Below are 142,050 nucleotides of genomic sequence, written 5' to 3'. Positions count from 1 at the left end.
CTACCGTTGGTGAGGCTTGCCAGAAATATGGGAGCATATTCAGGCGTCCTCAGGGTCTTTACATTAGTTTGAAAGAGAAGTATAATTCTTTATTTTCCTGTATATCAGTATGCAACTTTCAGCCACATCTGGTACAGAGTTATAAAGATGTTGGCCATTTGCAGGGGTAAAATCCTTGAGGTTTTAAAAAATTGGCCTGAGAGGAGTATTCAAGTTATTGTTGTAACCGACGGTGAGCGGATTTTGGGACTTGGGGATCTTGGATGTCAGGTATTTCTCCAAGGGAATTGAATTCGTTAATTTTCAATGAAAATACAGACATGGTGAAAGTAGATGAACTAGCTTTCACATAATTAATTATGTTGGTTGCACTTCAGGGGATGGGAATTCCTGTTGGTAAATTGGCTTTGTACACAGCACTAGGAGGAGTTCGTCCTTCAGCAGTAAGCATTTTCCATCTATTGTTTCTCCCCATTTTATTGTTGCCTATGATGCATAGATATGACGCATAACTATTGTTTACAAATAGGAATAATATCAATCTCATTTCTTTCTTAAAATACACAAGAAAATTTTTCCTTTTTGGTTCTTCAAGGAACAATGCTTCTATGTTTCTATATTATACATGCTTCTATATCTCACATGTAGATGTATTAGATTTCATAACTTTTTTAAAGGCTTAGATACTTCATAGATACGTATCAATAAAGTATCAGTGCTTCGTATGCATGTCTTATGATGTTTTAAATTTCATTGATTTGTTTTTCTTACATCATTTTTCATTTTTTGTGGTTAGTGTTTGCCTATTACTATCGATGTGGGGACAAACAATGAGAAATTATTGAATGATGAATTCTACATTGGGCTTAGACAAAGGAGGGCAACTGGGCAGGTTTGTAATTGCATAACATATAGGTCTTGCTCAAAATTATTTTATTATCTTATCATATTATTGTACCATTAATAACTTGTATTGATCTGTGGCAACTTGAATGTTTTCTTCTTAGGAATATTATGACCTTATGCATGAGTTTATGACTGCTGTGAAGCAAAACTACGGGGAAAAAGTCCTTGTACAGGTTGTTACACATTCCATGCATGGTTGATGTGGCTTCTGAACCTATGTTCTTCAATTATTATGTCTGATTTTTCAATTTCAAATGATTTTTGCAGTTTGAAGACTTTGCAAATCACAATGCTTTTGAGTTACTTGCTAAATATGGGACAACTCATCTCGTTTTCAATGACGATATACAGGTACTTTGTCTTACAAAAGCTCTCCTCTATTTCTTGAATATTGTTAGTATGTGTTCTAATTGTTAATGTGTTATTTTAGGGGACTGCATCTGTTGTTCTAGCTGGAGTTGTAGCAGCCCTAAAACTCATTGGTGGTACATTGCCTGAGCACACATTCCTCTTCCTTGGTGCTGGAGAAGTAAGACCATTATTTATTTTGCCCCTTTTTTCTGACTTGTTATCTATGCTGCTTTCCATGCTGCTGAAGGGAAGGGAAGCAACCAAAAGTAATAAATGAGTATATTGCATTTGATATTTTATACTTGAGTATATTGCATTGGATTTTTTATACCTGATTATATTGCATTGGATTTTTTATGTATGCCAACACACTGCCTATTGTTCTGTTAACGAATTAGTTAGTCTAACTCATTTTTGTCATGCTTACAGGCAGGAACTGGTATAGCCGAGCTAATAGCTCTTGAGATGTCAAAGCAGGTGAATCAGCTATTGTTTATATATCGGTAACATTGGTTTCTTGAGTTCATTTCAAATTACAGTTGGTGAAGTTCTATTTGTATTTCTATTGTTTCTGAGGCAGACTAAGGCACCCATAGAAGAGAGTCGCAAGAAGATATGGCTTGTAGACTCAAAGGTAGTAGAAACATGATATGTTCCAAAGGGAATCTCTTCTCTTCACATTCATTATTTGTTTGCATCAAATTGATTCAGTTTTATAATGCAGGGTTTAATTGTTAGTTCACGAAAGAATTCACTTCAACACTTCAAGAAGCCTTGGGCTCATGAACATGAGCCTGTTAACAGTCTCCTAGAGGCAGTCAAGGTGTTTAATATGTCTGTTTATGGCCTGCAATAGGTTGCCTTAGATATGGCCTTATTATCCTTAATTACTGCACACTTTCAGGTGATCAAGCCAACAGTTTTGATTGGATCATCAGGAGTGGGAAGAACATTTACAAAGGAAGTAGTTGAGGCTATGACTTCAAACAATGATGTAAAACCTTGTGTCACTCTTCTTGTGGATGAGTATTTGTGTGAGTATTTAGATGTATGATTTTAAATATGAACTACACTGTCATGCCTGACTTGCAGAAACCTCTCATTCTGGCTCTCTCCAATCCTACCTCACAGTCTGAGTGTACAGCCGAAGAGGCTTACCAGTGGAGTGAGGTAAAAAAACTGATGATCTCATCTTTCTCTAGACCTGGTTAAGCATTCTCTGATGCAATTATTCTTAACACTCCTACATTTTTGCAATAATATTAATTTGTTTGCTTGTTTCCCGAGAAAAGGGTCGTGCAATTTTTGCTAGTGGGAGTCCATTTGATCCTGTTGAATACAAGGGCAAAGTTTATGCTTCTGGCCAGGTTTTAAAATTTTCTTCAAATTCATTATTGTTTCTCTCTTTTCATTTGTTAAACAGCATAACATCATATCCGATTCTTTCCTTGTTAATTCAGGCCAACAATGCTTACATTTTCCCTGGCTTTGGTTTGGGTTTAGTAATCTCAGGAGCAATTCGAGTACATGACGATATGCTTCTAGCAGCTTGTAAGTGAATATGACAAATTTAGCATGATACATCCAATGAACATGATGCTGAGTACTTGATTTCTTTTGAATGGTACAGAAGGGAATACTTAAACAGAAACTCACTTTATTTCAATATTCTTGATTCCTTTGAATTCTCTTGGCTTACATTTGCCTCTTTGTAGATGATAAGACTATTTATAAATACACATAGCCCCAAAATATTAAATATACTCTTTGACTAAATACTTTGAACCTATTAATATGTGATAGGCAATGCTTAATCACAAACAATGCTTTTAGATAATGTAAAATTGAGAAAGAAATGATAGACTCATTGACTTTCTTCTTGTGAATTGTACAGCGGAATCCTTGGCTAAACAAGTGAGTGAGGAGAACTACAAAAATGGCTTGATTTACCCACCATTCTCTAATATCAGAAGAATTTCGGCTAATATAGCTGCAAATGTTGCTGCCAAGGCATACGAACTGGGTGTGTGCTCATTCTCTTTAACTCTTTATAGTTCAAAATCACAATCTCAGGCATTCGTTTACATTTAAAACTAACCAAATGTTTCAAATAATGTCTTTGTAGGCTTGGCTACCCGTCTTCCTCGTCCTCAGAATCTTGTGAAGTGTGCTGAGAGTTGCATGTATACTCCCGTATACCGCAACTATAGGTGAATGAGGCGGCTTCTGGCTCTAACAAGGATGTGTTTCGTGTATGGTGTCTTATTGTGCTTTTATGCACATTCACGAATAAACAATTTTATGCTTCAACCAGTGTTTTTCTATTATGAAATCCTTATTTCATCTAATGTTACTTATGTCGATGACAATGGTTATTAAAATCCATAATAGCTCAAGTCGTTTCATTTGCCCTGGCTGACTTTGGTTTGTTTTAACCAATTGCACCATGTACTTGTAATAAGTTAGTAATATATATCTCAAATCTATCTATCCGAATAGTTCATAATTGTTGTTGTATAATTAAATTTGATAACTGTATCTGTTTGGAGATGTGTTGTCCGTGAGGATGGTTTGCATAATTGGAGAGTTAAAAAAATTTGATTTGTATAGAAAGTGTTGCTGTAGGTTGGAAAGAGTTGTTATATAACTAGTTTTCCATTCATGTTATGCACCCTATAATTTTAATTCTATCGCTAATTATAAAAAGATTATTATTTTAAACGAAACAGAAAATGTATAAATTATATTATATTATATTCTCATGGATCATTTCCAGAGCCGCTAAACCCACATCTAGAAATTATATTTTTGTTTTCGAACAAATCATAGATGCCTACTCATTTAGGGTCGTCCGTTTCACGAGTAATTTTTTAGTCCCGAGAATATAAGAAGAAAATAATTTATCCTATATTTGTTTCAAAGTAATCAAATAATTAATTTTGCAGATATTTTGTACTTAAGTAAGCAATAATTTTACTTTCCACCAATATTTAATCATGACGAAGTGTATGAAATATTTATTCTCATGGAATATAAATTTTCTTGCTGAATAAAAATACATATATATCCTTGTTACTAGTTACTATCTCCCTACCTTCTTAATGCTCCCTTCTTGTATGTGTGTTAATTTTTTTCATTCCCACACATTTTGTTCATCAATTTCATTTACCGTCAATTTCATGTATATTATTTACAATAATTTTGTACTTTCCCTCGGATGCTTCTTTCTAATAGACAATTTTTGCTCTTCTCTTAACAGGAATTTCTCTTTTATTCACAATAATTTTTTAACACTATTTTTTGGGATTTTCCATTGAGTTGTTATAGTTGTAGCTATTTTGAACATATCTATATATTTTTTAACAAACTTTAATTATAAGGATATTTCATTAATTATAATATATATTTCTAGGAAAACAATATCAAACAAATACATGTTTTAATTATTTCTATGCATATAAAAAATATTTCCAACTATTTTTAGAAGTTAACCAAATACATTTTTTATAATATATTCAAAAATAATATTTTTATAGTTTATATCCAAGAATAATAACCCTGAGACTAAAAAAATTATCCATGAAACAAATTCTATCAGTATCATTAAATTAAAGATAGAAAGAAACAAAATTCTAACAAAAATTGTTCATAGCACCAATTTTATAAAATTGGAGATATATTAAAACACTTCCCATATACATAATAAAAAAGAATCAGAATTTGTAAAATTCTATATTAGAAACATTGAACCTTGGGAGAGAACGTGTGTATAAATAAAGAAGTGTGGGGGAAATCATATCATATACTCCCTACCTTTTCTAAGCTATTGTTATTTTGTATTATTTCTCTTAATTAGTAATCATTTGTGTGAAGCAGTTGCAGGAATTATGGGTCGTCGTAAGATTGAGATTACGGAGGTGAAGGACTCCAACACCAAGCAAGTTACATTTTCCAAGCGTCGGACAGGTTTGTTCAAAAAAGCGAATGAATTATCCATTTTGTGTGGAGCAGAAGTTGCTATTGTTGTATTCTCTCCTGGGAACAACCCTTACTCTTTTGGGCACCCAAGTGTTGATGTCGTTGTAGACAAGTTCCTTAAACAAGAGCCGAAATCAAATGTTGTCCAAGGAACATCTAATGAAGCTGGTGACATTGATAGGCTGAATCAACAACTATCTAATGTTGAAGATCAAATACGCGAGGAACAAAAGAAGGCTGCAGAACTCAACGAGAGAATGAAACAAAAAGGAGTGACACAACCTTTTCAAAACAAAGAATGGCAAGGTTCATATTTAGAGATCCAAAAGATGAAGGACTATTTTGATGCAATCGAGGTGTCAAATTATATGTTGCTCCTTGCAAAAGAACCAGTAGTTGGAATAACCAAACAAGTTGCTACTAAGAAAAGAAGAAGGAATTGATGCTCAGTAGCAACACATATGTGAAAGTTATATATCTTCAAATTTAAGTTTCCTATTGCTTCCAACTCTCTTAGAGGTTGAGAAAATAAAATTTCTTCTTCTTGTTGTTTGAATTTCATATTTATTTAAATCCTATGAAAGATTCAGTATTTGGAGAATTCTATCCTTTTGAATAAATTCACATGATTTAGATTTATTGGGATCTATATGTTTTTTTTCCTAATAGATCTTATTATCAATTGGTAATATATATTGAATGAGTAATGAAAGAATTAGTATTGGTTTGGATCAGGAGAAATCTTAAGAATCTTAAAAAAAAATCATCAAAACTTGTTAAAGAATTATTGAGCAGTGTAACAACAATGTAAAAAAAAAAAGTATTTTTGTCTTAAAAAAAAACAACGTCAAATTTTGGTGTAGTTTTTTTTTTTTAATTTTCTTTCTTCTCATAAGGGGACGCGACGATGAACTTTCTGCTTGAAGCCTAAATGTTCTCACTAGCCCCAGTTCTATAATTCATAATGTAAAAACACACACGCATGATTTTAATTAAATAGTACTATTAAAAAATGTCATAAAATTACTTTTTAAATTTAATTTAATATTTTTCAAAAGAAAAATAAAATTTTAATAACATTGCTATTGAATTTTGTATTTATTATATTTTTTAATAATACATGCAAGATTTGCAAATTAAAATTATCAATTCCATTATTTTATTCATTCTATATTCTATATAAAATAATGTGACTTAAAATATATCAAACTGATGCTTTATAACTAATTTTTCAAACAATAACTAAAACTGAATTATATATAAATAAATATTAAATTCTTTAAAAATTAATTTTTAGTTAATATATATATATATATATATATATATATATATATATATATATATATATATATAATATTCTTACAAAAAATCGTATATATATATATATATAACTTATTAAATGTAATAAATATTATATTTAATAACATTATTAAAGCTAGTTATATATTAAATATTAAGGGAAAATATCTTTAACTAATTTCTTAATGTATATATAAGCATTAAATTTTGTAATAGATATTTTTATTTAATAATACGTATTTAATATATATATATATATATATATATATATATAGAGAGAGAGAGAGAGAGAGAGAGAGAAAGAGAGAGAGGTAGAGATACATTCATCTTATTAAATCTCATAAATTTAATAAACCTATATTGCATTTATTAATTTTAATATATATATATATATATTATGTATTACATTTAATAAATATTTTTTTCTATATATATATATATATATATATATATATATATATGCATATATCTATATGAATACCATATTAATTTTATAAAATTACTTAAGTTTGTATTTAGTCCTTTAAAAATGGATTATTTTAGGTTAAATTACTTATTTGATCTCTATAGTTTCATGATTTTTACTTTTTTAGTCTCTATAGTTTGAAAGTTCTTTTTTTAGTCTCTATAGTTTATATTTTAATTCTCTTTTAATCCCTGTAGTTTTGAAAGTTATCTTTTTAGTTCATATAGTTTCATGATTCTTACTTTTTTAGTCCTTGTAGTTTTCAAAAATTACAGTGATTAAAAGAGAATTAAAAAGTAAACTATAGAGACTAAAAATAACACTTTTAAACTACAATGACTAAAAGATAATTAAAATATAAATTATAGGAACTAAAAAAATCACTTTCAAATTATATGGACTAAAAAGGTAAGAATGAAACTATATGAACTAAAAAGAGAACTTTCAAACTATAGAGACTAAAAAAGTAAAAATCATGAAACTATATGAACCTTATAGATAAAAACATCATTACAGAGAAGAGAGATTTCATGAGTAAATACTCGCATTAATATTATATTGACAAAAAATTATTTTGGTTCTCATAAAATATTTTTCTTTGATTTTTATCCCTTTAAAATTTGAAATTACTATTAATTTTTGGTTCCTAATATTGATTTTAAGGTAGATAAATAACATGTATTTTTTGGATTTGAAATTTTTTTAAAGGTATCACATATTGACATGGTACCACAAAAATTAATTATTTTTACACTTAACGAGTTATCTTACTAGCTACATTTGAGGAGTCATTTTAGGTAGCATTTAACTTATTTTTTATTAACTAAAAGTTTACTTAAGTATTCAATAAATAATTTTTTATAGTAATTTTTAATATTTTTTGAAACGATACTTATTTTTTAAAATATTAACTTTTAACTTTTTATATTTTATTTTCTTTTTATCCTTAAAATATATATTTATCATCCTTTTCAAATAAATAGTTTTGAATAATTTTATATTAGACAATTTATTTTAAGTTATGCTAATTAACATAATAAAACTGTAACGTACTTAAGGATGTTTTTCTACTCTATTTTAAATTTGATTAAAAGTATTTTAAGAAATAGTATAAGCTTAATATAAAAAACTATAAGAATTAAAACTAAAATACAATAAAAGTAATATATGCAGAAATATAAGTTACAAGAGTTTAAAGTTAATTAAAAAACTTAAATTATAACACATCAACATATTTTTATTCCTAAAATAAAATTAAAATTTATAAAAAAATATCATATAAATATGCTTATGTCCATCATTTTAGATTCTTTAATCACTTCAACGGTTGAGCTAATTCTATTTAATATTTATTATTTTATAAGTTAATTTAACAGCTTTCAATTACAAACTATTTTTTTTTATCTGTAACTAACTTTTCCGTTAGTTTGGCTAAACATAATCTTAACCTTTGTTAAGCACATCACCTGTTAACAAATGTCGCATAATAATAACTTCAAACCATGATATCAGCCTTTTGAGGGATTAAATTCAATTTTTTTATAACAACTAAAAATTAAAATTTAGTCGTTTTTTATAACCATTTACTTTAATATTTTTGCACAAGTCAATATTACTTCTATGCTCGATATCAGTTGTCATTGCATGGAATTATTTGAATATGAAAAACATAATTTAAATATATATAAAAATATATTGACAACTAAAACTTATATTAGCTTATAGTTTATCATTCATTGTAAAGAATGTTTTTAAAATATGCAGATTTTTTTGTTAAAATTAACAACATTAATTACCAACATTTTTTAAATACGATTGAAAAAATGTATATATGAAATATTGTATTTCATTGGATTAATTTGCTAAACTCTTTTTCATAGGGAAAGGATATGAACATTAGCTATATTATTGATTACTAGATTTTACAATAAAAATTAATAACCATATATGTGTCTAACTATTTTGAAAGCTATAAATCAAGCATTAAGTACCTGCTAACATTCTATCAAAATTAACAACATTTGTCGATAAGGAAAAAAAAAAAAAAACTACTCTCTAAGTCTTATTTTCTCATCATTCTTGAAAAGCTTCTTATCTTTTTTTGCATAAGGAAATAAATATAGAACTTCTAAGTAGAGAAGTAATGCAGTTTCATGTGTGATCAAACCCAGAAGGCCAGAACAATACATACCAGACTGATTTAAATAGGCAGATTTCTCACTTTTTAACATGTAAGGCAAGTTTATCATTCAAATAAGAAGAACACAACATATATCAGTGATAAGAAAATTGAAAGAAAAGTCGACAAGGAAATAAAAAAAAAGTTTAAATAATAAAAGATCCCAAATCATTTCCCTTAAATTCTAAAGTTCTTAAGATCGATAAAAGAACCTCAGCAGATAAATCACGATATGAGGATGAGATGCTGAAGTTTCATGTTGGACAATGCTGGAAGTTTTTAACTTGCAAAAGCCTTGCTATTAAAGCGAGTTAGATAGTCCAAAAAAAGTTTTGATATGCTTTTGTTGAACTTAAGATGATGATATGCTGACTTAGACTAAGCTTTACTTGTATAAAATCTCAATGCAATCTTATAACAAAATTATATATCCTGATCGATCGAGTGACAGTTGTATTATATCTTAAGGAAGAGAATGAAAACACAGAATGATTCTTTTTTTACAGCATCAACTCCAAGAAAGATAGTAATATTTTGATGTTCTTGAGGATGACCTCTTCCATCATAGAGATGAGTGAACTATATATCAAAGAATATTAACACCAGAAAATATAAACCTTAGATCAAATAGGTAATAACGAAGATAAAGATAAAACCTATTATGGCATAACATGAATGTGACAACGTGTTCCTTCAAAAAAATGAATGACAATGAGTAAAATAAATATAAGGGTGTGTATCATATTAATGTTAAGGTTGTATATAATTCCTAAGAAATCCAAGGAGGATTCTATGGTAGAATATTATTAATTATATATGGTCAACGAACCACCGGCCGTGCCGTGAACTACCAATGATCATCGTTAGATATATTATTATAAAAAAATTAGCGTAGCAGATTTAACATGTTATAAAATTTGTAATTAATTTTTATTGGTTAATTAAATATAATTAATCCCTCCAATAATCTGTCATCAAATCTCTTCTGCCCTTCACTCCTCCGTCATCATCAGCATTCAACACGCACCACCAGCCAGAGCTTTTGTGAATTGTGTTCCGTCCACTTCATCATCCCCACCATGCACCGTCGGCCGGCCAGAGCTCTTGTGGTTTATTAGTGTGCACCTCGATCAACACCACTTTCATGATTTCCATTGCTGCAACCTCTGGTTTTATTTATTTGCTGGAGCTTCCCAACGACAACATCGTCCTCCTCCACGGTGATGAGCCTAGCCTTGTTCCTCGGCCACCAACATGCCCTTTGCAGATCCTGCATGGGTTCTATTTTGTTTCTTGGTGGGTTGCGAAAATGGTGTTGACGCAACATGCAGTGGGGGCAGTGACGGGAAAGTGAGAGATGTCTGGAGACAAGAGTGTGATTATACTTGCATAGTTGCATGTGTATATAACTAATAACAGTATAATATGTACTCTTTTTCTCATTTTTTTGGTACATTCTCATATTTTATACATATAAAATTAAGCTGCATATGTATATAATTTTAGTAAATATGTCGTCTTTTAACTATTATTTTGTGGCTGTACCAAAAAAAAACTATTATTTTATTGTACGCTTGAAAACCAATTAAGACTATAGTATCTTAATTATCTAAAAATACATCATATATATATTCAAAACATATAAAAGCATTCATCAAATTAACTCACACATATGGGAAAAATATTAGAGATACAAACTATTAGCATTTGTTAGTTACAAATTAATTATTTTTGTAACCAATTCTGTTATATAAGATACAATATATTTATGAGTGAGTTTTGTTCATTTGAACATTATTCCAATATTAATCAGTTTTATTTTTTTTTTAATTTTCTCTCTTCCACTTTTTTCTTTTCTCCAACTTTCTTTATTCCATTTGCATTCATTCATGTCAAACATAACAGAAAAGTACACTTAAAAACTAATTAAGACTATAGTATATGTTATCTAAAAATACATCAATCTTATAAATAAAAATTAGAATAAATTACAATAACTACTTCTTAGATTTTGCAAAACTAAATAAACACCCCTTATCTTTTCTACTCCTACACTAACCCTTCTTAATTTTTTTAAAATATATACTAACACCCTTTTATACATTTCACTTATCCCTTTAATTATTTATACAGAATTTGATCCCTTAAGGAGAGATTATTGTAAATGTTAAAAAGTACAGAGTATTTGTTTAATTTCCTAAAATCTCAACCGTAATTAATATGATTTACTCTAAAAACTATCACAAAGGGGAAAATAGCTTAAATGAGAAATCACATAATAAGATGAAACATGCTCTCATTGATTTTTATTTTTTTATTATCAACAAAGAGAAAGAGGTATATATTATTTATGGTGGGTACAAGCGATACCTAAACCCATATACAAAAAAGAGTTAAGCACGGCCTAAAGAATAATGTGTTAGAAACATGCTCTTATTGATAGAATGAGCATATTAAATCTTGGGTTATAATGAGTTATTTGATTGGGTAAAAAAATATTTTATTACAAAAATTTATTCAATAATATATTTTATTATAGAGTTTAATTTTCATATGATGTCATTCTAAAGAATCTACACTATTAATGATTCTATACTTTTAAAATAACTATAAAAATTGTCAATAATTTTACTATACACTATAATTTATAATTATATAATAATATAAAAAGTCCCATATACTATCAATCTATCACGGGACTATGTAAAAGAAATCTGTACGTTATTGAAATGGCTATGCTAATATAACACTTTATTTTAGTTTTTCTTCCTTGGTATTACTAGCTAGGAGATACTAGCTCTTTTCTTCTACTATTTGAATTTCATATATCATCGATCAAGCACCTTGAACTAGAATAGTTGACGTCCTTGATAAAATCTGATCAAATGTCATTTTTCACAATTCGAGGATTTTCAGAGGAGGTTGGACTCAACTGATGAACATATGGATTTCTTAGCATCTATATATAGTTAATTCCTTGAATGATACGACAAGGAACAACAAGTCACGTGCCTCATATCAAGTCATGAAGGACGTGACAAAATTGACGAAATTTTATAAAGAAAAGGTTGACGAAATTGAGTTAAAGCTTGATATTTGTTCATTTCCTTATCTTAAAGTTGGGATGAACTTGCCTGGGTTTCATTGCTTAGAGACATACTTTCATGTTATAAGCTATAGGGGATGTTTCACTAAGCTAACAAATTATGTGATATGTTGGTTTATAAGCTCTGAATCCCACATTTTTATGGCATATCTTCACATACTGGTGAAGTATGTAATGGTGATCTTGAAATTGAAATGCAAACATATAGGATGAGTTTGGTTTCTCCTTTAATATTTCGATGTAAATTTTGGAAATAATTTTACATGGAAGTTCGTATCAAGAAATTTTGAACATCAATTTTAAGGGAAATCACAGTAACACAAATATCATGTCACCACAAAAAAAATCGCTCATTAGTGACTGAGAATATCGGTCTCTAAATGTAGAAAGTCGGTCTCTAACTAGCCACCGAGTCAGCGACCGCTTACGAAAATGTATCTGCTGCTAAAACATAAGTCGCTATACAGTTAGAGACCGATTTAGTATTCAGTCGCCAGGTAGTCTAGCACCCAATATTCGGTCGCTAACAGAAACGGTCCATCACATAGGCTTTAGTCGCTTGTATATTTGGGAACCAAAATAGTGCCTGGTTGCAGATTCAGTCTCTAAATTAAAAAGCATCTTTACACATTAATAATATTTTATTTATGTTGTACATTATTTACCAAACATTATACAAGATAAAAATTGTCATCTAATTTAAACGTTTGTGTTGTTCTATTTTCCTTGTACTTACCTGAATGTGTATCAAATTTACAACATATGTAAGCCTTTCTTTTAAGCAACCCATTGGGGATTACAGTGACTCCATAGTGAGACATGCATTCTTTAGAAATGTTACGACACCTGCATATATCTAGAAGCTAACGATGTTGAAGACTAATCATTCAACATTTTTTTTTCATTTTTCTATGTCGAGTAATTTTATTCTTTTTTAATAAAGTATCGTTTTTATTCAAAAAATAAAGTTGGCAACTGACACAATGACCAAATAAATGGTGGCTAAGGTAAATCATTTTATTTAAATAGAAAAAATTGGCAACTGAATTAGTGGTCGAATGTGTTGCTACAAGTTCGGTTGTTGTGTCTCTCACCATCTCATTTAGTGACGAATTAGTGAGTGCATTTAAATTGTATTATAAAAATACAAATAAATTTAGTGTTATCCATAACAGTCATTAACATGGTCTTCTAACAGTATGTTTAGCTCAGTTTTTTTTTTTTATAACTTTTCTTCTCTTTAAAAGGAGAAACAAGACCAAACAACTTTTTTAAATAAGTTCTTAAAAATATAAGCTACTTTCTTTTTGTTGTCGTATAAGCTATTTATTTAGCAAGAACAAAATTAACAATTAACGCTGTAAAAAATGTATTGTTACCGGTAATTATTGTATTCATATAATTTGGATTATTATTAAGGTATAGTTACCGGTAATTATTGTATTAATATAATTTGGTATTAATAAATTCTATAAAAATAAATAATTTTTTTTCCAAAAATAGTATTGAAATCTAAATTTCTTCGATTAATATTATTTATAATAAATTATTTTCAAATTAACATTAAAATGTTCTTGTAGTAAGTAATATTTTATACTTTTAAAAATTCAATTTTTTAAATACACATATATATATATATATACACACACACACACACACACACATATATATATATATATATATATATATATATATATATATATATATATATATATATATATATATATATATATTAATATATTTATTATCATTAAATAATTTTATATAAATTAATTAATTTTCCATATTTTTTATTTTATAAATATACTTTTTCATTAGATGAGATAACTATTTTAAAAAGAAATATTAATTTTTTGTTTTTTATCAAACAACTTCTAACTTTGAAGAAGCTTTTAAGTAAAAAAATAAAAATTAACAAACAACTTCTTCCTTTTTTTTTTAAAGCTCTAATGTTTTAGCTTTAACTTAAAAGTAACTTTTAAGTTAATTAAAAATAAGTTAATTGGACCAAACGTACCCAATAAGAGATAAACAAAATACATTTCTTGTTGTTTAGTGTATGACTATATATATAATTTTAATTTTTTTTAGCACTAAAACCTTAGCTATTAGATTTATTACGACCACCATGTAGTACTAGTTGATAGTTTGGTGACTAAACTACGTAGTGACCAAATCTACACCTTTAGTCAATAAATAATTATTATTTCTTTTATTGAAATAGAGTGGTGCAAGCAGCAATGAGAGAAGAATTATAAAACTGTTAACGGAGTAGCATTAAACTTTATATTTGGTGCATGAGTATGCATTAACTTTGAGGATTTAATATAATTTTTCACAAAATATTTTAGTGAAAAAATTAAATTATAAAGAATTAATTAAAATTGTAATAAATTATTAAGAACTAACCAATCAATTTAACCAAAATAAAATATAAATTTGATTATGACTGCTGTACTATATATACAAATATGTTGATTGAAATTGGTTTAGTTTCTATTAATTAATGTAGGCCTAATTAACTGTTGTACACCAAAAAAAAAAGAATGTATGCCTAACTCCTTACAATGACAACCTAACGCAGCGGAAAGCTCCTTGCGAGTATTCATAACTCCAGTCCCAGTTAGGTTTACATCCGTATCACAAATCTAAATTTCTAGCTATTAATTATGCTATTCAAGTTTTATTCACCGAAGGTACCATTAAAGCTTCTATTGCATTAAATTAAATATAATACGTGACAGTACAGTCTAATATATAATCGCACACCATAAAATTAAGAACAGTGACATAATGGAAAATCAAGTTGAAATGGTCATGGAATAGAAAATCAAAGTCACTAGTACGTCATCATATATTCTTCCTGGGGCCGGGTATCTTATATTTGCTCAATGCATTTAATTAACGGTGAAAGATATAATTTAATAGTTAATAAATTTAGCATACATAAGTATTTTACACTGTTTTATTCTGTCAATTTGTAACCTATATATGAAATATATCTCAAAGTTATGAAATCTTTTGTTTACCACTAACGGTTAGTCCTTAGGCGCCAACTAATATAAAATCTTTTAGGATATTGATTGTAAAAGTTTAGGATCAAATCTCATAGTAGTATTATTCATTTCTGTCCTCACTGCATGCGAGTAAAATATATTAACCGTTATATATAAGTTACAAATCAAATTATGTAAGATGAGAAAAAGAGCAGATGACCTAGCCAGCAACTAGCTAGCTAATACAATTGGAAAATGATTTTTGACACTCAGATAAAGATAAGAAGAAAAATGATAAATGTGATGAATAATATGATGTACCAAAAATAAAAATAAAGATGTTAATTATTAAAAAAAGAAGATTGAAAATGTGAAATGGATAATAACAATGTTTGGGTGAGTATCAATCAAACTTAATAAATTCATGATGGCGCAGCAATTCTAACCCCGCAGTAGTCAATAAATAACGATGATATCACGACCGACAATTTGTATAGGCTCACTCGTAATTCTTCGCTATATAAGCTTAACAATAGTAGAGTGTTTGTGCAATGGATAACGACAACGTTAACCTTACAATTTCAGAGAGCAACAACAATATTGCGGTGATGACACTGTCCAACAATTTCATAGAATCACGGCGTCTATCCGCAGCGTGGAAGACTTTCGTGTCGAACTTGCCGACGTGACGACGGATGATGTTTGCATGGATGGGGAAAACAAACAAGTCCCGTGCGGCCACGTGTACCACTCAAACTGCATCACCCTCTGGTTCGAGCACTGTAACTCTTGCCCCCTTTTCTAACTCCATTCTGCCTTTTAGTTTTATTAATCAGTAAACCTTTTTTTTCCTGTAAATTATAATGTAATATATATTCTCGTTCTTGCTTCAAACTTTTCTTTTCAGTTTCAACTTTGATTTGAATATAGTTTTCTATTACGAAATTTGCCTTTTGAAATTATTGTTTATTGTGTGCCGTATACCGTATAATTTTATTAAAGTTAACTGTATAGATTCGTTTATTATAATGTAACAAAAAAAATCCTTTATTATAAAGTTTACTAAATTAATTTTAAATTATAAAATCTAAGTAAAATGATATAGCTTAAAATACTTCTAGTTCATCTAAAAAATAGTAACAAATTATATATATAACACAAATTTTGCAATTTAATTAATTATCATCATTTCACTAATTCTAGCACCCATATTTTTATGCACATTTGACTCATTCATTCAATGTGTAACAAAGCTTTAACGTGTTCTTGAAAAGAGACATTATTTTGTTTTCAATTTTATAAAATGATTTTTTTTTTTACAAATAAGATAGTAAAATATACAAAAATCACAAAAATATAATGGGAAGATGTGCGGACAAGAAAAGAAAAACTTAGATGATAAAATTTAACAAATAATAATAGATGAATGATATGTAATTTAGTCTTTTTTATATTCCATGTTAAATTTATTATACATGAATAATTAATCTAATCATAATTGTATGCACTGCGACGTACATGCATCAAAATAATTTGGAAAGGTTAATGGGGTATCTATTAATGTCATTATTTCTTGATCAATTTGAATCCACTGATAAATGCCTTTAGATATTTCTAAAATAATTTCAAGAAACATTTTCCTTTCCCTTCTCAAAGTTGATGAGAACTATCTAATTAAGACAAGCTTTTACCAGATATCTGAAAAACATATATGACTCGTTTATGTTTTGTCAAACATATATTTTCAAGTAGAATTGCATTGGTCTCGCCCATATAGAATCATTCAACTATAGGTTACAGTTTTCAAATACACTTATCATGTGATATTGATCAATATATATATATATATATATATATATATATATATATATATATATATATATATATATATATATATATATATATATATATATATAAATCATAAGATAGTATATTACGAAACGTGAAAAATACTATAACTGAGATTTTTTAAAGATAAATGCAAGGTTACTAAAAAAGAAAATAGATAAATGCAAGGTCAACATGTATAAATAAAATTTCTAATAACATCAACTTAATTCAAAATATTTACATTAATAAAAGATAGTGATGATATCAAAAGTCTGGGGTTTAATTCCTACTCAATGTTTGGATTGAAGTTAAAGATATTGTGCGCCTGTTCCAATGCAAATCTAATCAATAAAAGTAAAATGAAAGCAAAATTAAGGATTTTAGGAGTGAGAATAGGCAAGTCTGTATATAGTGACTTATGATCTGACCTACATAAAGTTTGACCTAAACTGACATATTTAATTAAAAGATTAGGTTCAAGTTTTTTTAAAAGCCTATTAAATTAAATAGACAAGACTTAGGCTTATTAAAAAGCTTTATAAGCCTGATAGGCCGGCCTATATATATATATATATATTATTTTTTGGATACAATTAATTTTTTTTTGAAACTATTGGACTTTGATTACACATTACTTTAATTACAATTGTAGTGTGAGTAATGTGTCCTTTTATATTCCTCATTATTTTGATTGACTTTTTTTTTTAACTTTCCCATAAAATATTAAATATTTATTGTAAAGAAGACTTTTAAAAAGGTCAGACCGAGCCAAAATAAAAACCTTTGATAGACAATAGACCAGACTCATGCCTTAAAGATTCATCGTAGACTATACTCAGGTCTTTCAAAGCCTGGCCTGATCTGGCCTATTCCCACTCCTAATCATGATTCTTTGGTAAAATTATTTTTATATCAAAAGTAAATTTAATGAATAAAAGTAAAAAGAAAAAAAAATAAGGATCGTGATGCTTTGATAAAATTACTTTTATCTCAAAAATGTCTTTTTACCTAAAAACCAAATATGCACTGAGAAGTCTCAAATACCTCCTAGTTAGAAATAAAAGATAACGATGATATTGTAAAAATAAATCTTATCCTCTTGTTTAGCACCTCAAGATTTTTCCACACTAAAATTTTATGTCCTTCATACACTAAGTATTGATTACTTTTTTTAAAAAATATATGATATTCTCTAAATTAAAAATAAAACTATATTTTCCATTGATCATTTGATACACATTATATCAATCGATGAAAAGGTGACTCGGTACCAAAAATCATATTAGTCCTTATTAATTTAAATTAAGTGTAGTATTTATTTAAAGGGATAAAACTCTTCAAATACCTTTTTTTGTGTGTAGAATTCAAATCCAATACTCAGGAAATACATTTCTTGCACAAATAACACGAGAACAAAAAAGAATTTATTTTTATTTTGTCATAATTCTTTATATCGAATTCAACAAAACCACTTATTCACCACTATTGCTACTTTCAGTCTCATCTCACTCTACGTAAGAGAGATGGAAACAACGAGGGTTATAGGGCCAAGGAAACTTAAATCAAAATAAAAATTACATATAAAAAAGCATCAATTCTTTTTTCTCCTCTTTGTAGCAGTCATTTGTTTTGTTATTCCAACCACCGGTTCTTGTGCAAGGAGTATCATACACTCCGACACCTCGATGGCGTTGACATAGTCCTTCACTCTATGTTGGAGCTCTAAATATGAAGCTTGCAGTTCCTTATACTGAGAGAGTTGTGTGACCTGGTGTTGTTTTAGTCTCTCATCATGTTCCGCGCCCTTCTTTTCTTCCTCGAGTATTTGGGTTTGAACATCAGACAATTGTTGATTCAGCCTATTCATGTCACCAAGTTCATTAGATGGGTTGTTTCCTTGGGCATCAATTTGTTTGGCATCGCTTGAATTAGCCGCTTCTTGAAGAAACTTGGCCGCAATAACATCAACACCTGGGTGCCCAAAAGAGTAAGGCTTGTTTCCAATGGAGAACACAACAATAGCAATTTCTGCGCCGCACAAGATGGATAATTCATTTGCCTTTTTGAATAAGCCCGTTCGACGCTTGGAAAATGTGACTTGCCTCGTATTAGGGTCTTTCAATGTCGCAATTTCAATCTTACGACGACCCATGGTTCCTTCACTTGCTTCACACTGATAATTGCTAAAAAAATGGTAAAAGAATAAGAGATTAGAAAGAAGGAGATTGTGTTAAAGGTTGAGGTGGATATGATATGATATCCTTACAACCCTTTATTTATACACACATTCTCTAAAGTTGTTCAACGTTTCTAATATTGAATTTACAATTATCAATTCTTTTTGGTTATGTACGGGAAGTGTTTTAGTATGTTTCCAAATTTATATAATTGATCGTGTGAACAATTTTAATTTGACGTTCATGTTATTTCTTTTTTATTTTAATGATACTGATACTAAATATGTACGCGTCTTTGATTTGCTGGAAAAGAAGAAATCTAATTTCTATATTTGCTAAAAGAATTTTTTATTGTTTGGCTACAGCTAACACCAACTATATTCTTTTATTTATCAATCAACACCACCCCAAATATATGTTTGAGTTCTTGAATTTGGATGTAGTACAAGAGCATACACTTGCCTGCTAAAATATGTACTTTGTACAAAATGAATTGTCTTTATTTTGTTTGTATGTGTGTGTGAAAATAACACATCTACTAAGCAAACGTTGTCCCTTAAATCTTATGATGATTCATAGCTTTTGTTACATGAGATCAATTCCATACAAATAAGTTGATCTAACGTCATCTTTTTAATTTTAGTTTTCATAGATTTTTTTTTTTAAAATTGATGAACCTGGTTTATATTCATCATAATAAAATTATATTTTTTTAATGGAAAACGGGTATTTATTTGACAATTTAGTCAATTTTCAGAATAAATTGATATAAAACATCATTTTAGTAAGTATTTAAAGAAAAGTGTCATTCTAATCAAAATTAAGTTAATTTAAATTATATAATATAATATTTTGTTTTGAGTCAACTCAATATGAACTTGACTAATTTTTCATTGAATAAATGTCTATTTTAGTTTTCTTAAACTACAAATATTATTCAAATTTTTTTATATAGAGACAAAATTAATGACCATTGAATTATCATTTAAGTCTAATTTATCATTATGTATATATAGTAGAATTTAATTAAATGCATTGATATCATAAAATTAATTGATGATTCAATGTGGTCCCCCCACTTTATTCTTTGAGGTGTTTGGTGACTATTGTTCATAGGAGAAGCACATTTCTTTATGCATAATAGGATCATCCAATCGTCTGAGGTATTAGAATATAGAGTTTTCTTGTCTCATTATCTCATTTGATCTCATATTGTAATCTTATTTTACCTTTGACATGTCAGGGTGTAATGATTCTTGTCAGTATCGAAGGTTGTCTCATGCATGGCGTATAATCAGTCATCCTTATGTAATGTTATTTAATGTGTTGGTCTCTTACCCACCCATTAAGTTTGGCATGGCCAACCTTCCTTCTTGAGAGAACGATTCATAGTCTTCCAACTGTCAAGCCTATTAAAATATAGGTACTTAAAGGTATGTTTCTTATCTCATCCATATTTAAATATATTTTTTTTTAAAATCAGCGAAAGAAATATATTACTAAGTAAAGAGGACACAAATGGGTGTCCAAAACCATTACAAAGACAAAAGAAAAGATTGTTAAATTATAATAATCTACGATTTTGAGTGTTACTTTAGTTTTTTTTAAGATGATTTAACTTTAAAAATTTAAGAATCAATTTGTTATTAAGTAATTTATATAAGACATATTAATCATACATTTTACACATCAATAAACTAAATTATTTTTTTTATTATCCAAAGATTAAATTATTACCAACTTAAATGTTGAATGACCCAAATAGTCATTTACCAATAAAAGTAATATTCAAGCATCATTATCGATTCAAAAAGGCATGCCAACACTTGACACAGTTCCAACGTCTGTGTCCTTCCACGATTTGATCATGCAGCACTATTTCAAAAAGAGAATGGTGAGGGGGCATATCCGTCGTTGTGGAGAGGAAGGGAGGGAAAGGAATCTCTACCTTCGAGGTCCTTGTCTTCGGGGGGGTTTCCTAGCCCAAGACTCGTGGAAAGCACCAATTAATCATTGACTGCACTTGAAGAAGGGTGTGGAGATGTAAGTGAACGAACGATGGTGCCTTCCTTTCCACATACGCCCACGTGTTAACCCATACTATATTCACTCACACGTATCATAGAATCTATCCTAAAGCAGATACCTCCTACCTGGTTTCAAGTTTGCACCGTTGACCTCACAATTTTAAAGGTCTTTCATGATTAAGACGTTCTTTTTATTTATTTTCTATTGTTAAATCCATATTACTTTTTGTACGGATTATTGCCAGCTGTTTCTTCTATAATTGCATTTCAAGTACTCTAATCCAAGGTGATAGTGATTCATGATAACTAGAGTCCTTGTGCGCACCGTGCATTGCTCCTTACGCCATGTGTTACTTAAGAAAGTTAAACTTGACAAATCAATTTATTTAACCTGATAAAATAAGCTGAGTTGAATTACGTGATTCAATCTTTTAACTAGCATATTCAATCCGTCATGGGTTAGAATTTTATTTGCTATATATTGGATTGAATGATTTGATTTGTTAGATATAATATTATGCGGAGAATTATAAATTTTATATTATTTTATTTATTTGTACTTCATTTATTTTATTCATCACAATAGCTTTTAAAGAATACTTGTGCTACGAAGACAATTTGGTTGGATAATAATCTTATGATGGTAACATCCTGTTTATTTTTTAAAGTTTGTATTTTTTATATATATTTGGTGACCGAACTTATGAATAATAACTCTTTTTTAAAATATTGATGCACCAAACTCGCAACATAATAGAGTTTGGTTAAGTTATCTCAAAATAATTTAAACTGATTGTGCAACTTATTGAAGATGAATTGGATTGAGGCGAATTGATCCATTTTGGCGTCCTTATCCTACCTTGAAAAGGCATTCTAGATGATTGACATTTGTCTAATCTTTTTCTCCCGTGTCCAAGAATCATCACGCGTTGGTCGTGTTTTGGTTAAATCTCACAAGAGTGAACATCTGTAGGTAGTAGCAGTGGTCTAGCTGTTGTAGCTTGGAGCGACCAATTCTTTTGTCGCAGTCAAATCATATCAAAATTACTAACTCCTTGTAAAAATACAGTCATTCATTTATGCCTTGTAAGAAAGAAAATTAAAAAAAAAGAGGTATTTATTAATTTAAAGATAAATAGTTATTTATATCGCTTAATGTGTAATTCAATAATAAATGTGTCCCTGAATGATGAAAATATAAAATTTAGTCTCTGAAAGTGTAAAAATATATCAGTCATTAACTTCCGTTCGTCACCGTTAATAAAATAACATATGTGACACAAAGAGACAAATTTATCACTAAAATGATTGTCAACGTGGATTGTCCGCATAGGTGCATATTTATCATAATATAATTTTAACTTTTCGTCTCAGGTAGACAAATGCGTCCCTGAAAGATGAAAATGTAAAATTTAGTTCCCGAAAGTATAAAAAGTGCAACAAATATATCCGAACATTAATAATGAATTGTATAGGAAAGAAGCTAGGAAAAAAGGATTAAAAAAACAGTAAGATTTGAACTCTTATCATTTGATTATCTATCTATTTATCCATCTATCAAATTATTAATTAGTTATTTTGATTAATCAATATAACTATTTATTTTCTAAAATAAAATAATTTTCTTTAGTTTTATGATATAAAAAATTGAGTTACTATTTAAAAAAAGGAAAGTCTTTTATTTCTTGAAATTTTTTGTTTCTTCAATTAATTATTAATCTTTATTACATATTTTGGCACAATATGCCAAATGGAATGCAAGGTCGCTGTAACCCTTAAATCAGCGAGAGATACAACAAAGGCAAAGAATAAAACTTTGTATTGATTTTTTTTTTGTTTTGAAGTTAACATATGTATTAGTTTGAACATTATTGTATTTTTTATTTAAATTTATTTGGATTCTTTATTTGTTAATAATTATTTTAATTTAATTGATATTATGTATAATAAATGTTGTCTCGAGTGAAAGCATCTGAAGTTTATCCAAAGAATTCTTTCATATTTGAAGTATATATATACATTTTATTGATTAAGAAAAAGACTTATAATTTTACTTTAACTTTATCTAGTTTAAATTTTGTGAGACTTTTTCTTTTAAAAAATAATTAATTAAATTATTTTTTTAAAATAAATAAATTTAGTCTCACGACCGATTATATTTTTTCACTCAAAACTTTAGATATATTATTTTCAATTTAAATATAAGAGTATTTAAGTTAAAATTAAAATATAAAATAATTTTAAAGACCAAAAGTAAAAAATTTAATAAAAATTTGATAAAATTATAAAATATAATATAAAGTTTTTTTTAACTGTAAAAATTAAAGTTTCACTCGAAAATTTCCTCTTAATTTAATTCACACGTCAAATTTTACCAAACGAGTGGGCCCCTAAAGTAACAGAACGTGGCACCTGGCGTTTCTCTAATGAAAGCCAGAGTACCGTTGCTTACGTACACAGGTTCCTCACAGGTCACACCTGAAGGGCAAGAATCTAGTGCAGGCAAACCCATAGCGGTACCGTGAGGACAGTCCAATCAAAGGGTTGCGCGAAGCAGAGGATGAAAAAGGAGGCGTGATGAATGGAGGGGACAGGTGGAGACGCAGCATAAGGCAGGTGAGTAGGAGTACAATTTACAAACAGCTCGTGTCTCTCTCTTTTTCCCTTCTTTCCCTACTCACAAATTCACAATAGATGCGTGTGCCATCAACAAAACTTACATTTTCCTCACACGTGTCGTTTTCTCCTCTCTCCTTTTATCGTCTCCTCTCCTCGCTTCTTTTTCTTCCCCCCTCAACTCTCAACTACGACACCAGTACCGTTGTTGTTGTTGTTGTTCTTGCGTTATGGACGAGGACGAGCAACTCGAACGATTCGACTCGGAGTTCGCGTCCACGAGTTCCATTTCCTCCACGCTCAGCACCGACGATTTCCGGAACCTCACCAGCTCCGGTGACATTTCCTCCATCAGCAGCGGCTCCGGCGAGATTCCTCCCGTCTCGGTCCTCGCGCCACCTTTTCTCCACTGCGAGGGGTCCAATGACGGCGAGACGGCGGCGGCAAGGGAGAAGTGCGTGGGAAGGAGTAACAAGGGAGTGAGCTGGGGACACACTTCGGTGATAGGGAGAAGGAAAGAGATGGAGGACGCCGTCGCCGTTATTCCGGGATTCATGTCTCGCACGTGTGATCACATCGGCGGTTGTACGGCTCCCGGTTCTAGATCCTCCGGTGAGATCGCTCCGGTTCATTTCTTCGGCGTTTACGACGGCCACGGTGGCTCTCAGGTAAGTTGCACCTTCCTCTTCTTCTTTTTCCGTTTTTTTAATAATAATTATGTAACTTTCGTTAAATTTTGGTTTTCATTTTTATATATATTGAAGTTTGAAAGAGGTGTTGCTTGTTATGGTGACTGGACACAGAAAGGAAGGGAGTGTGGGGTTCTGATTAATATTTGCTTATTCCTTCTTCAATTGTTATTTTATCTGGTTGAATGGTATCGATGTTTATTAGTAATTATATTTCTGTATATTGAATTATAAATAAAAAAATGATATCGGAATTGTTAAACTGGGAATGTGGTTGGTGGGTGCCTTACTTTGAAAGGCCACGTGTTATAGGGTTATAAGGAGAGTGGTCCTGAGAGAGAGAGAAATTGACGATGCTTTTCATTTTGCTGTGACACGTGTAATAGGAGGAGTGGGTATTTTCTCTTCCAGGACAAATATTTGTACTAATTAGGAATTAGGAATGGGGATTGGTTAGCGTGACTGAGATCTGACGTGCTTTCTATCACAGACAAATCATCACGTTGTGGCATGCCAAAGGATGTTATTATTGAGACCAGTTTTTTTATTCTAAGATAATATTAGAGATTTATAATAATTATATATTTTTATTTAATCATCTAAGTTTGGTCGACTGTATAGACAAGTCTAGCTTCAAAGACAAACGTTCAATTTTAAAAAAATATTTTAGGTCATTTTTTATTTAATTGTACTTGGATGTATTTTAGATGAAAATTTAAAAAATTAATGTGTATTTCACACCTTTTACTCCCAATTTTAATTTAAATTTTTTTAATTCTTTTTATCTTAATTTACTTTCACATTTATTTCATTCCCATAAACTAAACATATCTTTACTTTTTATACATCAACCATTTCAAAATCATCGTTATTGTTTATATTTATAATTATAAAATTGACAACATTTAATTACCGATGCTTATGTTGTTTGTTTATTTGCCGTGAAAAAGAAATATATAATGGATTTGATAGTGTCACTAGTGTGTGTGGGTGGCCCGATTGGGGAGATTAGAAAGAGTGTGGATCGTAGGGGAAGGTTGGGCCACGTGGATGGAAGGATGAGCTTTTTGTCAAAAGGAAAGGTGTATTGTTCATGTGTGAGTATGTGGGACCTGTGCTCATTATGCGCCTTTGCACTACTTTCGGCATATTATATTGGGGCTGACTGATGATGGTCTGCTTCATTTTGGAAAAGTTTTCCTGTATTCTTTTGAATACCAATTTCCAATAAATTATTATTCATAGTTTTTATGTCACTAAGATTAAACATCAATTGTTAAAAACGTTATTCTTCCAATATACAAAACGATTTTCTCTGTATTGGGTACAGATCAACAACTAAAGTTTATGTGGAACTTTCTTTTCGTAGAAACATTTATGCTCTCCACGCTTCACTAGAAATACGATTCACGCTTTAATTAACAATTTTGCATTTATAATTTTAGGATTCTTTTTCAGTAGAAAATTGTTACTCTATAACTACTTTTCCTAATGTTTAGTGTGTCTTTTGTTTTTAGGGAATCACAACCGAAAGTGATTGTAGTTAATTTTTTAGGTGAAAGTTATGACATAATGTGTTTGATAGGGGTCAAAGGTAGGTGAATGTTTTTTTCTTTTTTTTAAAAACGTGGATCCCATGCCTTAAAACTTACATCTCAAAATGAGATGAAAGAGAGGGAAAGTCACAAGCAGTGATGAATGCACACTACAACAAATACTCTCATGCCAAAATTCACCTTAAATACATAATCAATTATCTTATTAGTATAATCAGTCATGTAGTCGTTACAACTTTTAAATTTAGTTGAATTGATCTCTTGACAGGCTAATTAATTATACATCTTACATCGTGCATTAAATTTGTAATATCCTTTTCAGCTAAAAAAAAAGTTTACTTTTGATTATTATGTGGTATAATGAACATTTTAATGAATCATTATTTTTTTAATTTTTATTATTATTTACCTACCACTTTAATTAAAATCTTTTATCTTTTTTACACTCTCTTTTATCTCTTTCCACTCTATCATCTCTTTTCATTATTTTTCATTCCTTACACTTTTATTCCCCTCTACTAAACATATTCTTAGTTACATGAAGCCAATAATCGTATGTGAGGGTTTAGGACTGGGCTTTAAATAAGAAAGTGGTGTGAAATTTTGTGTAAGCAAAAGGTATGAAACATTATTCCCCTTCCAGATAACCCTCAGAAGTTTGTTTTCATTCTCATTTGATTATGATTATAAATGCTATTTATGATTTATCCATCGGACAACTATTTTTGCAAATTTGTATATATAATTCAGAGGTCGAAAATGTATGGGTCCCAAGCCTTTAAGGGCACCTAATAAATTTCCTAATAAATTTCTATAATTTATTAGCGTTAAGTAAACCTCTAGCATGGAACTGTCAAACAAATGGTCATTTAACTATACCCGTTTTTATGTCTTTCCAACTCTGAACCGCGGAAACCATAATCTCTAGTATCATTGTTTGTTATTCTGTATTTCTGTGGTAGCTGTATCGTTTATTTGTATTTGTAATGTATGTGCAACAGAATTTCAAGGTGAGTTGTGCGGAGAAAAAATGGGGAGCCCATTATATAGGCTATATAGCGTTGGTGCAGAAAATGATATAAACTTTTATTGATAAGTCTCGCCATTCTTGTTCTGTACATTTAAGCAAAAATGAGGAGGTAGATCTCATATGAAGAAGACGCCTTATTAGTTTGTGAGTAGTTGTTGTAGGATGCTATAAATCAGTTTTTATTTATTATTATTAGAGGAATGTTTATCAGAAGTCTCTTTCATGGGGTTGAAATTTATCAAAAATCATCATGAATTCTGATGCTTCTAATGATTTTTAATAAATTTCAACTAATTATAAGAGGGAAAAAAAAAGTCTTACATTCTTCTTCATCTTATTCACAAGAGAGGAGTAATACCTGTCCAAAATGCAAAGTGGTCCAAAATTTTAGTGGATAATATTTTGGTGTTGAAACGCGTCCAAAATGTTCCCTAAATCGCTATTTTTTTTCCCTCTAAACTATACAGAGCTTTGATTCTAGTCAAATGCATTGGTCCAACATGGTCTTCCTAACACAAAAAACTACCTTTAAAAAAAACACAAAAAGCTAGCCAGAAAGTATTTGTCCGTCCATATGAATTTAAAACTTTAATACAAATTTCTTTAGAGTATCTATAATGGAAGTTGCTTAATATATTGTTTAATAAAAAAATATTATTTTAGATTTTGTTTGGGATGTTTTGTACGTTTGAATTTCAAAAATTTTAAAAATAATAATCAGTTTTTAGTTTTAATTTTAAAAAATTTGAAAACCAGATTTTAAAATATGATTAATTTCAAAATTTATTTTGAAAGTTTTATATTATATTAAAAGAGAAAAAATGTTATATAAGTATATAAAGTTTTACACAAGCATCTAATCACAACTCACCATGTATATTAAGTTTGTTGACTTTTAAAATAAATATCTTAAAGTAATTTAATAAGTGATTTGTAATTTGATGAAAGTGTAGAACTATTTTACATTATCAATGCATAGGTATTAAATTCATTAAAATTAGCTTAAGAATGCTAATTTTATGTGAGGGTTACGACTGGGGACAATGACAATGATAATAGTGTTAGCAATGACACCAGTAGAGATATCAATGGTGGCTACGATGACAACAATGGTGGTGATAGCGATGTCAATGGTGATAGTGGTAGCCGTATAGGTGGTGGTGACGACAATGATGGTGATAGTAATAGTAGTAGTAGTTATATTAGTGTCAATGATAATTATGGTGGTAGTAGTGATGTTGGTGTCAACCGCCACTGGTGGTGGTTGTGTGGGCGGTGACAAAGGTGGTATTGGTATTAGTGGTGGTGACAATGACTATGCTAGTGGTAGTGTGGTTGTAGTGACGATGGTGGTGGCGACGATAATAACATTAGTTGTAGCGATAGTGGTAGTGGTGGTGGTAGCAATACAACAAAAAATGTGATTATCAAATGTGAAAAAATATGTGCTTCTTTAAAACTAAACCAAATTAACAAAACATTTCTTTTTGTTTTGAAAATGAGTGGAAAAATATTTTGGAAATAATTTAAAAATCATTTTAACTCTATTTTTGTCAAATTTATTTTATTTTGAAAATTGTATTTAAAAATCAAAAATTTAAAACTTGCCACCACCCTAAAGGAACCTTTAGATTATCACATGTGATTTTGAGTTGCTCAAAATTGAAGAAAGTTATTTATATAAATAACTATTGCTCATGAGTTACTTAATTTTGTATTAAATATAAGAGACAAAAATATTGTTTATAGAAATATTCATCACAGAAAATTAATTGGATTAGTGATAAAAATTAAATTGTTTATATTAACAACATTGAAATTGCTCTTGGTGCGCTGAAGTATTCATTTTTTATTTTTACTTTTGCCCTTCATGATGATGACTATCAGACAAAATTTCTCATTTCTCTACGATTAATGTGACAGTAAAATTTAACTTTAAAATGAGAATAAATTTGGAACGTTGTGATGAAATTTTCGAAAACCAATACATAATCTATTTTTACTTTTGTTGATTCATGTGATTCCGTTAAACAAATACTGTACCTTATCAATTGTATGGACTGTATCATGAGTAATCTTACCATTCTCCTAACTAACTTTTGTGGTAATTTAATCCTAGGTGGCTAAGTTTTGTGCGAAGCGGATGCACGATGTTATAGCAGAGGAGTGGGACCGAGAAATGGAAGGTGGCGCTCGATGGCACAGAAGATGGGAAACTGTATTTGCTAACAGTTTTGAGAGGACTGACAATGAAATCCTATCAGACGCAGTTGCGCCTGAAATGGTAGGATCTACTGCCTCTGTGGTGATTCTATCTGGTTGCCAAATTATTACATCCAACTGCGGCGACTCAAGGGTAGTTCTTTACCGCAGGACACAAACTATCCCCTTGACAGTGGATCAGAAGGTAAGGTCTACTTATCTTATGTTGATATTATTGCCACCATGTGATCATGTGTTTCGTTTTAGGTTTCTTGAAAATGGAAAATTCTATGCACGGTCAGTTTAATAAATAAGGCTGGCTATCTTTGTCTGACATGTATTACTGTATTTTGTTTTCAAGTGTATGTATAGAAGATAAGATTATTGTTAACAATCAAAAGATAAACGCAGCTCAACTTAATTGCTTTTGAAATTCAAGATAATTGTAACTCATGAGAAGGGATCATTAAAAATCTGAAAGAAAAAACTCGTCTATGCAGCCATGAACCATGTATTCAAAACATTCAGGGACGGATCTAAGGAGGATAACTCTAAAAATAAAAATGAAAATTGTATACATTGATTTCAGATTTTTATATAAAAATATATGTAAGATTATAATTGATTAATTTAAGTATGTTATTAAAGGTATTTTTTCTCCCTCGCTTATTTGTATTTCATTAATGGAATTGAGATACCATTGTCCTTGTTTGTACAGCCGGATAGACAAGATGAACTTTTGAGAATTGAAGGAGGAGGAGGAAGAGTCATAAACTGGAATGGAGCTAGGGTGTTTGGTGTTCTTGCCATGTCCAGGGCCATAGGTACCTTGATTTATCTTCATACGAATAATACCCAATCTTAGGTTAAGAGTTTGCGAAATGGTTTCTTCTTGAACTATTGATTAAAGCATCAAGTTCCTTTCAACATTAATGTGGCCAATGATCTCTCTGCTATGAGGTAATAAAGGATGCAACCAGCTATAATCGACTAGTGATTTGAGATTGTTCCAAAATGATTTGGATCATGTAAACCCTGTGGTTATGATAATTATCTAAATATACTCCAGTACAATTTTCATTTCCTTTCTGGTGTCACCATAAAGGAAAACTCATTGCAAAATGTGCAATTAAAAGAAACTCATTGCATTAGCTGCCTGATAATGGGACCATGGGAGAATGGAAGTTAAGGGAAGGAGATCTGAGCTTGAGTTGAAAACCATCTAATTTGTCTTGTTACTGCTTAAATAAGGTGTAGACACATATCTAAAATACATCTTACCTTCGTCAATACAAAGCCTATTTCCATTTTCAAAAATCAAAGTCACATTACCAATGTCAACAACTTGATTGTGATGTGGTTGCCCATCTTTATCATACCAAAGTCTTTTACCTTCATGAGATTGAGGGGTAATGTGGAAGAACACTTCTGAGTAAAAAAATCCGAATGCAATCAACAGACACGACATTTACATAACTTTCCCCTCCAATAAAAAAAAATATTCTTATCATTTAAAGACACTCTCCTATAATACTTTTATCTTCTTTCTGCTTCTCTAATTTAATTTACTCTGGGTGGACTATTCCACCCTCTAACTTCTTGTGGCTGAGATTGCCACAATAATACAACTTAGACTTTTAGTGAGACTTGGATCTTCATCATGATTTCCCATGGCTTCCTTTACCATGATACTCACCTCTTCCTCTATTTTAAACTTGACTGACCATGGAATGAATGCTTAAGTCTCTTTCCTTTGGTCTTCTTGACTCTTCATTTAGTAGATTTTTTGTAACAACATTCATAGTAAGCCTTGGTCTAGTGTAGAGTTACTGAGATTGACAACTGGAGTGTCCCAGTTCATGCAAAGAATTGAGGAGACTTTGTAGTTCACTATATTTCTTCATTTCTACTTTTAGTTAGAAGATTAGCAATCCCCTAAATGTATTCAAACATTCGATCATGTTTTGACTGTTTATATACTTCAACTTTACCAATCGTCCAACAAGATAAGCTTTGTTCCTAAAAGGCTTGTTTTGAATCAGAGGTTGAAGTTTCGTCCACAACTCATATATATTGGTACAAGTCAATACATGTTTGAACAAACTTTCTATCAATATTTTTTTTAATCATAGCAACAATTTATGTTTGAGAAGCTCACAATCTTTGTCAGTGTTTCCCTTCAACTTGTTGTAATGGGTAATTAGTTCATACACATCCTTGCACTACAAATGCTCTTTCGTCCCCAACTTCAAATAGGAGTGATTTTCAACAATTAACTTGAACATGTCGTCATAACGAGTGATAACACCATCCATCTTGAATTACTCAACAGGATACACAATTGAAAATTAATAGATCAAATTCTCTCATGCGAACTCAAAATAGTGATAAATATAAACGAAATAAAGTACGAGTTGGAAGATGTTGAGAGCAGATATGATGATTAGAGAGATAGAATTTTAATAAGAGAATGATATGTAGTGACATAATTCTATTCTTGTTAGTTGTTAAATACATGTGAGGTGGGTGAGTTGGAGGTATGGCTTGGCATATGGGCCAAGTTGGCCCGTATAAGCATACTCTAAAGTTGTTGGCTCGTGTTCGACTCTCTTTGGCGTGCTAGTTAACTAACTGATCTGTTTAATTAATAAAGTATATATGAAATATTTTAAAACTAGAAAAACTTGTTCTATCTGCAAATAAGCAACATCAAGATCTAAAACTGTTTGAGTACATACTAGGATTCAGGTGGTTTATTGTAAAAAGGTATTTTGGTATGCATATACTGGATTTTAGGCTACATGCATGTAGCATCTAGTCAAAACCTTGCGTTTATTCTTTTCTTTGCGCTTTTCAGTTGCAGAAACTATGGACAGTCTTCTAAGTTGAATTAGGATTTGGACATCTAGGAACCAAGTCTATGATTTGTCCTGTATTTACCTGCTTAATGATGATATTTCAGGTGATCGGTACTTGAGACCCTGGATTATTCCGGTGCCAGAGATAACTTTCACAGCAAGAACCGATGAGGATGAGTGCTTAGTTTTGGCTAGTGATGGACTCTGGGATGTAATGACCAATGAAGAGGTTGGAGAAGTAGCACGCCACATTCTTAGAAGGCGCCGCAGATCATTGTCAATGGAGGAAGCATCTCCTGCACAAGTTGTTGCCGACAGCTTGACTGAAATTGCATTAGGTAGAAATAGTAAAGATAACATTTCAATCATAGTTGTTGATCTGAAATCAAAGAGAAAACGTCAGCAAAGGCCTCCTTTAATTTCCTAAGAAACTGATTCTCGTTAATCCTTTTCAATCTTGAGAAGGGCAAAGAGACGGTAATGAAGCTGTAGAGTTGATCTATGAAGCAAACCCCCCCCTTTCTGATGACCCCATTGGTACTTGGTATCACTTCAGCTTGTGTTTCTCCTAACCTTCTGTACAGAGTTGTTTGGCAAAAAGAATCTGCTTCATGATAGGGATTGCATGTTATTAATTGTTATAATGAAGTTTAGATCAGTACTCTTTTTTCCCCCATTTGGTCCTGATTCCTGAACGGTTATGTGTGGATTAAAGGAAGAGATGGGGAACAGAATGAAGTCCTATCAATTATTATTGTTTGATTTTTTTTATTGAAGGAAATGGAATAAAACATGATGAACTTTATTCCATCTCATTGCTTTCAATACTCTCATTTTTCTTCTCTTTGATTTGAGGGTATGGGATGAAATTACTCTAATAAGTTATAACTCTTATTGTTTTGACTAGCTTTCAAGCAGTGAAATGAAAATTTTATTATTTTATTATATAATAATGTCCAAATGATGATATAATCATTTATTTTATTCTATCTTTCTACTTTTTACTTATCGTTGAATATTAAAATATAGGTGATGAGTTGCTTAGAGTAGGGAACTTTTCTTTTTATTTGACCATATGTTAACTCGTTGGTAAGTATATTAATTTGTGACAAGTAGTAAAGTAAAATGAAAGTTCGAGTGTCGAATTCACATGAATTTTGTTTGTATTTGTATTAATGCAAATCCAAACGATGTAAGCAATTAGAAGGAGTAAAAGAGATAAAGAATTGTAAGTGAAAATGAGAGGGCATAAGTAAAAAATAAGAAAATAAAAAAAATAAACAATAATTTGAATACAAAAGATGAATTCAAAATGCAAGTTATCATAGTTTTTACCCGCATCTATTATGATACTCTATGATTTTCCATATAAAGAGCTAATTTATCTATTTTCTCTCTCATATTCCTTTGCAAAGATAAAACAGTAAATTGTATTAAGATTAAAGATGCATAAAATAGACTAAACAAATATTACTCTATTTCTAGCAATGATTTCATTTATATATCGTTTATGTGTTCTTAGAAAATAATCATTTTCTAATACATTACCTCTTAAATAATACATGAGCATGAGTCATCAGACCATAATTAATAGCATAGAAAATAGCAATAAAACTAGAATTGCATTAAATAGATAATAGGAAAGAATCACATTACAAGAGTTTGTCTATTCAGACTCCCAACAATGAGAAATTTAGCCTCTTATTGAGAGGTTTTACACTTTAGGGATTGATATAGATAAAAGAAGATGGATGAATAAAGAAGAAAAGGGAAGAATGACTATAGAAGGAGAGTTTTCCTTATTAGAGATGCTTAGACTTTGGATGTATTCATTAGAGAGCTCCAAGTCTCTTGTATTTTTTCTCATTTACTTCCTACTCTTTTTGTAGGTCTAAGGTAACTTAAAATTCACACGACTTCGCACTAAATGAGCCTTTTGGACTTAAGGAGTATGACGAAAATTACACACTTAGTGGAAATTTGCGCTAAAGTGCGCTTTGGACTTTTTGTAGGTTTAAGGTAACTTAAAATTCACACGACTTCGCACTAAATGGGCCTTTTGGACTTAAGGAGTATGACAAAAATTATGCGCTTAGTGTAAATTTGCGCTAAAGTGCGCTTTGGACTTCTTCATGGGCTTACTGATCAAGAATTAAAATAATATTAAAATTCTCATTATTCTGTTAAAACCAATGGTAATTTAAAGAAAATTAATTCATTCTAATCTTTTTAACTATCAAATAAACTTAAATTTTACAGTTATCATCATACCAGAATGTATTGGCGTTAATATTTAACACATAAAGACTTAAAAATCTTTAAATAAAAATGAAGTGATGCACAATGCCTTATATATCTAATGCAATGCATTATATAAAATGAACTTGTTTTGATTTCATCTATTTTATTGTTTATTAAGAAAAAGAGACACAGCTATAACATGATCTTATCATATTTAAATTATACATAAGATTTCTTGATATGATTTTATGGTTTGTAATAGGAATAAAGAAAGTTTTACTTTAATTACATAATTATTGTTTAAAAGTTATGCGTGGCACAAAAGAAAAATATCACCCTTTACATAATAATGATTTGATGCCATTTTTATTCTGATCGTACGCAGGTTTCTCGTTCTGCAAATATAGTTCAAACCAATAATAAGGCTTGATGTCATTTAGACTTTGCATTGTTTGGCAAATTCAGTGTCCACAAGTTGAATAATAGGCCCAAGCCAGTGATACATGAAGAGAAAAAAAATGACATGTAACTATAATCCCTCGGGTATTAAACAAGGGATCAATGTATGAAAACTATCAAGTCTATTAATATATATTATGTTCCGCAAAAAACTAGTTAGAATTCAAAATAAAAGTTAAAAAGTTAGTTGAAAACTAAAAAAATTAGATGATAGTTAAAAATTAAAAAATTAACTTATTAAATTATCAAAATTTAATAAAACTATCGGTTGAAATAATAATAAAATATAAAATAACAGAAAAATAATAAATTTATAATTTATTTAAAAATAAATAAATAAGAAATTAGATAAATATATTGATGATAAAATTAAAAAATTAAAAACTAACATTTTAAAAACCACTACTTCAAATAACTAGAAACTAATTAAAAAAAATTGTCTATCAAAAAGTCAAACAAATTTTTCAACTAATAAAACAAATTAAAAATTAATTAAAATATCTTACCAAATATAATTATAATTTATCACGCTGAAGGAAAAGCATCCTTACAACATTTATATGGGTTTTTTTAGCACAAAATTTATTAGTGGGACGTGTGAGCTAATATTATATCTATCCCAATATCCAGGTTTATTCAACATAACTATTTTATGCCATGAAAGTCATTGCATAGAAAAGGATATAAACCTTCCAAATACTTTAATTGTTCTATATTAATTATTCATCCATAAAATTGAATGTCTAACACGTGCATCACATGGGTCTATACTCTATAACCTAGTCATAGACATCTCAGTATTTGTGTATTCAGACCAGAACATGAAAAGAATCATAGGTTCGAGAGATGTCAAATTTCGCATAAACTTAGGCATACAACAATTCTCTGAAAACTGACTTTGGAATAGTTTCACATCTGCGCAATGCAAAATCCAAGATTCCAAGGTATTAAGCTCGGAAAGTTTTAGGAATGGCCAAAAATATTCATTCAATCATCTGCCCTCGCAATTCCAATTACTCATCTCTTCCCGTGTCCAGAGGATGATTGAATTTTCCACCAATTAGAAAGTTAAAAACTTGCCTCAAATTTCCTCTGGATGGTCGAGCATCTGTTGCAAACTTGCAGACAAATACAAGCCTACGTCTCATATCCCATTTAGTGACTTGTGCTGCACTGAAGGATTTCCCACCATCAAACATACCTTAAAAAAGATGCGTAAACAGCAGGGACGGGTGATTAGTGATTCCATGAAATTCAAAAAGCATCAAATCAAGGCTTTCAATATTCAAGAACAAACACACACAGAAAAACCTATTTTGAGCAATTGACTTCATCTGGATTTGTAAACAAATATATTCCTCAGATATCACATGTACTTTCTTATCTATTGCTTGGAACATCATGCCAACTTATACCAGAACCAATTTAAGATTAATATGACTTTGCAAGGGCATGCAATAGAAACACAACTAAGCAAAAATGCATATTTATATTTGTGGAAGCAAAGCTTTTTTAAATTTATTTTAATGATACCAAAGACTCAAGTCAAGAATCAAGAGTCAAACAAGTTTTAAGAATCAAAGAGTCGTTCAATCAAGAACTTCAAAAAAAGCATCAAGATAAATAAAAAAAGATTTTTTCAAAAGAAAAGATTGAATAACACAATTTGTCCAAAAGAATTTTTCAAAGAAAAATCTTTTACCAAGAGTTTTTTACTCTTTGATAATCGGTTACTGTCAAACAATTTTATAACTGTTTTATAAAGTAGTAATCGATTATCATGGGCATGTAATTGATTACCAATGTTTTTAAACGTTGGATTTCAAAATTCAAAAGTCACAACATTTGTAATCGATTACCAGTATTTTTAAACGTTAATTTTTAAATTTAAACATGAAGAGTCACATCTGTTGATGTGTAATCGATTACACTATGATGGTAATCGATTACTAGTGACTGATCTTGAAAAATAAAATTATCAAAAGTCACAATTCTTAAAGTGACTAGTTTCTAAAGATTATTTTAAGAGTCACAATTTTAAAAGTGACTAGTTTTCAAAAGAGTCACAACTTTTAAAGTGACTAGTTTTTCAAAAAAAGTCACAACTTTTAAAGTGATTAGTTCTAAAAAAATTGTCAAGAGTCATAAACTTTTAACTTGAGCCATCAAATGACTATAAATATGTGACCATGACACGAATTTCAAATAGAAAATTTTCTGAGATTCATTTCTCAACATCTTTCTAAGAGTTCTTTGTTCAATACTTTCTTTGTCAAGAAAAATTCATTGGTCAAAAACTTATGTTATTCTTTTGATTCATTCCTTCTTTCCCCTGCCAAAAGAATTCAAAGAACTAACTGTATGAGAATTCTTTTGATTCTTTCCTTCTCCCTCTTGCCAAAATAATTCAAAGAACTAACGGTATGAGAATTCTTTTGATTCTTTCATTCTCCCTCTTGCCAAAAAAATTCAAAGAACTAACCGTCTAAGAATTCTGTGTAAGAAGCAAGTAACTTTTTGGTTGTAATAGTGAACACAAGGGAGGATACATCCTCTGTGGTTCACTTCAAGTAGAGGGTACATCTACTTGATTGTTCAAAGAGAACAAGAGAGGATGCATCCTTTGTGACTCTTTACTTGTAAAGGATTTTACAAGGTTATTGGAAATCTCAAGAACCGTGGGTTGTTTGGAGACTGAATGTAGACACGAGTTTGTGGCCGAACCAATATAAATCTTGTGTTTGCTTTCTTCTTCCCTGCATTCTTTATTTTTCCGTTGTGCACTTTTTATTTCCACTTTACTTTTGTCTAAATTATTGTTTCTTTTCTTTACTTTCTCATAACTTAGTAGTAAAGCCTAATTGAATCTAATAATATTAAGAAGGATAAATTTTAATTAGTCGAGACACATTAATAATTAATTCAACCCCTCCCCTTCTTAATTATTCTGAGACCACTTGTTCCAACAATATTTGTTCAAAGTAGTAAGCTTATCGTGTTTCAAATTGCATGAATATTTTAATCTGGATAAAATATCAAAGAAATGGAATGGCTACTTTAGGTGTAGAATTATGGTGTAATATACTTCAACATCCTATGAGGTTATTTATCGTTGATTTTAACTTTCCTATGTTTCCCACATGATTCCCTCCCTTACTCTAGACATTCATTTTTTCAGTATTCAATAAAAAATATGAAAACGTTTTCCTCTCTCTCTCACATCAAAGTAGTTGTGTTTAAAAATATCAGTTTTACATTGAGCCTATATTAAGTATCCTTGAAAATGGATATGATGAATATGCAGCATGTTGGATGCGTTGGTTCTACATACAGTATGACAAAGATGACCTTCTTAATCTTTTGTAATAATGCGATATTAGTTTTGCAGTTGAAAGTTGATACATACCTTTTTCATCAAATAATGACATCAAGATTGCTAAACAAACGCATACACTAATATCTTCCCCTGAAATGCAAAGAAAAATAATATATTAGTTGTTTGGTACAACACACTTAATAATTTACTTTTACACAGGTCTACCAGAATGATTTAGAAGGATTAAGAAAAGGCACCTCAGAGATTCAAAATGATAATAGTTAGAAAGAAAAAGTAAGGATACAACAATAGAAGTTGAAAGGGTAGAGAATGTAACTCTGAACGTACGGTCGTACACCAAAAATATAACAAGTGCATATAAAGGTGCTAGATTCATAGGAAAACATGGAATATTTGAAATGCTTCAAAACTGCTAGGGATGCTGGGAGCTGGGACTGTTTAGGAGTCAAAAGGGGTGTTGGCTACTAGGATAAAAATTTGGGGCTAATCAGAGTAAGTAATAGGCAGATGGGAGGTCACTTGTCCTTTCTAAGTTCCACAAGTGGCTTCTATGGAGACAATGTTATAAATGACAATTGAACTGTTTTCAAATCATGAACACAAACACAATACAAAGAATGCATACATGTCATTTGCTTTCACACAAGTCCTAGTTTTACTTAATAAATAAACAAAGTAGACAGAGGGTACTTGACAGCAAATTACCGTTATTACAACAGACTAGAAGTCTTTTTCCCAGGCTGAGATTGAACTTTGCAAAGCTAACCGCTTTAGGAAGATTGTTTAATAATGAAAACCGATCAAACTTTGAAGTCTGTCCATCAAAGATTAAAATGAGCAGAAATTTTCCACCAAAAAACAGTAAAAATAAAAGCAAGTTTTCTTTTCACTTCATACTAACCACCATTGGAAGATGCAAATATGATTCAGCACTGGGAAGACAGACAGAGATTGACTCCTGATCACAATTCAATATGCAATCAACATCAGCAGCATCTGCAGCTGCGCCAAACATGAACACCAAACATTCAGCCAGATAAACTTTGTAGAAAAACTAATGCTCAATGGTATTGTGGATCAGAAGTAGATTGGACAACAAGGCAACAAAAGTATACCTGTACTTTAAATTTAACAACTTATTTCCATTTTACGGAACTTCTGCTTAAAATAAACGCAATCACAAACTCTAGGACCAAGCATCCTCAAAAGAAATGCACCAAGAAAAGGATTATAAATGGGCATCAATTAACTAAAGCATACCAGCTTGAGCCGTGCCAACTGCCAAATTAGTTGAGCCCAACCAAGATATTCCAAAATCTTCCGAAGACTCGGAGTCAATTTTAATGTTTGAAAAATCACAAGCTACTGATGGTTCTTCATGCAATGAAAGGGAGGCTGACTTGAGCGGTTTAACTGTGATCTGTGGTGCACTTTCTCCTCTATAAGCACGGGATACTCTACTCTTTTCAACTATATCTGCAACCTTCTGGTTACAGACTTCAGGAGCTGAGTTAATAAGATCATAAACATGTTTCCAGAAGAAAGCAGGAGTTAAACCCCTAGCCCAGCTTTCTTCGTCGTCTCCAGCACCGGGAATGTAATTCCAGCTGAACTCAGAGGTAGTCCTGTGTTGGCTCGCGCCAACGACCGATGAAGAAGACGACGCGGAGAGAAGAATGATGGGTGTGAAATCCCAAGATTCATGGTGAGGCACTTCATTCAACCAGATGACAGTTTTCTGCGAAATCCAGAGAGGGCGCAGGGGTTTCCTCAAGCAAGCAGCAAGGGAGGCAATATCAGCCCCACTTGCTTTCAGTAACAGAGTCCACTCATCTAACCGCCTCTCAATGGAAGCTCTTTCAGTTTGGGAAACCCACAGGGGAAGGTGCAAGGAACAATCCCATTCAAGAGGACAGCCATTAGAATCCTATTTTATTTATGACGAGAAAGCAATGAATGAATGACATAATATATGAATTTGAATGAAAAAGTAGAATGAAGTGTGTTACACGAAAGTCTTTAATGGCACGATTGAGAACAGAGGTCCAGATGGGTATAGTTTTAGACATGCTATCAGGGAAGCGCTTTCCTCTTCGAGTGGAATCGACGATGATGCAGCCTCCTTTCTGTCCTACCAACCCAGATGAAAATCGATGAGAAAGGTTGCGTCTTTGAGGAGAGAGAGAGAGAGAGAGTACCGGCGAGTAGGGCGACGTGGAGGTTGAGGCGGGCGGTGGTGAAGGAGCAGTTGTTGGTGTGGCCGTCGGTGGACTTGAAGTAGCAGGTGGAGTGGAAGGCGGCGGGGCGGGAGTACCAGAGGCCGCAGCGGAGGTTGGCGAGGAGAGGGAGCTGAGGCCATAGAAGAGAGATCTCGGAGACGAAGATGGAGTCTTGGTAGATGGATCTCAGTGCGTTGTACAAACTGTTCTCTCTTCGCTTTATGCTTCTCGCCGCCTTGTAAATGCTTAGCTTCGCACCTTCTTCACCTTCTGCCTCTGCCTCTGCCTCCATCTCTTCCTCTTTCTCTGTGCTTTGATGTAATTTTTATTTTTTTTGTTTTCATCCGCTAGGCTAACACAGTCGCATGTTGTCTCTCATTCGTTCACAAAAATGTTGGTTTTATTTGTGTGGAAAACTTCGTTAGCCACGTCTTATCGTTTAATAACTTTTTTTTTCATCATAACACTCAAAAATCTTGCTTAAGAAAAGATCCAACTTAATATCACTCAGTCTGCAGCTAATGACTTATTGGATTTGAATAATTGAATAACTTATGTAATAAATAAATTATAATTTATTAATTTAGTATTATTATAATTATTGTTAACATTTTTAATCAATTATTTAATTTAAATATATTTTTTATTTTTCAATTTATTTACATAATAGCTAAAAAAACCTTCAAATATTGTTAAGTATTAAAATATGTATAAGTCGGCATTAAAAAATTAATATTAATTAAAAAAATTATTTCCAAAAACAACACAGTATCAATTGTTTCCAATTTAAAATATATTAGGTAATGTAATAGTTCTATTTTTCTTTTGAACTGGGTAATAGTTCTATTGTTTGATAGGTTAAAGTTTGAAAAATAATATTACGGTTTGCATTTCCAAGATATTGGAGTATAGAGTTGATGTCAGGATTAAAATTATATAATTTAAAAAATATAAGGATCAAAATACAACAATTACAAATTGAGTTTCAAGTTCACACTCCTTTCAGTATTCTAGTTTCACTTCAACATTTTCATTAAATGTTTGATAAATCAAAATTGTACTGACAAAAATAATCCAATCACTAAAATATAAAGATAAAAAATGTGATAAAACTTATTTAAATTTAGTTGTTATAAGTTATATGCATGAATAAAATATTGGATTCGTGTCCAGCCGCTGTCTGCTTCTCATCATTGTCCTACTGCTGCTACATGGAAAAAACCACATACAGGTATGATTAAGTGCAATATTGATGCTGCTGTTTTTGGCCCTCAAAGACGTTTTGGTGTTAGTTTGTGTTTGCGGGATGATAATGGAGTTTTTATGTCGGCAAAATCTGCTTCTGTTGAGGCTAAAGACTAGGGTTTTAAGCAGTTTGCTTTTGAGAAAGATTGCAAATCAGTTGCAGATGGAGTAAATAGTAAGTGTACAGCAGTCTCAGTTAGGTGCTATACTTCAAATTTGCAAATACAAACTCAATATTTTTAAATACTTTGAACTAGGAGAAATCTTAATCTCAAAATCTGATCTTACTAAAATTTATTAGATGTTCATGTGAAGATTCAGTACTTATAGAAGAACCGTCAAGATCTACATTCATCTAAAACAAAATAATTTTTTACTCTTTCTCTCCACAATTAATTTATATCTAATGTAAAAAAAATGGTTTAAAATCTCAAAATGAGATGTGCTATTGGAATAAAAATGAAAGAAATTTTGAGAGTGATGTGTCAACGTGAAATCCACTAAAAAGGTGATTAAGATTTCAAAATAAAATCTTTTATTGAAGATGTTCTTTGGAGACAAACTAATTTCGTAACTCACACTTTAGCTGTCTTTGATTACATATCTACTTGTATTGAGGATACCGTTATCAATGAAATGCAGTGATCTTTTTCTGTCTAAAAAAAAAAATTGGACGCAAGAGAATATGTAAACGAAATGCGCAGTTTCCTTTCCTTAGAATAGGTACTAATTCTGGCACCACATTGTGTTGTGTCCACACCACACCTTATAGAAACAAGTACAAAGCAACTTGATTGGATTTTAATGTTTAAAACTTGGAATCTTGGCAGCATTTTTTAGTACTCCATTGGTTGCTGAAGAAGCTGGAGTGAAGGCCTTTCGTATCTTAAAGACATTCCAAGCAGTGTTAGCAGCATGTCCCGCAGTTGCAAATACATGCTCAGTACCTTCCCCTGCGCTTTCCCCAAACCTGTTGCCCAAGGATCATGTATGACATTAAATTTAAAACAATGGCATATTCAAATTACTTTCTCCCTTCCAAAACTACATAAACTAAATAAAATTTAATAAATATAAAATATTAATTCTCGTATTATTTAATATAAAATATAAATATAGTTTTTATTTGTTGAAGTGTTTTTTAAATAGGTTATAAGGGCAGATTCTGCATAAAAATCAAATTTAGATATTTTAAATAGATATGTAAATGAGAAAAATAATTAATGAACTTTAAAATTTTAAAACATTAATAGTTTTGAGTTTTTAAAAAAACTAAAATATCAATTGTTTTGAAATTGGAGGAAGTAATATCTATTTTATTTTTTTTGTCAAAAGGAGGGAGTAATATATACAATGCATCAAGTGGCAACGAAATCCAACTATAAATTTATGTTATACTGTTCATTCAAATGTCATTTACCTGTTAGAGACCGCTCTGGATGCAGCCTTGGAGGTGGCAGAAAGAGTTTGTTTTTCAGCAGCTTCAGCTGCATCTAAAACCTTGTCTGCAGTATTAGAAGAGATAGATATTAAAGAAGTCAGGGTGGTGCTGCTTATTTGATAGAAAAGTAATGTTATGAAGTGTTTGACTTGGTTTTACTTACTGACTGCATCAAGGGAAGCCAAAAGAACCTCCCCAGGAAGCATCCTTAGGAATGCCTTTCCTGGTTGGGATTTAACCACAGGAGCCATCACTGATCCACTAACTATACCAACACCATTAAGCAAAGATTTGCTTAACTTTTCTGTCATCTTAGACAGCTTCCTCACACTATAATGCAAATACAATAGACAGTTAATGGTAACTCATTCACATGTGCACTAAGTATTGTAATTCATGTGTCCAATGTCATTCTTGGAATACCGTTTGAGGTTTTTATTAATCTTGTTCTTCTTTGAGGCACTGGCAGTCTTGTTGCTCATACTTTCCCTGGCCACAACACCAGTTTTCTCACCTGCAGAACTATTTAGGATCGTTTCTCCTCCTTTCTGGACCTGGTGATTTTCCACCAAACAAGTTTTAGATAAATTTTAGTGATGTACTTTACAAATAGTAGTAACCTTTTAGTTGTCTTTCCTTTTTTTTTATTCTCTTCAACATTATCATTAAGAAATACCGGTAAACACTCTTTTGAATACACTTCATTAATGGTTAAAATTTATTAGAAATCACAAAATTGTATGAACTCTATATTTAACGAGTCTCACTCATGATTTAATAATTTTTAATAAATTTTAATGAATAACAAATAGCATATTAAAAAGAATATGTTACTCGTACTTCTCTTATTTCTGTCACAATCATACACTTTTCTAGCCTCAAGAAATAAGGTTCAAGCATCATAAAATAAAAAGTGAAAAGCAAAGGAAAAGCACTGAATTACTCCAGTTATTCAACAAGAGAACCAAACCTTATTGGTGTAAGCATTGCTGCATATGAAGATTCCCTTCACAATCTGACCAGTCCCTCCTGCAATTGCCTTGGCCAGAAAATGATTGTAATCATCAACCTTCGGAGCAAACTCCCTCCAATCTAGATTGTTCTTCTTGCTCAAATTCAAGCCAGAAAAGCAAGACTGGTCCTTCAGAAACATGTCCAGCAAACTCAAGCTTCCCAAACTAGCTTCTGAAAAGGTCACACCATAGCTGAGAGGCTCACCATCTTTCACAAGCAAGGAAAACAGGTAATGGAGAGAATCTAACTTCACTACTGGCTCATCTTTTGTCAAAGGCCATTGAAGATCATCTCCTACTTTTATGATTGTGGCCAGAGACACATTCTCTTCAAAGGTTTTGATGATCATGAAGTGCCCTTGAGCCAGTTCAAGAGCTTCTCCTCCATCCATCAGATGAACTTTACATGCTGGTATTTGTATGAGAACTTCTTGTTTGAGTCCTGAGTATTCTCCAACACTTACAGCAGGCATGGAGGTTTCCATGGGTGGTGGTGGTATAGCTGTGGAGCCACGGAAGCAGCACCCCATCACTGCTTTCTATTTCTTGGGAGCTATGTTAATCGAGATAAAGTCTTCATTGCTGTGGATTCCTTTGTTTGTTGCTTTATTCTGTTCCTGATGGCATTTTTTGTTATTCCCTTTTAAATTATCAAACTTATTTTTTGAAAAATTATCCATACAAGTATATATAAGTCTATATCTTACACAAATAATTTGTAGCATTCATGAAAAAGTTACTGTTATAAATTACAACAAGTTACTTACATAAAAAAAAACTAAAAAAAAGTAGGATAAGTCGTACTCATAGACTTTCCCATGCATTCAGAAACTACACAAGTTTTGATAAGGGGGCACCGTATTCGTAAAAAAAAGCCGTTCCTGATATTTGGTGTTAAGGTGATATGACTTTCGGTGGAATGTATTCTATAATCTATAGAAAATAGAGACCTTATTGAAAAATGTGCAATAGCATTACAGCTTGCCCCCAGTGTGAATTCAAAGACTTTTTTTATAACCAGTGCATTACTTTCTTTGTTGAGTATTATGTTGAAATTTTCATCATGCAATTTTGACCTTTCTTCTTTCCTTCTTTTAAGGAAAACTAATTTAGTACCCGCCCCTACGCAATCTTTGAATTGTATACATTTTAAGAGAAAAAGAAAAAGATGAAAGATAAACGATTGTTAAAATTTAAGCAATCTTTTTGTAAGGTGCTACTAATTCATGATGTACCTGTAGAGATCATAAAACTATAAAACAAGAGCAGGACGCGACCTTTCGTGTGAATAGTTAGGAAAATTAGGCAGTTCCAAGTTTTAGCTGTTTCTTTTCTTTCAACATTGCAATATGTAGTAAGTTTCTTTTAATTTAATTTTACTGTGCTTTTGTTGTTAACTTATTTAACAATTTTGAAACACTTCATGTAATTATTAACAAAGTAAAAAAAAATCATTAAATGTTGTGTCAAGATAAAATTGATAATCTGTAAAAAGAATCATATTAACAAAGTATTAAAATTGAACTGATTTTCCTTTAAAACTAGAAGTTTTTCTTATACATTGTTCTGATTTCGATGTGCTTCGTTATGGAGTATGAGTGTAGTTATTGTGAAAAGAGGAGATGGAAATAATGTGAATCGCTACCTGTATAATTCTGCGATTCTTGATCACTGAATTACATAAATTAAATCACTGAACTGTTACAATTACAAAATTAACCCTAAGGGAAAAGGCTTGGGCTAAAAAATCATATGGATTGATGAATGGGCAATGAAAAAATGGAACTAGAATTCCTACCACACTCTAAAACAATCAATCATGAATGGCACCAAACAACAATTAAAAGATCAATTTGATCTACCAACACCCATGCTTCCCGAGTGAGGCAAAGAGATAGAGAGAAGAGACAGAATTTGATGGAGCTTGTTCCTAGTTATCAAATTTCTTGGGTTGATGCCATTGTGCCAAACTTCTGGACAAAGAACTGAGGAATGACCCTCTTGTAGGCAACCCTTTCTTTCCGTACAAATGTTTTCCTCCCAAATCTGTGAAAACTGGACCCATATCCTTGCTTCTTGGAGTTCTTTCAATCTGTAAATCATACCAAAAAAAAAAGGGAATATATTCTGGTTAAGAAAACGGCTGTAAAAGTTCATCTTGGCTTATAAAAACAAGATACCCCTGCACCTATTCTAATAAGGAAGTCAGATTACATAAAAAAAGCCTCAACCAATTTACCTTACTAATTTTCCCATCTTTCAAATAGTACCGAATACCAGACCAATTGATAGATTGAGAAAAATGAGAGCGGAATGCAGACACAGGATAAAGAAAGTTATCCACCAGCATTGCGATGAACACCTGTTCAAAAGAAGTCAGTTTCTAACTTTACCAACTTAATAGCAAGCTTGTTTGATATTTCACATCCTTAGTTTCCTAATATTACATTCATAATCATATCCCCAAATATAAACTTTTCCAACATATACACACAAGTCCTTGCATTACTATCTCTATTTTATACTCGATAGTTCAACCTGTTTATGTTACTTCTTTTTATGGCAGACCCACATCAATTCTTTGTGCTTGCAAAGTTTGATTCAACTTAAAATTATGATTGTTATTTATCAATTTTTAGAGTATATGGAGTCATAAAATACTACATCGTTCCCCTTGAATTATCATCATTACCCACACAAAATTGGCATTTGAGGCTGATAGATAAAGATTTACTCAGAAGAACTCAACTCTAAAGTAAAAATGTATAAGAAATCCAGGATAAACAACACCTCTTAAATTAAATCCGTCCACAAAAAAAAAAAAAAACAAGCAGGACAAAAATACTTACAAGACACCAATTATAAGAAGCGAGAAAGAGTTGTGGTGCCTCGGGAGATAACATGTTGCACAGTTGGACTTCTATCCGTGTCAAGTTCCACATTGAAAGAAGCTCAACAAGAGTGCATATGGCTAGGAAGGCCACCAATGATAACCCTGGGAAAAAAGGCACTTATCAAAATGCAAGAACTGAAAATGTAAAGCTTAATTGAAAAGTTCGTCTCAGTTAACAATGCAGTACACCCATTTTTGTTTTCCTTTCAAGGAGCCTTGTCTACATGGTAAATACAAAAATGACACCAGTGGAAATGTAACATATAACAATGGGGAATAGAATGTTATGGCTGGATTTAAATTTCATATGTCATCCCATTGCATTATTGAAAAAGATGATCCATACCATAAGATAGCAGTTGACAAACCGACCTGGTTTGTCCATTTATAGAATAATCCCACAGAGGTTAGAAGGTAATGAAATCACAACATAAATAAAATTCTTATGAAGTGCTTATACAATAAGTATTTATAAATTCCATATTACATGGAAAAACTCCACATAAAAGCCAATGAATAGAGAACTTCTAACACGGAAAATAAGTTAACCAATAACCCTGATTCAGCATCAGAATCCAGCCAAATTTTATCCATGAAACAACACACTAACAACCTACCTAGAAAGGAAAAGTATTGTTCTCACCACCAGAAGTATAGGCCATTTCTTCAGGTGAGAATCCTTTATAGTAAAATCTTACTGCTGCAGCAACATGGATCATCGCCATAAAATATGGTGCCACAAATCCCCATGACAAATAGCAGTGGGTAGTAAACAATGCACGGTTCATCACCCAGTTAACATTTGTTAAATATGACTCCAAAACAAATGTTTGTTTCCTCAAGTAATTCCAATATCTACACGTTAAAAAATAAATTAAATCATCAAATACGCAAAGAAGCTAAATGTAAGACGAGTGATAATCACAAACCTTCCAAAATTAAGATCACTGGCAAGGGGGTGAGGAAAGACAGCAACAGGAGGAGAAGTAATGAGCCTTTTGTGAGCACCTGTATGATACATTGTAATAATTGTTAGAATATTAGGACTTCATTCTTTTAGGAAACTTCTTGTTAAGCTAATAAAATTCACTGCAGTACTATTAAGCTGAGCTAGTAATAAAATTCACTGCGGTACTATTTGGCCTCTATTATTAGTATAAATAGGAGTGTTAGTGGTTAGTACAAAAAAGGTTAGTCTATCCTATTCCTAATTGAATTACTGGAAGCCCATTGCATGTGTGTGTGTGGAGAAGTCTCTAGCACAATGAATTTAATGAAGAGAATATTACCCAAAAGAAAACTACTTTCATAACTCATACAACCTAAGTTTTTTGCATACTGTGCATAAAAAAGTACTTAGGATTGTCAAATTTCAATATAACGAATTAACTCCTTCATGGATCAATCTTCAAGTAATCATTATTTTCAATGACCAATGATGAAGTTGTTGTATACAATGACAAAATGTACATAAAAAAATTTGATAAGAGAGCCAAAAATGTACCAGATATGGCTGCAAGAGTCATATCATCCGAATATCCACCATCTTTAAGTCCGGAGACTACACCATAACGATCTTGCCTAAAGTCATCAGCATGCATCTGAAGAAAAACTAAATTGTTAGAACATAAGTTTTCTTCAAAACATCAACTGAGGAAAAAAAAGGTAAAAGCTACTTGCCATCATGCACCCTCCCCACAGAAAGAATGTTTTTCCACCAGTAGCAAAGCCCATTGAACAAGGCTGTGAAATTAAAAAAAAAAAAAAAGATTAGGAGCAGAAGAGTTAAATTATTATAACTAAATCTTGTCATACATTATGATTTACGAAAAACCTAAATGAAAAGTTATCTAACAACTTCTGAAATTTAAGTAAAATTCAATTAGATAAGTTTCATTTGTAGGTTTTATATATTTTATAACAAATGGAAAATAACAGAAAAGTGTACCATATGGTATTCATAGATGCAGTAACTTCCCAGGCTTCCAGATGGCAGATCAAGAGGGTATCCAGTTTGAATAAATATCTGCTAAGCATCAAAGCAGTTAAGACCATAATAAAATAATTCAGGGAAGTGAAACCATAATAATTCTAACTAATCACTTAAAAAAAGAACAACAATAAACAAATTTTAAGTTAGACCTCAGGGTTCTTTTCCATCTCACGAGTGAGCGCTCCGATTGATCCAGGATGTAACCTAACATCATCATCCAAAAATAATACATATTTGCTATCTTTATGCATTGTCTCCACTCCAACCTGCCAAGGTGTTAATACAAGTGTAATTGGTAAAATTCATCTAGCAAGGACAATCTAGGAAATCAACAAGAATAAAAATGGACCAAAATTTCATAAGTTAGCACGAGTTTATCACTTATTCCTAGCAAGTGTTATGCATAGAGAAGATGCTTTCTAACAACTAATATCATCACTATTTTCAACATAGATTTAGATTGACTTCAAAAAATATAAAGGAAGATATGGTTAAGCTCTGAATATAGCATGGCCCAAGGCTACATTTTGTAGTTAAAAAAACTATCAAAATATATGTCAACAAAATCCCATACCAATTGATTGTGAATTTTTTGACTACAAGTTGTTGACAAACCAGATACAACAACCTTAGCTTCAACATGATCCTGCATACATCAAACAGGCATCAAATTTAGTGTGAATGAGGCACAGATGATACTATTGGATAAAGCCCAAAAGAGAAAACAACTAGCTCCGACAGGGCAAAGCAACTAATTGAAAGGACTAAGGAGTTTACGTTGGCAAAACTTAATAGCAAATAATTATAGACATGAATGTGGAAAAGAAAAGAAAAACATGAGAGAGAATAACTTCTAAACTTATTTATACCTCAAATTCTGCTATTAATCGTGATACAGCATGGAAAGCAGGATCCTCTGTACTTTCTACCACAAAAAGAAATTCTATAGGGCCACCATATAGAGATGTTATCTGTGTTTAAAAGGAACAGACATATATTTAAAAAAAATAAAAAGTGGACAACAATAGTTAACAAACAACTTTCAAGTATTACTGAAAAGACATTCAAAATTACAACCAATTATTATTTACTATGCAACAAAAATGAATAACCAATAGTACACCAACAATGCCAAGAAATCATACAATTTAAATTACAAATCTAGGAAAATGCAAGAGAAAGTGTGTGAAAATGAAATACATAAACTAGTACAAGAGTTCAATTAAATTTTAATTTTCCAAGTCATAGTGTATTATTTATGAAAGAATCAAAAAGGCACTGCACAGAAACCAAAAAAAAAAAAAAACCTCAAATATATTCCAGGGGCATGTGTCTATAAGCTCTCACCTGACTCCTCCAGTTATGGAGATTATGTTCTCCAAACCCTTTTAGGGGCATAATCACTGTTACTCTTGGAAGATTGACCTGATAGGAGTGCTCAAGTTCGCTAATGTCATGACAAAGGAAAGAAAAGCTATTATCATTCTTCATACAATCCTTCATTTGTTTGATCTCTCTGTTCCTGTGAGGGGAGGGGGGGACTGTAAATTTCTCATTGACGTGACAATGAAAGTGTTTCCTAGCTGTTTAACATCAATGACTACCTGACATAAGCAGCACAAGCCCACCCAAGAGCAAGCGTTAAGCAAATTAAACACCCCTGCAGAGCAAACATAGAATTCAGGATTTTATGAAATGGCAACATGATTTTTCACTTGAAATCAAGGAAGAATACAAACAAGATTTCATTTCAAGGAAACTTGTATAAATAATTATCATGCAATATTGAAATGCAAGAGGTATATTATCCTACTTGACACTGCCACCAATACACACGCCCTGTATTCTGACACTTAAGGTTCCATGATGTCCTTCATTATTTCCATTTCATTCAACAAACATGCAATTTCACAACATGAGCTTGATATGCAGCTCAAGGGAAAAGCCCTTTCAACAATGCAGAACTTTCTATCTCAATTCTCAATAATGTTGCTTCTGTTTCTGCATGTGGATTTAAAGCCTAAACCAGATGTCCCAACTAAAATGGAAGTCAAATCGGTGAAAATGACAGATGGGAAGCAACCCACAAGGTGATACCTCAAGGTCCTCAACTATCATAATTTGGGTCAAGAAAAATCTATGAAAAAGATTCCACCGAGAAAGTAGAGATTGTACAGATAAACCTCAGGCTTAGAAGTATAGTCGAATTCCATTCACATCCTACACCAAGCTAAACTAGGTCACTTTCTTAAGCAAAAACCAAACCATTCAATCCTCTCCCTGGAAGAAGCAATTGGTATCAACAGCAACCCAGAGCAGAAAGAAACTTAAATTGAATTCAATTAGCTAGCTGCCAATAGCCCCAATTCACAAAATCAAAAGCATTATTATCCACACAAGAGCCTTATCCCGTGTTTCACCAAGCACCTTCAGGAACTACTTGTTTCAGACATCACCACTTTCCCCTCCCAAAACCCTTTGAAACCGCAGAAAAATAATACATAAAAAGGCATAATTCTCTACCGTAACCAAAAAAATCAATCATACCCAAACCAAGTAGAAAAACCTTGGCACAGAGATACTGAAGAGCAACAAGGTCACATTGTTGTACCACACAAAAACCTACAAGCCAAGGAATGCTTGGAGGGAAATAACATCCAACCATGAACAAGAGAGTAATGCTGACTGATAAAGTTGAACAATTGGGACGAAATTAATTACCCTACAAAATCAAGAGTTAATTATTCACAGAGATGGATCAAACAGGGAGAAGTGAAAAACCTGGATCTGAAAGAAAACGGCGATGGAACTACAAAAGGCCCTGCTCAGAGAAAACAGTAACAAATCCAAAGAAGACATTGTTGCGTTCATTTTCTCTCTCTAAACACTTTCTATTGTGTCTGTCTCTGAACGTAAACGTATCTGAGTGTCTCTCTCTACCTCAAATGGACATGAACAAGAGTTTGAGAGAGAGAAAAGCTGCAAAGAGAGAAAACAACAGAGGTAAGGAAACTCTTGTGAACGAAGGATAGCTCCAATTTAATTTAAAACTTTTAACTATTCTCTTAAATTCAAAATAGCATCATCATGTCCAAATATTAAATTTTAATTTAATGATATATTTTCTTGTTTATCTTACTAAAAATTTATTATATACTAATTAATTAATAGAACAAAATATTAAATGAAAATTAAATAGTTAATATCATTCTTTTGAAATATTACAAATTATGAAAAATTGTATTCTACTTTTTCATTTTTTAAAATCCCTTTTATGTAATTATGCTCCTTTAAATACCACTTTCCCACTTTTTCATTGCGTTCAAAAAAATGCTCAATTGATTCTTCTAAAGTTTACAAAATTGTAAAGGTAAGGATTCAATTAAAAAGAATGCACGATGTCCATAGAATTAAAAACAAAAATAGAAAATAATATTTAACAGATAAAATAAAGGGAAGATTCATAAAAAAAAGTATATAAAAATTAAAAAGAACAAATAATAATTTTCAAAATAAAATTTCAAATAAAAAAAAAGTTGTAATATTAGAGTTGCACATGTGTCAGTTCAGTTTGATTTTGGAGAGGAAAAAACATCAAACCAATAAAAATTAATTACTTTGATTTAATTTTTTCAGTAAACTCAAATCAAACTAAATAAATATATATAAAAAATTAATTTATTGGATTCAATTATCAGGTTGGAAATATACTTTTAAATTTTTGTTCTCAAAATATAAAAATCATAATTTTTCCAGAAAAATATGTAATTCTATCATCAAATCTTAATGGCAGTCCTTGAATTTAAAATATTCATTATAATAATTTTGTTTAAAAGAAGAAAAATCCAAATCCTAGAAAATATATATAATATAGGGATGATGAACTCAAAAATCAAACCAATAGAAATTAAATTTCGCCAATGTTCTTGTAAATAGAGCCGATTGTATGGAATGTCTGTTGGAATTCATCGTATAAACCCAACTAGGCAAACTACTAATCAGCATCAAAAATAAATTCAAACCCATAGTTATTTTCACCAAACTTTGTTTGATATGAAATGTAATCGAAGAATTTAATAGGAATGTTCTCTGATAATAAAACACTATTTTATTTTATATATGTCTGCTATTCTGTATTAAGAAAAGGATTTTTTTTTTAATTTCAAATTTTGTTGTTTTGGAAAGTTAAATAGTGAGGAAAGAGGGACAGACCGTTGGATGGGTGGTTATTGATAGGTTGAGAGAAGAATGGCAGCTTGCAAGGTGTCATGTGTTGACAGAAGGAAGGTGCCTTTCTTAGGATGCATGCAACTTTATAGGCAATAATAAAGAATTAACGTGTAAACTTTATTACTATTCCATGCTACTGTAACCCGACAGCAGCATTAGCATGTACTATGTTCAGATGTTGATGTTCTCTATTACATGTTCGTCAAGTTTTAAAAAAAAACTGATTGCAGTTTCCTCTTAATTCCTTCAATTTTATTAGATAATTCGATAATGCCAATGGTGGATATTAACATCAAATTAACAAGAAAACAATAGAAGAAATATCCTGATTTGGTTCTAACTTTTCTAACAAGTGCCCATGTGAGAATCCGTGAAGCATGCTTCTATTCAAGACTCAATAGAGAATTAAAATCGAAGGTTGTAATAATTAATTCAAACAATGCAACATGGATCACTAGAATAAAATAGTAGCTGTAGTTTAACGTACGTTACGTGGTAAACAAAGTGTTGGAAGTGATGCTTGTTCTATTTTAGTTGGACCTTGAACTCAGAGTGGCATAACTGAAGCCACGACATTGTAATTGTTTGTATAAACTTGAAGGGAAAAGAAGCATATGTGCCATGATAAAGAGATGGGGTTTGCTATCCATGTGTAACTGCCCCACCTTATTCACATGGTATTGCCAGCTATTGCTTTCGATGTTCTAATGCAATACTACTCATCATGTGACCCATTGCAATTTGTTGACAACATTATCAATGGCGTGATTTGCAATATATGATCAGGAAAAAAAATTCCAACCTTCCGTTCTTGACTCCATGAATAATTAGATATAAACCTCACCTTTCAAGTTTTTTTCTTCTAAGGAAAGAAAATTATTATACAATTCCGCTTCAAAAAAGAAAATATCATTATCTATTTCATTGATAAATAATATGGATTTAGAGCGGTAAGCACAATTTTTTTTTTAACACAGCATTTTCTCACCAAAGAATTAAGAATTAATCCTTTAAAATACCAAGATTATTTAAAATAAATAAATCTCTCAACAGTGCAATACATCTTTAATTAAATGGTGTGTTTGAAATTTTAATGTAGAGGTGAAATACAATTGATTTTCATCCAAAAATAGTGATTCAAAATGTAGGGAAAAAAAAGGGAATTAAGTATTTGATAAATTGTCATTGATGTTCATTAGTGATTCAATCCTTCACAACTAGTGAATTAAAATTCAATTTTTTGTTGAGGGAAATGCTCACATTTAGGGTCAAATTATGTTTTAAACAGGATTGTTTTTTAAGACAAAAATTAAATGAAAAAACAAGTCAAAAAGAAAAATACTAGACAAAAGATAGAATTAAAACATAACGAAAAGGACATGAGCAAAACACTTTTGCATCTGGATGTATTTATGTTAATTGAATTGCTAAAATGTCAATATTCCTAACATATTTGGAAACACATCAAAAATCGAGAAATCACATATGAAAGATAAAATCGACAACTATTAATTTCTTATAATCACATACAAAACATAAAAAATCACATCTAAAACGTGAAATCAAACATCGTGTACAACTCAAATTTAAGCTTATGCTAACTCAACAATCATGTAACCTCAATGGGTTTAGAGTCAATCGTGCTTTTTTGCTAAAATGTCAGTATTCCTAACATGTTAGTTTTTGTTATAAGAATTCATACAATAACTTCTCATTCCTTCTCTTTTTCCTTCACCACTAAACTTATATCTATGTAACCTCAATGGTTTTAGAGTCAATCATGCTTTTTTGCTACTTTCTGGTGGGATTGTGAGAGGTTAAGAGGCATTTATTTTCAACTTTTTAAAAGTAATATTAGTCAAAGAATTACGAGCAACATGATTCACTTTCATGTACTTGTAACTACAAATTTAGGGTGATAAAAACTACGGACATACAAGGATGGAAAGAAACAAAGCATTCCCTAGTTTGGGGCATCTAGGACTAGGAGTGTTTTTTCCCGCTGGGTTGCTTTGCTGCTATATGTGCGTATATTATTGAATAGTGAAGCAATTGCACAGGGAACATTGTCACCTTGTCCCTACTCTATCCTCTTATTTTCCCCAAAGATATTTATGGCCGTCTTATTTGTGTGTACGTGTGTGTCTTCCCTCAATGGATCAGACAGGGTTGAGGAGCATTATCTACACTTTTGTAACAGGAGACAATAATGAGAAATGGTATTGCTAAACGGCCATAACTGCTGCCATATAAGTACATCCAGGAGCAACATAAATCAGGAACCTCGTTCTTGACAGCAGAAGCTTTTTCTTATTTTTTGAAAGGCAGGGCAGAAGCTTATTGTTTACTAAGGGTAAACTTAGCAAGGGTGGTTTATTGTTTGGGACTTATATAGGGCTGGCTTAGTGGTGGGAGAGGAGAGAAGGGAGAAGTCTTGGACTCAAATCTCTCCCACTAACAAACTAACGATTAACATTCGTCGGTAAAAAAAAACATGTAGATGTTTGTATGTTTTTTTTAAGGGTCATCAGTAAAAATTGGTGATGCTTCAGTCCTATTATGATATCATTCCTTTACTAACAATCCGTTATCTATAAATGATAAATTTCTCAAATTTAACACTGAACAGAAGACTCCATGGTAGACCGAGAGTGTTTTTGGTCTTACAGTTCTTGCAAGGCAGTATGAAATGAATTGTAGAAATACAAAAAATCTATCTAAAATGAAGTTATGCTCAATCTTCAGATCATACAGAATATTAAGAATCACTGATTAATTTTTCAAACTTGCTGGGGAAATGAATCAACAATGAAATATGGCTTGAACAAATACAAAAATAAAAAGTAAAAGTATCTTCTTTAGAGAATTCAGGATAAACCATAGACCTAAGCATGGAAATTTATCAGGTAATTTATGCAAAGCATAGTGTGTATCACTGTATCCTAAAGTTCAATCTGCTGGAACTGGAACTGCATGGCAACAGTTATCAACCACCATATTCAGATACCTCACCATTCACCAATGAGACTGTTAGGAACCTGGAACAGAAATGGAGAAAAGGAAAGAGATATTGTATTTCTTGTTTGATTGAGACAAAAGAGAACAGAACAAAGGAGAGAGAACTCTCATTCAACGATATCCACAAGGTTTTAACTTCGCAAAGGATTTCTCCTTTCACAAAAGAGCAAATACTTAATTTACAAAGGACAACAGATCGTAACGAATTTCCTTCCCTCCAGTCCTCCTATTTATTAGTCACTAATTCACTTTAACTAACAATTCACAAATATTCTAACTATCCTAATTAACTACCCTTTCCCACAATCCTAACAGACACCAAACAAGATCATGAAGCTACATGGCTCTGATACCAGATGATTGAGTTCAGTAACCACAAGAAACAGTGAGGAACTGTAGGTGGTGTAAGATATTTTTTTTATTTTTAATTCTGATAAAAAAATTCATTTTGGGTCTCAGCAAGATCAAACTTATGGTATTATAAATATAAAAAAATAAAATATTATAAAAACCAAAATTAAAAAAATCACATACTTATAAATTTTTAAAGAAACTAAAAATATACAAAATATTTTATAAGAATAAGATTAAAAGGCATAAATTTACGGGAATTAAAATTAAAAAAAATAAACTTAAAAAATGAAAACGTTTGATGATATTTTAAGGCTAGGTATTAGAATTTTTCATCTGATAAGATCACGTTAATATATAGAGAGAGAAAAGATTTGTTTAATTATTTATTTGGTACTTATATTTATAAACTTTTACTTTTTAGTCTTTATACTAAAAAAATTATTTGTTTTAGTCACATACATTTTTTAACACATTTCAGTTCTTAGAAATATACCTCTTATTTAGTCTCTGGTCTTTTTATACATATTGACTAGTTTTATGTATATTTTATTAGTCTCTAGTCTCTTGTAATTTTACGCTAAAACTATAGTGGATTAGTGATGGTAAATAATTTTTTTCTAATTCCGATGGCTGTACAGATGAGATGAGATGATTTCTTTTACAATCCTTTTTTTCTCCACCGTTTATCATTCCTCACAAGTCACAGCACCCTTCATTCTCATCATGAAATTTAAATCTTTAGACGTGTGTATGTCAAACTCTAACCAAGTTCTCCCTTATTACTCATAGTATATATATGTGGCAATAGACATGCCTCTACCCTCTCTCAGTCTCCGCTCACTACACCGCCTTTTCCACACTTCCATCGTCCGGCACTTCATGGCCGCGGCGGAGCCCACTATAAGCCCATCTAACACGCGCGTGGGCTGGATCGGCACGGGCGTCATGGGCCAGTCCATGTGCGCCCACCTCATCCGTGCCGGCTACACCCTCACCGTCTTCAACCGCACCCCCTCCAAGGCCCAGCCCCTCCTCGACCTCGGGGCCTACTTCGCCCCCTCCCCCCACGCCGTCGCAGCCCGCTCCGACGTCGTCTTCTCCATCGTCGGCTACCCCTCGGACGTCCGCTCAGTCCTCCTCCACCCCTCCTCCGGCGCCCTCTCCGCCCTCCGCCCCGGCGGCGTCCTCGTCGACATGACCACCTCCGAACCCTCCCTCGCCGTCGAAATCGCGGACGCCGCTACCGCCAAAGGCTGCCACTCAATCGACGCCCCCGTGTCCGGCGGCGACCGCGGCGCGAAGAACGGAACCCTAGCAATCTTCGCCGGCGGGGAAGAATCGACGGTGAAGCGTATGGAAGCCTTGTTCTCCCATTTGGGGAAAGTGAACTACATGGGAGGGAGTGGGAAGGGACAGTTCGCGAAACTGGCGAATCAGGTGACGATAGCTTCGACGATGGTGGGGTTGGTGGAGGGGATGGTGTACGCGCACAAGGCGGGGCTGGATGTGGGGTTGTACCTGGACGCCATTTCCACCGGCGCGGCCGGTTCCAAGTCGCTTGATTTGTACGGAAAGAGAATCTTGAATAGGGATTTGGAACCGGGGTTCTTCGTGAACCACTTCGTTAAGGATTTGGGGATTTGCTTGAAGGAGTGTCAGAATATGGGGATTGCTTTGCCTGGCTTGGCTCTCGCTCAACAGCTTTATGTGTCGCTTAGGGCTCACGGTGAAGGTAATTTGGGCACTCAGGCTCTTATTTTGGTCCTTGAGCGACTCAACAATGTTACTCTTCCTCCCTCCTCCAATACCTGAAATTTTTAAACATGCATTGTATTGTATCTATAGTCTACTTTGCAGAATGAATGCTATCGCATAATAACTATTTGGCTGTTTATGGAATGGAACTTGTTCAGTGAACCAACGCCCAATTTGTAACTGGGATACATGGACACTCCCTAATTTTAAATACCCCATCAATACCTCTTCTTATTCTTCAAACATTTTCCATGGAAAAATTGTTTAAAAGCTTTCGGGTTTTATCATTTATGTTATGTCTGAGGCTATTTACAAAATGAGTATGGTTTGACCATGGCATTGTTGTATCTGTATCAGTCCTTCCTTGAGGTATCCAGCCAGCAGTTTACACTTTACACTGATCATGCGGTATGGAGGATAGTAAGAGTGAATATGAGAGTGAACTACCAATTCGGTTCTTGAAATTACAGGCTTCATTTTAACTTGGTAGTGACATTAACCCAATAGTAAAATAATTTCTTTTTTTTTTTGGACAAAAAAAAAAGTTTAGGTGAATCTTGAAAGATAACTAGAGTCAAAACATGCCTTAAGGTTTCATTGATCGCTTATACTAACAAATTGTTTACCAAGAAGGTTGTCACTGACATCGGTCATGAAATTTTTTTGCTAACATTGGCCAAAGATTATTTTTTTGTTGTTGTCATCTAGGTTTTTTCAATTGATGTTGACCAATGATTTTTTTGGTTGATGTTGGTTAGATTTTTTCTACTGACATTGGTCATGACTAAATTTTGAGTAGACACCTGTTAGGATTTTTCAGCTCACATCAATTAGGTTTTTCCAGCCAACATCAATCAAAGCTATTTTTTAGTCAATATCGGTTAGGGTTATTTTTTAGCTGATGTTAACTAGGGTGTTTTGGTTGATGTCAACTAGATTTTCTTAGTTAACGTCGATTAGGATTTTTGTACTGACATCAACTAGGATTTTCTAGCTAACATCAGTCATAGTTATTTCTTAACCACATTAACTAGGTTTTTTTTGTTGATGTTGGCTAGGATTATTTTTTTGCTAACACCAGCTAGGTATTTTTGACCGACATCGTGCATGACTATTTTTAGTCAATATTGACTAGGCTCTTACAGTCAACATCCACTAGAATTTTTTCGGTCGACATCGATGAGAACTATTTTTTAGTCAAAATCAGTCAAGGCTATCTTATAGCCGATGTTGGGTAAGGTTTTTTGTCCGACATTGGTCAATGCTATTTTTTATTTAACTTCGACTAGAAATTTTTTGATCCAACGTTAACAAATGATGTTTTTCAGCCGACATCGCGTATGTTTTATTGGTCGGCATCGACCAAGTTATTTTTTAGCTGATATTTGGTAGATTTTTTTGTCAACGTTTGCTATGAATTTTTAGGCTAATGTTATCTAAAAATAGTCTTGGTCAATGTCATTCAAAAAAACTCTATCTAGTGTTGGTCAAACAAACCCTAGCCTCGTTGGTAAAAAAAATCTAACTAACATCGACTGAAAAATAAAGTCAACCAACATTAGCTAAAAAATAACCCCAACTGACGTCAGCTGACAAATATTTTCGACATACTTTGACAAAAAAAATTTATTTGATGTCAACTGAAAAATAGTTTTGATTAATGTCAGTTTAAAAACATCACTTGTGATTAGGCAAAACAATCATAGTTAAAATTATTAATATTTTGTATTTATAAATTATTAAAAATTAAAAATATTTTTTAATTAATATTTTAAAATTAGATTGTGTTTATTTTCTATAAAGTTTAATATTAAAATTTCATCTATTTAAAATATAAAATTGAAATTTTGCATACGGAGGAAATTGAATTGTCTTATCCAAACAAAAAAATTAAAATAAAAGAAATTTAAATTGATTTATCCAAACAAAACATTTGAAAAATGAAGGAAATTAAAATTAAAGCAATTCAAATTCTAATCATTTTAAATTCCTTAAAATTTTAAAAGTCCTGTTCCAAATACAAGGTTAGCCTTGTCAATACATTAAGTCCTGCTTTATTCTCGTTGGCTACATTCCGCAAAAGGTGTCTAGTCACTCAAGATTAAGTTTATATCTTTGACATTATTCCTTAACGAAGGAGAAACAAACCCCGCAACCAAAATAATGAATGCCCCGGTCACCAGCTGCAAGGCACCATTGCTTCAATGTGTTGATCTATTACCTATGCAAAAAATGAAACTAGTATTACACGTCTTTCCCTTGTTTGGCAATAAAATTTAAGACTCCTCCACTCCCAAATATTGGGAGTGAGAAGCTGCCAGGAGGGCTGCACCAATGCCAGAGCCATCATTAGCATGCTCAATGACAATGGTCTCAGCAGCCTCATCTCCCAGCAATTCCTTCAGGGTACCCTCCAAGCATTCTCTAAATTTGGTGTAGTGTTCAAACAATCCCCCATCCAAAGCTATCACTGACTTTTGCTTCTCCCCAACCTTAACCGTGTCTCTTCCTATTTTCTTAAGGATGCCCAAAATACCAGCAGCAGCAAGCCGAGCCCCACGAGTAGCAACAATGTCACACAGTTCAACAACAATCTTCCTCATTTTTAGGGATGTGTTAGAGATCTGACAAAAAGGAAGGCAGTAAGAAAAACCTATATATTTCCTATTAGGGAAGGGGAGTCAGAAACACCAATTTTTATTGCCCTTAACATAATCAGAATGCTTTTTATTGACAGATCACAAACAATAGGTAGTTTGGTTTATCTTATCAATTCAAGGAAAAGCAATTTATAGGATGATGTGAGACATGATGATAGTCATATTCCAACAAGGGTAGAAGAGCATGCATACCTCTAATATATCCTTTAATTTGTTTCCAACTACTTTCAGATCAGAACTTGTGTCATGGTGCATGGCTGACATGTCAGGCGTCCTAAAGAAAATGATGTCAGAACTCCAAAAGCATTCAGCAGAAAATAATGTGTTGCAATGAAGTTTATACAACTCAACAAGGAGAAATCGGTAGTGTAAGCATTGGAGTAAACTAGGGAATAAAAATGAAAATGACAAGTGAATACCACTTTTAGGATTGATTGGTATGAGAATACAGAGTGCTGAAAATGAAAAGGCCACCAGTCTTAGCAAAAAAAAACTTTTATCCCAATTTTGGATGAAAAAGTAACACCAATAGCTTATGAAAAAGACTTATCCGAAAATAACATCACCTTATTTTCTCATCCATTATAGAAACAACTTATACATAAGTGCTTAATTTATTTACCCAAATGGTCCCCTTACTCACTTATTTTGTCATGTCTACCAAACCGTCCCTAAGAAGACAAGGGAAAAAAGGACAGAACAATGAAATGAAACACATGTGTCAGTCTGTTAGACAGAGAACAGAGAGTGCTGTTGGAGAGAAAGGGACAAAGAGCTATGTAGGAGAGACCAGAACAATAGGGAGGAACAACCGAACAAGGGTAAGGGTTCACAGGAAAATTGGAAACAACACCTGATCCTTGGGTTTGCCAGAAACAGAGGTGCTCTTCACCAGCACTACTGTTAGGTCTTATGTTCGTTCTCAACTTCTCGCAACAGAAACAGAGTGGGTCTCTCCCTATCTCTCAAACAAAGACTGAAATATATATACGGGAAAAAACCCAAAAAAAAACAGGACCAGTGTCCCACAATAGCAGAGATAATGAGAGGATTTTCCTCCATCAACACCAGTAGCCACAACGACAATGAATTTTGGGTTAGCCACTATTCGCGGCAGCAACTCCCGCTACACAAAAGTGCTCCACTAGGGTCTAGAATAGCGGCCTCTGGTCGCTCCATACTGCTACAACAGCGCACTGTTAACAACTATGTTTGGTGGTATAAGTTAATAAGTTATCATACCTAAGTATGAAAGGAACTTTCAATTTGGGGGGAACAGTATCTCCAAAAAAATCAGCTTCTTCGGCCATCTTAAATAAAGCTCTCCTTACAATTTCCCCCAAATACATGCCAGAAATCAATTTCTCAAAAATCTGTGAATCATAGTGGAATATTGTTAGAGTAACATAGATCGACTAAACAAATAAATATAGTAGATGATTATTACCTGTTCTCCAGGGTTTAAGCTCTCAGCATCCAGAGCTAGATCATATTCTGTTAGAGGAAGATGTGATGATCGGAAATTACCCCACTCCATGTTTATAACCTATAATACTTAGAAGTAATCAGCATGCTTTGTATCACACACAATAAGGACAAATCTATCACACAAGAAACTAAATCTCACACGCATTCATAACCTACTTACCATATCTCCTGATTTTGGTATAAGGCCATGCCATTTTGGAATAGCATGTGCACGTTCTACATATGCTGCATTTGTCCCAGTACCAAGAATCACAGCAGCAACGACATCCTGATTGTAGAATCTGCCTCCAGCTAATGTTCCAATGGTATCATTAACCTACATCAAATCACCAAGTTTCATCTCATTTCCAGTTTAAGATATTAAGCAAACAAGAATTACTTAAAATATATAAAAACAAACGCCATAAAACCTTATAACTCCAAATTTCTGTCAGACACAAACTGGAAACCATCATGCTCAAATCCTGGCTATAAAAAATAAAGAAATCCAAAAGAGAGGAGAATGAGACTGACTAGAGCAGCAACGCGCATATCCAGGCCAATTTTTTCCATGGACTTGGTTAGTTCTCCCACCACATCTTCACCAACCTACAAACAAACCATGAAGGAGTAACTGTCAGATTACGATGCTCAGTCAATGAATGTCTGAGAAACCTAGTAGAAGAGGGTTCTCTTTGAAAACAGAAAGAGATCCTATGACTATGATACAATTTTGAACCATAATAAGGCAAACGTTGCAATATCTGGACTCGTAATTTAACACAACAATAGTGTGGTAGTGACATAGTGTGCGTGAAGTCGAGAGACTCATGTGAGTTTGTGAACAAATACATGATAGATCAATCAAAATAAATGACTAGAAGAAAAAATGGTTGCCCAAATAAAGTTGAATATAATGTAATCAGGTTGACAAGAATTACCACATCTTCAATATTGAAACCTTTAGTCCACTTTATTAGAGTCCCAGATGCAATCGATGTTTGCCTCACTGGGAATGAGAATGTAAAACCCAGTTCTCTTTGTCTGCCAGGGGGAGGATGAAAACCTTCAGGTTCTGAACCAACAAACTTTGCAAGAGCTGCTGCTATAAAATCAAACAATGCCTGTAACAACATAACATACATATATCAAAGTGTAGGCAGGCTTAATACTCAGATAGATTTTCCCATAACAAACTTACTTCTGAAGAGCCAGTCATCAAATTTGGAGGAATTGAAACTTCTTCAAACTCCTGGCCGATAACACCTTTGTCTTTCCCGCCTAAATGTACACGAAGGACACGGAAGTTTGTGCCTCCAAGATCCAGTGCATAATAGAGTCCTTCCTCATCCCTGTAACAAGGTGAAGAATGACTCAACACAGAAGAAATCTTTAAGAATTACAAATTCATATTTCTAAATATTTATAATTTTTGTTATCAATAACAATGTAATACTTAATCATACATACTTGCTCTCTCAGCATCTTGACAGCAGATTATTCAAAACACAATATAAACAATCAAATGCTTTAGCAATAAACCGTTATACTCCAGACGGACAGAACAGAACCATTAACAAGTGGATAGTTTTATTACCATGAATGATTTGCTAGTGAATTCCTCCAATTTAATCACGTGACTTCTGAAGTGCTAAAAAATAGTATCATTTGAACCATCATACCAGACAAATCTCGTTCGAGATTCAAAACCCCAGATGTTCGTTAAACAAAAATCTCTAATCTTTTTTGCGATATGATCATAATGGAGGTAATGTATATATATAAACATCATAAAAAAAATCAGTTTGAAAATGGGGCAAAAAGGCATATAAAGAAGCCAACTACTGATCTAATTTATCCTGTACATCATATCAGAATTTCAGAATTCAGGAACATAAAATAAACAATACGCACAAAAAACAAAAAATTGATTAGACATGTCAAATAACACAACAAGATCAACGTTCCAGCGAACAGGACAAACGGTCAGTCCACAAATCTGGGACATCCTGATCCTCAAGTGTCCGAAACAATTATGCCTCATTGTTATTGATATAAAAAGCCAAATTAAAAAACACTAATATTGAAAAAGCTAACCGATGGAAAAAAATAAGAGATAAATCTACGAACCCAGTTGGGAGATTATCGACAAAACTGATCAACATATTGAGCTTGCTACCACCTTCAGATGCGAGACCTGCGTGCATCTCAACATCCATGGCATCAGCCACTTGTCTAAGCTTCACAATTGGGGTCCCACACTTGTCCTCAAACTCCTTCAGTATCGCCATGGCGCGACTCCACTTCCGGGAACTAATCATGCGGTGGCGCACCACCAGTGCCGCCGTAGCGCAGACGGCGGCGGCGCAGACAACCGCAGCTCCCACCGCGACCTTCCCCATCACAGCACTGAAACAACAAATACGAATCCCGCAAAGTTGGAAGCTTTGTCCTCTGATGGGAGAAAGGGAAACCCAGATTAGATTGGATTTTAATTTTAATGGAGAAGTGAGAGATGATTCTTATTATTGCTATTGGTGCACATTGGTGGAGAAAGTGACAGTGGCGTGGCGTTGGGGGTTAGGAAAGAGAGGTGAAATGAAATGGGACAGACAGACACAGCAGATACAGGAAATATCCAAAAAAATATATTTTAGATCTGTCTATGTGGGCTTTAAATTGAAATTTACATAATTATCATACAAATTATTTTAATAATAACACACATTATCTCTTTTAATGGTAATAAAATTAATGGTGATGTAAATTTTCTTTTAATTTAAATTTATATTAATGATGAAACAAGTTATTCTTTTTAATTGTATTTGAATTATTAACTATGATACAAATAAGTATCAGAATTAATTTGATTATCAATAATAAAGGTAATTCATTGTGATAGTTTTTTTTATTAAAATATAATTAATTTGATTACTCTTATAAATGATAACTTCTATCTAATAAAATCAATTTTAATTAAAAATAATAATAATCTATATAATATTGGTTATTATTAAAAACAAAACTGGCTAAATTAAAAAAAAAAAAAAAAAAACCATACGTTAGGCCAATGTTTCTTTCATCTTCTAGGGTTACGAATATATTTATTACCTAGGCCGTTGGGAGAGACAGCTTAACATGACAACTGAACCCTCCAAATTGGCAAGTGTGTTTTATTTTGTTGTCCCTGAAAAAATGATTGGTTTATTTCGAAGTTAAAAAACCATATTTTAAAATGTTAAATAATATAATGCTAACTTTAGAAGAAATTAATTATAAACAAGTTAAATAAACACACAGAAAAGTGTTATCAAATTTGCATCTCTCTCCCTCCACTCACAAATCACCTGTGAAAGCCAGTTATTCTATCATAGAGGATGTTCATGTCATAAACCCCAACTAAAAAAAGTTCATAAATAAAAGCTGAAATCAAATTCCTCTAAGGAACCTGTGGTTTTGGATCACACAAAGCCAACTATGAACCCAAATGTCCCAAATCCAATCCACCAGCCCAGCATCAAGTCCTGAAAATTTAGGATCCAATATTCCCTAATCTTAGGGGAAAATACTCCCTTTATAACCCAAGTCACCCAACCGGCCTAACAACCAGGTTCCAATATTCTCGTTTTTTTTATATAAAAAAACCCTTAAATTTAACACGAAGTTAGTATATTTTTATTAATATTTTCAATTAATTAAAAAATAATTTAAATATAACTTTTTAAGTAATTATTGTATAAATCAATAATCTTATTACACATAAAATTGTGACTAGATAACAATATAAAAACTCTTTTGAGTTTTGAGACACACCAATAAATTTTCTATCTTCCTAACACCACTATTTGTACGTTTCCAAAGTAAAAAAAACATCACTCTCCAATGTATTCTCAAGTGCACGATTAAGATGTGTTACATGTAAACTTTGGAGAAGCAAACAAGATATCGGAATGCATCAAAGTCAACTAGAATTTACTTTTTGGATAATGACTATTCTCACGAGTCATGACACAATATTGTTTTTTCCTACTTGTTAACATTTTGAAAGTAAATTCTTGTTTGATAGTTGTTGCCTAGTAAAAGATGATATGACAAGTAACATAATTTATTCTGATTTAAGTAAAACTTTGTAACATAACTAATAGGACTTTTTTTTCTATAAAAAATATGATTAACCTTAACCTAAGCACTAATCTTTATTATAAAGTCATAGAAAAACAATTACAAATAATTCCTAATACATACAAAAAATTATATTTAAAATATTTTATAAAAATATTGATGAAAACTTTTACCCCTGCATGATATGAAAATAAATCCTTTCCAGCTGGGCAGTTCGAGTAAGAAAGAGAAAAACTCAAAGAGGTGTGTGAGTTCTACCTTAAAGAGAAACAGGACTCGCATGATATTTTGAAGATTGATAGAATAATGCTAAAATGGTTAGAGCGTAATTGGGTTTTATTATATATATATATATATATATATATTACTACAAGAGTATTCTAACGCACTCCAAGATCGTTCGTTGATAAAGTGCAACTGTGCAATGAGTTGATAGCTCTCTATTATCTTAAAAAACCCGGAAGGAATATAAACATGGCTGCAGCATAGTTGAGTAATTAGATTGTGCTTCCATCCTCTGTTTAAGAAAATACAATGGCTTCATAATTCTATCTTAACAAGTGGTGTGAAGATGCGTTGGGAATTATGTAATAAAATATCTGAGCACTAACACTCATGATCATGAGAATATAAGGTCTTTTAGATTTTCATCCAACAAAGACGTTCTTGTCTAGTTATCTGATTTTTCTTTTTTCTTGTAAATGTCTGAATGAAAACTTTTTTTTTAAGGAAACGATCTGTTTGTTATGCCATAAAAATAATAATAATTTGATATGTCTCTTTATTTTTCAAATAAAAAACAAAGGAAGGGAAATTTGACAAAACACAAGACGATGAAAGCACCAGCATGTTGTATATCGCACATGGTTAGATATTCAATTTTCAGATCTATGTATCTAAAAAGATCATTTGTTGAGAAATATCGTTTCCTTAAATATATTTCCAACATATAAAAAGATTACTTTCTAGCTCTACCTAAAATTCAAAATCAAATCAGGGAATTCTTTTTTTGCGTGCTCCACTGAAGGCAAATATTTGGTTACACTTACAATCAAAACCTGATTGCACCCAACATACGGAGAATCAAGCCTAATGATAGTTAACCTACTGTATACCAATGGAATATTTTTAATTATTTATATTTTATGCACGAGTTTTTTTAAAACGCAAACTTCATCAATTATTATTATTATTATTATCTAATTTTGCGAGTCACATAAATATATAATATAATAATTGGGTGTAGCTTGATTCCAAAAAATATTTATATTTATATAAAAATAACCTAACCACCGTTTTATACAACACCGGCGGCTACTGTTTTTTTTCTTCCTTTCTTATTCTCTCTCCTGTCCGTGCTACACATAACTACTGCTCTATTTTCTTTTGAAAGCTAATACAACACTATCAATTTTGTGTTGAGTAAGAAGTGGTGCAAAAAATATATACAAGTTTTTCGTACAACGAAAACTTATTTTTATTGTGTACTTTTTTTCACTCCTTATTCAATGAAAATATATTTATGTTGTATAAAGAAGGATATTTTGGGAACAATATTTTAAACACATGGAGTGTAAATAGCATCAATGGGGTGAGAATAGTAAATCTCGAAGGAAAAACTAGGAAAGACATTAGGGTGTTGCCCATATTAGTTGTGCAGTCACCATTAAAATAAAATTTCAAAAATATTATTTCAAAAATATTCTTAAGTGTTTCCTGTCACTACGGATTACGTAATCATATCACTCATGGATTAGGAGTCGAACCTGTGACTTTTATGTTATTAACACAATACTCTAATCAATTTAAGCTAATTATGTTGTAAAATAAATAATATTGTTATATATAACATTAAATTTCTAATGTATATTTAATGTACATATAAATTTAAATAATAAATTTTGTGACAATTAATTTTGATATAATTCATACGGATTAGCTAATCTGTATGTTTTTTAATTTATTAATAAATTATTTTTTTAATAGTAAATGTTTTTTATTTATAAAAATATTATTTTGATTTTTTGTTTTTAAATAGTTATTTTGTATTAAATAGTAATTGTTTTTTAATTATAAATATTTTTTTGTAAATAGTTATTGTTTATTTTTTAAATAGAAATAGATTATTTTGAATTATGTTTTTAAATAGTAATTATTATTTTTTAATTATAAATATATTAATTTTATTTTTTAAAATTTTTATTTTTTTATATTTTTTAACAATCATATTAAAATATATATAATTTAAAAAATTCAAAAATTTAATATTTTTTAATTAAAAAATTAAAAATCTATATAACTTTTATGGATTAGTTATATGGATTTTTAATTTTTTTAACTAAAATAAATATTAAAATTTTGAATTTTTTAAATTATAAATATGTTAATATGATTGTTAAAAATAAATAATAAATATTTAAAAACAAAAATAAAATTAATATATTTATAGTTAAAAAAACAATTACTATTTAAAAACATAATTCAAAATAATCTATTTTTATTTAAAAAATAAACAATAACTATTTACAAACAAAAAATTAATTTATTAATGAATTAAAAAAACATACGGATTAGCTAATTCATATGAGTTATATTAAAATTAACTGTAACAAAATTTATTATTTAAATTTACATGCTCATTAAATATACATTAAATATACATTAAAAATTTAGTGTTATATATAATAACATTATTTATTTTATAACATAATTGGTTTACTAACTCATTTGGTTAGAGTGTTATGTTAATAACCTAAAATTAATTTTAAATTAATTCATAAAACATATTTTTAAGAAAAAATTAAAAAAAAATTTACTGATTACGTAATCCGTATAACTCACATGAATTACGTAATTCATAGAAATAGAAACAAAAAATACTTAAGGACATTTTTAAAATTTTGTTTTAATGTTGGGTGCACAGAAAATATGTCAGGTGCACCTAGTACCACCCGAGACATTATTAACCTGAAGCCCACAAAACAAAAGTAGAGGGGTCTTGAAATTTATTCGCAATGGGTCGGATCCCTGAAAGTATATCAGCTAGAGTTGCTCACCAGCACAAAAAAAAAAATATTGATAAAAGAACGAGATAGAGTGAGAAAACTGTAGCGGATTTCAGGATTCCAGCAAAATCATAACATGTTATTCATTTGATCCTAATATGTTGGGAGAGACTAACTTCTTTAGTTAGACCAATTTTTGTTGATACTTGTATCAATAGTTTATTTTTTAAGAGCCTTTTCAAAATAAATCGAGCTAAATAGACACTTGTGTAACGACCACTTAAGGTAATTTAATCAGTAAAATACAAAGAAGAAAATGAACCTCCCCTATCTTTAGTATTATATACATTGTTCAGTTATTCTTTTACTCATTTTCATGAATGGAAGCTAGATATATGAAGGAAAAGTGAAGTTGATATATTATTATATTATTACTTGTGAATATTTGATACTTGATTATATTGGACTATTGGTTTAGTTTCTGATAAGTGCTAATTTTATAAGCATTACTTTTAAATTGAAGTGGGATCACGTTATATAATTGTTGATTTCAGGGCGTGTTGGCCATACTTGTAGTTAATGCGGGTGGAGACTGGAGATAAACAACGCAAATGACCCATATACCCAATGACCTATATTGTCAACACTAATAATTAAATAAAGTTAGCTTTATGTAGTTTTCATTAATAGAAAGATGGATATTTGCAGCAATCAAAATTTGACCTTATTCTCTAACAGCTTAATCTGATGTAACTATATAGGCAACTCTATGTAATTGTATCCGGTTTAAACATATTTTCGTTTCAACAAGTCTTGTACCTGCCTACCCTTAATGTAGTAACATTTAGATAGCTTTTCTGACCCTATCAGGTATTGCTTTGTGAAATGAAATTGGACGTCAAAATGGACAATATATTCAGTTCCGGCATCAAAGCGATTTGCTCAACAAGAAAAATGCAAGTAACTTTCAAATGACAAGTAAGACCACATACGCAAGAATCACTCACAAAAGTAACTACTGAACAGGATGCTGATTTTTTACTCTAGTTTGTGTCTTCATTTTGGTGGAGAAGTGATTATGACTTTTTGATCGTCTCATGGGATTCAACAAAATTGATTTTTTAATGACTCTTACGAGTAACGATTGATTTTCATATTCAAACATGCAATCCATATCAGCTAATTATAAACCGTTCACATATTACGGGCCAATTATAATGTGTCTAGCACATATCAATGAAAAAAAAAAAAAATTAACCCCCTAAAATCCAACCATATCTAACTATAATCATTTCCCATTTCGTATTGCGGTTGAATTTCTGTACAACCCTTGTGAAAATGCTCCCTAATTCCTATATAAATATATCTAGTTTGACAACACTAGAGATAATGTTTGCAAATTGCAATGCTCCATTGTTGTAATGGATGGTGATGACTTCATTTTGTTTATTATTTGACCGAGCGACCACTAAAAAATTAATTTAGAAAAGGACCTCGTGAGCTTCGAGCTTCATTGCATATTTCTATATCGTGGATAATTTTGTCTCAGAAAACATTCGCAAGTTGCAAAACCACTAATTAGCATGTATGGTAGAGATCAAATTCTCTTAACGGCAAAAATTTATTAGAAAAAAATTATCTAATAAAGTTTAAGGAATACACACTTTATGCTTAACCCTGTACCTGTGAGAAGCAGGACATTGGATTTTATACAACACCTAAATCTCTTTTAAGCAAAAGCCACCACACATAGCACACGGCAATGCTACATGGAATCCACGGTTTTCTTTGCTTCTGTCTTTTCTTTCGGGACAAGGTATAAATTAATCACTAATTAATACCTCCCAATAATCATATCATAGTCGAAATTATCGAATTCAGTGGGGAAATGCTTATTGGATGAAGTGGAAAAGGGCACATAATTATATAGTTGGCTTGATCATTAAAATGGTAGAGTACGATATATGAAAATGCACTTCATTGTACATACATAGTAGAGGAGGGTTACAACTTAATTAGAAGCCAAGAGCATGAAGCTTGAGCAAACGGCTCAATAAGGGAGAGCTTTTTGACTTGGCTGATTAAGAAAATTGAAAAAGTTCATCAATCTTGTGACTTAGACAACAATGTCTAATGACCATGTGCAGCAAGGTTCCTCACGTGGGTTATGACATGGGTGTGGGTCTCTAATTCCAAGTGGTGATCTTTTCTTTGTTAGTTTTGGAAAGATGCATTCAATTATATATGATAACAAAACTTCCAAGGAAGGAAAATCAGCCTTATGCACAAAGAAAAGATGATACAAATAATGTTAAATGAAAAGTACATAGATTTTATATTAATTAATTGCAAGGTGAGCTGATGGAGCAGTAATAAACCTTTAAATTTTGAGGTATACATTTCCCATGTTAGTGTGAATTATGAGATATTATTTTTCTTGAGTCCTTAGATGAGCTGTGAGTGTGTAGCAAGGAGCTGGCTCTGTAAACCCTGCTGCTTAGACATTCTCTTGTAGATCTCCTGCCTATTTTCTTTCTTAGATATATAATAGCTAGTCTTTCTCAAATTCTTTTGATAGATATTTGATCAGCAATAATGACGACGTGTTTCTCATTTTAATACTTAACGTAACAATAGTTTAATAAACAGAAATTGCAATAGTACAAAAATTGTGTTCAGAAAGTTATAATGCTTAATTATCAATTTCGTCCCTTTATATATTCATTCAGAATGTTTAATTAGATTCTTCTAGTTTTTGAAGTCAAAATTTCTTAATATGATCTTTAATTTTTTAAAAATATCTCAATATGATTATTTTTGCCGAAATTTGTAACTTAATACCCGTGTTTTTTTGCTGTAGGGTTCATTTTTTTGTTCACCAGAGGAGGACTTATTGGAATAGCCCCGACAAATTCTAGGCTAGACATTGTTCTACATGATAACTATTATGTGGTTATTTACTTTTTATGGGAGTCGTTTATGTCAACCTCAGTTAAACAAAAATGATCATATTGAGATATTAAAAAATAAATAAAGGATTACACTGAGATATTTAAAAATATAAAAGACGTTATTAAATCTTTTAAAAAATAAAAAAACTTGATTGAATATTTTAAACAAATAAAAATACTAAATTAATAATTAAGGCAAAGTTATATACCAAAGACACAAATTAGAAGAGAGAATGTATGAGATAAAAAGGGTTGATATAGAGAAACGTTTAAAAAAAAAATACTACTGTACAAAATGTGAATGAATAAGTGTCCTCTTTAATACATTCTGGGACATCATTCTTACCCACAATATAAATTCAGTCCATACTATCAAACATGATATCAATGGAATGATAAAATGCTGAGACTATTAACAAAGGCCTTATTTAGAAAATTGTTGTAGACGATGGAAAAAATTTACTTAATGGCAACTACTTAATTAATCCATGGGTGCAAGAAGACATCTCTTTAAAAAGGATTCTCCATCAAACATATTTTAGTTTGAATATTGGGATCAGAAAAGGCAGAGATCAACAATAAACTAGGGGAAATAATAGTACGTATTCAAAGGCAAGAAGGCAACAGTAAATCATACAAGCTGAGATGTTGCATTGCAATTGATCATGTCATGTGCTTCCATGATATGTGGCTATTCCTTGCCACACCGTAACTTGCTCGTTCCCCAAGAAAGATGCTGAATTCAGAATCAAGGTCCCACCTCACTCCCAGCCAAATGAACCAGCATGTTCCCTTTAAACCAACTCTGATCAAGAGTCATTTGACACCTGATAAAAACCTACTTTATAATACCACTGTCACATCAATATAATTCACATTAAGCATGTTTTTTTCTACAAGTTCAGCAAATAATTCAAGATAATATTTTTAAAAATGGCTATTTTATTTTCAAAAAAGTAATAAACAATTTTTTTGATTTTTTGTTTTTTTCTGCATATTAATCATAATGATTAGTACAATTTTTCAAGCATATCATATTATTAAACAAGTTCTGAATGACTCAATGTTCGTTTGTTATTAGTATGGCTCGCAAGGCACGAGTTCCAATATAAATAGACGGATGAGATTGTTATACGACACAAACGGATGTCGTGCCACAAGATTTTCTTTTGTTCACCAAAAATAGATTTTTACCCTATACAGACAAGGCCTTAAAAACTAAAGAAACATTAATGATTATATAAATTTATGATAATAGTATTGTATTTAATATATATATATAAATACATATATTTATACAACGATTATGCTCCGTAAGTTTTAAATAAATTAGACATTTGTTGTCATGTAATCTTATAGTTAGCATTTATTTATATTTTAAAATACATTATATTAAATTTAATTAATTAAATTATGTATCAAATAATTTTAAATTTTATAAAAAAAATTATAAACTTGATTCACTCAATAAATATTTCAATTTAACAGTAAGATTAATAATTTAATATATAACGTGTTATTAAAATAAGTAATTTTCCCTATATTAATTCTTGAAATATATAATTTGATCGTATCAAGAGACAAATCATTGTTAACGTAAGAATATTTAACTACATTGCCACCATTAGATTAAATTAGGAATGACACAAATAGTCAGTCCAACATATTTTAACCCAAAAATGGGTTGAGCGGGTCGATTCTAAATAATCCAAAAAAGAAGAGAAAAAAACTATAAAAAATATCAAATAAAATAGTTATAGGCTCCTACTGGTCATCTTTCCATTTAATTGCATTGTTTCATCTAATCACTCTATTTGTTTTGTCTCCAGTGTTAATTATTTTGGAGGTAAAACAAGGCTGAGCACTCTACTCCAATTCTAACCAATTCTTCTTCCTCTTCACCGACCAAGCACTCAACTTATTCTCAAGGGCAATCATCGCCTGGTCAATGATAACCTCTTAACTTAAAATATTGAGTCCTGGGCACATACTGTCTTACCAAAATGAAACAAAAGTTCAAAATCATACACTATTTTTTATTTATTATTTTAACTAATTTTAAAGAATATTGTTTTGACAAGCTAACCTACCTTGCATCATTACAAACCCTATTATAACTATTCAAATATATGGTATAATTAAATTCATTTGTACCATCTTCTCATATAAACACTCATTTCACTTAATGGATATCCAAAACAAACACACACACACCCATATATATATATATATATATATATATATATATATATATATATATATATATATATATATATGGAGGTGAATAATCTTGCTCAAAATGGAAAGTTTTGTTTAAGTGGGACCATTTAGTATTAAAAATTGTTGGACCAACAGGTTGACTTGCCTCGCCTTGTTACAAGTCCATTTTTTAGTCAACTAAATGGATTGATGGATTGAATATCCTTAAAATTAAACTTAATAAAGTGGATTAAACAAGTAGGCCCAATGAACCATTAGTAGATCGTCCAAGACTCCTAGTGGTTTGTCCCGATAAATTAAAATTAATTAAAAGCTTAAATTATGTATTTAGTTACAAATCTCTTACATTCTTTTAAAAACAGTAATTAATATGACTTATGATATGAAATAAGGGTGAGTGAATCTTAATTAGTGGTAAGATCAAATTAAAAAGGATTAAGATAAAATCATAAAGTCATATGGATTTTCTAAGTTATCACATAATTATTAAACAACTTTTAATTTAATTCTAATCATTCATATACAAATATATAAACCCTCTTTAATTAGTTAATATATATCCAATTAATATTTGAAGGTGAAATACTATCTTGGTCAGAATTGGAAGGTTTGTATATATGAGTGGGATAATTAGGCAAGTTGGGAAAGTGGTGGGTCGAGTAGGGATGCATCATGTCATGCAAAAGAAATTAAGAGGTGGGGGGTTTAAAGAGAAAAGGGCGACATGCAGAGAGATGTTTGAGTTGGGAAGCAGAAGATGTTAAATAGTTTACGTGGGATTATGTGGCCTCTGGGGCTGTGAGACAATGAAGTAATGAAGGCACAACACAACAAAAAGAGGAAGTGGTGTCACTGCCTCCCAAATGTGAGACTGTTAGAGCTGTCAGATATGCATGATTGAGGTGGTGGTGGGGACTTGTATCACATTATTATTAGGCCAAACATGGACACTTGGAACAAGACAGAGACAGATAGAAAGAGAAACGTAAATGGCCAATTGTTATGAGGGAGATGATGTTTCCCTCCAACCATCTGTCTGTGAAAATGGGAGCGGAGTTCTGTGCAGCCTCCGCAATTGCGCACGCACCCATGTGATCCAACGTAACACCGTTAGTTTCAACTTCAAAATCTCCTTAATTTCTTCTTCCTCCTGCCCCTTCACCAGCCAAAACGAACACTTATATATATATATATATTATATCATCCTTACAAACATACTACTAATAACTTCTCTGATCTAAACCTAGCCAGCTAACTTTTTTAAGTTTCCAATTTTAAACCCTATTCAAAGCCCATTTCAGTATGGTGACCCGTGCAGGACCCAACAAGTACTTCAGTTTCAGATGCTGTGAAGAATCAAGTCTGTGCTCTCTAACTCCCACGTGTGGCCTTCTCCTTTATCTAATCAAGAGTCAACTAATATCTTATTACCCACTAAACAGTACCTAATCCCTTCCCCTTTGTCATCTATTTTAATACGTACGTGTTTGCACTAAACAAAGATTAATTAGTTGTATAGCCGCACAACAAATTAATTACGGAAAAAGAATTCCCATCGTCTTTGCAGCAGATTGCATACTTTGCTTCTTTGTCAACTCCTAAATTCTAGCTAGCATCAAATTTGACATCAAAATCCAATCTAATATGATGATTAAACAAAGAACGGCGCTGCCTTGCTCATACTTAATTTTAAAAAAGTATTAAATAAAAAAAATACATGTCATTAAGAGTGGACTAATTCTGAGGGAGATAGATAATTTATTTAATTACCACTACCATTTAATAAAAATAATCATAAAAAGGTGAATATTAAACGCCTTAATTATTATAAACATAAAACATTTGAATAATTTTTTAAAATATCTAAGATAATTCAATTTGAAAGCATTAATAGTAAAAGCATATAACGCTGACTAATTTTGTGGTAACTTTGTCTCAATCGATAAAGTTCTTACTGGTCAAACACTAACTAATGTTTAATCATATGTTTTTGCATCTTTAAAAATTAGTGCAGGTTTACTTTCGTTTAGCTTAAAAGAAGTACTATCCTAATAAAATAAAATAAAAAGTACTAGTTCGTACATATTTAATTTTTATAAAAAAATTTAAGAAAATTGAAAAAAGTTATCATTATATCCTATATTTAAGCCTGACCAAACATAGAATTGTAGTTTGTTTCGGAATGGTTGAATTTGAATAGATAATCATTTTAAAGCTAAAAAAATTAAATTCAGCCAAACACTCAGCTATCAACAAGTAAAGCAAATAAAAGAAAATAGAGACGTTCATATATATATATATATATATACAGGCATACTTTTTTTTTTTTACTCTTTCAGTTTATATAAATAGCCAACTTATATTTCAGGACGACAGGCGTTCTTGGGTTAATGTATTTATTGTTTAGCAATTGAAATAATGAAAGTCAAGAGCAATATTCTTAGGTTTGATGGATACATTAACAATATACTTAGTGTTTATCTGGAAAAGATTTTATAATGCACGTATAATAATCTCTCATCACCTCTAACACAGAAACAATACTCCAAGAACTTGTACGTTTCTTTAAAATTAACGTAAAAATGAGCAAGACGCCTATCCAAACACGTTATAACTAATTAGTGGAGCAAAGTTAATTGCTTTTGCTAGACCAATATATAAGCCGTACATGAATTATGCTGTGGCGATGAATGGCACCTTTGTCCGTAATGCAGTGCTTTAATGCTTTTTTGAAGAATTCTTTGGTTGAAGTAATCGCATTGCACCTCATAGCCTAAAAGTAATGAATTAGAAGATTTTGCTATTTGAAATCGCAGTTACCCAAGAGGTGAAGAAACAAAACAATGACTGAGCATACATCACAATTCACAAGCCAAACAACAATTCCGTTATTGGAAATTGTACCGTACAGAATACACTGACATTTCCACGTATTTAGTATTTTCACTTATTTAATTTTCATATTAAATTAAACCTTACTATATGAATGTACATTTCTTTTTAGCAACGAGAGAATGAGAAAGGATGGTGTTAAAAAAAAGTATAAAAAGATTGTAAGTTTTTATTAGGTTAAAAGAAGAAAGAAAAGAGGTGAATCATAATGAATGACACTAATGCATAAGCATGTAACTTGACATCAAGCTTCATTTTATTTATTTATTTATTTATGTTGAGAGAAAGAAAGAGATGTAGTAGTAAATATTTTAAGAGGAGCTGGGAAACTTGAAATCTCTATTTATACGAGGGGTCACCTTCTTGGGCTTCTCATTCAAACGCGTTAATTAGTTTCGAGTATCTATCTACTCATTCAGTCTTTGGGTCATCAATTCCATACAGAGAAGAGAGTGAGTGTGAGTGAGAGTGCAAGTTTGAGTTTTACACAATAAGATGGGAACAAAAACAGAGGAAGGAGTAGATTACACGTTGATGGAGGGAGCAGCAGAAAAGGAGAGGCTGCAGTGTTGGAGCATAAGGAGAGAAGTGAAAGCGGTGGTGGAGCTGGCGTTTCCGATAGGAATAACGGCGTTGATATTCTACGCGCGTTCCATGGTATCGATGCTGTTCCTGGGACACCTGGGAGAGTTAGAACTGGCAGCAGGGTCCCTAGGAATGGCGTTCGCGAACATCACAGGTTATTCGGTGCTGTCGGGTCTAGCACTTGGGATGGAACCGATGTGCTCGCAAGCCTTCGGAGCAAAACGCGTGAAGGTGTTGTCGTTGACCCTCCACCGCTGCGTCATGTTCCTATTAGTCTGCTCCATCCCAATATCACTCCTTTGGCTCAACATGTCCAGCATCCTCCTTCTCTTGCACCAGGACCCAAACATCACCCTCATGGCCCACACCTACCTCATCTTCTCCCTCCCTGACCTCCTCACCCACTCCTTCCTTCACCCAATCCGCATTTACCTTCGCGCCCAGGGCGTCACCCACCCGGTCACCTTAGCCTCCCTCGCCGGAACCCTCCTCCACCTCCCCTTCAACTACCTCCTCGTCACGCGCCTCCGCCTCGGCCTCGCCGGTGTCGCCGCTGCCTCCGCCGCTTCCAACCTCTCCATCCTCCTCTTCCTCGGAGCCGCCGTTTGTTTCACCGGCCTGCACTGCGCCGCCCCGAGCCGAGACTGTTTCAGCGGCTGGAAGCCGCTGCTTCGGCTCGCCGCGCCGAGCTGCGTCTCTGTTTGCTTGGAGTGGTGGTGGTATGAGATCATGATCATTCTTTGCGGGATTCTCGTGGACCCCACCGCTACCGTTGCTTCCATGGGAATACTCATTCAAACCACTTCACTCATCTATGTTTTCCCCTCCTCGCTTGGTTTCGCGGTTTCCACACGCGTCGGGAACGAGCTCGGAGCGAATCGTCCTTCTCGAGCCAAATTATCCGCGGTGGTTTCTGTTTTTCTCGCCGCGATTATGGGGTTCTCGGCGATGTTTTTCGCCGTCGGGATGCGGCGGCGGTGGGGGAGGATGTTCACCGCCGACGAGGACATAATAAGGATCACGTCGATGGCGCTGCCGATCCTCGGGATTTGTGAACTCGGGAACTGTCCGCAGACGGTGGGGTGCGGCATCGTTAGAGGGATGGCGCGGCCGAACACGGCGGCCAATGTGAACCTGGGCGCGTTCTATTTGGTCGGGATGCCCGTGGCGGTGGGGCTTGGGTTCTGGTTTGACGTTGGGTTCTGTGGGCTGTGGCTGGGCCTGCTCTCGGCCCAGGTGTGTTGCGCGGGACTTATGTTGTATGTGATTGGGACCACCGATTGGGAGTTTGAAGCCCATCGGGCCCAGTGGCTGACGTTGGTCGAAGATGGAGTGATGGACGGACAGAAACAGCCGTTGACAAGCGTTGTTACCGAGGCTCCCTCGACTTGATCGTGCTGATCCTCATGGGGTTATTCTGTAATTTACTAAGGTCAAAGAAAGTGAATTATAACTATATCTTTTTTCCCACCCATATGGGAACTCGATACATATACAGAGGATAACTTAAAGGAAGTTATTGTGTCTTTTCCCACATTTGTATTTTATTATAGCAAGGATATGTTTCATTTCTTATGTAACAGTAAGGCTATAAACATATTGGCACAGGACGGAAGAGAAAGGCATGTTTGCATTGCATGGTACTGTGGACTGTGGTGTCTCTCGTGAGGAGCTGCCACAAGGACCCATAGTGATTCTTGTGTTACCTCTTTACCTCCTCTACTCAAGTTACACTATGCACAAAATTAATGTATTCATTTCAAATAATCATTTTTTCAGTTTTGTCATTGATGAAGAACCAAGTCTAAGAGTGATTTGTAAACACATTCTTTGATACTTTTATGGACAAAATTCAACTGATGAGAGCATTAGCATCCCCATGGTCATGAGTTAGAATGATAAATGAAAAAGGTTCTGTTCCAAAAGAGGCAGTTGTATGTATTAAGTTTTTTAGCAGAGCGTGCACGATGGCTGCATCCGTGAGTGACAGTCTATCAGACTTAGACTCACTCCTCGTATTTATTTCTTGAAAACTCGCCTACTCTATTTCCATCGCTCTCTCCACACCCACACTCTTTTATACGTTTTTAACATTTTTAAATAAAAATATTAGTAAAAAGTCAATTTTTTAAAAAATATATTCAATATTATACATTTTTTAAAATTCAACTTCATTTATAATCTTGGTGAAGTCAAACAAGAGACAATCTCATACTTGGCAAGTCTTAAATTCAAAGTCTCACTCGTATTTTTTACATATGGTAAAAAGAAATATTCTTTCATAAGTATTTTTTGAACTTGGAGGCACTATTTCCCTCCCTAAATTTATTTACCGCACACAAAAATTTCAACCAAATTTTAACAATACCACTTTAAAATTTAAATGCTAATTGAAGGGTGTTTTCCCAAAGTAATATAATTTGATTTAAAAACTATTAGTTTAATATAATTTCTAAAAAATTACTGATTGCATGTAAATCAAATTTTAGACGTCTATTTTTTAGGGATTAGACTTCTAATCTAAATAAGGTAAGTTGCATTTTTTCAATGCGAGTTATTAAATTAAATTTTTATATATTTAAGATACTATTATTAAATCAACTGGTACGGCTTATTTAAAAAAAATAAAAAAATTCATTCACTCATTCGTGTCATATATAATTTGTTAAATTATAATTTTGATATTTTTATTTTCTTAAATCTCTGTGGAGAGAATTATCCACACCCTATAACCTGAATCAACCGGTGCCTTTTTGCTCTAGCATATATAATGCCGCAATTAATGTTTCTCCCAATCTAGGGACAGTTTTGAAGGTTGTCAATTTGCATAGTTTCTAGCTGCCGGCTACAAGATCTGATCTAAAAGTGCCAGAACGAATTAGGGAGGTGTATAAGAAAATAGGCTTTTTACCAAATGGGATATATTTTTTATTTGGAAGCCGATTTCAAATTAGTATGAAAATGGAAGTAGGTTGTAAAATGTGTTATTACAACTTCTAACTATTATAACTTTTTATTTTTTTAATTGAAATTATAAATTTTTTTATGATTTTAGTTTTATTTTTTATGTTATTTATGACTTTAAAGTTATATATATATATATATATATATATATATATATATATATATATATATATATATATATATATATATATATATATATTATCTCATGACTTTGAAGTGGTAAGGTTTTTTTTATGACTTTGAAGTCTTTTTTTTACCTTTAAATGTTTGTTTTAGAATTTTTTATTTATTTATATTTTCTTTTGTTTTGCCTTCATTTTTTTAAAATTATAAATAATTTTATTTAATTAATTATTAAATAAGTATTTTTAATTTTACTTGTGATTTGTTTTATTTAATATCTTGTATATATTTTTATATGATTTTATTCAATATGTTATATATATGTTTTTAATACTATTTTATTTGAAATATTTTATATAATTTTTAAATATTATTTTATTGAATATATTTTGTACATTTAAAATTTAAATAATTTTTAATAATATTATTGAATTTGATTTGTTTTGTAAATGAAATAAAAAAATAACATAATTTTTTTGAATATATTTTGTATATTTTAAATAATTAAATTTTAAAAAACTAAAATTTTAAAATACTTTATTACTAATATTAACTTATACTTTATGAAATAATATTATTTATTTTGTATACAAGAATTTACTATTAACAACATTTAATAATTTAATAATAAAAGTAGTTGTTAAATTAAAAATAACATAATACATTAACATAAAATGAACAATAAAAATTAAAGAGAAACATAAAAAATAGAAACTATATTATATTTATTTAATAATTAATTAAATAAAATTATTTACAATTTTTAATAAAATTAAAAGCAAAATAAAAGAAAATAAAATAAATAAAAAATTCTAGATCAAAAAGCTTTAATGGAAAAAAATGACTTGAAGGTCGTAAAATATATAAAAAAAAACTTATACTTCAAAGTTGTAAGATAAAAAAAAAATTATCGTAAATAAAAAAAATTAAACTTAAGTCATAAAAAATTTCATAACTTTAGTTAAAAAAGTAAAAAAAAAAAATCATAACATAGAATTCTAATTTAAAAGTCGTAATATCTATTATAATATATATTCATTTTTAATAATAATTTAAAATCAATGTCCAAATGAAAAATGGATAAAAAAAAAATATATCCCCATTTAGTAAAAAAGCTAAGAAAATCAAAACATAGAATCATTTTGCAAACGAGAAACAAATAAAGCTAAAGGAATGAACTGGCTATAGACAACATCATACTTCTGACGTGGCTACCCTTTTAGGCAACCGACCCAATCCTCTCAATATCTCTCGAACCACAACCACTTTCTTTGTCCCCTTCTCTAAATCTTAATTTTACCATCCATAAACTTTTTGTTTTCCGATCGACCGATGCCTAGCTTTGTTCGTGACTGTGATTACATATTCTCCCTAAATAAATAAAAAAATAATCAGCCTAAATAAATTAAATGAGTATATATAAACAGTAACAAAACCCATACACTCACATCTTCATAAATAATGTTAATATCTTGTAAAGATCTTAACGTTATATATTCTTAATAGTTTATGATAAAATAGTTATGTTTAACATCTTAAAAACAAAACAAAAATCTTAAAAAATAATAGTTATTCGATCTCAATTTTGTCACGAAGCAAAAAAAAATATATTCCATTTTCGTCTAGAATATGGATCATGAGTTCATCAACAACTAAGAAGTAAGAACCAACCAATCCATCATGATCTCCATGCATGCGGACCCTCCACATCATAACTGTCTCTACTCGAAAAATAAGCCTACATATAGCTCTGCCATGAAAGATACACACACAATATGTGGCTAGCCCACAGGAATGGCCTCTGTCCACCCTGAATATTCTTCTCTTTCACGATATAGGCAACCTATCAATATGTTCTAGCTAGCTAGAGGTATATGATAATATTATAAAGGGCTATTTTACCATCCAGTGGTTGAATCAATTACGTTGGCATCGTTCCAACTTAAATAGTATCTTAAGTTTCAATATTAAATATATAATTACATTAAATATTTAAAAGAAGAATTTTATAATGCATAATAATCATCTTGTTTAACTTAAGAAGAATTTCCTTCAATAAAGATAACCATGGCCTATAGAAAAAAAAACGGCTAAATTTTGATCATTTGCTCAACCAACTGTTGCCTTTTATATCTCAAGTTGGCTTGACATGTCCCCCTAACCCCTCACAAGTCACAAGGGTTGATCCTTTTGCTCCACGCGTGGGCTTCATGCAATTCCTAATGCTTTCATAGATGGCTATAACAAGATAGGGCTCACTTCCCACCCATCATTCTCTCCCACCTTTAAGTTCTACACTTGGCGGTGCCACACCCTTAATTTCTCAACTCGTCTTGGGTATCATATCAGTCATTCATGCATGCAATGTCCATTATACTCTATATGTTATTGGAGAACTCATATTGAATGATATGACGAAAATAATAATGTATACAAATAATGGATAGTATATTTAATTTACATCATAACTTCATAAGTTAGCTTCCACTTGGCGGGGCCACACACCCTTTTTCCACATATATGCATGGTTGTCTTTTACTTCCCTCCATTTCGTATGGTGTGAGAGGTACGATGGGTACATTGTAGAGGTTTTGATGAATGTGTATGGACAAGATTTTAAAATGCTTTTTCCTGCTGATGTTTTCTCAGGAATAAATGAGTTGAAAATAAGAAACTTCATTTAAAAAAAGAACTCTTAGTTACGTCCCACGGGCACAACACGATACCGAAGTTTTATTAATTTACAGAGTTAAATTGATGAAAAGGAGGCTGGAATGATATATCTTTATGAAGCAAAATATGAAACAAATTTGATTTTCACCAACTTTTCCAAATACGAGAAAATAAGATTATAAACCATTTCTGTAGAAATAGATTATAATATGAAAAGTAAATCCAGTCCAATCACACATTTAACCCGACCACTTTTTATAATTAAATGCAATTCACGAAAGTCTATATTTAGATAAGAAAAGCATAACCCACTTTTTATAATTAAATGCATCTACGGCTTCAGCAACAGTAAGGAAAACCCACTGCCTTCCGATTTTATCCACAAAATGTGCCACTTTGAGCTTGTGAATCACTAGCCACCTTGGGTTCACCATAGCCAACTGCAAAAACACATAGCAATAGCAAAACCGTTAGATTAGTTTTATAGGCTTGAGCAAACCACACCAACCATATAATTAGGTCCCAAAGACAAGAAATTAAGATTATCACAAGTTCATGGTCACAGTTAATCTCCACATGACATGAAATCAGTTTTTAATTTATGATTTCTTTTAATAAAACTCAATTACGTGTCAAATAAAGATTATTTGGAACCATGATAATCTCATATTATGTAATAGTTTCTCTCAAGATACATATTCGTGGCAGTATTCTCACTTGTACGCCACGCGAGAGCAACCTCTTGTGCAGTTCCTCCAGTATTAGAATCCCAGAAGTATCAACATTCATCAGGTCTATCAAAAGAGAATTGAGAAAGGGTCATTCATAAGGTTATATAATAAATTCCATGAAATGTTTAGCATTTATTAGTGTTATGAGTTCTGAGACTCACTGCTCATGTCTAAGATTACTGCTTGGACTCTTCCCTTAGCAAGCTCGTTTTCTTCTTCCGCGACCCATTTTAGTATTCTCCCCCCCCCCCCCCCCAAAAAAAAAAAAAAGATTAAGATATAGGCCATTGACTGAAGAAACGAAGGAAGAAGAAAAGAAAAAAAAAAAAAAAGACCGTCAAAGGAGGAGAGAGAGAAAGCAACAAGGTGGAGGCAAGGACACAAAAAAAACATGGAACCTGATTATCTCTTTTATTTTGTTAATCGGAACCTGAATATTTCTTTTTTCTGTTAATTAAAATTTTGAGTTTTTTTGCTAACGTGTAATTCCTTGTACAATTTGTTATAAAAATTGTTGTAAGTATATCATTTCTCAAAAAGAAAGTATGATTAGGGATAAAAAAAATTCAATCAAATCTCTCAACTCAATGAAAATTCTCAATTGGTAAGAGTCTTAATTTTTGTTTTGTCTGTAAAAATCAAATGAATATATTAAAAAATTTATAAAAATTCACTTATTTTATTAACGTTAATCAATCGAAGTAGACTCTACATATCACAAATAAAGTTGAATTTGTTAGAGGAAGCCTATTTTAACGAACTCTACCCTTTGGTGATTCATTAACTAAAAATAGGTATAAAAAAAAAATCTTTCTGACTTCACACAATATAATCATGTATTTATATAAATATGTCACTTCGAACTCAAATTACGCTAATTTTTAATTGGACTAATGCCACCTAGCATATCCGGATTCAGTCTTAGTTATTTGATTTGACTCACTAGAAAATAAAGACATATTCGCCCTTAATTTGGAATGAAATATTTTTCCTTATCCAAAGTCATCCATCCATCCCTAACACATCATGAAAATGGTGACATGACATAGAAGTCTATCGATCATGCTGGCATGCTGCTATGTACCATACCATCTACCCGAGCTCATGTATACCTCAACAAATAACAAAACATGCATCCACAATTCACGTGCCCTAACGTGACAACTGCATCGCGTTATCCACAAAGCCCATTATGATCTCAACCCAGGTGGGTTCACATGCAAAGTTTATTTTACTCATTCTAATTCCTAATACTTAAGTTGACATGCTCTCATAACTCAATCGATTACCCCAATATTTGAAAACATGATTAAATTATAAGAAAACAAAACCTTAAATTGTTCATCCAAAAGCATTTCATTGCATTAGTCTTTTAATAATATATAAAAAGTTTAATTAATTATTTGATTCTTATATTTGCACCAATTTTTCATTTTAGTTCTTGTACCTAATTAAAAAGGACTCCATTAATCTCCATTAATTTGCATCTTCTATTGTGGAACCATTTCCCAAGATTAAACCCTAAGATTCCAACCCCCTCCCCTCCCATCACTTACTAAAAGCTCATTTAAATAGGTTTAAAGCTATCAACACCTGGCATACATACTCGACAACACAATGCTAATATGTTCTTCAGAACTTTCAATCTTGTTTGTTTATTTATTTATTGAAATTTGGTTGTTTTTCTTTTATGATCGATGGGCGCAAAGGATATTACAGAAGTCATTATGATTGGATTAGTAATTAATGAGAAGTCTGCATAATTTGAATGAGATATTTAAAACTTAAGAATGGAAATATATTTCATAGGTTGTTGTGAGTCTATGATTTATCTCACATTAATTAGGCCTAGTTTGGATTAGTTAAGCCTATTTATTAAATCAATGATTTTTTAAAGCTTATTAAACTAAAAATGATAGATTTTGAATCATTCAAAAAAATCTTTTAGTCTTAATAAATTATCCTATTTATGTAGATAAAACAATATAATATTAATAGTAATAATATTATTACTATTACTAATTTTTAATGTAATATTTTATTATATTATTTTTTACTTATTTAAAGACGTAAATTAGTTACCTTGCATGTAAATTTAAGTCTTTTAACCTATTTAAAAGTAGTTTTTTAACTCCTTGAAAAAAGTTATACTATAAAAGTTAAATTTTAGATAAATTTACAAGATACACCTTAACAGTGATAATAATTATCAAAGAAACTTGTGTTACACTAATCTGAAACATACAAATACAGAGGACAAGGACACAGGAAGGCAAGACGCACGAGTGAGAAGGAAAAAGAAAGAAAGAATATATATAGGCAATGAAATTCGGTATGAAAATATGACTTATTGGTCGCCATTACTTGGAAAAGGGGAAAGAAAAATGGAATAATGTTTAGAGGTGGCGTTAATGGTGGGTGTACGGGAGAAAGTCATTTCATGGAATAATGTTAGGTTGTTCCTAAACAAAGAAAATATGGTCCTAATTGCCATTGCCGAGAGGGTGTTAGTTTATGGTGGGCAAGCAGTGTACCTATACTACCCCGTCTTGTCCAAATTGGAAATACAGAATTAAGGTCATCAATTCAATTCTCATACTCATATATATAGGTGGAACTAATAGCAGTGCTATGATGGGCGTGTAACCATACCATCTTTATCAAAAATGGAAAGGTGGAACTGGGAACAGTGCTATGATGACAACCACCTCGTGCAAATGACAACTGCTGGCGTGATAAACATATGAATTTGCGAGTATATGGTTTGTGTGACGAGAAAAATCCTATTCACTATGTGGTAACTTTTTTTCATTTTAGAGTTTTAAATGTCACAGGATATACTTCTTTGTTTCCTTAGGAGTCATAGGAATCTTGTTAACTTGTGTTGATAGGCTAAGTTGAAAGAATTATAACAGTAAAAGTTATTTACTAATGAAAATGATCGATTTAACAAACAAAATAAATATTTTTATAGCATTTGCTAACATAAACACACTTATATTTTAATAAGTGTGTTAACAACATCAATAATTTAGCTTGTTAATACACTTATATTAAAACAAATAAATATGTGCGTTAATAAATTCACACACACACACACATATATATATATATATATATATATATATATATATATATATATATATATATATATATATATATATATATATATAATATTTTTATTTGTTTCTAATTCATGAATGTTGAATTATTTTTCAATTTTAACCTTCGGGTTATGACTTGTTTTCAAGTAGGAGTGTTCATTGATTAAATTTTTTAAAATCCAATTCAAATCTAATTAAAAAGATTGGATAAAAGTGATTTGAATTTTTTTGAAACTGGTTTAAAATGGTTTTAAAATTGGTTTATGTTCAAAATCATTTTAGTTTTAAATCATATATCAATTTTTGACTTCAGCTAGGGTTGCTTTTAGCTAGAGTTTATGCAGACTCGTGAGAGTTTCATAGACTCGACTCCTAACTCAACTCGTAGACTCGTAAGAGTTTACTTCATTAAAAATAATAACAAAATATCTATAAATAACATACTAATTAAACATTTCAGTAATATAATAAAACAAAATAATAAATCATAAAGTTCATAATATTTAATTAACTAAGTCTAGTAATAATACATCACTACTAGATAATAATTTGAAGAGTTTATAATAGTGGTAGATCACTCTCATCGAGGGTTTGATGTTATTAGAGAATAAATGTTTGATATTATTAAAGGTAGGAATTTTGTATTTGAGAATAATACACTAAATGAAGATATATTGAATGCTATACAAAGAGAAAATAATAAAAAATGACTTACATTTTCGTCTAATTTTTTTAACTTGCTAACTCGGTGATAAACTCGAGAATCTATCGAGTTTACTTAGAGTTTATAGAGTTTTCCTAGAGTCTACTAAAAAAAGAGTTTACTCAAGAGTTAACTCACAGAGGACAAGTGAACTCGTAAATTCGTAAGAGTTAGCGAGTTAATTCGAGAGTTTGATAACCATGATTACAACTATTTTTGGTCGACTTTAACTAGGGTTATTTTCAGTGAACGAGACTATTTTTGGTCGAGGTCGGTTAGGGATTTTTGGTCATAATATTTTTGTTTGTCGACGTCAAATATGATTATTTTCTTGCTCACATATGCTGGGTTTTTTTAGTCAACAACAAACGAGATTATTTTTTGGTTGATACTGGCTAAGTTTTTTTTATCAAGGTTGGTTGATGATATTTTTTGGCCGATGTCGCCTAGGGTTTTTTGGTCAACATCGGCTAGGGCTATTTTTTCGGTTGGCATCGGCTAAGGTATTATCGACCAACATTGGTTGAGGCTATTATTGTGATATATTTTTCAACTAAAGTCAACCAGAGTTATTTTTTGTTGACGTTGGTTAGGGTTTTTCAGCCAACATAAGATGACGATATTTTATAGTCGACATCAATCAAAAAGCCCTAATCATTGTCAATTGAAAATAATCTTGGGCGATGTCAATCATAAAAATAGGTCTAACTGATGTCGACACAAAAATATCACTAATTGACCTAAAAAAAATCCTAGCCAACGTCAACAAAAAAAATCCTAGTTGATGCCGACAAAAATAGCCCCCACTAATGTTAGCCAAAAAATCCTAGCTGATGCTAGAAAAAAATCATCAATTGACATCGACAAAAAAAAAAAAAAAACTCTAACTGACATCAGTTTCAAAATAGCATTGGCCGATGTTAATTGAAACAAACCCTAGAGGATGTCCGTAAAGAACTAGTCTCGGTCGACATCAACTGCAAAAATCCTTAGTCAATGTCGATCAAAAAAGTCTCGGTCAATGTCAGTTGAAAAAATTATCAGTTGACATCGACCAAAAAAACTCACGATATCAACCGGTGTTGGTTGAAAAAATTGTGGATGACATTGGCAAAAAAAAAACCTCCACCAATGTCGATTGAAAAAAACCTTAACCAACACCATCCAAAAAATAATCTAGGGTGATGTCGGCCAAAAATTTGCTTTTGACCCATCTTGACCAAGGTTGTTTTCAAATAAATACTTTAAAATCTGAAAATCCAATAAAGTATCCAATCCATATCCAAATAATTGGATTGGCTTTAAAATCCAAAAAACTGAATTTGGATATAAAATCAATTCATTAAAATGGTTTAAAAGTGATTTAGATATGAACCGTTATAAATTAGCTTTATAAAATTGGATTATTTGAACACCCCTATTTTTAAGTCTACCAGCTAAGTTTGGTTCTCAAAGGACATTTTTTTCAAGGCTACAAGTTTATTTTTACTTTGATCATTTTGTTAACGGGCCTTTTTGTTTCTTTTCTTTCTTTATTTGTACATTGAGGGGTTTTTTTTCTTCCATATATAATATGATACATTATATTTACACACGGGCCTTTCTCTTTTTTTTTTTTTTGGTACGCCTTTTATCTTTTTTTTTATTAGTCTCTTCGTTAATTGAACAATAGTTTTTTTTTTTTACTATTTGTGTTTTGAAATCGTATCAGTTAGTCCAAGTAGAAAATTAGTGGCTCGATAGTGTTCATTAGATCGTCGTAAATAAGTTTTTTTAGAGAATATTGTCGACTGTCGCAAATAAGTTAACAATCATGCTTGTAGCAAAGGCATTGTTGATTCCTTTGTGGAGATGATTAATTTTTTCACAACTTAATTAGTTTTATTAAATAATTTTGAATTCATGTATTATAATTTTTTAATTTTTGGGTTTGAAATTTCAATTATTCGACACTCAGTTTTCTCATCTCTGAAGAGGAAATTAATGAAATTATGAGTCGTTAGACAAGTTTCTGTTTTTAACATCATTTGCTTTGTAGATATATATTATTCTAGTTCATTCGTTACTTTGTAAACGTAAAAAATGTATTTGTGGAAGTGTATCATTTGTAAATATATGAAAGTAATTATGTGAATTGGTTATGTGAAAGTGGTTCCGTATTTGTTGGTTCTGGATAAGGGAAGTAGTGGCTTTCAATACACTAGAATTTAGAAAAATATATAATTTATTTGTTATATTTCATTTAATTTTTTAAAAACATTCCAATTTTTTTATAAATAATTTGCTTCTCAATTTTATTATTTTATCATCTTGATGCATTTTAAGATATACTGACAATAATTTATTTGAATTTTGAAAAAAATAATTAGCTTTGAATATATAAAAATGTCTATGGTGACATAGCAGGATTCGTAAATTCGATTCAAAATGATATAGTCAAAGCCGTATCTGAGTAGGATTTCCGTAAATGTTTCAATTTCTGAATTTCATGACCTCAACGTTGATTCTCTCCGGCTTTGTCAAAGCGACCAGCTAAGATTTTAGAACTATATATCGGAGAGAAAACTTTCAATTTTCAAGCACAAAATAATTTTATTCTTAAATTAATACGTAATTATTTTAGAGTTTAACTGCATGTAATTTTCTCTTAAATTTTTTTATGCATTTAATTAATCAGAAGTCATATTTAATATAATAACATGAGGATTTCTGATTGAATCACTATAATTTTTTATATGAATTATAATTATTTGTTGATATTATATTCCATCAAGTACTTTGATTTGAGAACTTGATAAAAATAAAATAAAATTGGCGGTAAGTAATTTGTTTGCACTTAGTAGGCATGAAATTTTACCCAAGATAATGAATGGCCTGAATTGCTGGAGTAGTATTTGATGGTATGCTTACTAGATTACAAAAGGCGCAATAATCGTAAATAGCGACGTGTTCAGGGAAATTTTGTTTTCATCTGGATCGTTCCAGTCAGCAAAGTACTGGAACCCCAGTACAGCTAAGTTTGTCTTTGTAATTTTGATTTTGAATACCCCTATAGTTTTTGATAATTTTATTTGGTAAATATAATTTAATGTTTTTAACAATTAACCACATTTAATCATGGATATTCCAAGCTTGTTTGCCACCGTAAAATATACTACTACATATTTAGTAGAGAGAGGACCCCATGATTTCTAAGTTGCAGAGAAACGACAGTAAAAACAAAGGGGGAGCTTGAATTTGTACACAAATAATTGAGGAAACAGTATAACGAAACAATGAAAGAGAAAAAGGGTGAAATAAAAAAAGAGAAAGGGTTGCAGAGAACAGCCTAGGTAGCTGTTGGGGTGAGGAAAAGAACAACATTAATTGAACTAAAAAGCTATCTTTTTATTGGCTCAGCTTCAACAGGGTTTCATGCAGAAGGAGGACGCATTATTATGATTATTATTATTCGGTTTCTTCTTACTAGTTGAAAGCTGAAGAGAGAGCTGAGAAAATATAGAATGAATGACACTGGTATCATTCATTGGCTAGGAGTTAAACCAAGAAGCAAAGGAGGGTAAAACAGTTGCAGAGCGCAGAGGAAGGTTTTGATCTGTGGTACAAGTTAGGGAATGCCTTCACGAGACACGAGTGTGTCAGATGTTTTGGGACACTGAGGTATCTTTCTTTTTGAGGATACGTCGCTCCAGAGGACAGATGAAGATAGAGATTTCACTATGGGGCTGTTCTGTGTTCTCTTCTTTGAATTGAACCTTCCCATCTCTTTCTTCTCACTTCCCCCCCCTTTTCCTTTTCCCACTTTTGAATTGCCTTTTCCTTTCCAGAATTTTATTCTACCAAGGTGGGTTTACCTTACTACTCCATCCATTTCTTTAATAATTTACTTTGCAATGTGAACCCCAACACCTCTTTTTATTTTATATTCCATTATTCTAATGTTGTTTCATTTTGCTTACCATGCCTCCTACTGCATGCATGTTCCAGATGCATGTTTTTGTCATGTAATGCAGATTTTCACGAGGCGGTTTTCTTGTGTCTTGAAAAACTGTGTCTGTGACTGAGTTTTTCTTTGGTAGGTTTCTTCACTTCACCGTTCCCACTTGCATTATTATTATTCAAAGACCCCAGTAGCAGCATTTGCATTTCCCTCACGCTGCACCCAATGGGCAGAGCCATAAGGTGGTTGAAGGGGTTGTTTGGGATAAGGACAGACAGAGAGCGCAAAGAGAATTCAAATCACTCAGACAGAGATTCCAGAGGTTTATGTCATAATCCAACCACAATTCCACCCAATATTTCACCTGCAGAGGCCGCTTGGTTGCAATCCTTCTACTCAGAAACTGAGAAGGAGCAGAACAAGCATGCTATTGCAGTTGCTGCAGCCACTGCAGCAGCCGCAGATGCTGCAGTGACTGCGGCTCAGGCTGCCGTGGCAGTGGTTAGACTAACCAGCCACGGCAATGGCAGAGACACCATGTTTGGTGGTGGTGGACAAGAAAGGTTGGCTGTTGTCAAGATTCAAACTTTCTTTAGAGGATACTTGGTAAGTTTGCCTTTCTCCAACTTCAGAGACAAAAAAGAACATGACCTTTTTTGGCAGAAATTGAACTAGTCAGATGCAAATTCTAGGCTTTTAATTAGCTTTCAGTTAGATTAGATATATAAATCATATAATTCTATAACATGTTCAGACCAAAGCTATTTTGATCAAAATATTTATTTATTATAAATTTTAATTATATAAAGATACTGATTCTATTCATATCAGCGATATTTTGATTTTGCTGTTCTTCGGTTTTTCTAAATAGGCAAGGAAGGCACTGAGAGCCTTAAAAGGATTGGTCAAGTTACAAGCACTTGTGAGAGGGTACTTGGTGCGGAAGCAAGCAGCAGCAACCCTGCATAGTATGCAGGCTCTAATTAGAGCTCAAGCAACAGTAAGGTCTAAGAAATCTCACGGACTCAGCAGCACAAAGAATGAAGCACATTTGTTTCAAACACAAGCACGAAGATCCATGGTACTGCAACAGAACATAGATTTTAGATTCCTGTCCCTTGTCCATTGTCATGTAAATTGCATAAATAGTTATCGTGATTAATGCTTTGGAGTGTTTTGCAGGAGAGATTTGATGACATAAAGAGTGAGTACATAGCTCCCATCCACAGCAGAAGGCTATCATCTTCTTTTGATGCCACAATGAATAATGCAAACAGTGTTGATGGGAGCCCCAAAATAGTGGAAGTGGACACTGGCAGTGGCAGGCCAAAGTCAAGGTCTCGCAGGAGCAACACCTCAATGTCAGATTTTGGCGATGACCCATCATTTCAGGCACTTCCTTCTCCTCTTCCATTTGCTCATTTGTCCATACCAAGCCACAGGAACTACCACGACTCAGAATGGGGCTTAACAAGAGAAGAGTGCAGATTCTCCACAGCGCAAAGCACTCCACGATTTACCAACTCTTGTAGCTGTGGATCTGTTGTTGTTGCACCTATGAGTATGACACCTAAAAGTGTTTGCACCGAGAACTTCTTCTATGGCCAGTATCACAATTTTCCAAACTACATGGCCAGCACTCAGTCTTTCAAGGCCAAATTGAGGTCTCATAGTGCTCCAAAGCAACGCCCCGATCCAGGGCCAAAGAAGAGGCTTACCCTCAACGAGATGATGGAGTCTAGGAGTAGTTTAAGTGGGACTAGAATGCAAAGGTCTTGCTCACAGATTCAAGAAGCTATCAATTTTAAGAATGCTGTGATGAGTAAGCTTCAGAAGTCCGCAGAACTTGGTAGGGACACAGAATTGAACTTTTCCAACCAGAGGAGGTGGTGATTGGTGAAACTTAGTGATAGAGTTGGCTTTCTTTTTCACATTGTTAGTAATAGTTCTGTGTGTTTCTGCGCCCCATGATTGGCAATTTGAGAACATATAGTGGGTAGGAAACAGGGGAGTCAAGACAAAATAGAAGGAGAACAATGAGAAGGTCCCCGTTATAATTTGGTCATGGAATTATCTTCATATATTATCATTATAATCAAATGCTACAGCAATTAATTTTCACCTTCATATTTGAGTTTGTTTTGTTGCACCACATAAAGCCTCACTCTAAACAAGATTTATGAACAGAAAATACGGATGTAAAAAGTGAAGCACCATTGGGGTGTACATTAGTTGGTTTAAGTCTAGTTTGGAGACGTAATCAAAATACTTCAGTTTGGGTTGAGTTGAATTTAGGCTTCTTTTTTTTTTGTCATATCTGAACTGAAGTAACATGATCACTAATGAGTTGGTTAGGTCAAGTCCAAAAAGTTAAAAATTGTTCTAAATTTTCTCAAAATTTGAAATAAAATAATACGTTAGGTCATTGATTCACTGGTTTAAAAATAAGATCTTGTTGTCCAAATCAAAGGACATGGACTTTGAACGAGTGAAGTCGATCTACCCATAAAACAACAAAGTTCATACAGAGTGTTTGAGTGGTTCGGATCTACGCACGCTCTTAACTAACAAGATCTTATACTAAATTTTGTTGACATGTCATTGAGACCACGAATGCCTTACAACAAAGCTAAATTGATTATTTTTTTTCCCAAAAATTATTAGTTCAAGATTTGCCTATTTGTAAAATTCTTATGAAAAAATGGTGATTGTTAAAATAATTTATTTCACGAAAAAGCAAAGATTTATAATCTATAGTGAATACTAGTAATAAAAAGTAATGACAGTGAGATTTAAACTGCACAATGTGCAGTTATTATAATGACTGCAGAGGATCCTTTTCGGGAGTTCAACCTATTCAATTATTCAGTGGAAACTATAATTAACAATTAATGATAGGGAATTTGATTTTTGTTTATTAACTTCGGGGGAATCTTGAATGTCAGAGAACGCATGTTAGTGGTCATCTCTTCTGATTCATCACATTCACTCGTACTATAATTGGACGATAGCTAGCTGCTATATATGCTGTCTTCAAATCGTTTTTTAATTGTTGAATTTTACTGTAGGGTAAGGGTGTTTTTGATTGCTTGTTATGTTGATGCATGTCGCTTAGATAATAATCCCAAAATTGTACTGTTCTTTTCCAAGTACTGTAGTATTTTTTTTCTTCTTAAATCTCTTTTTTAAACTTATTTGTTGGAACCTTCGTTCACACTGCAGCCATCAATTCTAACCTACTAGTATTAATTAACAGCTAGTTGCAGTAGAAACGTTACATGCCTAATGCATTCATTAGCTACATTCAGTACATGCACATGCAGCAACCAGCATTCAGTAGCAATATTGAAGATGTGAATACGTCTCTGTTCTCATTCGTAATCCGTTGCACATTCATCCGATTATTTTCACACAAGTGAATGTCTAGGTAACACGCTTATCCACCATAAAAATTCCTTCTAATTACTATTTTGGATGGTAAAAAATAATTGGGTTAAAGCATTTTATTCTCTCAAATTATTACACCAATTAATGATAAAAATGTTTATCACTCGGGTTGAATTTTCCAGCCACACATGTTAAGTGACGTATAATATTTACATGTTTAGAAAATAATAAGATCATTTACTTCTGTTTTTAATTTCTGTTTTTGTTTTTTTGTTTTCACTTTCAATTACAAAATTATTGTCAATTTGTTTTCTTCTTTCAAAGCTTTATATACAGGAAACAGAAAAACTAAAAATAAAAACTATTTTCATTGTTTACTATACAAATATTTGAATTCAAGAAATAAATTGAAAACAAAATGCCAGTTTTGTAATTAAAAATGAAAATTTTCTCATTGGGTCCTTAATTTCAGAAAAAAAAATTAATTTTAAATAAATTAAATCAAGCATGTACTAATACACCTTGATTTTATAAAGTTCATTATAAAATTTTCTTTTCATTCATTTTTTTCTTTTTATGTTCAATTAAATTAGTAGTTAATTACTTACTTTTAATAAAATCATCTGCACATGGTGTGCATATGGCTTTAAGATAAAAAATGTCTAAAAGACAGAAAATTGTCAAAATTTACCTTCAAACAGGGAATATTCCGTTGACAATTTGGAGAAAAACAATCAGAAAAAATATTAGGATAACAGGACAACTAAAACTAATGTTGCACGATTCAAACATACTTAAGATGGGATGAAAAAATAGACTATGCACCGAAAAGAAGATTAAAATGAAGAAGAATATTTGTAACATATCAGCCATTTATTTGTTTGAATCACAGTTTGGTCACGTTGAATGCCAATCCAATGTGAGAAGCAAATTGTGTTCAACGTGAATTGGAAAGAAATGAAGGGTCTTTAACTTTTAAATATTATAAATAATAATTACTATTAAATTAAAGTATATTATTCATCGAGCGCACGTAGATGAACTAATACACATTATTTTAGCTTAACCAGACATTAAGTCTTGGATATACTATGTTAATTATTCTTTTGCCTGGCCTATACCAAAAAAATTAAAGTATATTATACTAAATTAAATGTTTTGATGAATTCAAAATTAAGACAAAAAGTTATTTTGGGTCGAGTGCGTTTATTTATTTTCAAGGAACTGCTTGGGGCACCCTATATTTTTTATGGTACATTCAACAATTTTCCAAAATATCAAAAAAGTCCTTATGAGTATTTTAGGTTATAAATAGCATATTAGTTTTTTTCATGTTTGTAGTGCCTTTTGTTTTTTGTAAATCTGCACTCCCTTAGTGTAACTTGCTTCCGTTAATATCTTTTTGTGAGTGTTTGTTGTCGCTGGTAGTGTATGTGTGTTGTTTATGAATATACGGTGGAGTTCCTTGTGGTTTTTCATCGTCGGAGAAGAAGAGATGCATATTAAAAAATTCAAAACATACGGATTGACAATCCGTATGTTTTGAATTTTTATAAAATTATAATTTTTTAGATTTTTTGTATACATTTAATTTATTTACAAAATTTGATAATCAAACAAATTTGATATTTAACTGAATGTTGTATTTAGATGTTTATTACAGTAATTAATAGTTGAAAAAAATTGATATTTAATTGAATGATGTATTTGAATATTTTTTACAGTGATTAAAAATTAAACAAATATGGTATTTAATTGAATGATGTATTTAAATGTTTATTACAACAATTGATAATTAAATAAATTTGGTATTTTTTTACATATGTAAATTTTTATTAAATCTATGATTTTTATTTATAATTTATATATGTAAACAAATTAATTATTAGATAAAAATTAATTATCACAAAATTAATTATGTAAATTTATATGTGTATTAAATATACATAAGAAATATTAGTGTTATATACAGCGACATTAATTATTTTATAACATAATTGATCTATTAGCTTAATTTGTTAGAACGTTGTGCTAATAATGTAAAAATCACAGGTTTGATTCTTGCTTGTACCATTAATTTTAAATTAATTTGTAAATTATATTTTTGAAAAAAATAATTAGAAAACAATCCTATGGGCCACTTACGGATTGACAATCCATAAGCCTCATAAGGTTGAACTTACATAAGGGCAAAACCGGAATTTTACATGTTTTGCTGGGTCTACCGGCAAAATTTCTGGTGCCCTAGCATTTCCCTTATTTTTAATGTCAGCTACTCAACATAAGGGGGCCGAACCACTGTTGATTTAAGCCCATATTGCTAGAAGGGAATTATTATTCTCACCCCTCTTTTCAAAATCTGGCTGAACGCTGAAGTACAATTTTGTGTCTCCTTTCTTTTTTTTCCTACACTTCCTTCTCCTTCCCCTTATTCTGCAGCACCCCCTTCCCTCTTTTCCTATTTTCTTATGCGATTCTACCTTCACAAATAAATTAATTTTATATTATTATCTAATCACAAATTATCATATATTAATAATAATTTTATTAATTTTTTCAGCAAATACATTAAAAAAATATTTTTTATTTATTAATCGACCGTTTACACTTACAATGTTTCTAACTTAAAAAGTAGAAAATAGTCCATGGTAACAGTCAGCACTTCATATTGATAAATGACAAACCAGTAAAGAGAAACTTTTGCCAGAGCGGTGGAAGCCTTATAAATTCTACTCATTCAACCTATAATTTACTACCGTGATGATTCTGATAGCAGTAGCACATTTATAAAAGATTTCATAGCAAGCGAAATCGTTCCCTCCACCAAAGTGTAATGAGAGAAATCCTTCCAATTCAGTTTTTACAATTTTAAAAGGAACAAACAGTGAGATGCCTAGGAAGTCCCTCATGTTTTGTTCCCTGTCCACCAGGGAAATATTTCATAATAAAAAGTTGCCCCTTTAACTTATACGAGAATGATAAAATATAACTGAGAAATAGAAATAATGATCTATTAATGAAGTGTACCCAATAATGTTGTGGATCCCCCTGGGTCCCATTTTTACCAAAAGAAAGGTAAAAAAATATAAAAAATGTGAAGCAGCTGGAGACTGCTAACTGAAAGGAGTTGTGATTCTGAAAGGCACTATCAAATTGTAATTTATATATTTATACATAAAAATTCTGTAATGAAATCAAAGAGAGAGATTGATCCATTCAGAGCCATCAATATAGCTAAGTGAAATAAAAGGCTTAGCTTCCTCATCAGTGAGCTCCCTTGACCATGATACTCTCCCCGCGTAGCTTGCTCCTGGTCCTGTGCATTTGTACTGTCCATAGAATACAGTCCTAGTGTAGTGGACCCAAAAACACCAAAATACATGGAAACAAATTAGAAACGCACTCACATGCGCATTGATCAAGCTGTGTGTGATTCTATGCGCACGCTGCTCTGCCTTATCTATACAAGTAAATATATATGTAGTTTGGGGGTAGGACTCTCCCTATATTTACCTACCCATTTTTCTCTTAAAACTGCTACTAATTTCTTATACTTTACAGAGTTCATTTTCTAGCATTTTGTGCATTCCAAGGTTCATGAGCACAACACGTAGATTTCCACCACACATGTTAGGTCACTCTAACATGAGAGAGTAGACTAGTTCATTATTCTATATGGTACAATGGATAGGTGGAGACTGATACTAGAGGCTGACTTACTAAGTGCGTTTGTTTGCCACTTAAGCATAAAACCATTGAGAATTGCTGGGGCTACTTGTGATTTGTCAAGTGCGAATTTCTCTGCATAAAGGGCAAAAGGACAAACATTGTTGCCCCTACTAGTTACTAGTGCAAAAGGTAATTCGGAACGGAACAACAAAACATACTCTTTCAACCTTGTACTTTCCGTTAGTGAGAGAGATGACTCTGGTGAAATATACTCTTAACCGCACCTAGTTTATAAATTGTAATTTAATTTGTTCAACCTTTTATTTCATATATGCTTTTTACACCCACCTACTTACGCATTGAAAAACATTTTTTTCACTCTATTTCCTCTTTAGCTAATTTGACATTTTATGCGAAACATAAAACAAAAGTGATATGAAACAAATATTCTTCTACTAATGACATTCTTACTGCCTTTACAACATAGACTACTTATAGTCAACATTTTTACATATTGGTATTTACCAATGGACAAGAGATCATGGTCATTTACATTGAAGACAGATAAAACGAAGTTTTGGCCATGTAATCACATTAAACTAAACATATAAGGATTAAAAAAGATTGGAGAAAAAAGAAGGGTTTATGTGAGTTAAGGAAATAAGAGGATAAAGACGGAGGGAGATTTATAGTAATAAACCACAAATAACTACATAAATAAAATTAATATCAAACTTTAATTTAAAATTTTAACTTAAATTTATAATTTTTTTTTATCAATTATATAATACTGAATCTTTTCGTTCTTATTCAATGTAGAATTTCACTTTACACATTTGTATTCCGACAATTTGTTTCTAGGCAAGTCTAGGAAATTACATATGGGTGAATATAATACTAACAGACAAATCAACAGCTTCTTGGTTCCAATGAGTTACATTTTATATTCAATTAGAAAAAGTTGACAGTTAATTATGTGAATACACGTGTGTCTATACTCGATGCGTGTGAGAAGGAGAAAGAGATAAAAAAAAAGAACTTACATTTCACGGTTAGGGTCGCCCCAGTTATACCAGCCTTTGGGAATGATGATGTTGTCCATGTAAGTGTAAGCAAAGACAACGCGAGAAAAGGGACCCCAAGCCCTTCCAAGGTAAAGTGCCCCTGAGCCCGTGACCTTACAGTGAACAAACGAGAAACCCGTGTCTTCTAATAAACTGCTCCTTCCTTGCGCTGTTAAGGCCCCTGTAAGTTGTGCTATGGCATGCACGTGACATCCCTAGTAAGAGTTACCAATGTAATTAATTACAAGACAAGTCATTTGAAAATAACATAAATGGAATGGATAGAGGGAAGGAAGAAGGAACAAATTAGATTCCATTTCAGGTTAATTTATTGAATAATGTAAGACACAATTGTTTAGGTTGGTTGTACTGATTTGACTTAAATTAATACAAATAGACTATTATATAGTACAAATCCTCAGATTATTCAACAGCAATAATTCAAGTTCACAGCTGTAAAATTGTAGAGAGAAAAATCTAACCTCAAAGAGAGACAGAGCGTTGCCAAATATGAAATCAACAGAGCCTTCAATGTAGCAATCCTTATAGTAATGCCTACCAATATGATCATAGAGTGTGTCCTGTGCTCCTAAGAATTTGCAACCTTGGAATACTGCTGTGTCTGCTGAAATTCTCAATGCCACTCCCTGCTTTCCAACTGCTCCTGGTGCTGGAATTGGGGCAGTGTTCTGCATGCAAGTTGCACATTAATATTTGCTTGTAAAACACACGGATAGAGGAAGATTGGAATGGAGCTTGTCACTTGCTTTGAATGTGATGTTCTTGGCTATGAAATAAGCTGAATTCACAGCAAATGTTGCAGAACCATAGGTTCCTAATGGCTGGCTTTGAGCAGTGTCACCCCATTGAACAATGGTCTTATCTGCTCCTTCTCCTTGTATTGTTATGAAGGATTTGAAAGGAGAAATGTTCACTTTCTCACTGTATAATTAAAGAAAAAAAAACACAAAAGAAAGTAGTAAATAAGAGATTTTCAAATGAATGTAATTCACAATTTGTTAAACAATAACACATAGAAGAAAACTTGCTTGTTGTGAAAGGAAGAGATTAATAAAATGAAATAAAAATAATAAAAAGAGGACAAGTCTGAAAGAAAGAACTCATTAGGTGCAAAGTCTTCTGTAGTCAAAGAGCAATTCTCAGGGCATTTGAGTCACAAGGAAAAAGACACCCAAGTTATTGTCACTCCCCTATGTACCATATCACACAAAAACAAAAAATAAAATAAAATAATGAACGTGGACAGGACAAACACCAAACCCCATGTCTCACATGAACAAAGACCATAAACAAACAACGCATAGCAAAAAGACTAGAATGTGACAGAATTCAAGTGATACATAACAAGAAATATAATGCTTGTACTTACGTGTAAACCCCTGCATGAACCTTAATTACCACTCTCACTACATTGATGAATGGAAGGGAATCAATGGCTGCTTGAATTGACGAAAAACCTCCTTTACCATGCTTCTTAGAAACGTGCAAAGTGTGAGAAGGAAAAAGCTTATTATTTGCTGTCCTAAAGACAGAATGTTTGAGGCCACCTACAAATTTCACCCATTTCATGAACTGTTGTTCTGAAAATTCGACTCTGGTCATGTTGGTAGATAATCCATTCCCTGGCTTAGGCTGAATTCCCTTGGTATGGCATTGTGTTGCACTGGGATTTTGTAGAAGAAGAATAACTACTAAACCATAGAAAATAAAATGCAAATTTGACATTCTCAGAGAGAATGTGAGCAAAAGAATGATAAGGTGGGGAATGTGGTTTGGAATTACAAAGTGCTGTGTAAATTGGCTTGTGTCACGGTTTATATACAAGTTATTAGTACTTGTTTATAGGTGGGACTGGAAAGTGAAGCTGAATCAGAGAATCAATGACAGAGAGAGAGAGAGTTCACGGGTGCTTCTACTGACATCTATTGAGAGAGAGAGAGAGAGAGAGAGAGAAATGAACAATCTAAACCACAGGGCAGGTTGCACTTTTTGCCTATAAAAATGTTGTTTGAATTTTTATTTTTTGTTAGTGTTTCGCCACTTTTACTTTGTTGTAATTGTTGCTGTTTGTTTGGTGCTGCCCGTGAGCCCCTCTCTTTCTGTTTGTGTGCGATCGTGAAATTATTCTTGTTGAGATGACGGGTCGTTTCAGATTGTGCTTCTAAGAATAGCATATCTTGTAAAATATATTTTACTCTGATAACATTTGTGCAGCTACATGCTTATAGTTATAGTACCTACCCACCTTGAATCATCGTCGTCCAATTGTTGGACTCTCGTATAAATAATTAAGTGCTTGTTGTTTAGTTGATTATTTCTATTTGAAAACTTCTAATGGTTGAGGTTGATTCCCAATTCTAAACTCATAGTAGTTGGTGAATCAGAGAAGCACCATGGACTCCCAAGGAATAATTGGCAAAAGTAACAAAGCAATGTTGAAGCCATAAGTTATAACTTCAATGACGTGAAAGAACTCACTATAAGGCATAAATAGCCACTATTTGTTCGTGTTTTGGAGAACTATCAAATTTTGTTGTAAAGAAGTACTGGTTTTCTTTTTGGTAGATTCTAAGTTTACTTTATTTTTAATCCCACTATCATCAGCTGAGTGGCTTCTCTTGCTGGATCATTTTTGGTTCTTTTAAAAGTATTTGTATACTATTGGCAAATTTTATCCAAACTCAAATTAAATACTGCAGTGAGAACTCTTCATTTTTTATAGGATGGCGATTGCGGCATATTTTTTTGGTTACATGATGATTGCGGTATATGAACGAGTTAGCATTTATAATTCAAACAAAGTGTTATTTTGTTACTTATAAAATAGTGCAGAGATTAAAGAATACAAGAGCAAAAACCGTATTAATTATTCTGATCTAAAAAGCAAATTATTATATTTGTATTAACAGTATATTCATTCCCCCAATAGATGCTAAGCAGCTTAATCACTAATCTTGAATTTAAGTTCTTTTTATACAGTGCACCGTTTTAAATATTAAGAGAAAGAACGTTATCGTTTATAGTGATCATAATTCTTACCTAACTTAAACACAAGATGACACCTTTGATCTATGAAAAAAAATACTAATAGCAAGAAACTTATGAAGTTTCTTGAAGAAATAATACAGTGAAATTGTGCAGTATACAAAGGCTGGAATTGATCCAAACCTTTAGGAAAGGAAAAGTAATCAAAGGGTTAATAGTTGATTGAAGGCCCCACTAACTAATAAGAGACAACTAATATAACGCATTATGCATCAGTCCAATGATTCCAATCACAAGGCGAATTACGATATCTGAACCAGACTATCAATGCTGATTTTGTCTTCTCTACAATTCCATTCAGATTACAACAGGGTTTTTGAGTTTAAAAACCGTGATCAAATTATAAAGCATCAAAATTTATCTAGTTGGCGTGTTTGGGAATCGTTGTTTATATAATACTCTCTGAACCGTAAAAAAACTTTTTTTTTTTTTTGACTTTTAACAAGTTGATTTGATTTTAAATCTTGTCTGTTGGGTTTGTATAAAAGAATGACGACTATCCAATAAATTTATCAAGTTCCTATACTTAACAATTTAAACTAATAGGATTTAGGAGTTGACGCAACATGAGATTGTTTTCCAAAACGCAATCACACTGGCACAGAGGACAGAATCAGTGGCATGAGCCGTGAGAAATGCGTATTTGCTGTCAGCTTATTGTAAGAGGGCGGGCCTATTTTGGTTTCCTGTTTACAAGAAAGTGAAATAGCAGCTTCTACCTCACTGTATTCTAAAATAAATTGAAGAGAAGCTAATCCAACAGAGTTTAGAATTTACAAGAAAGTCAAAATTTCAATCACTGTCACTTTCACCAATGCTTTAATCCGTTATATCACACATTTAAGTTCGTGTTTGAATTTCCTCTCGAAACTTCCATTTCCCAGAAACATTCATAGTCTTTCTTTTGCAAAATAGAATTTGTGGACCATTAGATTTCCCTTGGAATCCATGCACCACATTTCAAACGGACATCCAAACATGCCTTAAGTGTATATTTGGATTCAGGATGATAAAATTGATTTTGAATGAAATTTGATTTTACAAAATTGATTTTGATAGAAATAGAAAGTTAGAAACTAGTCCTATTTGCTTCAACTTTACCATTATTTTTATGCATCATAATTGATTCTATTGTGATTTTTATACATGTAAAATTTGGTCAAAATTAAGATTGATCCACCTTACCATGTTCAATCATCATTTTGGAGACTATCCAAAAACACATTAAATGAAGTTAGCAAAATCAATTCCAGTTCAGATGGGCAGATACAGTTAAAATAAATAACTGTAAGACCATGAGGGCTTTCTGGTGGAGAGTGAGGAGTGAGGGGAAGGGGGTGTAGGAAAATACGGGAGGACAAGAGTGTATTTTAAAAAAAAAAAAGCTAGGGAGGGTGAGAATAGCAACTCCCACAGATGTTTTCTACGGTCACGGTGCAGATTGACTTACGCAAGTTTCCTCGTGCAGCACTCATTTTCTCTTTTTTAAAACTCCCTTTGATTAGAGTAAAAATAATTGACCGCAATATTAACTAATCAAAATATCTCAGAAAATGAAATCCATATGTAGTTTTAGAATTTTAATGCACGAAATTAATAATGTGATTAACAGGAAACAATTTATAATTAAAATAGATAATGGCTACAGTAATTAATTTTTCATATATAATGCACGAAAAAAACATGATTGTTTTCGAAAGAAATAGAAAGAAGATTCCTATAGGGAAAAAATGATTAATTAATTAAATTTGGGTTATTCTAAATTCTAATGCAACTTGTGAACTGTCAGTTACTATTGTGTTTGTTTCTTCCTTCCATTTATTCTTTCCGGTTACCCTTTTGTCTCACCCCGATGTCTTTTAGACGTGAAACAACCTTACAAATTGATTGCATATGAATACGACGGGAGAAACTACTTTTGTTTTTTAAGTGGAATCCAGATCCATTAGCCAAATATAACCGCAACATAAAATAGTCCACACGTTCATTTAGATAATTCAAGCCCAACACATGAGATAAGTATAAATGTTTGACTAGAATCAAACAATAACATCTGCGTTATAAAAAGTAATCCCGCTTTATAAATACGTGCCTTAGATGCTGGCTTTTAAGATATAATTGTCTAAGAACCATTGTATTCATATTTATACAATATTGTATTTTAACTAGAAGTATACATGTACAAATAGAATTTAAAGTATATTTTTTATTACAGTATATGTCTAAGAATAAGGATAGATAAATTACTTTTTATTTTAAACACCTAATTAATAATTTTTATTTTTCTTTATTTTTTTATATTGTATCATAAAATTTATCATACACCAAACATATATTCCCTAACAGTATTCGAATTCGTTTTTTTTTAATTTTATTTCTTATAAATTTTAAAAGTTTTAACAATGCATGATTTCTATCACCATTTGCGTATCAAGCAACTAGACATGTAATATCACATACCATGATCACATGACATGTTTAAAAGCATGTCATCTCATTACTAAATAATGATGTGAACTATTTTTTAAAAATAACTAAAATTATTTTTTAATTATTATTAAAAAAAAGAATAAAATATATTTTTAGTTTCTATAATGTTTTTTTGAGTTTGGTTTTAATCATAAAAGAAAGTGTCCTATTTTTACCCCTGTAATTTAAAAATGGAAGAAAACAAATACTATAATGCCTTTAATTACATTAATTCCCGATATATATGGTGCTGTAAGTGATTTCAAGTTTAAATCATGAATGTGTCGATATATCAAATACTCTAAACACGAATTTGTCGGTGTTGCTTATAATTAATTAATTAATGATCTCGAGTATGATTGACCTAAGTGAAGGATATATTTAGCTTCTAAAAAAAATATTATCTTATCACTTTGGATTTGGATTTGGAAATTGAAAGCAATCTTAATAAAAATTATTTCATAAAATAATGTTATATGATTATTTAATCACAAATTATTATATATAATATTTTTTTTACTTTTAATATAATTATTTAAAAGTTGATGACTTATGATTGGATGTGTATAACTATTAAAATTTTTATTTTATAGCTAAAAAAACAATTATTAACATAGATTAAAAATGATGAGGCATAATATTAAAAATTGAATGATATGCAGTTTTTTTTATACACCAGTGCATTGCTATCTTATCGGTTGCAAGCTTCTTAATTATTTTAATTTCTCAATTTTGTTGCGCACTTATCTCTTCATTTTTTGTTTGGACCAACTGATAGATGGAACACCAAAGTGATTTTTTTGGCAGCGACTTTTGTTATTAATCAACAGAAAATAAAGCTCAAGGCTCTAGAGAACGAAGAACTACACGCTCGAGGCTCCTATACAAATTAAGGTAACCCACCGGTGACTAACTCTCTCCCAACTCAATATTGCTAAAACAAAACAAGCATGCGAAGAATAAAGAAATTAAGTCACGATATATATATTTGCCTCCGATTCACATATGCTTTGATCTTCATGACGAACCGTAAGAAACAGAAGATTATTTCTGGTATCATATATATCTGCTGCTGATTATTTAACAGGATATATATTTATAGTAATTTTTCATACTGATTAATGTTATACGTTCTTGCTTCAGTTTTATATTTGATAAGATATATTTAGAAGTGATCACTAATCAGTAGTACAACTAATGATCATAAACCTGGAATATTCTGATTATTATGTGTAAGCTCAAATTAATTCTCTTTATATATCATTGGCTGATTTTATCATAGTCTCATGTGAACTAATTTCCCACATAACTGCTTCATATATATTCCACAGCTAGCCTATCTCTCAATTATCACGAGCAACTACCTAAAAATCCTTGCATATATATGTGCTAATTAGCACTCATATCATGCTAGTAATAATGAAACATAGGCCAGCGCAGGATCCTGTTATCATGAAAAACAAAGCAGTAATGGTATACTAATTAATGAATCATATGTATATTAATTATTTACCAATAAACAATATGACATGACTTCTTCGTGTGAGAAAAGCTGAAGGTGAGGGACTCAAAATTTTCCCTATTTTGTGCATGAAATATTAACTAAGCTCTAATTAACAAGGTTGGATATCAAAAGTTCTTCTGTACAGAAAAGGAAGTTCTGGAGCCTCCAAGGAAACTCCCTCTTTTAGTTAGCACGGATACAAAAGTTGCTCTCGAAGATTTCTTTGATATTGTAGCCTTTGGAGCGAACGATATTCTGTGGCTGCTATCCAAGCCTCCCGCGAAGCTTTTGCATGATTTCATTTTCTTCCTGTAAAATCTCTCTTTCTTCTTAGGAAGATCCCCTATGCTCTCCACGCTTGCTAGAGAACTGAAAGACTGAGCCTTCCCTTGATAAAACATAGACAAGCCTCTCCTGCACATCACATGTGATAATATATATAAACTATTAATTCAACTCACCAACTTACACCAATTCATAACATTAATTTCCAAAGAAGCTAGGAGATTGAATAAAATTAAAGTTAAAACAAGGTGAACAATATCATGCAGGAAATTGCTTACTTGATAGGGAGTTGACTCATTAGCTCTGATAGTTCAAACAAAGGGCCGTTTGAATGCGATGATGAGGTTGACAAATAAGATGCTGAAGAGGATGATGCATCCTCAGCCAATTCTGATGAAGAAGATGAACACACAGAGTTCATTGAATCTTCTGATACTGATCCAATGGATATCGAATCATCATTCACATCCTCCTTAACAATACAATTGGTGTTCCCAGCTTCAATTTTACCATCCATGATACCCTTCACGTTCATTTCTAAAAGAAGAAACCAAGAATAGAAAAGGAGAAGAAAGATGAAGAAGAAGATCGATCTCTTTCCCTACTTTATGAAAACGGAATAGCTAGCCCTTCAATTCATTGTGGAAGCTTATCTGTATATAATCTCACAGATATGATAGCATCTGATTGGAGCAGTTACATTTAACAGATAAAATATATAATGGCCTAATGGGTGATCTTATTTATAGGATTAATTATCAATGAATAACTGGATAGCATTATTGTTTATTCAAGTTTATCAATTATAACACTCTATCCTAAATATTGTCATTGTCAAATCACGTTATATCGTGCAAACTTAACACCCTTCTCTCACATGTAGAGGATAAGGACTAAATTTGAAGACATCCATATCCTGAGTCACCACACTGTTATTAACTTCTTTTCATTTTTGGCGTGTGAAACTGTGGTCCCCCATTTCGCCAACTTTGCTTCTTAAAGCCATGACAGATGGGTATATTCCCACCTTTTAATGCATCGTTTATCACACCATGTATTATGTGTATATTTTATTTGAGTAATAATAAATGAATATTCATATTTTTTAAACACTTAATTAATACCTATAACTTTTTTATTTCTTTTCTTATCTTGCATCACAATATATATATATATATATATATATATATATATATATATATATATATATATATATATATATATATATATTTCTTTTTTGTCTTTCTCTCACGTAAAATGTATAATAATATATTGGGCGTTTTTGAATATTTTTCCATTTTAATTTTATATAACATTTTTAGTTAATGCTACTGCTATGACCTTAGGTCAAGTGTCGTTGAAATGGTCACGTTGGCCATTTTGCTGATTTTGGTTCGGAACTTTGGTTAGGAATGGGAACACTATTGGTGTACCTGCATTTCAAATATACTATAAATAAGAAAAGGATATATAAATCGAAGATTAAAGATAGGTTTAATTATTCATTTAATTCATATAATTTTATCATTTATACCTTTTAGTTAAAGTAGTTTCTTAATTCTTATAATTTACATTTTAATTCTCTTTTAATCTTTATAGTTTTTGAAAGTGATTTTTTATTCTTTATAATTTAGATTTTAATTTCATTTTAGTCTGTAGTTTGAAAGTAGTAATTTTAATTCTTATATTCTTATATTTAAATTTTTTTTAGTCCTTACCATCAATATATGAGTAATATTATATTATCAATTATAATTAACTATAAAAATATTAATAAGTAATTCGTAACTAATTTATCGAAAGATAATTTGTAATAAAAAAATAATTGATAATTTATAATTAATTTGCAGTTAATTATTTTTATATTTTTTTAATAAGGATTAAAAGGTAATTAAAATACAAACTATAGGAACTAAAAAAATTATTCAAATTAAAATAAAATTAAAATACAAACTATAAAAATTAAAAAAAATACTTTTAAACTATAAGAACTAAAAAAGAATTAAAATATAAATTTTAATGATTAAAAAAATCACTTTCAAACTATAAGAACTAAAAAGATAAAAATTGTGAAACTATAATTACCAAAATTAGTAATTTGACCTTAAAAATATATATGAATAAAATTAATTGTAAGCTTCAAATATCGATCTATAACAGCTAATAATTATATTAATTTGTCATGCACCGAATGCTACCTGGTAAAAAGTACTCCTGAAAAATAAAAAATTGTTGATAAAAGTAGTTTTGTATTTGAATACTTTAATTAAGATTTGAGGTTTAATTTCAACTTGATATAAAATAACAACACAAATATCATTTTATTGTAAGAATGAATATATTGATCCGGTAGAAGGAAAACAACACCTTCCTGTTTATTAAAAAAGGTACGCCCGAATCCCACTAAACATTGTTTTGGCTTAACCTTCATCTCAACTCTCAAATATCAACCAACAACATCATATTTAGTTTCTTTTTTAAAACTACATACAAATAGAAATATGTATTGACCTTTGGCGTGAAGTGTTCACGATAAACATCACTTCTTCTACTTTTTTAGTCTCAAACAAAACTATATTTGAATTGACAAATTCTTCTTCTTCTTTTTTGGTAGCTCAGCCATATGCTGCTGTTACTTGACCTCCAAAATTCTTTTTACTCATAGCTAACTAATTATTCAATCCACGTGTTTTACGACCCTTAAAACTCATGGGCTGTATTGGCATATTCCAATTGGTTGAACGTTTTCCCCGTCCCTCAAGCATTAGTCATGCAGTTTTGTCTATCAAATCACGTTATCACTAGTATTCACAATGTAATAACCTTCATAACTAATACGTTAATTATTGTTGAATAAATATAGATAAATCTCACAATTGTTAGATACAATAAAAAGAATTAAAGCTGTTAGAATTAATCCCAACTTATATATTTACTAGATATCACAAAAATATCTTTCTTTTGTTAATTGCAAGATCTGTTATTTTAAAAAAATCTCTATATATGATCCACATCTATTTATATACATACATGTCACTTACCAACAAATTGTTATTATAAGGGATTCTGTGTTATATTTTGATTATAAAAATGTTTGTTAAAAAACACCTTTCCTATTTAGAATGAGCTGGATTGGTACGTACAATAAAGATATGTGAGTGTGTGAGGATAAGAAGGTTGACTTGGGTACAAGAATGATGTGGTGACATTTGAATGGCAATGAAACGACGACCACATGATGTTATTGTATTGTATTGGCACTGACAAGCTAGGGCAGATAGGCCTCCCAATATCTTGTTTAATTAGGGGGGGAAATAAGATGATGTTTCTTCAGAATCTTTATATGTGCCCACCACTGATTAGATTATGACCCTTTTTCTCATTTTAATCCCATGATGGTTTCAGGTCCATGGAATGATCAAATGGATGAACCCTTGACTCGATCCACTCTCGTTCCCTTGCCTCTCCTAGCTAGCTAGAACCTCCCACGCAAACCAGGCATCAAAATCCTTACAACGTACGTGTGTGTGTGTATATATATACATACATAATACACTCACGAATTTCGCTATCGATCTTATAGTTTTCTTCATTGGTCAGGATCGAAATGCACCACTAAGCTTTATTCCCCCTCTGCTGGAAATTAACTATATGTGTATATATGGACTGGTGGATAAGATTCACTATTTTTATTCAAAACCTGTTGCCAACCAGTACCATATATAGTGATTAAATTCCAATTGATAGATAGCCGGTTCGACCCAAAAACTGTTCATATAATTATAGTTCAAATAGCATGAGATATCATCGATTATGTTTTGAAATGAACTGAGTGGATTGGATTTAGACTCCTTTAAAATAAACAAATATATAAAGTAAAAGAGTATGAATGTATTTAATTACTTTTTTAAGATTAGTTATACACTTATCACTGAATCAAAAAAATTATGAACTGCATATAAAAAAAATTAACGGTAGATCAATACAATATTACTTTCTTATTTCACACATTTGTTGTTTGTTTCGTGAAGATGAAATAGCTAGGATAGTAAGAAATTAAAGAAATAAATGTGAAATTTAAAAGTAAATGTATGTGGTACAAGGAAATAAGCGAAAAAAGAAATAAAAACAAATGTGGGCCATTAGTTATTTCATTCTATTGTATTTCTCAGTTATTTTCATTCTTTGACACTGTATATATATATGTGAGATTTGACTAAAATTTTTAAAATATATTGATGATGTAGTTTGTTAACCTATTCCAACTAAAATGTATTTTTTTATAGCAGTGGAGCTGATAAATTTTGGTTGTGTTTCTTCCCTTTGCTCTGCTCGAAGGTAGAAGCAAGTGCAGAGTTCAATTGATTGATTTTATAACAGAGAAATCTTTGAAAGGGTGCGGTGCTGCATTGTATTGCTGTTGTGACCTCTCACGTACCGGTAAACATTATTTATAAACATGAATATTATTATAAATATTTTAAATAATAAATATTTTCTTAAATATATATTAAAAACATTTACAATTAAATTCTTTATTTATTTATTTTTATCATGGATTATAAAGTATAACGTACATTTTTAATTATTAATAATTATTACCCATTATATATATGATTGATTATATATCTAGTAGATTATGATTTTTAAAATATCATAAATTCGTTTTAAAAGTTATTTGGGTATATTTCAAGTAATCATTAAACTATTTTAGTCTTAGATATATAACAACAAATAATTTTGTTACACACACAAAAAAATCAAGTTAGATAGCAAGATAATTGGTATCTATAAAATGAGTATAATAAATTTCTTTTTATTTTTTCTTTCCATAATTTTTAATTGATTTAATTTGAACGTCATAGAATTAGTAACTATAGTATATTAGTCTATTATAAAATTATATGAATATCATAATTATAAATTAATTGTAATTAATCATTAATTTGATCTAATTACATCATTTGAATTGGTACTCATTAACTATATATAATTTTTTAATTTAAAATTAAAATTAAAAAACAATTAATTGCTTATAATTCTGGAAAATGACAGGTGTCAACATTCTTTTAAGAAATTATTGTATGTATAGTATTGTATACTATAGACTATAGATTACTAGTTAACATTTCTTAACTTTTTTTGTTTCATCCTTGCTTGTTTGTTAACTTTTTTCGTCCTTATTTTTATATTTAGTCTCCTAACAAAAGACTAAAAGTAAAGAAAAAAAATAAGAAAATAAAACTATTCAAAATAAATTAGGAACTAAAAATGATTTTAAAAAAATTAGAGAATAAAATAATAATAATGATAATAATAAGCATTACAATTAATAATAAATTCACATTAATGAATTTTTTAAACTGATTTAATCGTGATATATTGTAAAATAATTTTATATTATTATTTAATCATAAATTCATATTTAGTATGATTTATAAAATGATTATTATAAAATTCAACACAATGATTTATGATTAAATGATAATGTAAAATTATATTAAAATGTAAGTGTATAATATGTTTTCTGTTAAAAACATTGGTTAATATTTGTCACACGGAATAAATATATATTTTAAATACTGTATTTTTTGATAAATGCCTATTTTCAAACATCAAGTATTAAAGTAAAATAATAGTAATATAAGACTACAAAAACCATTTAAGAAAATCACAAAGAAAAGCAGGACAAACATACGAAATTTCGGAATCGAGAAAGATGTATAAACTGAATTGAATAATAAAACTGAGGACCGGCGCTTTCTCGTTGTATTGTGTTGTGATGTGTTGCAGTCACATATTAAATTCTCTGTCGCCAGCAAATAGTAGTAGTTCTCTGTTTTCAGAATAGTTGTTCCTTTACGTGCTTTAAATTCATTCTAAAATTCACCAAAAAATCGTTCTAAAGTATTTATGCTTATTTTTATTATTTAAAATGATAATGAACAATAGTATTAACTATTTTTAAATATTACGATTTCATAAAATAAGAATAGAAAAATTTGTAATTAAGGTTTTACAAATTTAAAATATAATCATTTGAAACAAGGAGGAAAACAATTTAGTAATATCTTAAATATTTTACAGGTTTTATAAATAAGATTATATATCACTACAATATTTTATTATATTAAATATTATTAAAATAAATTCAAACATTAAAAATTATTATTTCTAAAATAAATAACTTATTCAATATATAGAGTATTGTAAAATAATAATAATTATTATTAAAAGTAGTAATATATAACTATTAATAATAATAATTATCTCATTTCGTATATACATTTTTTATTCTTAATTTATCTTTTGACTAATTTTAAAATTACTTACAATCACATGCAATTATTATTTTCTAATAGCTTTTCATGCCGGTTATTATATTACATATAACTAAAAACAATACAATTAAGACAGAAGGCACAGTGACGCAGTTCTTTCAACCAGTAATAATAATGATAACAGTTCGTTTGGTTTTGGAATGTAAAAAAAATTATCAATTTAAATTTTATACTTAGCTTTTATATTTACCTATATTTTTATTAATCTTTCTTTTCTTCGTCACATTTATCCATTTGCTCGATATATACATACCTTTTCAAAGTGTAAAAAGCATCTACCTTGAATAATTATATTTAAAAATAAGCTAAAGAAAATGAGAATGCCTACAGATGTTAAAAATATTATCAATATATTCTTCCATGTAATATTTTTTATAATGGTTTTTAATATATATTTTTATAATTAACTGAAAAATTATTTCTTACAATAAAACTATGTAAGCTAATATAATTATGAGAAAGATAAAAAAAATAAAAAATAATGCAATATATATCATATTATAAAAACATAATACTATTATTATTATATAAGCTAGTGGCAAATGAGACAATTTATGCCTAAACAATTGAGTTGGTATGATAGTGAGACAATTTAGTATGCTTGTTGTCCACATCTGAAGAGTAGTAATACTTTTTTCCCCCATATAAATGGTAATGGAAAAAACAATTGAAGATAAATTGGGAATAATAAATAAATAAATATATATACATATAATAAATGAGATAATTGTCATTATACAATTAATTCAAGTTTTTTTAACTCAGTTTAATCAACCACATTAAATATGTCAATTAATTATATTATTATCTTAAAATTATTCTTTTCTCATCTTTTTATTCACTTAATTATTTTTTATTAATGTTTAGAGATAAAATAATTAAATAATTATATATAGAAAAAAATAATTAATATATTTAAAAATTATAAAAAAAATATTAAGAAACAAATTTTTTAAAAGAATATTATTAGAAAGGAGGGAATAATAGTTATAGATAGATAATAATATTATAATTATAATTAAGGTGTCCCTCTCTGCATATATATATATTTTATGAATAAAAAAAAATGTGCATTAGTGGAGCTCCTGGGCACTCTCGAGCTCCAATCTCTAGACAGAGAGACAATAGCCGTTACTTTCTGAGCATTGGAACGTTAGGTTTCACTTCACAACTCTCTCAACAACAACAAAGTAGTAAGTAGTACTTGTAGCTTCGCTTCACTCACAGTCACAGCAATGCCCACTGGCTTCACTCTCATCTCCGCGGCTTCACTTTTCCTTTTGCTTCTTGGTTCGTACCTTCCTAATCCTTTCCTTATGCATCTCTTTTTTCATTCCATTTTCCTACTGTGCTTCTAACAATGTTGGTCCTTTAAATAAAAAAATACTAATTGATACCTCACTCTATGTCTGTCTTATATTAGAAACTAGGTTTATGATTATGCATGCAATTTGTGGAACAACCTTCTTTCTTTATAAACCAACAACCGTTGTACTTGAGGGAGGATGGAAAATGCTTTGTTTTCATTGAAATGCGTTTTAATTGAGTTCTTCTTCAAAATCCTACCCTTTCAACCGAGCTTGCGCTTCTTTTTCAATTTGTGATACAGCTCGTGTGTATAGATCGCTTGTTATCTCATAGTTTGGTTTACGTGACATCTTACCCCACATTGTGTTGTCTCGATTATAAAAAGACAAGACTTAGATACAGTTCCTTATGTGTTTTTTGTGCTGTTCTCCAGTTCAAGTTTCACCTCGTCATACCATTGCATTGATCTTTAATGCAAACCCTTATTATATAGATTATGGAGGTGAACTCCAATTCTGATCGGAGAACAATACCAAAAAACACATATGAAACTGCATCTAAGTTTTGTCCTTGAAAAAATGTAATGACCGAGTGTTTTGGACTTCCAGATACAGCTGGCATTTTTTACTCACAAAGAATAAGTCCTCTTTGTAATGCATAATTTTTATTTAGTTTAATGTTACGAAATATTCTGTGTCAGATTGTTGCTCTGGGAGTTTTGTTGGGGTCTGCTATGGAAGAAGTGCTGATGACCTCCCTACACCGGACAAGGTGGCACAGTTGGTTCAACTTCATAAAATCAAATATGTCAGGATTTATGATTCTAATTTACAGGTTCTGAAGGCCTTTGCAAACACTGGAATTGAGCTTATGATTGGGGTTCCAAATTCAGATTTGCTGTCATTGTCTCAGTTCCAATCTAATGCAGACTCTTGGCTGAAAAACAGCGTCCTTCCTTACTATCCGGCTACAAAGATCACATACATAACTGTCGGCGCCGAAGTCACTGAGAGTCCTAATAATGCATCTTCATTTGTAGTGCCTGCCATGACCAATGTGCTTACAGCACTCAAGAAACTTGGGCTGCACAAAAAGATTAAAGTTTCCAGCACCCATTCCCTTGGGGTTTTGTCCCGATCCTTCCCGCCTTCTGCTGGGGCTTTCAATAGCAGCCATGCACATTTCCTGAAGCCAATGCTAGAATTTCTTGCTGAAAATCAGTCACCTTTTATGATTGATATATATCCTTATTATGCTTACCGTGATTCCCGGAGTAAAGTGTCTTTAGACTATGCCCTTTTTGAGGCATCCTCTGAAGTCATTGATCCAAACACTGGTTTGCTTTACACAAACATGTTTGATGCCCAGATTGATGCTATTTACTTTGCACTGATGGCCTTAAACTTCAGAACAATTAAGGTCATGGTCACTGAGACGGGTTGGCCTTCCAAAGGGTCTCCTAAGGAGATAGCTGCAACGCCTGATAATGCTCAAACATATAATACTAATCTGATAAGGCACGTTATCAACAACACTGGTACTCCTGCAAAACCTGGAGAGGAGCTAGATGTTTATATTTTCTCATTGTTCAATGAAAATAGGAAGCCTGGAATGGAATCTGAGAGGAACTGGGGATTATTTTATCCTGACCAGACAAGTGTGTATAGCCTAGATTTCACTGGACGCGGTGCGGTTGATATGACCACTGAGGCAAATATAACCAGGTCAAATGGAACCACATGGTGCATTGCTTCAAGTAAGGCCTCACAAATTGACTTGCAGAATGCCATAGATTGGGCCTGTGGTCCTGGCAATGTGGACTGTACAGCTATCCAGCCTAGCCAGCCTTGTTTTGAGCCAGATAACCTTGCTTCACATGCATCTTTTGCGTTTAATAGCTATTACCAGCAAAATGGGGCTTCTGATGTTGCGTGCAGTTTTGGAGGAACAGGTGTAACAGTTGATAAGGATCCAAGTATGTTCATCACAACTCATCATAAATACTGCATTTAGTTTCATTGTTTTTGCCATGTGCTGTATTTCTCTGAAACTATTGTATACATACATATGCTACATATGATTTGAAGAAAGCTAGTCATAATGCAATTATTTTAGTTGAAGAAAGTATTAATTTGTAGAGGAGTGGTGTGTTTTGTATGGAAGTTGTTTGATATCTGTGAAACAGGCTGCTGTCATAGTTGTTTGTTGCATTATCAATGTTTCTGAAAGTTGCTTTATTTAATTGTCTATTTCTTTTTCCTGTCACTGCTTTATGTGTCACTGATAAACTAATTGTCATTTCTGCAGGCTATGACAACTGCATCTACACGAGAGTTGGGTAAGTTCAATAATATAGGGCATGATATTTAGTTTGTTCCTTTTATTTTGGATGACCTTAAATTATATAAATTCAATTTTTAGGACCTGATATAACATTTGGGTTTTTCTTCCATTTTGCTTTTGCAGAAGTAATAAAACAGTGACAAGCAATACAACAGCAATTTCTTCCACTTCATCCTCTTCACAGAATGGAAATTCTTCGTCAATTTTTACTTTTCTTCTTGTAACTTGTCTCTTTGCTCTAATGCATATTCAACGACACTGACAAGATTGATTGTTGAAAGTGCTGCTTGATTTTGCTTTGTTGAGCATGTATGCTGCGTTTGAAATGCATTGGGAAGGTAATGGTTTAGTGGAGAGCTTTCATATGCTCTATGCTATGCATCAGAAAAGTCTAAACTCCGTTGCTGTTATATAAGAATTGTTTTTTTCACTGCATTAGAGCTGTGTGATACGCCAAAACTTTGGTACTAGTTTTGTGTGCCAAGTGATAACACAAAACAGCATGCAAAGATAATTGGACTTGTCATCGATAATTTATTTTAGCTATGCATGTGTTGGCACCTTATTGTAACTTTGTAATATAAAACTGCTTCGTTCTTGAGATTATCTCGAGTCTTAGTGCCACTTAGATAATTCTTAATAGAGTGATACTAATATCACCAAGCAAGTAAATCAGGACAGGGGATAAGTGCGTGTCTGTGGATGTGTCTTTGTAGAATTGATTGCGAATCCAACGTGTTACTGGCATGTTTGGAACGCGGCGGTGATGACATGATTTTTCATTTCATCTAGGAAGCAAATAGTTGAAGCTTCCACGTCTTTTTAAGAGAATTGACAGGATTTCCTCGGTTGAAATGTGTATCCAAACACATGAAAGTAAATTTGAGTTTAGAGTAACTTGATTTTTTTTTTCGTTTAGAAAATTGCTTTTCATTGGAATAGTGTTTGGAGACTTTCAATTAGAATTGATTTTAACTATCTAAATCTTTTGAATTGTAATTCAGTATGTTGATATGGATATGTGGCCGAAACAAATCCACCATTAATTTATTATATTTATTGATACATCTTCTACTGTCAACTTTACTGTAATTAATTATTTTGTATGTAAAATTTGTAGCAAAATAAATTCTTGTAGTATTTGATTATTGAAGAGGCAACAATTGCACACAAAATAAGTTACTAATCTAGTTTATTAAATTATTTTTTTATTATGTGCAATGACAACAATGAAAGTCTAAACATAAATTCTCATACATTTATGTCAACCTTTTACCATTTTACCACTGGGACGACCTTAGAAGATGCAACCAATTAAGTTACTAATACTACATTTAAAAAATCCAGAGTTAAAAACCAGTCGTGAGCCAGTTTTTTTTAAAAAAAACTTATTTGAGCTGTTTTTTATTTATTATTTTAAATTTTTTAATTCTAAAACATTTTTTAAAATAAATAAATAAAGGCTTATTTATGATATATAGATATAGATTGTTATTATTTAACTAATTGTTTTAATCTTTTCTTTTCTAAGACACGTAATATGATTTTTTTTTATGTTAATTTAAATTTTTACTTTATTTTATTACTAAATATTCTATATAATATTAATATATATTTAATTATTATTTGTTCAATTTTGATAAAATTGTGATACTTGTATCATCTAAATTGCATCTATTCAAGATAATACCAAACACATCTGTCAAAAAAAATAAAAATTCATGCGCTTAAGTGTCAAGTTCAGAAAATAGAGCTGGATGTATTAGTTGCAGCCCACCAAGGTAAAGTTAAAGTCTATTTCAAGAAACCAACAAAGGTTTGGTCCAAAGAACATACTCATATTCTACACTTGATTTCCACCCTCGATTTAAAAATATGTTAATAGATAATCTTTAAGTATTTTCTATAAATGTTCTTTAAGCCTTAAAATACACCTTGATTCTGATAAGTGCTCGCAACCCAACTCAGATAAACTTTCATATCAGAAAAAAGTGTATTTAAAGGTTCCATGAATTTGGTCTACAATCTTAATCAGTAAAAATTAGTAAATAAAAACATTTTAAAAAATATTTAACTAATTTAAAGTTAGATTAGGCTGGCTAATACAAGCCAACCCACAAATCAAGTATTTTGATTTTCATAACATTAATAGTTATACGAACCGATTTATTTTGCCTTGGTCAGCAGGTTTTTACTTTATACTTATACACACTCGTTGAATACAAACTCATTTAAATGAAAGAAGACAATTAGTGTGTATAAAAACAATTCTAATGAGAAGACAATTTAAAAAAAAATTCAAAGAAATATGTAATACTTATAAAAGCAAACCAAATATAAGATTAAGTTTTCGCTATTTATTACTTTTATTTAAAGAAAACTATTGATTTTAACAAATATTTATTAAAAAAATTAATCTCCCTTTCGTTCCTTTTCCTTCAAAATCTAACTCACAAACACATATTTAAACAAGAAATTGAATCGTTTGTGTCAACAGTCTTAACAACAAAACTAGATTTTAAAAGGAAACATTACTATGGCTTAGATTTTTAAAATGGTTACTATGCTTTGTTTTTTCGGTTAAAGACCAAGCCAAATTCCTGAACAACTTCAATAAGAATTGCCAATGCACAAAGTCGTATTTAGGAACAAGCCACGTGGGGATCAACAACACTTTCTTCCTTCCTGTACAAAAACCTATAGCACAAAACAGGTCACAATTCTCAATATTGCACTTACCAGAGGTATGGAACAAGTTCACTTGAATAAGTTTTCATGATACCAGCTATCTTCTAGAACCAATGATAACAGGGATTCGGACATGATACAGGAAAATATTACTAATAACCTGACATACATGATCTGCCACGTAGAACAATGTAGTTACTTAATAGTTCGTAACATAGTTAACTAAAATAAAATTATTTGCATTCAGAGAAGAAGTAAAAGGAGTTAGGAGTTAGGAGATATAAATATGAAGAGTATCATCTGCCAGATAGATATGAATCTGAAGACTTCTGATAAATGTGAGAACCATTATACCATAACATTAAAAATTTAAAATCACTGTAATGTATACAGGTACCCCACAAAAAAAGTACAACGATAGAGAATTATAGTCATAATTTCTCAAGCACCAAAAACACTTTTTCTTCGCAACACGCACATGCCGTGACTTTTGATATCCACCCAACAACATTATTACACCGCAATCAAAGCATTCCAGTCGAGATCCATGAAAAAACTTGTAAAGAAGGCAATGAAATATGCACGATAACAAGACATAATTAGAGGATTAGAGACCCTGTTCAATGAGATAATCACCAAGCCTTTCCACTACCATGTTGCATTGACCTGGAGCCATTGGTTCGTCATAAATGCCAATGATCAAGGCCGCGCCGGTCTTCTTCACAGTAACACCACCAGGACCCTGGATAATGGGAATAATTAAAGACTGATATTACAACTATAATGGCCAAAAATATGCACTAAGATATCTGCACCAACATATTGCGCATGAAACATGACTATATATGTTCATCTTTCACTATTGAATAAAAAAATGTTATTAACATTAAAATTGAAGGTAACAATTTACATTAGACAATCCTGGTACACGGTATTTAATTGTGGAGAGGATGCAATGGTGTCCATGTACATATGCATTTGCTTGTAAACTATAATTTGATTGAGATCGAAATGCAATTCCATACACAATGATGGATTCCCAAAATGTGCAAAGGTTTAGAAAACAGATGATCACTTTTTAACGTTTTGAAACCGTTATAAACCAACTCAAAGAATTCAATTATAAATAAATACAAGAGCAAGGCTCAATTATATATATATATATATATATATATATATATATATATATATATATATATATATATATATATTAAACTAGTTATATATTTTTTTAATTAAGGAATTATTTCAAAAAAACAAATTATTTAAGATGTGATGATTAAATTAATCTTATTAAAATAAACAAATTTTCTAAATAAGTTTATTTTAGTTAAACAATAATATTTTTAGTTAATAAAATAATTTTTCATGTGAGTTAAAAGTATTGCCAATAAAGTTCACATTAATCGAATCGAGACTCAAATGTGTTTAACAGTTTCAATTTCAAAGTTAAAAAAGGAAAGGTTGTCATTTTCTTTCCTTAAAAGGTTCAACGTCGCTTCACTTCCAAGCTTTTTTGCCTTTCTCTTTACGGTTCCTTTCTTTTTCAAATAGCCACGTTCTATTATTGGCTTCTAGTAATTATCACTATTATTTACCACGTTTGTACTAGAATTTTGTTGGATTTATTATGCATTTAGATGAAGGATGATAAAATTGATTTTATAAAATTAATTTTGGTTAAAATTTATTTTAAAGTGATATGATTTATATTTAAATATTTTTATTATAAAATCAAGTTAAAAAAAAATCTTAATACAAATTTTTCAATCTAAATAAAAGTTACTCAAAGTTACTTTTTAAATTAGAATTAATTCTGGATCTAAAATCAATTTAAAAATTTTATTCAACGTAAAATTAAACACGTAAAAATTGATTTAAAATCAATTTTGAATTGAGAATCAATTATTTAATGTAAAATCAAACACACACTTAAATCACAAAAATTCTCTACCAAAAATAATATTTTTTGAGTTAGATAAAATCACAATGTGCGACAAAATTATCTCTTCAAATATTTAAAACAATTATATATCTAAAAATTAGAATTTAAAATCTTTAGTTAAGTTGAAATAATATAAGGTGAGTACACATGTTGTTGATACTTTTAAACAAAAATTCAAAGGTGTAATTTCATTAAAAAAAAACTTGCAAGGTGACTAAAGATTCATAAACACGAATACAAATATTCATACCTTAATATTTTTTTATTTTAAGAGGATTTAGTAGAGCAAAAACATTTTTCATATTTGAGAATCAATTTTTGAAATTCATGAATTCTGAAAATTATGATTCTCAAAATGACTAAAATTTGTTTAATTAAGTATAAGCATTCTTAAAAATGATTACACATAAATCATGAACAATCATACACGTAAACCTGACATCACACTTAATTCAAAATTTTAAAGATTAGGTTTATGAATTTTATTTTTGATGGAAGACTTCATTTTATACTATTCCAACAAAACTATATCTATTTTTATTTTCAATATATACACGTCAAAATTCATACAAAATAATTATAATTATGTGTTAAAACATTACTTACATTAATAATTTCTTAAAACATAAAATGCCTCTTTGACGTGCTAAGAAATTCATTTATAATTAAATCTATAATAAACTTTTCACTAATTTTCATTTCAATGTATACCAACAGATAGTGCATAAGAAATTCATTGTTGCAAAGTTTAGTATTGATTTATAGCCGAAAAAGATATCTATGTAGTATGTAGAAACAAAATTGTGAGAATAAATGTAACTATTCTGTATAAAAGATGATACACATGTGATTGTCTAGTTTTTATCAGCCAATGGCATAAACCAGAAATTATTTCCAATTTTATTGTTTTGCTTTGAACCTTGATGATTAATACTGAAAATGGTTCCTCTCATCGTAGAGAGTGTTGTTTTCATTTTGTTTATTTAGAAAACCTATTTATACAGAGAGCTTGGTACTTATCATCTTATATTTGTTTGTTATCTTAAAAAAGAAAAGATTGTTAGATTTAAGCCAATCCAGCCCTCAAGTTTTAATGACAATAAATAAATCATAAGACTGTTATAGAAACTAATTATAATCATCTTGTTATACTAATTTTCTTAACCTATTATCCTACAAAGAGAACTATCATTGTGAGGCTTTATTTGTTAGAGTGCCAAAAAGCTTTGTCTGTCAAGTTAGCATAAGCATTTTACAATGTCGATACTTATCAAATGTGTTATTTTTAGTAAACTTTAGGACATGCACTCTAAGACAAAAAGCTTTTAAACTCAAGTACGTATCTATCATATAACACACCTCAGTAATATAAGCATTTTACAACCTCGATACTTATCAAATGTGTTATTTTCTAATAAAACCACATCTTAATGAAATGCCTGCTCTCCACAATGGTTTGAATTACTGTCAGAATCGGAGTGAACCAATATTACATGATTGAACAGAACCAGTAAATCCACACAGCCACCATTCCCAGCCTCATCCTAAAAGGATCATTTTGAGGTTAAGCCCCTTCAATGAAGATTCTATATATATAATAACAAATTGTCAATAGGTAAAATTTTAAGTTCTAAGACTTGCCATGTTGAGGTTATATATGAATTTTTTTCATGTGATTAAAAGCACAAGATTTGTCATCAAATAATGGAACGAACCAACTAAAGCACGTATCAAGCCTAAGAAACATATTTAATGGGTATGACAAGTGTCCACAAAGCTTAAAAGTGACAAAGTTAGCAATATCAACCAGAATATTCTAAAGGAGATGAAAGAAACCACACGCACACACATAGATTAAAGAGATTTGACGAGATCTAGATCTAGCAAGTATGTCCATGCCATCGAAACATAGTAGTGGTACAATTTTTTAACCGCATACAATATCGTTCATTCTACATATGTGTACAATATTTTAACCGTGCACAACATTTTATCAACATACAATGTTTCAATATCTTATTTATACCGTATTGCGGGACTTCTTCCTCAGCTCTGTTGTGCTCCACCGCTCCATTGCTCCAACATCTATTCTCCCATAAAATATGAACCATACACAACAACTTATTATGATTATAATCAATTGTAAAAAATTAAACTTACGTTTGAACGTGTTTGGTGAAAAATAATTTTAAAATATTTTATTTCGTTTGAATTATTTCAAAAGAATTATAATAAATTAAGAAGGTGTGAAATTCTTTATATGATCAACGGGTTATATATTCAAAATATTCAATTATCAAAAGTAAAATGTGAATATAAAAGTTAGCTAAATAACCTGATACATTTAATTATAAGCTCTAATATTTTATTTATCATAACAAAATTATACTTTAATTTCTAAGATAATTTTCCAAATGTGTTAGATTTTTAAAAATAGTTATTATCCTTAGAAGATGTTTATTTTGAAAATAACCTTTATCAATCACATTCTTAGTACATGTTTGGTTTAATTTATTTTGAAGAAATAGTATTTTTCTTTTTACCAACTTTTGAGAGAACTTAAAAAAAACATTTTTTTAAATAATTACCTAATTCTTTTTTTCCATTTTAGATATTGAAGCCTTTGCTTCATTTTTTGTTTCAGCATCGATTCAAACCTCCATTTTCTGATTAAAATTTGATTCCATTTTTTACAATTTTAGTTTGCTCAACAATCACAATTTTTTCGCACTTTAATTTATTCATTTCGTATCATTTATTTTTCTTTCTCAACATTTTTTTTTCAATTCGAATGCTTCTCTATGAATTCCCATTATCTAATAGGTTCGAGTGCTTTGGAAAGGAAGACGTCTTTAGGATCTTGCAAGCAATAACTATCGTTTGTCTTGACTTTAATGATTGAGCTGTTAATATAAGCTAGCCCACCTCACTCAATTCTACCAGTGTGTCGTATAAAAAAAACAGCAAAAGAAATGGTATATTTGGCTTGCAGGCTGCAGCTATTCAAGATCAAACACATTTTAGTTACATAAAGATGGAGAATAAATTATTCTGACCCGTTTCGGTACATTTATCCAAATAAATGTGCACGCTAAATTGTCAAGATCGAAAATAAAGATGGAGTTTTGACCCGCTTAACTGCTAGACTACATGAGTCGGATAGCAAAACTTGCAGATTAAATTATTTTGGTCTACAATCCTAATAACATGACAAATTAAATTAAACATTTTAAAAAGTTTTAACTAAATAGTTTAAGGAGAAAACGGGTCATTGTTCGCTGGAAACTGTCATCATGGACTTTCACCTAAGTCCCAGCCAACCCGAACAATAACCAATGTACAAGCTCGGATTCGGGAACAAATCCATTACAGATCCGTCGCTTTCTTTTCTTGATATGCCAAGACGTCGAGCACAAAACAGAGACCACAATCCCCAACATTGCAATTACCAGAGGTTTCAACAGGTTCACTTGGTTATCATCGTCAAGTAATAATGATAACAGAGATTCCCACAACTTGGATACAGACCAAATATTACTGATAGCCTGACATACATGATCTGCCATGCCGTACAATGAATGAGGGTGTCTGATTGTGTAATGAGTCAAACCGAGTTTGATCTTTAAAAGGATCTCTAATGAAAATTTCTTGAAACAAAAGAATTTTGCTTTTACCAAACGCACTTAAAATACAAATAATAAGTGGGTGTTTGGATCTACCTCCAAACCCCAAACATAGGAAGAAATACAAAGTAGCTTTGACCTTAACGGGAGAATTGGGCATGATTTTCCCAGGCGGGAGGCTCAACCAAACACACTATAAAAGAGCTTTAATGCACTAGTTTAACTGATAAAATCATTTGCATCAGGAAAAGGGGGGGGGGGGGGGTTGGGAGGAATACGGAAGTATAAATACGAAGGCTTTTGGCCAGATGGACAAGAAGAATCTGCAAACTTTTGATAAATATGCCAACCATTATACCATAGCATTAAAAATTTAAAACCAGTGTAATGTATACAGGTACCCCACTAAAAAAGTACAAAGATAGAGATTATAGTCATCATTTCTCAAGCATCAAACACTTTCTTCGCAACACGCAGATCCCGTGACTTTTCATACTCACAAGATTATTACACTGCAATCAAAGCATTCCAGTCCAGGTCGATGCAAAAACTTGTACAGAAGCCAATGAAATATGCACGATAACAAGACATTAAGCAAAGATTAGAGACCCTGTTCAATGAGATAATCACCAAGCCTTTCAACTACCATGTTGCATTGACCTGGAGTCATTGGTTCATCATAAATGCCAATGATCAAGGCCGCACCGGTCTTCTTCACAGTAACACCACCAGGACCCTGGATAATAAAGATAAAGGTTGATATTACAACTATAATGGTCAAAGTATGCACTAAGATACAGTGCAAGAAACACAAATGTTCTATTAAAGATTAAAATTGAAGGTAACAATTTATAAGACAATCCCGGTATTTAATTGTTTAGACTTGAGAGGATGCAAACAATAATTACTCTGCACAAAGGTGTCGTCTATTTACATTTGCATTTGCTTATAAATTATAATTTGTTTCACATGCAATCCACAAACACATCGATGGATTCCAAAAATGTGCAAAGGTTTAGAAAACGTTTATATTTTGCTTATAAAATCACATGCAATATACAGTTGCACAACTAAATTACTGCAGTACACCTGCAAGCCCCAGCCATGTTCATGTTGCCCTCAACGTCAACCTCAAAAGAGGTAATTTTTTTACTAGATTGTAGCACAGACTGTGATTTTATTGCATGATTCTAAAACTAAAATCTATATAGTTAAAAAAAATGGAAAAGCATATCTTCACAGAAACAGTACCATCACATATAAGTTAGTATAGCATATTTGGATTCACATTAGATGATCCAATATAACATTCAAATACCAACTATTGTAATTTTAGACAAATGTTGTTCCAACTTCCATGTTGAGGAATTGACTTGAATTCAGAACTGGTTTTGCATTAAATCAAAAAAATTATAATGAGTTTTACTACTAACATGGTTCTAGAATAAAATCATCCATACACAAATAATATTAGTTCAGAATCAATTTAGCAAATGCTCGTTCAAACACATACGAATCTATGAACAAATTTCAGGCAAAGATCAGAAACGGCGGTTACCTTCTTCCCTCGAATGACAGCACCGGGTTCACCCTGGATGACCATATATTTGGTGCCACCGAGATACAATCCAGTTGGAGCAAGTGATCCAGGCTCATTAAAGTCATTCATGATGGCAGTTATCTCCTCAGGTTTGAACTAAATAAAAATCAATACATTAGAACAGATCAACAAAAAAAACAGATCTGTTACCGCATGAATCAGTCACACATCAAAACCAAAAATAAAAATAAAAAACAATGTTATGTTAGCATTAAAATACAATAGTTGCTGGCAAGTACAGAATCTGAATCAACACAAGTGATCCTCTGGTTTTCTTGTTAATTAGTTAATTGTTAATTATCAGAGAAGATGAAGATGCACTGAACTGCCGTTGCTGATTTCAGAAATATTTTTGCATGTTGATTCTTTTTCTTCAATCTCCATAACAAGTGAGCATAGATCGGCGAATCTAGAACTTTCCCTAAGCAATTAACAATAAATCGAGATCCGACTGGGAAAAAGAGTAAAGGAAAATGGAAAGCTTACCTGAGGGAAGTCGGTACTCTGAGCCCAAACGCTGCCGTCTTGGCCGATGATAGCAGCGTGAGTGAGGTGGTTACCTTCGATGTCACACAGAAGGTGATCGTCGACATACGCTTGCCACGACATGATTCAGATTTTCTCTGCAAACTGAGAATTTTCGAGAGACAGAGAGAGAGTGTTTGGCTGCTCAGAAAATTGAGGATTTTCTTTTCTTTGGCTGCGTTGATTCCACGGAGCTATATGCACCTATATAAATCGGTATAGCCGCCTTGAAATTACTGAATTGCCCTTTTACATTACCCTATTTCGCTGTTTCGGGCTGGCAGATAAAAAGAGAGGAAAATAAATAAATAATATACGATTTTATAACTTTTATCCATTCTTTTAAAGAAAGACTTAAATATATATATTTTTTTTTAGTTTATATAAGTTATTTTTTTAATTTTAATTTATAATTTAATATTTTTTAATCTGAATTAAAATTAAACAGAATATATTACAGGTGTTAAAATTGAAAAGTACAGATTTTTAATGATTAAAATTAAAAAACTAACACTAATTTACACTGAAAAAAACATATCTAAGCTTAAAAAAATAATAAATATGGGTTTCGGGTCATTGAAGGTTCAGCGTCACTTGTAAACTTTCTCCTTTTCCTTTTTGGTTTCCTTTCTTTTTCAAAGAGCGACGTGCTAATTCTATTATTTATCTCCTATGATTTGTCGTGTTTGTAGCGAAGTCTAAGGCGTTAAATACATAAACTCCAATAAAAATGTATCCATATTCCATACGTTAAGATTTTTATTTTTATTATGAGTGTTTCGGATTCAATTTGAAGAGTTGTAATTGTTTTGACTTTGAATGGAAATTTTATACAAAACCCCGCAAATTTTAAAATCCTAAAACAATTAACTATTAAACTACTTATAGTTAACACCTTTTTACATCATATATTTATATATAAAATGCGTTTAGATAAATTTTAAAATATTTTATGGTATAATTATTTATTTGTGGAAGTTATTCATTTTACTTTCGAATAGAAGTTTTAAAAATATTTTAAATTTTCTTCTAAAAAATATTAAATTGCTAAAAATAATTTAGTTAAAAGAACTTTAAAAAAAACTCATTAATATGCGAAATATATAAAAAAAAAAATGAGATTTCAATTAATACTTAATTATGAGCAGTTAAATCATTTGAAGAATTAATTAATTCAAAATCTTTGAGATTTATATGTATTTTTTTATGAATATCTATCACAATCCAAAAAAGAAAGGAAACACCCTTGCAGAAATCTACAAATTAGTTTTTTTATAAGACATCTATAAATAAATTTTCTTAACAATTAAGGTGGGATGATTTTATTATTTCCTTTTATTAGGAGTATATATATATATATATATATATATATATATATATATATATATATATATATATATATATATAGTAATAAATAAAAAGTGGGATCTACATTTTCTGCTTTCCTTCCAAATTGAAAAGGTAGGTAAATTTTTTTTATAAAACTAAAATACCAAAATGTCACTATTTTAACGTATTTTTTTTTATTAAGAATATTTATGTAATTTTGTGTACATTTGCTCTTTTCTTTCGCTTTATATATAATCAAACAAAAAAATTTAATGTAGTTTAATTGGTAAAGCAACTGAGTTTCTAGAAAATGATTTATTTGATCCTCACATAATGTACATAATATATTTTTGAGAAGATATTTTTGAGAAGAGTAAAAAATATTAAGTATAACTAAATTTTGAATTGAAGATTAATTGATAAAAAGAATCAAAGCTTCTAAATGATTATGTAGTGTAAAATAACCATCCAATCATAAATCATTATTGATATGATAAAATCATAAAAATCAATAAATTTATCAATATAATAAATTATCATTAAATGACGATATAAAATTATTTTATACTTATAATACATCATGATCTTTTTTGGCATAACTTATAAAATCAGCATATTTTTTACTCCTTTTCTTTTGTTTCACTTTCTTACATGAATCAAATATATATCATTTATTTATGTGAAAACTAAATGTTTGAAACCAAGGTGGACACGAGCTACGACTGAGGAAATTTCAAGGCGGGGAGGAAGACAAGTTAGTCACACTCATTTCCTCGTCCCATTAAAAATAACTACTTCTAGCAAGAACCATGGTGGAATATCAACTTTTGTTAATCTTCCCTTAGTCTTGCTCAATAGGAAAATAATTTTGGCATTTTTTAACATTCACGCATCACTTTATATTCTGTAAAGTTTTATACTTAATTATAGTCAATCCTACCTATTTATGGAAAAAAAAAGTCAATCCTACCTTACTTTTTGTACACTAATCTAATAGTTATGTCACCTATTATAAATACGATCCAAAAATATATACAACAATTTGTTTTTCTAATTTGCTTTCCCCATGAGCTGTATACATATGTTACTTTACCACCAACTTAAGAACTAAGAAAAGGCGAATATTTTAAGAAAGAGTCAAATGAATAGAAGGCATATGAGAGAAAAAGAAATGAGAGGGAAATGCAACTTAATCCAAACAACAAACAATTGCTTGATTCTCATCTGTTTATTGTCTGCAACAACTCCCAATTTAGGGTTGATATATCGTAGATACAAGTCAAAAATATGAAAATAACAACGTATAATATCCAAGAAACAAAAATGTTCCAAACATGATATATAGATCTAGCTAGGTCTAGAGACCTTGATCAATGAGGTAATCTCCCAACCTCTCAACAACCATGTTGCATTGTCCAGGAGTCACAGGTTCCTCATAGACACCAAAAACTAAAGCTTGACCAGTTTTCTTTATGGTGATGCCTCCAGGTCCCTGCCAAAACAAACCAAAGATATTAGTTCCCTTAAACTTCAAAAATAGCCAAAACTAAAGCATAGAATTCTACTCATCCAATTCAATTGCAAATGTTAACCACCTTAGTTAAAATGTCTAGAACAAAAATAAAATGAGATTTTGACGACAATGTAAATGAGGAAAATAAAACAAAGGCACGCATATATCTAGTAATATGATCAGACCTTTTTCACATCATTGGAAAGGAAAAAAAAAACTACAGTATTTATGAATAAAGATTCTGAAAGAAAAAACAAACATAAATGCATATGTTTATAGGAATAAGTAACAACAAAAACTGTAACAAAAAATGTATTAAAAGATTTAAGTCCTTTAAAGTGAGCAGGTGAGTAAAGTAAGAAAGTAAGGATATATAATTTTCTATTTCAAAATGGACTAATTTTACAAGTTATTTTATTTTGAATTAAGGAGTATATGCACCATACACTCATACTTTGCACATTTGTTCAAAAGAGGACACATTTATATAAACAAACTATACCGGTGTTCAATACATAAATTTATTTTTGGAGTCTTGGATTGGAGTATAGGTTGAAGTAAAGAAAAAGAAAAAGAAAACACATTAAATTGGATGCACATGGAAGTTCAATTATCAATACAATGTACAACCATATATTAAAATGTTTATAAAAACTCACAGATGATATGAATATTACAAGTGTAAAATGGCATGACGTGATACCTTCTTTCCACGAATGACAGCTCCTGACTCTCCTTGGATGACCATATATTTGGTTCCTGCAAGGTGCAAACCTGTAGGAGCAAGATGACCCGGTTCATCGAAATCTTTCATGATATCAGTGATTTCTTGAGGTCTAATCTGCAGAGGAAGTAATAGATAAAAATGTCGTCGCAAGATAAAAAGTAACAATGTTATATATATTTGATCCACTTCATTTTGCTTTTTACAACCCATTATATTACATGTCAAATTATATGATAGGGTAAAAGGAGAAGGAAATAAAAGTTTTCTTACAATGGTTATGAAAAGAAGTATAAATAAACAATATGCAAAAAAAAAAAAAAATCATCACACGTCAAATAAAAAAAGAAAAAATGACAATAGATCTATGTATGCTAGATAAAAAAAAATCTAGAAGATAAAACTAACAGCTTTTGCCGAGATGAAAAAATTCACATGGAAATTGTCTCTAAACAAGGTTGGATGATAATTATAGGCAGGTCTATGAATGGAACCGGGGTAGAATGAGCAAATAAAATGAAAAGAAAGTTATTACGTGCCTGAGGAAAAGAAGAGCTTTGAGCCCAAACAGAGCCATCATGGCCGATGATGGCAGCTGCAGTGAGGTGGTGGCCTGTGCCATCAATATCACACATCAAATGATCATCAACGTAAGTTTGCCACGACATCTTATTCTGTGTTTCTTCTTCTTGTGGTGCTAGCTAGTATTGTATTGTTTTGTGATGTGTTTGTATTTATCAACTTCAAATTTAGTTTTAAATAAGGGTTGGATCATGGATGAAGGCTGATGCTCGCTCTACCATTTCTTTACTTTACCTCCATTCAGTTCTTGCCATCCAATCACATTCTCCTTCATTCTAGGATCTAACTCTCTATTTTCCTATTCCTGTTACTTTATGTCCACAAATAGATTAGAGATAGTTAATTCATCAACTGAATTACTCGTTATTATTATTATTAATTTAAAGTAAATTAATTTGTTCATAAATATAAATAATTAAAGAATACAATGCAAAGATTTTTATATTATGTCATGCTAAACAAATATTAAGATATATGAACTTTAGGTAGTGCTTCAAGTTTTCTTCATTTGGACACAAAGAGCGGTCAAAATGGATTCTGTTCCATGGGCCAGTCCGGCCCACTGTGGGTTAGAGGTGGATCGAGCTCAATTTAAAAAAAAAATTGACAATTTTTCAACCCATCCCATCTAACTCATGGGTTAGGTGAATTCAAGCCGTGAGTTAGTAGACCAACCCGTTAACCCATCATATTTAAATAATATATTATTTTATTTTTTTTATTATTATAAATTTATAATTGTTAAGAAATTAAATTTTTATTTTATTATTATTATCATTGATTAAGCAGGTATTATCTTCAAACATATTTAAGCCTATTGAAAAATTTTATGATTTGCTCCTTATGTGTAAAAATTAAAAAGAAAATAGTAAATATAAATTTATAATTATTTAAATTTAAATTCATTAAACTTTTGCATTATAAAATATTTATAAAATAATTTTTTTATTATTTTATAATTTATTATAAATAATTCATTATTAATGAAATTTGTAAGTATTATGAATATCTTTTAAAATTAAATATATTGATGATCAATCTTTTCATGAGATTATCATTATAAAATAGAATATATCAAATATTATGATTTATTAAAGTAATTTATCATATATTTTCTTATAACCTGTATATTTCATATTTATTAATATTTAAATAAGTAAAAAGAGTCAAATATAAAATAATTAACTTAACTTTAAAATAATTAAAGATATGAGTATAATTTTATAACATATAATCATAATAATTGTTCTTAAAATAATCATAACAATAATGTGAGTAAATTTCACATTTATATAATTTCTCACCCACATAATTAGTAATGGGTAAAAACATAACAATAATTGTTCTTAAAATAATCATAACAATAATGTGTGTTGTTTTATTTATTTGACTTATTAATGATATTGTTTATTTTTTATTTTTGTAATGGTGATGTTAAGAAAAACGAGAAAATTATTCTGGATTTCACAGTTCATGACTCTAATGTTTAATTTCAATAGTTTAGAAATTTATTTTTGATGACATTTAAATTTCAATTATCTTAATGTTGGATGTTTATTCTGAAGACTTCAATCACTTTAATACTGAATGTTTGTATTTGATTTAGTTTGATTTTTATATTGAATTTTATTTTAAGTTGTTTGAAATAATTTATTTTTTTTACAAAAAAGTGGGTCAACCCACATAACCCACCAACCCGTGATGGGCCGGACCGGGCTAACATTTCATTAGTCCACACAAAAGTGAGCCGAGCTAGACTAGCCCACTTTTAGTTCAACCCGTTGTAGACCAACCCACGTGAGCCGGGCTGACCCGTTTTGACAGCTCTATGGACACATCATGTTCAATCCAAAAGAAATCAGAATGAACATTCGACAATTAATCCATAAACCTTTTACTAACTCTTTCTTACAAGTAAAACCTCCGCAGAGAATTCATTGAAAATTATAAGGCTGTCCCCAAAAGAAAGTTTGTTTTTCAATGAACTGTCCAGCCGATGTTTAGCTCAATTTGTCAGTGGTGTCATGTCAATAACCAATAAGTGAAGATGAAACAATTGATCAGGAAATTACATCTATCCACCAAGTCGATAGGATCTTCCCCTGAAAGCAACTCCCGAGCCCCTCTCTTGCTGAGGGTCATTAGCAGCCTGCCCACGGCTAATTGGTTGCACTCCAATTATCCATCTTGCTACCAATTTATGTCTGGAAAATAACAGTTAAGAATGCAACAGAACTAGCTTCGAGTTTTTGGCCAAAAAGGAGTTAGAAATCATTGACTAAAGAATAGGAGCACTGCTGTAGGTCCTGCCCCTACAATGCTGCAAAGAGAAATTGAGGAACAACTAGTGGTGTATTTGGATGGAAGAGCTTGAAGAGGAAGGATAGGGTTTATGTTGGGTTCAGCTTCCCAAAAAAGTAAATAAATAAACCTACATGACAGTACAAAATAAAAATACTTAAAATGACAACAGCATATGCTTAACACCTTAAAGAACAGTAAACAAGAAGGATACACCCACATTGGAGTCTTCAAAATGTTCTTTCCACCTGCTAGTGGATGCAACACTGTCAAGAAGTAGTACAGATGTCCTGCAATGATACCTAAGAGGTCAGGTATAAGAGGCGATCCAAAAATGATGTCCAAAGCCAGCATCGCCCATGGAAGATAGAAGGCCTGGGAAAAACAAAGAAAAGGGTCCTATCAGACAATGAAAGATATACCTGATAGAGCTCCTGTACCAGATGCATAAGAACAAGACTAACTTACAGAAGATTGAAACATACCTTAAGTGCAACAAGCCCATATATGTTGATTTGGGCATTCGGAAATTCTCTACTCCAAACATAAAGGAGCATAAAAACAAGTGGTACTGCCAAAAATGGGGACCAAAATATGGGTATAGCAGATAAAACCTATAATTGAGGAAATAAGATTGCAAAGAAAGAAACTGAAATTAAGACACCAAGTTAAAAATGAAACTACGAAGAAAGCAACTAGGAATGGGAAAATGAAGATAGTGTAATGTTAACAACAATTAAACATGTGATCATTTTATCAGAACTTTGTTTTGCTAAAATTAACTTTTCCTCAAATATTTTTCTGAAGTTCCCAAATGGTTTTCTCCACTGAACTAGTTGTTTGGTACAGAACATTCAAGCCTTCACTGACACTTCCTATCCTACCTAACCAGCATTTATCTTCCTTAGTCTCCCACAGATTCTCCAACCATCAGTCACCTCATATCAAATTAGCAACTAAAAACCATCTTTCACATACCATTAGCCATTTCTGACAATCAATCACAGCCATCACTCATTTGTTAAAGCCTAATCATGCATAGTTTATTTAACCATCCTCAATCCTCATAGCCATCATCATCAATTAAATCCATTACATGCATATATGAATCACTAAAAAGAAATCAAGCACAATTTATCACCAAATATTTTCTGTGATCATATGCTAATACTAGTATTCTTAAAGACATGTGGAGCATAACTTTCGCAGGCAGAATTGGCCAATGGGAAGACAGATAAACAAATTAAATTAGACCAATCAAATTTTCCATTTTTATCCAAAAAGAAGGTTTGTCATCTTCTTGTCCAGATCCATAAACCAGAACCACTAGAATAGATTCTACAGAATAAAGCTGCCACCATTTTGAAGGAAAAAATTGTCACATAAATAATCATAAGATGCAAAAGATATATAGATGATCACACATACCAATAGTGCAAAGGCACCAAATATCATCATCCACAAGAAATCAGCAGTCCGTCGGTCAAATGGTCCTTTCTCAAGTTGGACACCATACCTTACTCTGTAGAATTTAAGAATTATTAATTTATATAAGCTTCTTGTTTAATATGCAAGAAAACAGAGATTGTAGTTGCATACATTATCCTTGAATTACTTACATCATTAGGAGACGGATCCCAAAATTGATAGAGAACGGTCCAAGGAAAAATAAGTTAGTGAACAACCTCCAAGCCTACAGATGATGCAAAGTTACAAGAGATTTACTAAATAGTTCAACTCAAGAAAACACTAAAATTATTACACAAGGTTGTCAACGGCAAGTTAAGCTTAAGGGAAATCATACACTTCAGCAATAAAACTCTAATTTACTACTTATTAGTCAAAAAAGTCTCCCCAAACAATCTGCAACCTGTCGGTTACCATAGGATTAAACCCTTGCCTACTTAATGGAGCAGTGTAGTGCACAGTATCCACAGTGCCTCATCACTTTCTCCACATGTATCAGAAAATGTAGCCAAAAGGAATTGGTGGATGCTACTGATTAGATAGAAATTTTCTACAGCAGTCTATAAAGAAGTAGAGAGCATCTCTATAGAGCCCAAACAATCATTCGATACACATGAAAATAACAAAGTTGACCTCAAAAGTACATGTATATGCAGCACATGATTTGATATACAAACAATCATGAAAATCTAGAATAATCTGGTTGGCAATTGGAGGGTAGTCTTTGGCTGCAAATCTGGTTATGTTACAAACAGTTCATAGTAAAACCAAGTAAACCTCCATAACGTTTCTTATAATTTGGCCAATAAGAAACACAAAAAGATCCTCAATCTGTCTTATAAATAAAAAAATCTCCACATCAAAGACAAGCAGATAGGGATATCAAAAGGGAAGCCTCAGAGAATGAATGCAATACTTTGCAAAAGCAATAACAGCATATTCCTCATATTCTGATATGATGGAATTCTCACCTGAAAACCGTAGAACACTTTATCGTACAATAGTGCAATGTAAGCTGGATGATCTAATCCAAGATGGTAAGTTGCGGTAGCCAACAGGCAAACGGTGCCATATGCCTTCGTTATTGGCGGAAGAGAGTGATAAAACCTGAAAGCATGCAAATTTTGAAGCATTAAACAAAGTAATTGATCCAAGAAAAAATTTACACCTAATCCGAGTATATTAATGAATGGAAACTTGTAATAACACGATTAAATGATTACTTCAGTCACTACTGAAACTGGAAAGCGCTCAAATTAGGTTTGTGAAAAGAGAAAACATTCATACAAAAACCTCTTCATTGACTTAAAATTGGATATAATTCGACAGGAAAAGTTTGATAGGTCAAATTAATTATAATTAAAGAGATTCATCAGCATTGTATTTATTTGGACAATGATAAAACGAAGAATGAAGGATCCAGAGAATTACTCAGCGGGAGAAGACATTGCTTACTGAGGAAGATAACGAAAAAACAAAACCCTGATTCCAGTTCAGAATTTCAGATCTTCCTGTGAAATCGTCTCCCCCAGACCCAGAAGCTTCCCTGCACCCTCCTCTCACGTGACCGCCGAAACCCGTGATGGCCCAGTTTTATGTGGGCCGTTTTAAGACAACCACTTTCAATTCTTCACGAAGGTTGTTGGGCCATTCATGGTCTTTCTTCACACGACGGGTGTTACTATTTCTCAAACAAATTGCTCTTGACCCTACTAGTCAAAGAGTAACTACCAAACTACCCCCTTCCTCACCCATCACCACCCCATCCTGCACTCACACTGCAAGATATTTTTTTCTTCATTTTTATGATCAAACAAAATCATGATTTCATTGTGAACTTTTAGACAGCAGAATCAGGATTTTATTTTGTTATTTTTAATGACGTTGATGCACAACGAATCATGATTTGATTGTGCAAAAGGTTTTGTTGCAAAACAAAATCATAATTTCACCGTGTGAAATTTTATGACTCAGTTGTACATGTTGATCATACTTTTGTAATACTATCATGTTTTAACTCCTTATATAATGAAATTATGATTTTGTTGTGTATCTTTTCCCTTCTTGAAAAACATTATGGCATTATGTTTCTTTCTATTTTTTCCCAAAAAAATGTACAATGAGATTATGACTCTGTTGTACATGTTGATCATACTTTCTTAGTACTATCATGTTTTAATCCCCTTACACAACAAAATCATGATTTTGTTGTGTATTTTTTCCCGCAAAAAATTTACACATCCTTTTATGCAATCAAAACACGATGTTGTAATACTTTTTAGAGAAAGGTAATCTTAAAATTTTGAAGGATGGTAAGGATTAATAACAAATTTTTCTCATGAATCACTCTATAGTTGGTTTCCAAGTAATGACTCTCCACCGTTTTCTTTTACAAAATTTTAAAAATGAGAAACAAAATAAAATAATGTGATATTTTTATAATAATTATAATAAAAACATATAGGTTGAAAATAAAACTACAAAAATGAGCGCTTTGGGTGCTGGTTTTAGAATTATTCTAGTGTGGGTCAATTATGTAGTAGTACTTGACAAGTAATTTTTTATATCATATCATTTGTCTAGCAATAACATGTTAATCTTAATAAAATTAGACTCAAATTTTTAATTTAAATTAAGTCTTTGAATTTAATTTCTGTAGATAAAAAATTAAGAGAAAAAACTATTGAAAGTAAAAGTAACCCATCAAGTTTTTTATACAAATTGATCATAAAAAATTGTAAATATTATTTCACATTACGGTAAAGGTTCGATAAATGAATTATTTTTAGAATGCTCAAGATTTTGTGAATTTTGATAAATTTTATTTAAAATAAAGAGTGTGTTTTTTCCTCCCTCAAGACTGATCTAAATCAAGCATCAAGACCCATTATTGGTGGTGCAATGCACTCGATAAAACTAGGTCATTACATACGGCGTGTTGTTTTGAAGGATTACGGATGCTAATCATTGTTAACTATTAGTATAATGGTTGGTGTTTGTCCTTGCAATGAATTCAGTGCCACTGAAATGTCGTTGATTAAAGGAATCAATTAATTAATAGCATGCAAAGTACTAGTAAAACAATGGTGGATCCACGGAGAGGTGTTGTGTTGGACCAAAACATCAATCCCAACTTCATCAATCATGGGAAATTGTTGTTGTATTGTATGTGCTTGCTTCTCCACTTCTCGTATACAAATCAATTAATCAAACACTCCCTTTGGACGCTGCCAGAGTGCTCGCAAGAGATATAGGGAGCTCTTTTAATATTTAAGCATCTGACATTAGTACTATTATTGATTAGAATTTAATTTCCATGCTTGCATAATATAATTTGTTTTTTTATATATATTATCAATCAATCATAAATAATTTTTGCTGTAATTTTAAAAATAATTATTAAAAAATAAGTAAGTTTATTGCATACAACGATTTGTAATTAAATCATAATATTTATTTTTACAATGTTAGCAAACATTATTTACTTTGTCAGATAAGTGAATTTTCTGTTTTATTATTATTATTATTATTATTATTTCTATTTAATTCAAACTTATCTTTAAAGAATATTAATTTGGTCACGGGACATACAAAAGAAAAATACAATTTGAATAAATAATATATCCATTAACAATATAACATTGAATTATAAATTGTTACGTATGATAGGTTTATTTAATTTTATGATAATTATTATAAAAAATGATAAATTTATACTAAATAATATTTATAATTTGATGATATTTACATTATCATCTGTTTCGTGCTTGTATTTAGATTTTTTTTGTCCATTAGAATGAGGAATTGATCATAAAGCGAAGTGTGACCTGGACGGTGGAATAATGAATTTTGGTTGGGTTGGGTGACTGTGTGGATGAAGATCATATATTATTGGTAGCGTAAAAAGGAAACAAAGCAGTGAAAGAAAAGAAAAGAGAAGAGAAGGGGGTGGCAAAATCTAGCATAGCATAGCATAGCAACACAGCTTCGTTGGGTCGCCTTCAATTGGGATCAATGAAAAAGACAAAGTGCAAAAAGTAGAGTCATGAAAATAAAGGAATCAAGTTATTTGCTGATTTACTTAATGCTTTTGTTCACAAATAATTCATTCCACTGGGACCTGGGAGTTATGTTAACACCATAACTATTTCACTTTAAACTACTAAATCACGATAATAAAATAATTTACCTCCGTTTCTACCAATTCTCTGTAAACATTTACGCGCGATAGAAGAAAATAAAAGAAGAAAAATATAAATTTATCTTTTTCTATTAATTAAAATTAACTTATGCATGTTAATTCTTATATAATTTTTCTTTTTTTTTTTCAAAACTGATGCATATAAACTGATTATAACTTATAAAATAAAATAATTTATTTTACTTTTTATTTTCTTCTTACTTAAAAAATTATCCAATCATGTTCTCATGCATTCTTGTCGTTTAATTTGGATAAATTTCATTCAATTACCCAACCACTTAAAGACATGCCTGATTAATTGGCAATCAATGCATACTATACATGATAGTACTACATTATACTATTACTGGTAGTTAACATTCGTCACTTCAACCTTGGTTTAACCAATAATGAAAGGCAATAACTTGTTTCACTTGAAGAATGTCCTAATTCTTTTTTTTGGGGATAAATTTATTCAATTTCCTACTATATATCTACTTATAGACATTATTGGTTGTTCTATCTAATCATTTGCATACTATACGCGATACATCAAAGTAGTAGTTAACATGCGTCACTTCAACCTATGTTTGAGTATTAACTAATGAAAGGTAATAACTAACATAGCTATAGCTGGCTATGGCTAAGTAACAAGTATTTGAATTTATTATTATTTTTTATAAAATTTATTGTAGTTCCTTAATAATGGAATACAAGTTTTATATTTGTTTTATATTTTAGTTCAAAAGGAATATTACCTTAATCTCTATTTATAAAACTCAAATTAAAAGTAATGTTTATTATTTTTTATAAGATAAATTATAATTTTTTTATTAATTATTTTTAAACTAAAATACTATTAATTAAATGAGATGATGTATTAACATATATTTAGAAGAAAAAACAAAAACATTAATATTAGTAATATTTTAAAAAAGTATATAAACTTAGGATAAATTTAAATGCATTCTCCCTGTAGTTTTTTTTTTTACTACATGGAATTCAAATCCTACAATTCCTTACCCTTGGTTTTGTTACATTAGTTACAATACCCTATTTTTTTATATACAGTTACATTGCCCTACTTAAACCCGCGCAAGACATATTCTCAAATATATTTCAAAACCATAATCATTTACAAGAACCTTTTATATTCTCACATTTACACGTAGAAACAAAATGATCTTTTATTCCTTTTCATTATATATATGATTTGAAATTAATATTTTACAAAGAATATAAAGAGTGTCAAATAAAAAAGTGAGACTAGTAGCAGTATTATATTATCTTTTCTACATTCTTATTTTCCTGCATGATTTTAAATCCTTTTAAAATAATTTTTTAAAAGGTAAGAAAATGAAATAAATGAAAAATTCATCGAAAAAGAGAGTGTCCATTAATTTTTAGTAAAGAATTTAGTTTTAAATACAAAAAATATAGTATTGTATTTCATTAGAAAAGAAAGAGAAAAGTAGGTTACCTGCCATTTATTTAAACCTAAATGAAATAGAAGATACAGGATCTGAATTTGTG

General features: G+C 31.2%; 18 protein-coding genes and 1 long non-coding RNA gene across 23 annotated transcripts in view; 7 read left to right on the top strand and 12 right to left on the bottom strand.

Moving 5' to 3' along the window:
• LOC114413553 (NADP-dependent malic enzyme-like) overlaps positions 1 to 3,807 on the top strand; it is a 5,542-nt gene extending 1,735 nt beyond the window's left edge. For both annotated transcript variants that reach the window (XM_028378014.1, XM_028378016.1), the window contains 16 exons: positions 1 to 79; positions 165 to 270; positions 378 to 443; positions 797 to 892; positions 1,008 to 1,079; positions 1,174 to 1,257; positions 1,337 to 1,435; positions 1,687 to 1,734; positions 1,838 to 1,891; positions 1,982 to 2,080; positions 2,162 to 2,251; positions 2,350 to 2,427; positions 2,550 to 2,624; positions 2,718 to 2,808; positions 3,152 to 3,280; positions 3,383 to 3,807. The exon at positions 1 to 79 is cut by the window's left edge and continues 73 nt beyond it. In XM_028378014.1, the coding sequence (XP_028233815.1) occupies positions 1 to 79; positions 165 to 270; positions 378 to 443; positions 797 to 892; positions 1,008 to 1,079; positions 1,174 to 1,257; positions 1,337 to 1,435; positions 1,687 to 1,734; positions 1,838 to 1,891; positions 1,982 to 2,080; positions 2,162 to 2,251; positions 2,350 to 2,427; positions 2,550 to 2,624; positions 2,718 to 2,808; positions 3,152 to 3,280; positions 3,383 to 3,471 (1,355 nt within the window). In that variant the 3' untranslated portion in view covers positions 3,472 to 3,807. The remainder of the gene's footprint in view (positions 80 to 164; positions 271 to 377; positions 444 to 796; positions 893 to 1,007; positions 1,080 to 1,173; positions 1,258 to 1,336; positions 1,436 to 1,686; positions 1,735 to 1,837; positions 1,892 to 1,981; positions 2,081 to 2,161; positions 2,252 to 2,349; positions 2,428 to 2,549; positions 2,625 to 2,717; positions 2,809 to 3,151; positions 3,281 to 3,382) is intronic.
• Positions 3,808 to 5,084: 1,277 nt separating this feature from the next.
• On the top strand, positions 5,085 to 5,740 carry LOC114411577 (agamous-like MADS-box protein AGL29). The gene has a single exon (XM_028375217.1). It carries the CDS (start codon positions 5,145 to 5,147, stop codon positions 5,676 to 5,678), a length of 534 nt encoding a protein of 177 aa, XP_028231018.1. The 5' UTR covers positions 5,085 to 5,144; the 3' UTR covers positions 5,679 to 5,740.
• Positions 5,741 to 18,474: 12,734 nt separating this feature from the next.
• Positions 18,475 to 19,429, bottom strand: LOC114413552 (agamous-like MADS-box protein AGL29). The gene has a single exon (XM_028378013.1). The coding sequence runs from the start codon at positions 19,261 to 19,263 to the stop codon at positions 18,703 to 18,705; it is 561 nt and encodes a 186-aa protein (XP_028233814.1). The 5' UTR covers positions 19,264 to 19,429; the 3' UTR covers positions 18,475 to 18,702.
• Positions 19,430 to 23,976: 4,547 nt separating this feature from the next.
• On the top strand, positions 23,977 to 33,097 carry LOC114413551 (probable protein phosphatase 2C 6). Its single transcript, XM_028378012.1, has 4 exons — positions 23,977 to 24,599; positions 29,326 to 29,613; positions 30,127 to 30,232; positions 32,371 to 33,097. Exons 1-4 carry the CDS (start codon positions 24,162 to 24,164, stop codon positions 32,691 to 32,693), a joined length of 1,155 nt encoding a protein of 384 aa, XP_028233813.1. The 5' UTR covers positions 23,977 to 24,161; the 3' UTR covers positions 32,694 to 33,097.
• Positions 33,098 to 35,650: 2,553 nt separating this feature from the next.
• LOC114413549 (uncharacterized protein C3F10.06c) lies at positions 35,651 to 40,906 on the bottom strand. 2 transcript variants are annotated; one of them, XM_028378010.1, is made up of 7 exons: positions 40,502 to 40,906; positions 40,313 to 40,434; positions 39,564 to 40,230; positions 39,205 to 39,305; positions 39,009 to 39,117; positions 38,373 to 38,432; positions 35,651 to 36,167 (listed from the first exon to the last, which is right to left on the bottom strand). In XM_028378010.1, the coding sequence occupies exons 1-7, from the start codon at positions 40,812 to 40,814 to the stop codon at positions 35,980 to 35,982; spliced, it is 1,560 nt and encodes a 519-aa protein (XP_028233811.1). In that variant the 5' UTR covers positions 40,815 to 40,906; the 3' UTR covers positions 35,651 to 35,979. The 2 variants fall into 2 exon arrangements, with proteins under 2 accessions (XP_028233811.1, XP_028233812.1); XM_028378011.1 differs by having other exon boundaries at positions 40,313 to 40,429; positions 40,502 to 40,805.
• A 1,545-nt stretch (positions 40,907 to 42,451) lies between these two features.
• Positions 42,452 to 44,860, bottom strand: LOC114413548 (senescence/dehydration-associated protein At4g35985, chloroplastic-like). Its single transcript, XM_028378009.1, has 5 exons — positions 44,179 to 44,860; positions 43,632 to 43,762; positions 43,372 to 43,538; positions 43,188 to 43,272; positions 42,452 to 42,737 (listed from the first exon to the last, which is right to left on the bottom strand). Exons 1-5 carry the CDS (start codon positions 44,749 to 44,751, stop codon positions 42,569 to 42,571), a joined length of 1,125 nt encoding a protein of 374 aa, XP_028233810.1. The 5' UTR covers positions 44,752 to 44,860; the 3' UTR covers positions 42,452 to 42,568.
• A 984-nt stretch (positions 44,861 to 45,844) lies between these two features.
• LOC114413547 lies at positions 45,845 to 52,143 on the bottom strand. Its single transcript, XM_028378008.1, has 14 exons — positions 51,889 to 52,143; positions 50,712 to 50,767; positions 50,455 to 50,629; positions 49,977 to 50,078; positions 49,682 to 49,753; positions 49,257 to 49,373; positions 49,063 to 49,140; positions 48,795 to 48,857; positions 48,619 to 48,715; positions 48,044 to 48,122; positions 47,758 to 47,969; positions 47,071 to 47,216; positions 46,461 to 46,583; positions 45,845 to 46,313 (listed from the first exon to the last, which is right to left on the bottom strand). Exons 1-14 carry the CDS (start codon positions 51,976 to 51,978, stop codon positions 46,152 to 46,154), a joined length of 1,572 nt encoding a protein of 523 aa, XP_028233809.1. The 5' UTR covers positions 51,979 to 52,143; the 3' UTR covers positions 45,845 to 46,151.
• A 5,323-nt stretch (positions 52,144 to 57,466) lies between these two features.
• Positions 57,467 to 58,746, top strand: LOC114413546 (probable 3-hydroxyisobutyrate dehydrogenase-like 1, mitochondrial). Its single transcript, XM_028378007.1, has one exon. The coding sequence runs from the start codon at positions 57,520 to 57,522 to the stop codon at positions 58,519 to 58,521; it is 1,002 nt and encodes a 333-aa protein (XP_028233808.1). The 5' UTR covers positions 57,467 to 57,519; the 3' UTR covers positions 58,522 to 58,746.
• Positions 58,747 to 60,429: 1,683 nt separating this feature from the next.
• Positions 60,430 to 65,226, bottom strand: LOC114413545 (hexokinase-1-like). Its single transcript, XM_028378006.1, has 9 exons — positions 64,722 to 65,226; positions 63,793 to 63,943; positions 63,533 to 63,715; positions 63,126 to 63,200; positions 62,773 to 62,928; positions 62,572 to 62,670; positions 62,367 to 62,497; positions 61,317 to 61,398; positions 60,430 to 61,088 (listed from the first exon to the last, which is right to left on the bottom strand). Exons 1-9 carry the CDS (start codon positions 64,991 to 64,993, stop codon positions 60,741 to 60,743), a joined length of 1,497 nt encoding a protein of 498 aa, XP_028233807.1. The 5' UTR covers positions 64,994 to 65,226; the 3' UTR covers positions 60,430 to 60,740.
• Positions 65,227 to 78,101: 12,875 nt separating this feature from the next.
• LOC114413544 (protein DETOXIFICATION 51-like) lies at positions 78,102 to 80,195 on the top strand. Its single transcript, XM_028378005.1, has one exon. The coding sequence runs from the start codon at positions 78,277 to 78,279 to the stop codon at positions 79,756 to 79,758; it is 1,482 nt and encodes a 493-aa protein (XP_028233806.1). The 5' UTR covers positions 78,102 to 78,276; the 3' UTR covers positions 79,759 to 80,195.
• Positions 80,196 to 84,451: 4,256 nt separating this feature from the next.
• LOC114411576 lies at positions 84,452 to 85,107 on the bottom strand. Its single transcript, XR_003666489.1, has 3 exons — positions 85,019 to 85,107; positions 84,844 to 84,920; positions 84,452 to 84,566 (listed from the first exon to the last, which is right to left on the bottom strand). It is a non-coding gene; the product is annotated as an uncharacterized LOC114411576 (long non-coding RNA).
• A 6,826-nt stretch (positions 85,108 to 91,933) lies between these two features.
• LOC114413543 (protein IQ-DOMAIN 14-like) lies at positions 91,934 to 94,733 on the top strand. 2 transcript variants are annotated; one of them, XM_028378004.1, is made up of 4 exons: positions 91,934 to 92,508; positions 92,744 to 93,210; positions 93,476 to 93,685; positions 93,787 to 94,733. In XM_028378004.1, exons 2-4 carry the CDS (start codon positions 92,830 to 92,832, stop codon positions 94,495 to 94,497), a joined length of 1,302 nt encoding a protein of 433 aa, XP_028233805.1. In that variant the 5' UTR covers positions 91,934 to 92,508; positions 92,744 to 92,829; the 3' UTR covers positions 94,498 to 94,733. The 2 variants fall into 2 exon arrangements, with proteins under 2 accessions (XP_028233805.1, XP_028233804.1); XM_028378003.1 differs by having other exon boundaries at positions 92,652 to 93,210.
• A 4,242-nt stretch (positions 94,734 to 98,975) lies between these two features.
• LOC114413542 (probable pectinesterase 53) lies at positions 98,976 to 102,556 on the bottom strand. Its single transcript, XM_028378002.1, has 5 exons — positions 102,115 to 102,556; positions 101,492 to 101,666; positions 101,207 to 101,413; positions 100,704 to 100,939; positions 98,976 to 99,339 (listed from the first exon to the last, which is right to left on the bottom strand). The coding sequence occupies exons 1-5, from the start codon at positions 102,468 to 102,470 to the stop codon at positions 99,186 to 99,188; spliced, it is 1,128 nt and encodes a 375-aa protein (XP_028233803.1). The 5' UTR covers positions 102,471 to 102,556; the 3' UTR covers positions 98,976 to 99,185.
• Positions 102,557 to 107,727: 5,171 nt separating this feature from the next.
• LOC114413541 lies at positions 107,728 to 108,777 on the bottom strand. The gene is made up of 2 exons (XM_028378001.1): positions 108,327 to 108,777; positions 107,728 to 108,177 (listed from the first exon to the last, which is right to left on the bottom strand). The coding sequence occupies exons 1-2, from the start codon at positions 108,581 to 108,583 to the stop codon at positions 107,889 to 107,891; spliced, it is 546 nt and encodes a 181-aa protein (XP_028233802.1). The 5' UTR covers positions 108,584 to 108,777; the 3' UTR covers positions 107,728 to 107,888.
• A 6,680-nt stretch (positions 108,778 to 115,457) lies between these two features.
• LOC114413540 (glucan endo-1,3-beta-glucosidase 13-like) lies at positions 115,458 to 118,648 on the top strand. The gene is made up of 4 exons (XM_028378000.1): positions 115,458 to 115,679; positions 116,398 to 117,672; positions 118,005 to 118,035; positions 118,164 to 118,648. Exons 1-4 carry the CDS (start codon positions 115,625 to 115,627, stop codon positions 118,300 to 118,302), a joined length of 1,500 nt encoding a protein of 499 aa, XP_028233801.1. The 5' UTR covers positions 115,458 to 115,624; the 3' UTR covers positions 118,303 to 118,648.
• Positions 118,649 to 121,055: 2,407 nt separating this feature from the next.
• LOC114411410 (profilin-3-like) lies at positions 121,056 to 124,747 on the bottom strand. The gene is made up of 4 exons (XM_028375101.1): positions 124,700 to 124,747; positions 124,139 to 124,217; positions 121,639 to 121,802; positions 121,056 to 121,470 (listed from the first exon to the last, which is right to left on the bottom strand). Exons 1-4 carry the CDS (start codon positions 124,745 to 124,747, stop codon positions 121,336 to 121,338), a joined length of 426 nt encoding a protein of 141 aa, XP_028230902.1. The 3' UTR covers positions 121,056 to 121,335.
• A 1,858-nt stretch (positions 124,748 to 126,605) lies between these two features.
• LOC114413539 (profilin-1) lies at positions 126,606 to 128,617 on the bottom strand. The gene is made up of 3 exons (XM_028377999.1): positions 128,383 to 128,617; positions 127,855 to 127,992; positions 126,606 to 127,032 (listed from the first exon to the last, which is right to left on the bottom strand). The coding sequence occupies exons 1-3, from the start codon at positions 128,503 to 128,505 to the stop codon at positions 126,898 to 126,900; spliced, it is 396 nt and encodes a 131-aa protein (XP_028233800.1). The 5' UTR covers positions 128,506 to 128,617; the 3' UTR covers positions 126,606 to 126,897.
• Positions 128,618 to 130,939: 2,322 nt separating this feature from the next.
• On the bottom strand, positions 130,940 to 133,258 carry LOC114411575 (profilin). The gene is made up of 3 exons (XM_028375216.1): positions 132,527 to 133,258; positions 131,967 to 132,104; positions 130,940 to 131,242 (listed from the first exon to the last, which is right to left on the bottom strand). Exons 1-3 carry the CDS (start codon positions 132,653 to 132,655, stop codon positions 131,108 to 131,110), a joined length of 402 nt encoding a protein of 133 aa, XP_028231017.1. The 5' UTR covers positions 132,656 to 133,258; the 3' UTR covers positions 130,940 to 131,107.
• Positions 133,259 to 134,427: 1,169 nt separating this feature from the next.
• LOC114413538 (derlin-1) lies at positions 134,428 to 137,975 on the bottom strand. 2 transcript variants are annotated; one of them, XM_028377997.1, is made up of 7 exons: positions 137,769 to 137,949; positions 137,309 to 137,444; positions 136,490 to 136,563; positions 136,299 to 136,392; positions 135,356 to 135,484; positions 135,085 to 135,245; positions 134,428 to 134,773 (listed from the first exon to the last, which is right to left on the bottom strand). In XM_028377997.1, exons 1-7 carry the CDS (start codon positions 137,783 to 137,785, stop codon positions 134,644 to 134,646), a joined length of 741 nt encoding a protein of 246 aa, XP_028233798.1. In that variant the 5' UTR covers positions 137,786 to 137,949; the 3' UTR covers positions 134,428 to 134,643. The 2 variants fall into 2 exon arrangements, with proteins under 2 accessions (XP_028233798.1, XP_028233799.1); XM_028377998.1 differs by lacking the exon at positions 134,428 to 134,773 and adding an exon at positions 134,774 to 134,889 and having other exon boundaries at positions 137,769 to 137,975.
• Positions 137,976 to 142,050: the final 4,075 nt, after the last annotated feature.

The sequence above is a fragment of the Glycine soja genome, chromosome 5, assembly GCF_004193775.1.
Source record: "Glycine soja cultivar W05 chromosome 5, ASM419377v2, whole genome shotgun sequence".
NCBI lineage: Eukaryota > Viridiplantae > Streptophyta > Magnoliopsida > Fabales > Fabaceae > Glycine > Glycine soja.
The sequence above is the reverse complement of the archived record's forward strand: the minus strand, read 5'-3'. Positions and strand labels throughout refer to the sequence as shown.

Excerpts from the sequence above, each read along its gene's own strand:
- LOC114411410 (XM_028375101.1), bottom strand. The coding sequence starts at position 124,747 with ATGGAGCGGTGGAGCACAACAGAGCTGAGGAAGAAGTCCCGCAATACG. Across the intron at positions 124,218-124,699 it reads GGAAGAAGTCCCGCAATACG|GATGAGGCTGGGAATGGTGG; the intron begins GTATAAATAAGA and ends TGATCCTTTTAG. Across the intron at positions 121,803-124,138 it reads GGTTCACTCCGATTCTGACA|TGATCATCTGTTTTCTAAAC; the intron begins GTAATTCAAACC and ends AACGTTAAAAAG.
- LOC114411575 (XM_028375216.1), bottom strand. The coding sequence starts at position 132,655 with ATGTCGTGGCAAACTTACGTTGATGATCATTTGATGTGTGATATTGAT. Across the intron at positions 132,105-132,526 it reads AAAGCTCTTCTTTTCCTCAG|ATTAGACCTCAAGAAATCAC; the intron begins GCACGTAATAAC and ends CTTCCTCTGCAG. Across the intron at positions 131,243-131,966 it reads CTGTCATTCGTGGAAAGAAG|GGACCTGGAGGCATCACCAT; the intron begins GTATCACGTCAT and ends TTGTTTTGGCAG.
- LOC114413548 (XM_028378009.1), bottom strand. The coding sequence starts at position 44,751 with ATGGGGTGCTGCTTCCGTGGCTCCACAGCTATACCACCACCACCCATG. Across the intron at positions 43,763-44,178 it reads GCAATGCTTACACCAATAAG|GTCCAGAAAGGAGGAGAAAC; the intron begins GTTTGGTTCTCT and ends GAAAATCACCAG. Across the intron at positions 43,539-43,631 it reads ATTAATAAAAACCTCAAACG|TGTGAGGAAGCTGTCTAAGA; the intron begins GTATTCCAAGAA and ends TTTGCATTATAG.
- LOC114413538 (XM_028377997.1), bottom strand. Across the intron at positions 136,393-136,489 it reads GGGATCCGTCTCCTAATGAT|AGTAAGGTATGGTGTCCAAC; the intron begins GTAAGTAATTCA and ends TAAATTCTACAG. Across the intron at positions 134,774-135,084 it reads TTGAAGACTCCAATGTGGGT|ACATAAATTGGTAGCAAGAT; the intron begins GTATCCTTCTTG and ends GTTATTTTCCAG.
- LOC114413549 (XM_028378010.1), bottom strand. The coding sequence starts at position 40,814 with ATGGAGGCAGAGGCAGAGGCAGAAGGTGAAGAAGGTGCGAAGCTAAGC. Across the intron at positions 39,306-39,563 it reads AGTTGGCACGGCTCAAGCTG|CTGCAGATGCTGCTGATGTT; the intron begins GTATGCTTTAGT and ends TGTTTGGCGCAG. Across the intron at positions 36,168-38,372 it reads GTCATTATTTGATGAAAAAG|GTATGTTTGATGGTGGGAAA; the intron begins GTATGTATCAAC and ends ATCTTTTTTAAG.
- LOC114413540 (XM_028378000.1), top strand. The coding sequence starts at position 115,625 with ATGCCCACTGGCTTCACTCTCATCTCCGCGGCTTCACTTTTCCTTTTG. Across the intron at positions 115,680-116,397 it reads ACTTTTCCTTTTGCTTCTTG|ATTGTTGCTCTGGGAGTTTT; the intron begins GTTCGTACCTTC and ends ATTCTGTGTCAG. Across the intron at positions 118,036-118,163 it reads TGCATCTACACGAGAGTTGG|AAGTAATAAAACAGTGACAA; the intron begins GTAAGTTCAATA and ends TTGCTTTTGCAG.
- LOC114413544 (XM_028378005.1), top strand. The coding sequence starts at position 78,277 with ATGGGAACAAAAACAGAGGAAGGAGTAGATTACACGTTGATGGAGGGA.
- LOC114413546 (XM_028378007.1), top strand. The coding sequence starts at position 57,520 with ATGCCTCTACCCTCTCTCAGTCTCCGCTCACTACACCGCCTTTTCCAC.
- LOC114413547 (XM_028378008.1), bottom strand. The coding sequence starts at position 51,978 with ATGAACGCAACAATGTCTTCTTTGGATTTGTTACTGTTTTCTCTGAGC. Across the intron at positions 50,768-51,888 it reads CCGTTTTCTTTCAGATCCAG|GGGTGTTTAATTTGCTTAAC; the intron begins GTTTTTCACTTC and ends TTTGCTCTGCAG. Across the intron at positions 50,079-50,454 it reads TCCATAACTGGAGGAGTCAG|ATAACATCTCTATATGGTGG; the intron begins GTGAGAGCTTAT and ends TTTTAAACACAG.
- LOC114413545 (XM_028378006.1), bottom strand. The coding sequence starts at position 64,993 with ATGGGGAAGGTCGCGGTGGGAGCTGCGGTTGTCTGCGCCGCCGCCGTC. Across the intron at positions 63,201-63,532 it reads GTTTCAATATTGAAGATGTG|GTTGGTGAAGATGTGGTGGG; the intron begins GTAATTCTTGTC and ends GTTTGTTTGTAG. Across the intron at positions 62,671-62,772 it reads TACCAAAATCAGGAGATATG|GTTATAAACATGGAGTGGGG; the intron begins GTAAGTAGGTTA and ends TAAGTATTATAG.
- LOC114413542 (XM_028378002.1), bottom strand. The coding sequence starts at position 102,470 with ATGTCAAATTTGCATTTTATTTTCTATGGTTTAGTAGTTATTCTTCTT. Across the intron at positions 101,667-102,114 it reads GTTCATGCAGGGGTTTACAC|TGAGAAAGTGAACATTTCTC; the intron begins GTAAGTACAAGC and ends TTAATTATACAG. Across the intron at positions 101,414-101,491 it reads CCAAGAACATCACATTCAAA|AACACTGCCCCAATTCCAGC; the intron begins GCAAGTGACAAG and ends ACTTGCATGCAG.
- LOC114413541 (XM_028378001.1), bottom strand. The coding sequence starts at position 108,583 with ATGAACGTGAAGGGTATCATGGATGGTAAAATTGAAGCTGGGAACACC. Across the intron at positions 108,178-108,326 it reads ATGAGTCAACTCCCTATCAA|GAGAGGCTTGTCTATGTTTT; the intron begins GTAAGCAATTTC and ends TGTGATGTGCAG.
- LOC114413543 (XM_028378004.1), top strand. The coding sequence starts at position 92,830 with ATGGGCAGAGCCATAAGGTGGTTGAAGGGGTTGTTTGGGATAAGGACA. Across the intron at positions 93,211-93,475 it reads CTTTCTTTAGAGGATACTTG|GCAAGGAAGGCACTGAGAGC; the intron begins GTAAGTTTGCCT and ends TTTTCTAAATAG. Across the intron at positions 93,686-93,786 it reads CACAAGCACGAAGATCCATG|GAGAGATTTGATGACATAAA; the intron begins GTACTGCAACAG and ends AGTGTTTTGCAG.
- LOC114413539 (XM_028377999.1), bottom strand. The coding sequence starts at position 128,505 with ATGTCGTGGCAAGCGTATGTCGACGATCACCTTCTGTGTGACATCGAA. Across the intron at positions 127,993-128,382 it reads AGAGTACCGACTTCCCTCAG|TTCAAACCTGAGGAGATAAC; the intron begins GTAAGCTTTCCA and ends ATTTTTATTTAG. Across the intron at positions 127,033-127,854 it reads CTGTCATTCGAGGGAAGAAG|GGTCCTGGTGGTGTTACTGT; the intron begins GTAACCGCCGTT and ends TTTATTATCCAG.
- LOC114413551 (XM_028378012.1), top strand. The coding sequence starts at position 24,162 with ATGGACGAGGACGAGCAACTCGAACGATTCGACTCGGAGTTCGCGTCC. Across the intron at positions 24,600-29,325 it reads ACGGCCACGGTGGCTCTCAG|GTGGCTAAGTTTTGTGCGAA; the intron begins GTAAGTTGCACC and ends ATTTAATCCTAG. Across the intron at positions 30,233-32,370 it reads TGCCATGTCCAGGGCCATAG|GTGATCGGTACTTGAGACCC; the intron begins GTACCTTGATTT and ends ATGATATTTCAG.
- LOC114411577 (XM_028375217.1), top strand. The coding sequence starts at position 5,145 with ATGGGTCGTCGTAAGATTGAGATTACGGAGGTGAAGGACTCCAACACC.
- LOC114413552 (XM_028378013.1), bottom strand. The coding sequence starts at position 19,263 with ATGGGTCGTCGTAAGATTGAAATTGCGACATTGAAAGACCCTAATACG.